At 34.4% G+C, this 144,179-nt stretch overlaps 3 protein-coding genes and 1 pseudogene across 3 annotated transcripts; 3 read left to right on the top strand and 1 right to left on the bottom strand.

The window, feature by feature from the left end:
- Nucleotides 1-29,928: 29,928 nt before the first annotated feature.
- On the top strand, nt 29,929-30,402 carry LOC149790151 (protein CFDP2-like). Its single transcript, XM_089973172.1, has one exon. It carries the CDS (start codon nt 29,929-29,931, stop codon nt 30,400-30,402), a length of 474 nt encoding a protein of 157 aa, XP_089829298.1.
- Nucleotides 30,403-34,781: 4,379 nt separating this feature from the next.
- On the bottom strand, nt 34,782-139,567 carry LOC149790148 (cilia- and flagella-associated protein 65-like). Its single transcript, XM_089972135.1, has 42 exons — nt 139,435-139,567; nt 135,077-135,357; nt 127,808-127,946; nt 127,454-127,584; nt 123,464-123,578; nt 121,639-121,723; nt 117,437-117,582; nt 114,463-114,576; nt 112,791-112,899; nt 111,696-111,811; nt 109,955-110,104; nt 108,935-109,132; nt 108,031-108,120; nt 104,633-104,713; nt 103,371-103,425; nt 102,671-102,756; nt 101,453-101,579; nt 100,201-100,369; nt 98,090-98,228; nt 95,825-95,964; nt 95,078-95,162; nt 92,666-92,824; nt 89,042-89,207; nt 87,668-87,796; nt 87,260-87,416; nt 85,578-85,646; nt 83,459-83,587; nt 80,341-80,425; nt 79,656-79,814; nt 77,785-77,895; nt 75,157-75,234; nt 74,345-74,458; nt 72,270-72,428; nt 70,528-70,671; nt 67,585-67,701; nt 65,762-65,902; nt 62,165-62,242; nt 61,221-61,423; nt 55,533-55,661; nt 53,352-53,601; nt 50,907-51,034; nt 34,782-38,082 (listed from the first exon to the last, which is right to left on the bottom strand). Exons 2-42 carry the CDS (start codon nt 135,343-135,345, stop codon nt 37,920-37,922), a joined length of 5,412 nt encoding a protein of 1,803 aa, XP_089828261.1. The 5' UTR covers nt 135,346-135,357; nt 139,435-139,567; the 3' UTR covers nt 34,782-37,919.
- On the top strand, nt 58,539-59,710 carry LOC149790150 (zinc finger BED domain-containing protein 5-like; annotated as a pseudogene).
- Nucleotides 59,815-60,217, top strand: LOC149790149 (uncharacterized). The gene has a single exon (XM_089972011.1). It carries the CDS (start codon nt 59,825-59,827, stop codon nt 60,215-60,217), a length of 393 nt encoding a protein of 130 aa, XP_089828137.1. The 5' UTR covers nt 59,815-59,824.
- Nucleotides 139,568-144,179: the final 4,612 nt, after the last annotated feature.

Here is a 144,179-nt window from a genome sequence, read left to right as displayed (position 1 = left end):
ATAAAAAGAAGAAGTGACCATCATGCCCTTTCACACAGCAGACGCAGCTACGTCGACCAGTCCTTCTTCCCCTAGTTCTTCTGTGCAAGATTTACAAAAACAACCCTTGTGGGTGTGGTGTGGAGAACGTGTGCCTAAAACGCAAATCGTCTTTTTCTGCCAAATCTTCGTGGTGTATTGTGTCATCGGGGCAGCCATTGCCAATTTGAGTTTGCAACAAGGAGACAAACAATTGTGGACCATTTTATTGAGCAGTTGCATCGGTTACCTGCTTCCCAATCCCTCCCTGAAATTCACCTCGAACGGGAACGTTGTGTCCAGTGCCAGTGCCAGTCACCACTCCAACAACAACCACAACCAGAACCCCATTTTGGGCGGAGACACGCCTCTGACGTCCACTAACCCCTCGGACAGCCACAGAACTCTGGAATTATGAGTCACGAAAACCAATTTTACTTAACCTTACCCAGTGACAATTCCATGGAGGTGTTTCCCAATAACACGTTGTGCTGTTACACGGCCAAATTACCTCAAGCCATCCCCTTAGATCACGAAGCCCATTGGGAAGTGGCTTTGGTAGAAATGATTCACCCGACCCAAGTCCTCAATGTCATTAACCAGCAAAATTGGTTTAAGGTGGAAGTTCATGACTCACATTTGCAGCAAGAGTTGGATAAGACTAGTAGCACACATACCAATAAAACCTATGATGACAAAACTAAAACGTGGACCTACAACGTGCTGATTCCCGCAGGCTATTATTTCAGCGGTCAACATTTGGTCAACACCATAGCTACCAAGTTTAATGGTGTGTTTGGGGAAGCTTTTAAGAGTTCCAATGTCAATGTCAAGAACAAAAGTGTCACCATGGAGTACCACAAAGTAGCTCGTCGCTTCTTAATAAAATTTGAGCGAAGTAAAGTCCTGTCCATTTTATTTTGTCCTGAATTGTTTGACATGTTGGGCGGAGACATGAACATGAGAACGACCATACTCAATAATGGCGAATCACACAGCGTTTACGACAACGAGTCTTTTAGCAAGTTATTTCGTACCCGGTAGAACTGAACCAAGGACTGAATTTGATGTTTGTGTATTCCGATGTGGTGGAGTACAACGTGGTGGGACACACCTCCGTGCCGTTACTGCGTGTCATTCCTTTCAAAGTGGATTCTGCCGCAAACGCTGACGAGGAAGGTGGAAACACTTACCACGTCCACCGCGAATTTGTCCATCCTCACTATTTACCCGTTAGCAAGTCGTATTTAGACACCGTCAACATTACTATAAAAGGAGATCTGGGACAAGATATTCCATTCACCAAAGGAAAAGTCACGGTGAAACTCCATTTTCGAAAACGGTTCTCTCACGACTCTTAAGTCATGTATCCAGTGTACCGAGGGGTTGCACGACAGCGAGGACACGGTTTAGGAGACATGTTAAAATCGGCCTTTCGTTCGGTGGCCCCGGTGTTGAAACCGATGGTGACACGCGGATTGCACGCCTTGAAAGATGCGGCACTGACGCAAGGCAAAGAATTTCTCCAAAATGTCATCATCGACAAACAAAACCCTAAAGAAGCCTTCATGAGGGCAGGCAAAAATGTCTTGCTGCAAACGGGTAAAGACATTTTAGGCCGACGAGAGACACCTATAAATGCCCTGCACGCTACCGAGTCAGGCATTCAGCAAGGACAAGGCAGAAAGAGACGACGACGAAGAAAACACCCTTTCACCAGACTTCAAGCGAGAAAGACCAAGAAAAGAAGAACCATTCGAGACTTAGACGTTTTCGATTATTGAGACACAGAACAAAATGATGCACCGAGAGTCTTGCGCTTGTTCCAAGACTGAACTGGATCTGTTTGCCATGCCCCCCACCATGATGACCATGCAAGAATCCCAGTGGGTGGAATTTCACCCCGTCTCCTCATTGACCGATTCCGCTCCCATCGAGTTTGAAATCAAAGGACAGCCCGAAGATTACATCGATCTGAATAGCAGTTACTTGTACTTGAAAGTCCAAGTTCTAAAAAAAGATGATAAAGGAGTAGAAGACGATGATAATATAGCTCCCGTCAACAATTTCATGCATTCCTTGTTCAGCTCAGTGGATTTGTACTTGAATAACAAACCAGTCAGCAGCAGCATGGATACTTACCCTTACCGTGCCTACCTGGAAAATCTCTTGACGTACGGAACAGATGCCAAGGATAGTCATCTCAATGCCTGTGTGCTGTGGGAACCTGACACAGCGACCAAGTTCGACGAAATAGATCCAAGCAATGAAGGCTTTGAGGCAAGAGAAAACAAAATCCTAGGTAAAAAGAGTTTAGAACTGATGGATCGTTTGCATTTGGACATGTGGTTGCAAGAGAAATATTTGCTGAACGCAGTCAATGTCCGCTTGAGACTGAATCGCAGCAGTGCCGCTTTCCATTTGCAGGCTGCTGATCCTACTAAGACTGGCATTCCTAAAAGCATAATCCAAGAAGCCAAACTCTACGTACGACGCGTAGAAGTGTTACCCAAAGTGGGTAACGACATCAGTCAAACGTTGAGCAGAACGACCGCCAAGTATCCCATCCGACGCGTGGAAGTGAAAACGTTCACCATTCCCGCTCAACATCATTCCATGATCGAAGATCATCTGTTTCAAGGACAGTTACCCAAACGTTTAATCCTTGGTATGGTCGAGAATGAAGCCTTCAACGGAACCTTCAAAAAAAATCCTTTCAACTTTCAACACTTTTTAGTGAAGAAAATCGAAGTCAGTCGCGATGGCAAGACCTTGTGTACCCGACCTTTCGAACCTGACTTTGCCAACAAAAATTACTTGAGGTCGTACTTGTCCCTGTACGAAGCCACCGGCCAGTTAGGAACCAACACCAGTCACGGCATTGAGTACGACGAATATGACGGAGGCTATGTTTTTTGGGCTTTCGATTTCACTCCAGACCAAGGCAGCGACGAGGGACATTTCCACCCTATAAAATCCGGCCAGATTCGTGTGGAACTTCAGTTTGCAAAAGAACTACCAGCAACAGTGAACGTCATCCTGTATGCCGAATTCGATAATACCATAGAAATCAACAGTTTGAGAGAAGTCATTCTAGATTATTAGAAGCCATGGAAGACTGTTATCCCTCTTTACCTAGTGGAGAAACTTTGGAGATGGAATGTGAGGAGACCGTAGAAAAAGAAGAAGAAGAAGTGATCATGATGAAATCGAGATGGCCAGAACAAGAAGCCCATTTAGTCTCCTGTTTTGCCAAACACTTGGTCGATAAAATGACGGAATTGATCAAGAAAAATTGCTATGGATGTCAAAACGATCATCCCAGTCAAATTCAACACGATAAATGCCTGATGTTAAATCAAGAAGAAAAATTGGACGAGTATCTGGACGAAGCTTGAAGTCTCATCTCGAACAAAGACGTGTTGCATCAGTGGTATAAAGACTTGCGTGAACATTCTTGTCCACCATTAACCACTCAAGAGATCCATCGTATCGAAGCTCTCCTGAATCAGAGTGAGGAAACAGAACGAATAACCGTTTATTCGTCAGACATTTTCAAGCAAAAAGTCAGGATCGAATTGACGACTTATTATTACCTGTGAAGAAGAAAAAACCACACAAATGGATAGGATACCTGGGAACTTTATTACCTTTTGAACCACAGTTCGTATACGGCTTCCTGGAATCCTGTCGTCTGTGCTAAAGATGAACTCCCTCATCGCAAACCTAAAGACCATCAAGCTTACGTGATCAACACGGACGACAGTCATCTCCCAGGAACCCACTGGGTAGCCGTCTACTTTCCTCAAGAAGGATGTGTGGAATATTTCGATTCGTACGGATTGCCCCCTTTGGAAGACGATATGCTCAAACCACCCGATTCAATAACGTGAAATTACAAAGCACAGATTCTTTGGTGTGTGGACAGTACTGTGTGTATTTTCTGCATCATCGCAGCCTGGGCTATTCCTTAGAACATTTAGTGACTCATTTCGATCCTCGTTCTTCTGCTAGAAATGATGTGAAAGTAGATCGATGGTTTTGTGACCATTATGCTTATCTTTTGTCTCAAGCTAGGAAACGTAGTGTCCATCAATGGCCTAATGATTTCCAACAGTGGAAATCACAATTTCATTCACAACGTTGTCAGCCCTGTTCAAAGTAGATTGTCTATTGAGAAAAATTTTTTTGTGATTTGAAAAAAAAATTGTTTGATGTTATAGTGTTGGATTATTGTTAAAAAATGTTAGAAATGTTGTTGTTTAGTGTTAAGTGATTTTTGAATAAAAAATGTTGTGTTTTGAAAAAATGTCTTTGTCTTTTGTTTAGCTAGAAGAATGTTGGATTGATGCTCTTTGATTTCTTACTATCCCTCTCATGACACTCACTAAACGTTGCGGCTCGAAAACCGTGTGGGGGATGTTTTCCTTCACGTGCGCGCTTTGACTTTAAGAACCGGGGTTGTTTCCAGTCTAGCCATCCATTGTCGACTCATCCTCCTAAGAAGATGTGCTCCAAACTAGCTAAGCTCAACGAAGCCTACGTGAATTTGCATAGGGTCAGACACAGTCTGATACCGAAGCCAGAAGAAATAGAGAATGTGAGAATGTTAAAAATCACTGAAGACCTGATAGAAGAGCTCTTCAGAGAAGAAATGAACAGGGAGAAAGAAGAATGGACAGAGAAGTACAGACTTCAGAGACAGCAGCAACAGCAGCAACAGCAACAGCAGCAACAACCTGAAGCTGACAGAGGCTTTGTCGATTGCCGTATCGACACTAAAGAGTTCTTCTTCTCTTTCCGAAGAAGCAGACCTATCGCCAGAAAGTCTATCCTCAGAGGACATCGCATTCTTAGAAACTAAAAAAAAGAATGCCATAGCAAAACAAAAAAAACAGCCCTTTTCAGGGCTACCCAATACTCTAGAAAAGAAATAACGATTGATTTGCCAATGTGTGTAGATAGAGTAGTGTGAAAATAAACACTAACTCTTTTTCAAAAAAATGTGAGGGTATGTGTTTGTGTATAGGATTGAGTGTTTGTGTGTTTGTAAGTGATCAAGTACGTTGGTGTGGATAGTAGATTAAAATGATGTTTTTTTTTTTTTTGGCTGTTAGAGGTGTATATTTGGAGTTAGATTGGATTGCTTTGCGTATGTGGATAGTCTATTGAAGTAATTTATAAAAAATTTTAAAATAGTGATGGGTAGCATAAAAAAGTGAGTGAGTGTTTCTTTTAGGTCCGCGCGTTGTTGTTTTTTTTTGGGTCATGATCTAGGTAAGATCAATTTTATGTTATTAGGGGGATGTTTTCCATCACGTCCGCGCTTTCACTATAAATTGAAACTCGCTGGGCAGTCTAGCTACCCTTGTTGATTGATCAACACAGCCAGAAGAATGAATAGCAGAATAGTGAAACTGTTAGAACTCCAGATGCACCTGGAATATGCCAGGCGCATAGTAAACGAACTATCAGCGGAGGCTATAGTAGAAGAAGCAAGAGTAAAGAAGGAAGAGGAGGAGAGAAGAGAGAGGGAAGAAGAAGAAAAGAAAAGAGAAGAGAGGATGTCGTTCAATATTCCCGAGACAGAGGATTGGGGTGTTGAAGCGAATCATCCTCCCTCTGCGCTCCCCAGAAGAAAGGTGAAAGAAGACTGGGGAAGAAGATGCGTGTGTGGCGCCAGGCCAGGAAGGTGCAACCATTAGATAGGTGCATCAGGAGTTCAAAAAACAGCCCTTTTCAGGGCTACCCAATACTCTAGAAAAGAAATAACGATCAATTTGCCAATGTGTGTAGGTAGTGTAAATATAAACACTAACTCTTTATTAAAAAATGTGAGGGTATGTGTTTGTGTGTTTGTGTGTTTGTGTTTGTAAGAGCTCAGGTATGTTTGTGTGAATAGTAGATTATGGGTTTCTTAGCGTATGTGAAGAGTATAGTTAGGGTTTTATTATATGAAATGAGAAAGTAGGAGGATGTTTTCCTTCACGTCCGCGCGTTGTTGGGTCATGATCTAGGTAAGATCAATTTTATGTTTTTAGGGGATGTTTTCCTTCACGTTCGCGCTTTCAGTATAAAACTAACAGTGTTGGCCATTGGAACCCATTCTACGGAATAAGCAAACAAGAAGATGCCAGCAGCTTCAGCTTTATACAACGATCTTATGGGAAGTTGGTATTGGATGGTAGATGGATTGAGTGTAGTAGAAAGGGTTGAACAGGAATGGAGGTATGCAGTGACAAAAGACTTCGTCTCAAGACAAGTAACCAGCCTCCACTTATCCGTAAATATTGTAAAAGAAATGATAGAGGATGAGGAGAAGAGAATCAGAGGTTTAATTAACCCACCGTATGTCAAAGTGGGTAAGTTAAAAGAAGCGATAGATCATGTGACGAGTGCAAGGTGCTTTCTAGAAGACATTGTTGAATGGACAGATTGGTGTTTCGCGAAGTGGGGGTTAGAAAAACTTAAGAAAGCTGAAGAACTAATGAGGAATGTGCTGACCGAAGAGGTCAAGAAGATCAAAGAAAAGTGGTCAAAGGAAAGAAAAGAAGAAGAAAATAGAAAAAAAAGGGATGAATTCGAAAAACTGAACACAAACTGGATGAAAATCCAAGAGAAGTTCCGGGCCATGGGCCACCCGGACTGGTTGCCGGAAACAGAAAAGAAAAAGAAGAAAGGAATGATGGACAAAATAAGAGGATGGTGGAAGAAGTTAAGAAGTTAAAAGAAGAAGAAGAAAAAACCCAAAGGCCCTTTTCAGGGCCCCCATATTTCTCTAAAAGAGATAGCCTTTCCATTGCCTATCCCCTTTTTTTAAAAAAAAAAAAAAAAAAAAAAAATCCCATGTTCAATTTCCCTTGACCCAAGATTTTTTCTCCATGTTAATTTCCTTTGTCGCTAATCGGACCCACGATTTTTTTTTTCTCCATGTTAAATTTCCCTTGTCGCTAGACAGACCCACGATATTTTTTTCTCCATGTTAATTTCCCTTGTCGCTAATCGGACCCACGATTTTTCTCCATGTTAAATTTCCCTTGTCGCTAATCGGACCCAGGGGTCTCTGTAATGCTAATTCCCATTGTCGCTAATCCGACCCCCTTCACTACTCACAGGACCTTGTTGTGTCCTGGAATGATAAATTCACAAAGGGCCCCAAAGTGTAACCAGTTATTAAATTACCATTTCACCATATTCAGTTAAACACTGCTAAATTCTCATTTCCGTCATACCGGCTTACAATGTTAAATTCCACTTACTCCTATGGAAGTCTTTTGAGGTAAATTCCCTATGTTTACAGCGTGTCATATTTTCAAAATTGAGGTATACTGGTACAATTCCTTTGTACCCAATGTCATTTTTTTGTGTTCAGGGCACCTCCATTAACTATCATCGTTTTCAACCTCCACGAAGGGACGGGGGAAATCTGGTATCGACACAGACTAAATATTTGTTTTCAAAAGATGTGCAATGTTGAAAACATTTACCCAGCAGTATTCAAATCAGATGCAATCATTCAGATATGAATTAGAATGCGCCCTAGCTTTGGCTGCTTAAAGTATGTCTTTGTGCAGATCTACCGTAAAATCTCTACCTAGCATCGAGGAACGTGCTATCAGATAGACAAATATGCAACAGGCGAATTTATGTATTCTCTTCCGAGATTTACGACTTACGTCCAACGTTCAATCTGAGCTGTGCGCGCGCGCCACCGCGCAGCTGCTCAAACATACCCGCGCATCGCAATCGACGAAGATCTAAAAAATGTGCTCAGGTCTCCGTAATGCTTGCACATGGCAACGCGCTTAGTGCGCACATCTACCATACGCTTAGAGGGTACGTTGCTTATGTCCCTTCATGTTTGCCAGAAAATATCAACGCATAATTCGAAAATTCCATATAATTTCATTAAGAAACATAAAGTTTTACAAAACACCCAACATTCTGCATGTTTCAAGGTGTAGTCGCATCTAAGCCAAGGTGATTTAACCTCGAATGAACTCTGACCTTGAAGCTTTGTGGGTCAAGATCAAATTTAGTCTTAATGGCCATCAAAATGTCGATTCGTTTGTAAAAACATTTCTTATTTAATAATTCTAGTAGACACTGATTACGAGATGCTATGGAAATGAATATTTAGAAGCGAATGTAGCATCAGCTACTGGCGAATAATTATTTTAACGAATCTTCTGGGATCATTTAAAAGTAAAGATTTTGTCTGGTTTGGTTGCTTCGCGCCTTACGGCACAGTAACGCAAGTAAGTTATTTAGTGCCGAGGGAATTCGAGTAACGTCCCTTGCTCAAGGACACACCGCTGTTAGATTGACATGGTTTTATATCAATTTTAATTTTGCTCTTCTTTCTCTGAATTTGAAACAATTTATTTGGATCTCTACACGACATACATACATAGTATTATCCGATTTAAAGAAAATCATATTACAATAAAAACCAAACAGGGGTGCAAACATAAGTATTTTCAGGGTGGGGTCAGGTGGGGTGGCAAACATGTAGAGGTCTGATATCATCAGCCATTAAGTTTTATCGATTTAGGCCAAAACATGTTATACAGGGGGCAAGTGCCCCCCCCCCCCCCCACCTTGCCCCAATGTGCGTGCGCCCATGAAACCAAACTATTACAAAATAGGTGTATCAATATATTCACTGGTATCTCCCTGCCAATATGCGTCTACATTTGAACCATCTTCCTTATCATACATTGTCACGCCGTACCGTACCATACCTACCTATCTACCTGCCTACCTACCCCACTTAGTATGCTGGACTTAATACAAGATGAGTGTGGGTTCGAATCCTACCACTGTCAGCGACGATTGTGATAATATATAATTAGTTTTCAAGCCTTGTAAAGACACACTAACAACTTACCGTATTTCAGTTAAATTATACAGTAACTTCAAAGATCAACATCTAATAAAGACAAGGGAAAAAAGTGGCCGAATTTTTATTAAATTGTAGTCCAGTCATTGTTGTCATAACACATCAAAATAATTAAACATTTAACTACTTTTTAACATATAACTAATTTTTTAGCAAACAACAAAAAGAATATAGTAGTTAAAGGTCGTCTACGGTAGGGTCCACTGCCTCAGCACGATATAACCAAACCTACCAACTGATAATGCCATGGTATGCGTTACATTATCTAAATAGAATACTTGCTGTATACATATTAATATAAAATCATACATCTTCTCTGGCAACAAGAAGAAATGATAAGGGTCGCACGTGGCAGGTATGTAAGGGAGATAATCTGACATTCAATGTCAAAGGTGCTTCCATTAGATAAGATGGCAACATAATTGGACACTTCTCCACAAGATGAACTGTTCATCACCAAATGTTTTGCTGGGCATTGTATGATAAACCTTCATTCTACTCTAATTATCTTTCAGAGTAGCATCCTGCTTCCATTTATCAAGACTGTGACACTAACCATTTATTACCTTTTTACACGGTTTGCAAGGATTGGATTTGGTACTACAGTCTATGGCTTCGCTGAGCTTATGCGGAGCACATTCTAGCTAGATTTTATTGCTCTTTATTCTGTACGTAAGACCTTGTTTCCCGTTTCTTGTTGTTGTTGTTGTCATATTGGCAGATTCTCCTCTACAACAGAACTGTTTGTACCAACAACAATAACAACAACAAACAACCCAAAACAACAACAACATGGAACTGCTGTTTAATCAAACAAAAATTTGCATCTCTCATTAACTATATTTCTGGAAAAATAAAGATGGATTCTAATATGTTATGTACTATGTGCGACTGTCTTCAAATTCATTTTAATAAGGCATGTATGTCCTATCATATATTCTGGTGACATTATCAAAGAAACAATTTCGCGATATATGATGGGTGCTTCAGGAGGAACTGCAAACGGAGATATGTTTGCATTTGTCACAAATAAAAGTGAAAGTAAAGATTTCATACGAAACGTTTTACGTAAGAAAGAGTTTGTTTTCCATTTTTCAAGATCGTTTATTTTTAACGGCCTTTTTTCGCCTAAATATTTGAATACATAGCTTTGCAACCCCTTATAATAACAAGAGTGCGATCTTTTCCGAGTTTCTAGAATTAATAATTTTCTCTGGCGACCTCTTAATTATTACTGACTTTAGTTAAGACTCAAACTTCAGAATAACGCAAACATCAACTTCAACTTGCTCAAACAGAATACACAGCTGTAAGCGTTTAAACGGCATCAGCTTTCATTACATTGAGATACGACAGTCTGTAAAAGTGGCGACCGCAAAACACGGTGGGATAAATGATAATTTAAACAGCTTGGCTTAAGATGTTGCAGACGATAATGATGGGTAAGACTGTTCCATTAAAATGATACGCTTCGTGGAGGAAATATCTTGCACAGGTGTAATGGTCCAGAGTGAACAAAGATATAGAACTTTGAATGTTGTTTGGTTTGTTTGTTTGGGGTTGTTTTGATTTTTCTTTTTAAAATGAAGATTGCAATGGTTGCTTATACGTAAGTGAATGCTTTACATATCTGATGTCTTTACAGCCAAATTTGGCTAATGCTTGCATGTACAACAACTAGCTTAGAAATGGCTCCAATTTTAACAAGAAATATGTACAACAACTATGTTTAGGAATAGCTCGAATTTTAACAAGAAAACATTAATAAATACATACATACAAACATACATACATACATACATACTGTAACATTGAATTCTGAAAGATGATTACTGCACCATAATTGAGGGAATTTTGTCGCGGTCAGCGTAACAAGTACTAGTTTATATTGACTTATGAGCTAGTTGTGCAATAAATCACTAGCTTTTGAAGGGGTGTGTAATGCTCTTGGATGAGGCATCATTCATAGAAAAGGGAGCGAGTCTCAGGTCAGAATGGAAATTAGCTCCATATCTGCACCACACAGTGGGTAAAGAGAACAGATAAACAAGTTAAAGCTGATGACTAGAAGAAGAAGAAGAAGAAGAGAGAGAGAGAGAGAGAGAGAGAGAGAGAGAGAGAGAGAGAGAAGTATTACGGCAACGTGGAGCTGCCACCCACATTGATTTTAAAAGGACCGGAACCAACCAGGTTATGCAGGCATGATGATCAAATGAATTCGATCATTCAATCGATTTCATGACGAACTTTGTTTCTTGAGTTTAATAGAATGGCTAATTGCATTTCGTTTGAATTATCATTGATATTTCTGTGAGAAAGTGTATCATTCAAATGTCATTTTTACTTTGTTTATGTAATTGATCAATTTGTTTTATTTTACATGCAAGGGATTGTGTTTTTCTATTCTATATCTCTGCTCAAATCTCTATCCATCCATTAATTTCACATTTTATGTTATTATCTACTCGATCCGGGTAATAACATAGTGTCGATCATCTCTCAGATAACGATAACCAAAGAAAGGCCACATCGTATGGGACACACACACGCACGCACGCACGCACGCACACACACACACACACACACACACACACACATATATATATATATATATATATATATATATATATATATATATATATATATATATATATATATATGGGTCAGAGTGTGACATAATCGAAGTTTACTCTTATGTTACACAATAATCAACAACTATCACGCTAACAAAACAAATTATTGTGCATTGTGTTTGGTGAGAGGTAGTGTTCATGTTATGACCCCTGAAGTGAACTCCCTCCGTGAGTCATTCCAGATATTTCGTAAATTGGCCAAACAATGACGAAACAAAATATTTCGAAATATTGCAACATGGAAAACCCAAATCAGATAAGTGAACTTGGAATATGTAAATTGGAAAACCCAAATCAGATACGTGAACTTCGAATATGTAAATTGGAAAACCCAAATCAGATACGTGGACTTGGAGTATGTAAATTGGAAAACCCAAATCAGATACGTGGACTTGGATAATGTAAATTGGAAAACCCAAATCAGATACGTGGACTTGGAGTATGTAAATACACCTTTTCAGATCCACGCCGCAATCGTTTTATTTGTTTGTTGTTCGAAGATCAATGTTGAAATCTACATCTTTCCTTGAAACAAACTGTCAAGGAAATGCTTGTAATAATGCAGTAAATCACAACATTAAACGAGCATTGAATCTTCATGTTTGACAATGTTAAGTCCCTTGGCACAATTTCTTTTTCAGGCAATACCACTAGCACAACTCACGTTCGTTTATGCAAAGAATGAACTGCAGCAATTACCATATCTTGTACATCAAAGAGACAGCCTGTTATCATTACAGCAATTACCATATCATCTTGTACATCAAAGAGACAGCCTTTGGACATTACAGGCCATCGTCATCGGACTGATCAAAGGGCAGCGCGTATAATGAAATAGATTTAGCCAGGAAATAAACAGGTACGCAGGGATAAGAGAGATGATTTGTTAGGAACTCAATATTCAAATAACGGATTCAATAGTATGGTGTTGCTACTTTGCATGTTCTACGAGGAATCACTGTGCAAAGATATTTTAATACAATCTTCAACTTTTTGTACGGTCAATTCCAGTATTCATATTTGCCTGTGGAATTTTGTGTCACATAGGGGTGAACGAGCAAGCTCACTATGTACTAGACGTGAATATAATGCTGTATTTCTTGAATACGTCGTGTATTTATATAAAGAAATAATTTTGCAGCTGCAACAGTTGGATAAATATTGATTTATATCACATTTCGTGTTAAAAATTAAACTTTTGAGTGATAATCTTGATGTAATTAATAAAGAATGAAGGGATCGTCGTAACTAATCAGTTCTCAATGCGCAGAGAGAGAGAGAGAGAGAGATGAACAGAATTCACTATCTGACGGAAAGCATCTTAGCATGAATATCTTTTAAAACTGTATGTTGGATTGGAGATCGTCAACCGTTGCTAAAAATATATAACTTTTTTTATATGAAACCTGAATATAATCTGACAGAAGCGTTATGGTAGCAAGATCCTTCAGATATATACTAACTAGGACTATCCATTCTGAGTCAAGTTTGGCCACCGTTGCTAAGTATAGAAAAACCTTTTTCAGACGGTTTATTTCTGGTCTAATGTTACGTGTTTAGACTAGAATAAACAGTAACACAAGAAAGAGTGAAAACAGCAAGCTTTGAAAAAAAATATAGCAAATAATTTATTTCCCTGGAAAAATACTGAAAAAATGAACAAAATATAAACTTACGGTTTTAGGAATCAAATCCAAAAGTAATCCAAGAATAATCAAAGAATAATATTTTTGAAGTCCTAATAATAAAATGTTCTAATGATTTCAAGTTCTAGTCCAGACAAAGAATCCAAGATGGAAGGCGATGACGTGTGCTGTAACCTGTACTGTGCTAAAGTCTGCGGTTTCTTGTAGAAACACAATAATTAATCATCCGGTTTTGGAAATTCAAATAAAATTTTCAAGAAACGTCTCTGTTCCAGAATTCTGTATGAGCACAATATTTTTTCCAGAGAAACGAATTAATCTTTTAGAGTCCAAACAATCTGAAGAAACTCAAAACTAGTGACAACAGAAGAAAACAACTTGACATCAAGTGTTTAAAAGTCCCCAAAACTCTGAGATCTGTCTCTCTAAACATCACTATTAATACTAAGTATTTCGCAATTTTGGAAATGCCTAATTGCGAAATAGAGGATCACGTGATCATGCTTACATATAAAAATCACGTAGCTTCTGTACGTCCTTGATAAGAACCAATCATTTTACTCCGAGAATAAAAGTTGTTTACTTGACCCTTAATCAAGGCCAGAAACTAAGTCAAAACTAGAAACAAGTGTTTCTATTATTGGGTATTTATGGAAAGATTCATGTCAAACTGAATTTTATGGAAAATATCAAATTCCTAGTAAACAAAATTATATTACATTGACATGTAAAGACAATAACAAGATTCCAAAACCCACAAGCAATCAAATCAGATCAAACACAAATTAAATCAAATATAAATTAAATCAAACATACATAACACTGGTTTTGTCGGTTTAACGCCTTTTTCAGCAGATGATACATGGCGGACATTATATTTCTTACAGGAAGAACCCTGGAAAACCTCCGGGAAGAACCACAGGCCCACGGGAAGCAGCTGACAAGCTTTCTGAAATACACTGTCCGAGCCGATACTTGAACCTATGCAGACAGGGGTGAGTTAATTAGTTGATTGGTTGTTTTGGGGTTTAACACCATTTGTCAGAGCACTTGGTGAATGGAGAACCCGATAAGAACCACCGACCCACGGGAAGCCTCTGGCAAGCTTTCTCACATGCTCCCAATGGAGACTCGACCCCACGCGGACATAAGTAATATCTCAGCGATCTGTTGACGCGAGCGCATTAGACCACTCGGGCACCCGTGGCTCCTTCCTCATTCTTTTCCTGACAGCCAGTTAGGCATACAAGTAGATACAGAAAATAACAAAACAATGCTATACAAACGCTGAAGTCGTCACTTTTCTACATTTTATATAGCAGAAACCGTAACGCTATAATGTAAAGTAACTTAGATGGATTGTTGAATAGAAATAAACAATCCGCTGCAGAGAAATGAGACTTCTTGAGAGAGAAAAAATCGACATGATCTAAACTCGTCCAGTATTAGAACATTTTTAAAAAATCAGTTTCATACCTCGTCCAGTATTAGAACAGTAAAAAAAAACAAATTTGATCTAAACTCGTCCAGTATTAGAACAGTAAAAAAAAAATTTGATCTAAACTTGTCCAGTATTAGAACAGTAAAAACAAACAAATTTGATCTAAACTCGTCCAGTATTAGAACAGTAAAAATCCAAATTTGATCTAAACTCGTCCCGTATTAGAACAGTTTAAAAAAATTTGATCTAAAATCGTCCAATATTAGAACAGTAAAGGAAACAAATTTGATCTAAACTCGTCCAGTATTAGAACACTAAAGCAATAGATAAGACTCCGTTTTCTAAGGCGTGATCAAGACATGTTAATATCTGTTGAATTATGACGGTTACAGATATAATTGTGAACATAAAGACCCCCCCCACCAAAAAAAATAAAAGCTTCCTTAGTGTATACTCCCAATACACCCTCAGGAGAGACTTGGGTCATTAAAACGCAATATAACAACCTGGCTTTGAAGCAGCAGCCGACAAAGGCGTAATTTCTATTTGTTTTTTTTTTTTGTTGTTGCTTGATTTGTGATCACGGGCACAAACTGACTTCATCTGTCCGAGCAACAAAACAATAAATAACTGATACATTCACGAATCTTATATTTATGATCTCCTAACCAGATTTTGATGCTTTCAAAATTAACAGGCAGTTTGTAGTACAATGATGAGGGGTGGGTGTGAAGAGGGCAGCATGCATACTAAAGATATGGTTTTCAGCGTGCATGATTATTGTGGAATACAATCTATAATGCAGCTTCAGGTGTTCGTTTTGTTTAGAAATTACGTTAATTCTATTGCTTGTGGAAGGTTCAAACTTACTCGTTCAAGATTTAAAAACGAAACCTGCTAAATCTCTAGACCTACCGTATTACTCGCCTATAAAACGATTCCAATGCAAACAACGCAGACCCTGATCTGCCGTAACATAATACGTCTGCAGATCAGTGCCTATTTTGTTTGTTCTGCTGATTACTCCGAACAAACTGCATAGACCCAGATCTGCCGTCGCATTATGCATTTATGAGTCTGTGCAGTTTGCAGTTAGATTTGTCCTATAAACAAGTACATACTGTAGATTTCATCGTTTTTTTTTGTGTTTTTTTTTTGGGTTGTCAGTTCTTACATTGTTAGACTACATAATCGCTAACACGTCAGATTTGAAAGGACATATCGGCAGGGCATAGGTTAGACTGCATAATCGCTAACACGTCTGATTTGAAAGGACACACCGGCAGGGCATAGGTTAGACTGCATAATCATAATGGGTAAAGGCGAGCGATTAGACCATTAGGCCACTCCACCCTACCCCCGGGCTGGTTATGTATCCTTTTGAAACTTACATTTCCTAAATATTTTGTGTACCGAAGCAAAGGTATGGGGCAACACACAGAAAACAATGGAACACATTTCCAAGTGCTGCAGCACACAAAACAATTTAACTCACGAACATTCTAAAGCAAATGTGCACAATATTCATGAAAACGTTAGACTTCTTTTATAAGTCGACATCAAAATACATTTATGTGCGATACTGTTTCAAACGCAGAAGATTGTTCACGATTTTGCCAGTATTATTAAATACAAATAAATTATTTTATTGTATAATTATTTATCTTTATTGACAGTCAATTATGATTCTAAAATATAACCAAACATTCCAAGCGCATAAATGCACAAACCAATTATTAAAAGATCGAGTTATTTGATCTCAATAGCTAGGTCTACCAAAGGTCAAGGACTTTTTAGTAAGCAATAACTAAACATCAGTCATGATTAAAAAGGCTCCACCGGCAAGTTTAAAACACTTTCCTGTGACACATTTGGTATATGATTGCTCCGCGTATATACACGTTCAATAGATATAACATTTTCAAATGGAAGGCATTGACTAAATAGGGATGCTTAAATGAGACTCGTGAACTATTTCGTCTAAGCAAAGCCTTTACAGACAAACATTTTGACAGACGCGCTGTACAAGCAGAACCTATATAAACATACGTTTCAACAGACACGCAGTTGAAACAAAGTATTTACAGACATACATTTTGACAGACATGTAGATACGAACACAGACTTGAGGTGAATAAAGTCAATCTTCAACATGAAACACAATAGTCCCGTTTACGTTGAATAAACCTCGGTCTTAGGCCAATAGTCCCGTTTACGTTGAATAAACCTCGGTCTTAGGCCAATAGTCCCGTTTACGTTGAATAAACCTCGGTCTTAGGCCAATGGTCCCGTTTACGTTGAATAAACCTCGGTCTTAGGCCAATAGTCCCGTTCAAGTTGAATAAAACCTCGGTCCCAGGCCAAAAGTCATGTTTGAATAACACAGGGCTTAGACCAATAGTTCTGTTTACGTTGAATAACTGACGGCCCAGGCCAATAGTCATGTTTACGTTGAATAAACCTCGGCCCCAGTACAATATATCTGTTTACGTTGAATAATCCTCAGCCCCGGACAATGGTCATGTTTGCGTAGGATAACACAAGGTCCAGGGCAATTGTTAGATAGAAAACAAAACCGCCTAATAAATATGACAAGGAAAGCTGATAAATTTAGTTTTTTCGCTCTCAATATTAGTGAATGAACGAAAATATTGATGGCGCAAAAAATTATGTTCGCAGAGATAACATTCAAATCGAGTGCCGAATTGTGTCGCTCAAATTAAGGTAGCTTAGCTTAAATTTGATATACAACCTTGTCCGTTTCCCTGATGGGATTTGCAAACACAATAATCGTCAATAAATTGGCTTGTGTCTGATAATCGTTTATCAACACTTCTAGAATAAAGACGAAACCATCTTAACGAAAAGTGCATTTTTTTCCCGAACATCTCTGTATATTTCATCGAATGAGAGACGTGGGAGACAAAAACTCGCAAGAAAAGGATTATGTTATCTTAATATTAACAGTTCTGCACACAAGAAAAATTCTGTCATAAAATGTTAAGGTAAGGTATCAGATTTTGAAGTTACACCCAGACTGTAGACATTTGATTGGTTAAAACAAATATGAATTTCAGCCAATCAAATCAATGGATACAAGCCTTAAGTTTAGGTGTAGACTTAATTTCTTTGGTGAAATCAAGCGGTTGGATGCCGACGACGACAACGACATGATTATGTGCTGCTTCTTTTTACAACCAAGATAAACAGTGACGTTCAAGTGCAAGATTTAGGCAATGATAAGCAGCACCCCCCCCCCCCCATGTTCAATAATAATAATAATAATAATAATAATAATAATAATATAATAACAATAATATAGGTCTAGCTTAATCGTAAGCTCTTTAATCCGAAAATTGTACAAATATTTTACTTTCACTTTCACATAGGATACATGTGATCCAATGTAAATTTGATGTAGCAGGTAAATTTTAAACCTATAGTCATGTTATGATCTTCACTTAATTAAGTTATGCTGATCGACCGCTCCGGTGGCCTAGTGGTTAGAGCGTCAGCCTTGGATGCGTGAGGTCGTGGGTTCAATTCACGGCCAAGTCATACCAAAGACTTACAAAAATGGTACTAACAGCTGCCTAGCTTGGCGCTCAGCATTAAGAGATTAGTGTTAGGACTGGTCGGCCTGGTGTCAGGATAATTAGACGGGGTGGGACATCATGCTACATGCATGCGGCATGATGCCCCAGAGCTAGACATCACCATAAACTGCCACACTGCAGACATCATAGCGATATGATTGAAAAATCTACGTTAAAAATCCAGGTCACACACACACACTGATTGAAAGCTTCGTCTGGCTAGGGCAGATAACCTATTTGCGTCTTCGTTCAATAGTTAATCCTTCCGATATTAATATTTCAAATAGATACGGTTATTCTAAAGTGTTTGATACAGCTAGATCATTTTTCTTTGGGAACTGGCGAATGATTTCATTAATTGTGTGGAAATGTTTAAACAGTCATCTCAGAATATAATTATACTGCTCCATGCACACAACTAGATTCCATATTTATAGTCGTCTGTGAATTGCAAAAGATGAGATAGATTGCATTTGTCACCATCGGTAATATGACATTAAAAAGAACACCATGATGGTTGGATGCAAAAAATGAGGTGGTGATTGGTGTCACACAAAAAATGGTGTTGACAATCGCTTTCAGACAAATTAAAGGGGTTTCGATCAGTGTCACACAAAAAAATGGTGGCTGCAATCAGTGTCACGCTTTTTTACGTATATTATTATGGTCTATGTTTCCACTTGAAACGTATATTTCATGCATTTTGTTCAAAGGGAACGAATATCTGAACCAAGATCCTCTTCTTGTCGCTCAATCCCAACGACTTTTGTCAAAATAAATAGATAAAAATATAATTATGGATGAAGCAATGTCTAGAAGTAGGGAGGTTTTAGTGTCACAATAGAACATTTAAGCCAAAATAATTGGAAGCATAAAAGACAAGCGATTAGGATCAAACCAAACTAGTATATTAGTCAAAATGAGAATACGTTATGCTTCACTTTAAAAAGTACATTCATCCCTACTTTGCACGTGACGGATGAAAACGTCCTGCCAGCGGAAATAATCACTGCTACAATTAGACAGGAATTCGCGGAACGAACTGTGTCACATGTGACATGCGCTATAATGCAACAACCCCTTGCAGCGTTCCTGACTTGCAAGATATTTGAAGCAAAATTAAGAGAATCTTAACGTTAAAGCCGCAACCGCCACTGTCGTTTTGGGAAACACAGCACCTATGTCTGGCTATGCTAACGGAATCTTCACTACTTCTCTAACGCAGAGTGGAAGTTATATCCACGCCATAAGAAATATAAATTACAATTTGATTGTGTTACGCCCCAAGCCAGATAGTGTATTTTTGTCGCCAGGTTTTATCACAGGCGTACTCGGTAAAAATTATCCCTTGTGCGGGTCTTTCCATCGATATATAACAATTAAGCATAGGCCTATCTTTTTAGACATATTACTGCGCAATTTTAGGCTACGAAGGAAGAGGCAAACTATTTCTGTTAAAAATTAGTCCACTAAATATTTCATATGATAAAACTGACAAAGTCGTTCTGGCAGAGTCTACAAAAGGATAAACGTTGTATTTTAGACTTTTAATTAAAATAATATGTGATTATTAGTGGCTCAGGATGTTTGTTCGCTACTGTTTCTGTTCTGCGTGTTTGTTATGTATATACGCATCACGTACCTTAGAATTCCATGCCGATGTTGCTTGCTTGCTAAACCGGACTCCCCCAGACGGTCGTCTATTACTCTTTTCATCAATAGCTTTAAGCAATTATACACGTCTCTAAGAACGAAAAAGTAAAGTCTTTGAAATATGGGAACACTCAGACGATAAAATAATATTACAGAGCAGTGATCCTATGCTAAGCGGCTTAAAACAATACTTGCTATTGATTTTCAGCGGAAATACCAACACAGAGGAAATAAGTCCAATCAAGCGACAACTCTGGTCGTAATTTAAACATTTCCCACCGTGTGGGTAATTTGAGCAAAACTTTAATTAAAAGTTTTTCATTGAATACGGATCTGCTTACCTTTTGAATTTCATGTCAAAATTATTACTTTACGCTTGGGAATCATTTTGTATTTAGATTCATTACTTCAAATATTCCATTTACAATACAAATTGTGTATCTGGCTCAGACCACATCATCCTCTGGTGACGTTTTAGGGTATTTAGTGACTTTTAGCTTAACATTGTATACAAAATATGAAAAACCGATTGTTTTTACTTTCGCTCCATTCCCAAAAGAAAATCCGTTAAGAGAATTATCCTTTTGTGCTTTTGTCTTACCATGAGAATAACAAATCTCAGCACAATTTTTAAACATCGTTGCCGTTGCTATCATTTCAAGATCTACTCTCTTGTTTTTATTTTTGGTCAGGAAAAAAGAAATACATATTGCAAAGAAAGGTACGTTGTTCTCATCCTATTAGCCAATATATATGCTCACAAGCAATGTTTTATTATACTGAACTACAATAGCAGGAAGTAGTATGTTGCTTATGGCACGCATGCCATCTGCCCGCTTCCTGTCAGCAAAACATATGTAAAACGCAATTACAATTTGAAGATCATATAAATTAGCAACAGTTTTGCTGTTGCTTGTAAAATATTAATCTGGTTAATCTTACAGATTTAAAATTTTACATGGCAAAGATTTACGGGGTTTTGGCCATTGGTTCACCCGAGATTTATTGTTGTCCATTGCTACATGTCTGCTCGATAACGCAAAACTATTCTATGTGCGTGAGAGATGGCTATATTATCCATATATGAACCCTCAACAAAGTGGATCTGATTACGTCTTTACACTTTCGTCCATGACTGTGTTTGCTTTTTGGTCCCTAATTGATGCAGAAATTCATTTTTTTTCATCATAGAGAGAGCAACATAGGCAATGTAGATATTTTACTGTCATATAATAAAAGTGATTTTGGCAGGTCTGACGCCTACTGTTTTATGACATCAGTCGTACCTAATCATTAAATTTTAACTTTCTTTCCAAACTTTGTCCTTTTCTAGTTTGAAATATAATTTCTCTGTATATTTTACGTCCATTTTTTATTTATGCAAAGGCCCAAGTTTGTGCTTGGTACCCGGATTCGCAATCAGAAAGGTGGTCATTCCAATACTTCATTAGATCAGCCTGAACCGGATACTGTTTGTGCCTGTAGGCAAGGGACTTTACTTCAGTTTCCTTGCCACTAATATCCTTTCATGTGTTGCTGTGCCGTAAAAACAACAAACCAAGCCAAATGTGAATAGCTCTGAAAGCTAAACGGCTTTTTGTTTTTATTGATGATCTATTTTGTATTAGCTGTTCATGTCACCAGGGACTCAGAGATGACCCGGATGAACAAGATTTAAAGGAGAATAAAAGTGCAAATAGTTCACAGTTTCTACAGGGCGTTCTTACTAATCTTAATCGATAAACTTCATTTATTGATATTTTTCAACCAGCCTCAGACGACAGTAGCGTCATCGTGAGTGTATATATAACATCACAGCGGCGTTTCTTTATGATATAATTTATGATGTAATTTATAAAAACAAATCAGAGACTTTCTCTCTACAAGTCTTCACGAACGAAAGATTTAAAGTTCTTTACGTGTTTCTTGAATTTGATTTGAATCGGAACAAATATATGGCTATATTTAACACATGGCGAACAATATTGATTTTATCTGACGAAGCCACATAACAGTGTAGAGAAATGTCTTTGAAATTCAAAAATTCAATCCGATACCTCTGTCGTTTAGGGTTGGCTTTGCATAACGTCGCGACTCCATTATTATGGTGGTATTATATTATTTAAGGTATGTGCATATATATATATATATATATATAAATTGCCACGCTGCAGACATCGTAGCGTCATGACTGAAAAATTTATAAAGCTACGTTAAAAATCCAGATCACTCACTATATATAATCACACATACACACATTTCCGACAAAATTCCAAACTTATTTGTAAAGGTTCAGTTTATATCTCACAATAAAACAGTAACCATACATTATCGAGATATCATGTTTGGTTTTGTTGCTAGTAACGTTTAGTGAAAGCAGTTATTGTCACATTTTTATGCAGCATATATTCTATCAGTTTCGGTATACAATATATTATATCTCTAGTCTATTACTGACATTTCTTTCTCTATGAAACAGTCAGTTTCCATTTAGCACGTTTCCAGCATCTGTTTTATTGATATTTTGTGGCATACAGTATAACACGAAACCTTATGAGATATTGTTTCATAATTTGGAAAGAACATCGATAATAGACTACTAATATACATACCTGATCCCTCGCAAATAAACCCATTCTCAGGTTCAAATGTACCTAGACTACGACCACATGTCAAAATTAATTAGCACTTTATCTTTTCAATAATTGGCGCATCCGTGACTCTTGTATTTGCATTGGAAAACTGGAAACTTTTCAGTGCGGTTTAGACTTTTGGAAAATAAAGCAAATTGCTGTCCGATATTGGCTTACTTGAAATGGCAAAATTGTAGTTAGTTGTCAGTCGACATATGTACCATCCTGTACGGTAACCAGGCATTTCCATGCTGAAAACTGTGCACAGCAAAATGTGGCATAAACTTGTATTGCTTTTTCTCGCGTATCACATGAGCAAATAAAAGTCACTTCCTCAAAAACAAATGGCTACTTATCGTCGCATTCGACATGTTTTGTAACCTGAAATGAGTTACGCATGGGTTTGTTGGTTTCGTTTGCAGATCGGCATGTAGATTAGAAATGTATTTCGTTAGCAGAACAAAAACTGCATGTTCAATCATTAGCCGTCCAATCAGATGCATGTTCAGTCATTAGCCGCCCAATCAGAATCTACTGTCATTGAGCATTAAAAAAGCAAACATAGAACCTTATTGATTCATAAATCCGAGATGTCTTTTAATGTAAAGAAAATAGTTCGGAGTGCAATAATTTGGGTTTAATATACCTAATCTAGTGTAATTTACTCCCTGGATGATTCAAAGTTGACTCATTAGGCATGATCTCAAAAGCGCGAAATAAATTGATGCCAAGAAGCCATGTTTGTTTGGCATCAGCCTGAGAATTTAGTACTGGTGGATCGAATGGCCAAGAGTCAAGGAAATGTTGACCCGTTTCTTGTGAATCAACAATTAATGACCCCTGATACATACACTGTTGTAGTTGTGATTTAAAAGATGGTTGATACACTGATAAATGAAAGAAAGTCAGGAATTCAGATCGATTGATGTATAAATAGATAGATCACAATTCGTCACTAGTTTTAATTTTTTTCTTCTCATTTATCCTTCGTTGATTACCTTCCAGTCCATCAATCCATATAATCAGAAAGTATATTTTATTTTCGACCCAAAACATATTGCATCATGCCCTGGCCAACCAGGCCTGGAGATTAGAAACCGTCTGTATTAAGGATAAAATAAAATAATTCAGGATCAGATTAAAAAATATTTAATCCATTATCAGAGTCAACAAAAATCTTCTGAATTTAAAAACGAAACAAAACAAACACAAAAAACCAACAAATTTGACGTATGACATATTCCTGTAAATTTCATGCTTAAGATCTTTGCATTAGAATATTTTATCATCACTATCTTATATATGAGTACAACATCATTGTCGAAAATTTTATAGCTTCTAAATCTCGAAAGTGTTATAACCTCCAAGTCTCGAAAGTGTTATAACCTCCAAGTTTCGAAAGTGTTATAACCTCCAAGTCTCGAAAGTGTTATAACCTCCAAGTCTCGAAAGTGTTATAACCTCCAAGTTTCGAAAGTGTTATAACCTCCAAGTCTCGAAAGTGTTATAACCTCCAAGTTTCGAAAGTGTTTAACCTCCAAGTTTCGAAAGTGTTATAACCTCCAAGTTTCGAAAGTGTTATAACCTCCAAGACAGATAATAAATTGAGATGAACATTAAAGTCCAATTATCGTGCATTCTCGGATATTGTAGATTTATTTATGTTCAGTTAATTACCAAACTTTAATTCCTTTTCTGTATTTAACTAGCAGTTTCAGACACTTTTATAGGATTGTAAATAATGCATACTGGGGCTCTTCTTTGTAAAAGTTCTCAATCACCATGCTCTGTTCTATGACCTTAAATATAGTGTTAACTTCATGTTGTTTTCTCGTTGAAGTCAGAAGTGCAAGGTTCATCGTGCATTTGGAATAAAATGATTGAATTACCTTGTTTATGTTATTGAATTTAACGTTGTAGATGACAGCAAGCAAGATTAGCAAATGTAAATATTATCAGCTTTTCCGACACCAGGTCAAAGCTTCTCTAAATTAGCAAATGTAAAGGTTGTCAGCGTTTCCGACACCAGGTCAAAGCTTTTCGATATTAGCAAATGTATAAATTCTCAGTTTTTTTTTCGACTCCAGGCCAGAGTTTCACGAAATTAGCAAATGTAAAGTTTGTCAACTTTTTCCGACACCAGGCCAAAGCATTTCGATATTAGCAAATGTAGTTTGTCTTCTCTTTCTGACACCAGGCCAAAGTTTCTTGAAATTAGCAAATGTGTAAATTCTCAGCTTTCTCCGACACCAGGTCAAAGCTTCTCTAAATTAGCAAATGCAAAGGTTGTCAGCTTTTTCCGACACCAGGCCAACGCTTTTTGAAATAAAACGTTACAAGCATCACACGAGGACTTGATCACGAGAGCACGTCCCAACATTGATGTCGGAAATTAACAGCATGGCGGGTTGATAGTCATGACTTACTATAGGCGAGTGAATACGGCATGTCTTATTGATCAGACATCAGGTAAACGTTCTCTTTATTAGATCAATAAACACTACAATATTCAAAAAGAAGGATAGGGGTCCGTGAAGCTTTGGGACCGAGACTTAATCCTGATTGATGTTTAAAAAGTCTTGCTGGTTCGATCACAAAGCAACTTGATACCAAAAATATAAAATCATGCTTGTGTACACGACTTTAGATTCAGATAAAAAGAAGAGGATAAATTGTTTGATTGAAGAATCCCATTTTCTCAAATTTGATTAGGAGGACGTGCGAAGCATAAGCTGTCCACTGAAGTTCAAGACACAACTCGATCTGCCATATTGTAATTCAACATGTTGCCTCTGAAAAGAGATGTGTATATTCAAGGAATGTGGAACATGGCCCATCAGATCATACCCATCGTTTGCATGATGTCATGGATTCTCATTCGGAATGCCAGCATTCTTGTTTCCATCAATTAATTAAGTCATCAACACTATAAACTGAGCAACTAGTATAGAATGACTATTGTGTGTGTGTATGTGTGTGTGTGTGTGTTAGAGGGAGAGAGAGAGATTGAACTGCTCGTTCACTGCCATATTTACGCTTTTGCTGAATCACAAACCATACACAGTATCGCGGCAAAATTATCGTTAGAATTGCAAACCATACACAGTATCGTGGCAAAAGTATCGTTAGAATCGCAAACCATACACAGTATGGTGGAAAATTATCGTTAGAATCAGCCAGACTATTTATTTCACAATACAGACCGCTCCGGTGGCCTAGTGGTTCGAGCGTCCGCCTCGGATGCGGGAGGTCGTGGGTTCGATCTTCGGCCGAGTCATACCAAACACATACAAAAATGGTACTAACACCTGCCTCGCTTGACGCTCAGCATTACGAGGTTAGTGTTAGACTGGTCGGCCTGGTGTCAGGATAATGTGACTGGGTGGGACATCATGCTACATATCTGCGGCATGATGCCCCAGTGCTTGACATCACGATAAAATGCCACACTGCAGACATCGTAGCGATATGACTGAATTTTTTATAAAGCTACGTTTAAAATCCAAGTCACACACACACACACACTCACAACGCAGACTTTACTTTCTAAGAAAGCTTTGTGAATTCACGCTCTGATTCAAATTCTTCGAACATTCGATGAAGAGCGGATTGTTCAAAAGATCAAATGTTACTATCGACTTGAACGCTTGTATGATTTCTTTCATAAGAGTAGGAACTCGAAAGTAATAAATGCTTGCTAATCATGACGATGAAAGTTTTCGAAATTTGTGGGAAGAAAAGGAATACGTCCATCACAAAGGAACGCAAATGGAACAAAAGTCCTTCCATGAAATAGTTTTTTTCTTCTATCCCAGCCAACTATATTTGTAAGACTGTGACTAGGATATTATCTTGCACTGTCGTAAACACTCAGTTATCAGTTTCTCAAGAGAATAAGAGTCGCTATGCGACAAAAACAGATACGTAAAACAATTATATGATCAGTTTTTATCGGACAACGGTATCCATATCAATTCTTTATTGAAAAGTACCATGATGTAATTTTCCTGTTCGTATAAATAATCTTAACTATGAATTACGACCTTCAAACTGTCACCTTTGGAATAATCATTACATTCTACGCCACTATACCAAATTTCAAAGGCGTGTATGTATGTATGTACGTACGTACTTATGTATATATATATATATATATATATATATATATATATATATATATATATATATATATATATATATATATATATATATATATATATATATATATTAGTGTATGATGTATACTATATTCTGCATTATTTCATTTTCTATCTGTGTAGGATTACATTCTAGACTGGATCGTTACATTTACCAATATTTCCTTCTAAGTTTGATATAAGTTGTTTTGGGAAACAATATTATTGTTACTATTACACTTGGAGAACATAAGAAAAGACAAAATCCAGACGACTGCAACCTTTCTGTCTCTTCAAAAAAGGCGAAGTCTATTTTGCAAAACTCAAATCTGAAGAAATATCAAAGCAAAATGTGAGTGAAAACCTTACAAAAGTGCGTTGTAGTTTTGTACACAATCTTTCTATACTAAAGAATGTTCTATAATGGAAGTATGGATGATTATTTTTTTAGGTATAAAGAAAAATGCAATACGGAGTAAGTCAAATCAGAAAGAGAGCTAAATAACAATTGCAGATTTATCAGAAACGTATATAAGTTCCGTACAGATTTATTCCGAGTCTCACAAGATTTACAGGAACCACAAATGCATTCTCTTGACAATTATGAGACATACCAACATATGCGTTATCAGAGAGAAAGAGAGAGAGAGAGAGAGAGGATGCTATGAAATGAAAGAATCCTAACTGGTTAATAGTATCGCCATCGTCGTATTCCGAATTGTATTTCGTTATTGTTTACTTTTTTAAACGTACATATGAATTCATAAATCTAATCCAATACTATACCGTGGAACACTGGCCATTTGTCTACCTATTTTGTGTATAGTATTGCATACTTTCCAAACTCTCTCTCTCTCTCTCTCTCACACACACACACACACACACACACACACACGCACAGAGAGAGAGACACACACTGTGTATGAAAATGAATATTCTAAGACCGAGAGTTGGACGGAGAAATTACTTCCATGCTTAAGGGGACACATCCCATTTATTAAACGTGAAATCAATCCATCTAATGTGTTCACCACAATCAGTCAAATCCACAAATCATGTTTGTTTACCTTACTGAAATGAATCGTCCTTTTGCACTTAGCTGCACGATTTTCTCAGCGAGGGCTTGGTTTTAGTGTTATTGCTTTTCAAGAAACAGTTCGAAACTGTACTACAAATCCTGGCATTTTGACATTTTGTTTTATGTATTTTACAGGGTTCATAGGTGATCATTTAATATTATGCAAGGCTAATGTATGACTTGTTTAAATGTCACACAGGGCTAAATACTGTATATTATCTTTTCATACGTAAATTCAGGGTGTATTTCATAGTGTGGTACAAAAACATGATATTTTAAAGAATGGTGAATTCAAGTTAAAAATTAATCGTCTCTTTTGTACCACAAGATGAAATGTATCCGGTGTTTACGTAGGAAAAGAAAATGTTGTCTTTACTATATACCAGACTTGCTCCAGAATCAAAGTTTAGAAGATTGAACACGCTCACCCCATCCTGTTTTAGTAAATTCGCCCTCTTTTCATATAAACATACGTGAGCTGTAGGATTACGTTGACCTAATCTTTCGCAGTAAATAACAATTTCTTTTTACATTTTGTAAACTATTTGACGAAATCGGAACACAAAAGCAAATTTGATTCATCAAGGCATCGCAATGGATTTATCGTTCTTCTTCAAATTCGAAACTCTCATGGAAAATTGTCCCATTTTTGACTAAAAGAATACATTTCAATTCGGTTTCTCCTATGCTTGTTGAAGAAGAAAATAGTTAAATCAAATTGACTTTGGAGGATATCGAAAAAGCAAAATATCTGAATGATTTTTGGGGGCATCAGTCTCTGTCGTTGATGATAGGGACATTTTCCTACCTCCAAAACTGTTTCGCACGAATAAAGTTTTTGACCCTGTACAAATTAGAGAACACGAGGTCTATGACGTCACTGGACCATGGTCGCTTGACAAGAGAGTGGAGTCAGATCTTATGGGTCACAAACTGCACAGGGAGGTCTCAAATTCCATAATCAACTCCTTTGTCCTCCTCTTTCATAGATCGTTAAATGAGAGAAGTTTTCTTCCCATCTGTTACGTTAAAGGCTATTTTAAGATGGAAGAACTTGTGCCAAACCTTTCTACTTTCCTAATATATGCAATCAGATCTGTGAAAACAATAAAGACCCCCAAAAGTGCAATAACTTGAGGTGCTAGTTTGATGTCACAAAATGCAACACCTTCTTCTAGATTTTGGCAAACATCCAAACATTTTAAGAATAAATGCTGATATTTCTTACCCTAGTGGGTGAACTTGGGTGAACTGTGCTCAAATTCGTCATACGCAATCAATAAAAGGAAGTAAATTGAGTACAAATTACACCTTAACCCAGATGTTACCTTGAAAGCCCTAACAATGGTCAAAGAAAATTAAGTACATATTACACCTTAACCCAGATGTTACCTTGAAAACCATATGTCTGGTCACCTATCGCTCATCCACATCATCACACTTATCGTTCCCTACCTATACCTACCAAAGTCCTACGGCATTGGGCGACAGGCAAAGCAATAGATGGAGATGACCACTGAGAGTTGTAGTCAGAGACATGCACGTAGGTGGCCATTGGTTAAATGGTCGCTCTGCTCTATACTCAGGTCAGCAGAAGGGTTTGACAGCATCCATGGCGACTGAGCAGACCTTTTCAGGACAGCGCTGTTCACCCTCCATAGTGAGGATCATATAAAAGGTGGTTTAAAAATAGCCTGCCCTTCAAAATCTGGCCAGATTTCCGCGGCTGGCTAGATCATCCATATCTGCGGTCGAAACTGTTACAAAGAATAAAACGTCTTATTGGAGTATGTAACATCCGTGTTCTCATGGACAAAGAGAACATAGCAAGACCTCACAGAAACACATCCCTAGTTGCGAAGGAGCTTTCAAGACAAGATCAACGGAGTCGGCCTGGCTCTCAAATATGTCTTATGAAGCAGCTTCCAGACCTGTCTGTTGGTATTAATGAGAGGTTAATGAAATTGCGACCACCTATCTGCCACAAGCGCCACGCAACAATCATCAGCGCATACACCCTTAGCATCTAGAGCTCAGCGGAAACCGTCGAACAGTTCTATGTGGACCTCAGCTCTGTACTGTGCTCAGTTCCAGCTGACGACAAGATCATACTACTGGGGGACTTCAACACCCGTGTTGGTTGCGATTATGGTCGATGAAAAGGTGTGCTTGGCAAGCACGGTGTCGGCAAGATGAACAACAACGGCAGACTCTTACTCAGCAAATGCACAGAATTCGACCTCCTAATCACAAACTCAATGTTCAGAATGGAGGACAAACACAAGAACACCTGGATGCACCCCAGATCTCGCCAAAGGCACTTAACTGACTATGTAATAGTCCGCCAGCGCGATGCCCAGGAAGTCCTCATCAACAAGGCCATGCGAGAAACGGAATGCTGGACAGACCACAAACTTGTCCGAACTACCCTAAAGCTGCACATTGCTCCAAATCACCCAAGGCGTCCTAAGCTTGTGCACACAGCCTTCAACCGTGTCAAACCCCAGCAGCCTTCCACCCAGCTCAATTTCCAGAAAAGCCTAGATGACAAGCTGTCCATCAACGGACCTATACGTGGAAATGCCTCCGAAAAATGGAACAAGCTCATGGACATAATAAGAAAAAAAGCTATGGAGACTCTGGTCCCCAAGAAGGGAACCCATTAAGACTGGTTCGACTAGAACAACGGTGCCATGAAGATCTGCTTGTCAGAAAGAACAAAGCACTCATGGACTGTCAGAATGAACCAAACTCCATCCCCAAAAAGGCCACATCAAGCTGAGGCTCATAGAGAACTCCGCAAGATGGATGACCAGTGGTGGGAAAGGAAAGCTGATGAAGTGCAACGCTATGCCGACACTAACAACTCCAAAGAGTTTTACAACACCATTAAATCAATCTTCGGCCCTATGAAGTCTGACTCTGCCCCCTTACTTGCTGAAGATGGCAGTACAATAATAAAGGACAATGCTGGCATTAAGGACTGGTGTAAAGACACTTTAGTCGGCTCCTAAACCCGCCCTCATAGGTCAGCCAATCTGTTCTTGACCAAATATCCAACGCACGACCAACTGGATGTTCTGCCAACGATAGAGGAGTCGAGGAACGCCATTAAACAAATGAACTGTGGCAGGGCACCTGGAAATGATGGTATCCCAGTTGAGGTGTACATGGCTCTCAGTGAACAGACTCTGGAGGCATTCCACGATGTGTTAATCAGCATCTGGACGGAAGAGGAGATGTTAGACGACCTTCGTCATGCATCAATTTTGAACCTCTATAAGAATAAAGGCACACGTGCGGACTGCAAGAACTACGGGGGGGGGGGGGGCATCTTCTTGCTCTCCACAGCTGTCAAAATACTTGCTCGCGTCATTCTCAACAGGCTCATTGCAGCAGTGTCAGAAGATAACCTCCCCGAGTCTCAGTGTGATTTGCACTCAGACTGCAGTCCCCGCTGACATGATCTTCGCTGTGAGACAAGTCCAAGAGAAATACCGTGAGCAGAACATGAATCTGTATGCCGTCTTGGTGGACCTGACAAAGGTTTTCGATATATTCAACAAAGACGCACTGTGGGTAGTACTCAAGAAGCTTGGTTGTCCTCAGAATTTTACCAACCTCATCCGGTTCTTTCACGATGACATAACTAGAGAGATTCTCTCAGACGGTGAACCCTCTAAGAAATTCCCCATATCTAACGGTGTCAAACAGGGCTGTGTACTCGCTCCGGTACTCTTCAACCTCTTCTTCACCCAGGTACTGCTCCATGCCATCAGTGGCCTTGACCTTGGTATCTACATTAGATATCGCCTGGATTGATCAGTGTTTGATCTTCGTCGCCTAGCTGCAAAAACCTAGACTCTAGAAAGACTCATCACTGAAGTACTCTTTGCAGATGACTGTGCCCTCATGACCCATGAAAAGACTCATCTACAGGGAATGGTGGACAGGTTCTCTGAAGCCTCTAACCTATTTGGACTCACAATTACCTAAGGAAAGACATAAGTCCTCTTCCAGCCCGCCCCAAACACTGTCCCTTCACAACCCTGCATCACCATTGGTGACACGCAGCTGAAGAATGTGGACAATTTAAAATACCTAGGCAGCACAAGATCCAGTGATGGTTCCCTGGACAAAGAGACACTGCGAAAATCCAAAAAGCCAGTCAAGCCTTTGGACCACTCCGAACCAAGGTCTTGCAGCACAAGGACATACGCCTTTCAACAAAGATGAAGGTGTACAATGCAGTTTACCTCACGTCTTTCTTGTATGGCTGTGAAACGTGGACTGTCTACCAAAGGCATATCAGTCAGTTGGAACAATTCCACCAGCGCTTCCTGAGATCCATCATGCGGATCAAGTGGCTGGACCATATCACCAACAGGAAGTCTTTGATAGAGCCAACACAACAAGCATCGAAGCCAAACTAATCCAGGCCCATCTTCGTTAGACTGGCCATGTCATCCGCATGGATCAAAACAGAATCCCAAAGCAGCTGTTCTTTAGCGAGCTAGCCCAGGGCAACCGAAACCAAGGCCGCCCTCGCAAGACGTACGATGACAATCTCAAGACGCACATCAAATGGACAGACCTTCAACCCCACCAGCTCGAGCTTGCTGCCTCAGACAGAAGTCACTTGTGAGCCCTGACCAGAAAAGCCTGTTCCACCTTTGAGGTTGACTGCCGCCAGCATCTTGCTGTAGCTCGTGAGAAATGTCACAGAGCTGTATCCTAGCCAACCCCAACCATCGGTATCCCATGCTCCACCTGCAACTGCCTGTGAGCATCATAATTTGGACTCTGGAGCCACATGCGCATCCACCGCCGATGAGATCACACAACTTGTCTTCCTCGGCTTGAGAGACTACTAAGACATATTACACCTTAACCCAGATGTTACCTTGAAAGCCCTAACCATGTTCTAAGGTGAACTCCATATTTACCAAGAATTCAAAGTGACATGGATCATACGTTTTAGTTCCTAGTATGAGTCTGAATATCAGATCTGGATTGATTGATCAGGAAACTGGAGAATTCCCAGTCCACTCATTAGCATGAACTTTAAATCTTCTCTCTCTGAAAATTTCCAGTAAAATAGAGAGTACTAATAAATATATGGTTCCAATTTCATGAAGACTGGCAGAAAGAAAAAGCAGAAGATAAAAATATTTGCAGTGGTACACTGTGTAGAATTCTAAGCTAGTATAATATGGTTTGCCATATTGAATCTTCTCACATACAAAACTCTTCAAAGTCCAGAAATGATTACATAAATGATACGCATTCTTCTGGTGACTGATCTGGTCAACTGTCCATTTGATTTTTGGTGTGTGTTATACTTGTTTGATAGGGATGTCTTATGGATGAGATCCAGTAGTCCACATTTAATAGAAATACGAATATTATTTGAAATTTGAAACACAGTAACCACTGGAGGTTTTTGTTGTTTTCGTCTGAAATTCGAGTAGTAAACACATTTTGAAAGCTATTTCTGAATACATCTGAAAACAACAACTTCTAAGTGATCTTCCAATAACATACTCCCTAGTTCTGTTATAAACAGCATTTTTCATTGGCTATTTGGCTTGTACATGAGCAGAAGGGTAAAAGTTAATTTTTTTCTTGCTTAACAGACCCATTATTTTTGTACCGAGACCACTCTTTATCCCAAATGCCCATCTTATCCTACTTTTTGCAAATGTTCATCTGTTTGCAGTTCATCCCGGTTAGCCTTAGATCTGAGACCAAAAAGTCTAAAATCTGGACACAAAATCAGGTTACGACCACGGGCGAATTTTGGGTAGAACAAAACCGGGTCCAAAAAATGAGGGTTTTCCCTCTGTAATTTGTAGTGCAACTAGAAATTCCAGATTATTTGGTATCATTGTAGAGCTACATCTGTACATGATCTTGATGCTAGAGAGCTTGGCAGTAGGCTACTACCTCCTGCCACTTAAAAACTCGTCACCAGGGGTTAATGTGTTAAAGTGGTAAATTATGCTTAGCATTACAGAGGTGCCAAGAGTGGTTGAGTGGTCTAATGTACTTGCCTTTATAGATTACTCATATCTCACCTATGTCTGCAAAGGTTAACAATTTGGTTTGACCAGAGTGGGTCCAGGGTATGATTGCCAATAGCTTCTTGTGGGTTGGAGTTTCTTCCTGGGGTCCTACACCAAAATATACTGGCCACCATGTATGCCACATCATGTGCAGAATATGGCGTTAAACCCCCACCCCCAGCTTAACAGAGTATGTATTAATTTCATTCCCAATCAATATAATAACATCAAAGTTTATCAACATACACACGTCTTCATTTTGTTTAATGTATACATCTGTTTGAAAAGAAACAAAAACAAAACAAATTTTGGGTCCAAAACTACAATTTCAATGTTCAGGCTTAGAGATTATACCTACTAAATCTAACTGAGCTTGCACTTAAGTTGAGAATCCAGCAATCTGACCGGATGAAATTTAAGTCTCACTCAAGACTGACCTATCACACTTCTAAAGTTGAGAATCCAGCAATCTGACTGGATGAAATTTAAGTCTCACTCAAGACTGACCAATCACAATTCTAAAGTCTAATCTTAAACTAACTTCAAACATTGGTGGCAACAGTGGATTCTGCCATATAATTTTCAAGTTACCAATATTTCACAATATTCTCTGTTAACTACAAAAAACGCTACTATGCCAGCCATATGCCTCAGTAAAAATGTCATGACTGACCGATGAATGTTTTGTCAACTAAACTGACAAAGCATATTTTCAGGGAGGGTGAAAGGAATTGGATGATTAATTCAGACAAACATCAGCTTAAAACAAATCATGAAGATTAATTTTGTGTGTGTTTTTGTTGGCTATATCTTGCCAAGAGAATGGATGCTAAGTGCCTATTTCCAACACAGCTGACCAGGGATGGCCTGGGCAGGTATTGAACCAATGTCCCATTGATTGTGAGTCTGATACTCTACCAAATGAGTTGTCTCCCCTAATAAGAAGCATGATTTTAGAAGAATTAAGAAATGACAGTAAATGTACATAAAGTCTGGTTTATTTTCATATCATTCACATGAAAAACAACCAATATCAACACAAAACATACAGCAATTTTATAAAGATATCAATAATTTTTCAGGAAATTATTTCATTAAAAGATAGGATCATACAAAAACACTGGACAGATTTACATTGTGATAAAAATATCTTTCAAAGTAAAATGTATTGTGCTGAACTAATATTCAAACTGTATTTGCAATATAGTCTTTACATAATTAGCAGTGATGTAATTTGAAATATACAGTACTGTTCTTGATTCAGATCACCTAATGTTACATGCATTGGGATCCTTCACCATACACACCTTATAACATGCACCATGTTATAACGATGAGTCTTATAACAGGAACCATGTTATAATGATGGGTCTTATAACAGGAACCACATTATAATGATGGGTCTTATAACAGGAACCATGTTATAATGATGGGTCTTATAACGGGAACTGTTATAATGAAGGGCCTTATAACAGGAACCATGTTATAATGCTTTATCAGGCAGCTAAAAGTAAAACACATATTGTGAAAAATATCATAGTCTTGCAAGGGAACTTAAATTCACTGAATAAATGCTAAGAAAATACTGAATTAAAACTGCAAATTTTTAGATCTGTTTGTACTGGAAACTGGCTTAAATGAACAAAAGAGATCTTTGACAATGTTATATACACACTTGTAGAGATACAAATCAATTCTGGGCACAGATGAGTTGTTATTTATATAATTTATTATTACAGATCACCACAGAAGACATGATAGAGACACGTAACAAGGGATAACAATTAAACTGTATCTTTTATTTGGTTCAATTACATGTATTTCCAAAAAAATGGTCTGTAAAATGGGAGAGAAACGTAATTCATTTTTTTAAACTAAAAGCAAGGGGAAAAGCAAAAAACTTAAATGTTTTTGGTTTTACATCAACATAAATTGTTTTCTTGTCTCTTCAAATTCAAAACAGTACCAGGGCTTTAATTAATGGATGTACGGTATATTATATACCTGACTTCTTCTCCAGGATGTGGCAGTAACATTGTTTTCATTAATAAGCCGCAATATTTTTGGGTAAGTAAAATGACAGAACCACCAGGTTTGAGATATAATACTTCCAAATTTCATCCATGTAAGTCCCAGGACTTCTAAAAATGAAACTTTAAATAAACCCATGAAGTAGCAAATTTTGCAATAAAACATATCCAAAATCTCAAATAAGGGGGGGAGGGAAGTCTTGAGAAAGCGTGGACTCTAACAGTAACTCCAATGGTGACTGCGAAACTAAGCAAATTCTTTTCATGTAAAAACAATATTCATCTTTAATAGCTAAAACATGAAACTATAGACTATCTTGAAAATGTCTATAATAAATAGTCTACATAGACAATATGGAATAGATGGAATAAGGACATCCATAAAATAAAAAAAAAATGGAAAAAATTATGTGTATATTGAAGTGTGTGAAAATAAGCTTTGGATATTTCAATATTAAACAATGCTTCTACCTTAGTTTACTAAGATTTGTTATATTATCCTCATACTGAAATTTGTAAAATTTACAAAAATTTGTCATATTATCCTCATACTGAAAATTGTCATATTTATCCTCATACTGAAATTTGTAATGACAATTACATAAAACAGTTATCTTCTCTGAATGTTACTATTGCTACTAGTATCTGATGAAAAAGCCCAATGTTGACTAATGAGTTTTGTTACAATTGCATTTCCTAAAATATCAATTCCTTGTAGAGATAATGAAAATTATTGATTCAGAAGTTTGTACACTGTAGGTTACAAATTACATACATGAAATGTTCCTCATAAATGCTTCAAAATGACATAATCCTATAATATTTTTGAAAAATATTAAAAATAAATTACAATAATTGTTCAAATCTTTAGTCCTCTTTGTATAGTTTTTCTATTGGCATAGTAATTAGTCATGGAAATTGCAATGAATCAGTCAGAATCAAATAATTCTTTTATAATTAACCTTTGTAATGGTTTCTTGTATTCTGCACAGAAAAGTCTTTTAAAACATGGAGAAATATATAGCATGTACTTTACTGTTAAAAACATTTCTTCTTATGAAATTTCTATCTAATGTAAAGAGGCAATATCATTAGTTTTGTAATTACACCAAAGAAAAATACAGAAAGGTATTGGATACAAAATATAAAATTTTATATTTTACATTTGCTTAAGAGAATTATGAAGATCAATTCTTGCAATATGTGTTTTGACTTTGTCACTGGTCAAAAACATTGTTCAAAAAAGCTGAGTGTACCAAGTCTAAATGACCATTATAAAATAAATGCATGACCATTTGCAGTGAGTTCATTATAAGTACATATGGTCTAAAATCAAGTACAACACAAGTATCATACACTGTATGAAAATAAAACCACTTTGTTAAAATTTCAGACATTGTTTTTTGTATGAAGACAGTCAGTGGTATTATGCATGATCTCAGGCCATTTGTAGTTGCAATACAAGCTGCGCACACTTGTACATCATACATGGACATTTATGCTGAATAAACTGAACTGGATTCAAATGAAAAGTCAGCATTTAACCTCAAGAGGAAGAGGAAATTGAAAATAACTTTAAAAAGTAAAGTTAAAATATGACTTTGTCCATGTTGTTAATCAAACAGTTTCTTTTCTTGCTGAGTATACTGGTAATTTCATAATGAAAAATGTAATGAAATGACAACTAGTAAATATTTTTTAAAAGTCTTTACAAGGCACTATTTTAGTATGAGGCGCTGGATCCAAATCTAAGCAAATGCAAATCAAGGTCAATCTTGTTTATTCTACTGATTATGCCTAACAAACTGCATAGACCAAGATCTGTCAGTATGTGCAGATTGTGGTTCAACATGACTTATAAGTGTGTATATACGGCACGTATATTTGGTATTTGAATAGATATTAATCAACTTTTTAACGATATACATTTTTATAAAACAATCTATTACATAATAAAAGCAAGAATTCATTGTCATTATTAAATTTGAGATACAGTGTATATATATATGAAAAGAATCAATTATCACAGAAGTTCAGATGTGTAAATGGGCATCAGATCCTAATAAATATCCTCTTTTCTTGTTTCCTTTATGATTTGGATCCACGTCTTTGAGCTGAATTATTTCTCTTTGGCAATGCAATATATCTTGGTCTGGCAGTAATATTAAATTCTGCTTCCAGGGCTTCTGACATGATGTTTAACAGGGTATTCTCTATCAAGGATTCAGCCACATTTCCAAACTCTGGTTTCCTGTAATAACAAGACATTATTGTCAAAAATATTGAATCAATTCAGTTTAATCACAGTGTAATCAATATTGTCCTAATTCTGGTTCCCAATAAAGAGCAAAGAATTATTAATAATTTAAGAATTAATGCAATATGATCACAGCATAAACACTATTTCTTTAAAAACCAAATTCTACTAATTAAGTTCTCATAATATCCCTAAAGAAAATGCATAAATAAATATCTATACAAGCAGTACAAAATATTCATTTAAATACCAGTGAAATTTAGCACAGTATCTCTCCTATGATAAAATGAGTGAAGGTGTGGCAGCCAATAAATTTTTCAAAAAAAGTGGGGATCAGGTGGGGTTTGCTCGGGTTTGGGTATGTCAACAAAGTAGGGTGTCTTATCATCAGGTACATATGGCATAATACCATATTTACCTACGTATGTCATACACATAACTGTTCAGACCATGATCTGATGTCATCTCAGGGTCTATGCTATCCATCTGAAATCATAAGCACAGTGGTACCTCATTATAGTGCTTCCATTATAGTGCTTCAGGGAAACTACAAACATATATCTTGATACAGGCAAGGTTGTCTTATACTGGGGAATGGTTTGTAGTAGTACCTCATTATAACACTGTTCAGGGAAGCCATGAAAGTGTACTGTGATATAGGTGAAGTTGTCTTATCCTGGGGTAAATTATACAGTAGTCTCATTATAACACCGTTTAGGGGGGCAACAAAAGTGTACCATGATATATGCAATGTTGCCTTATAGTGGTGTACATTATAAAGTGGTCCCTCATGAGAGCACTGTTCAGGGTAGCCATTCAAGTGTACCATGATATAGGAACAATAAAAAAGAGCAAGCATAATGAGACCTGTAACCATATACAGCCCTGCAATGCCAAGCAACAAAAGGCAGTTGCTTTTACAAATCTCTCACATAGCCCACCCATGTGGATGTGAGCTTGAGTCTTGGCTCAACTAACAGGGGCCAGCATCTTCCTGTCAGACAGTGGTTCCTCACAGGGTCTTCATTTGTGAAATATACCAGCTGCCATGTACAGCATATCATGTGCTGAAAAATGGCACCAAACCCCACAAAACGATACTATACACACACACACACACATATATATATATATATATTGTTGTTGTTGTTGTTGTTGTTGTTGTGGGGTTTAACGCCATTTTTCAGCACGATAGGCTATACATAGCGGCCAGTATTAATGGTGGAGGAAGAACCCGGAAAACCCCGGAAAGAACCACCGACCCACGAGAAGCTACTGGCAAGCTTTCTCACATGCCCACATTGGCTGAATCTTAGACTCGAACCGCCGCAGACAGAGGTGAGATGGCAGTGATCCGTAACGAAGAGCACTTTAGACCACTCGGCCACTCGGGGCCCCTATATATATATATATATATATATAATGGTTTAACCATCCTTATGTTGCTATTTGTTACATTTACGTGTTACTTACCTTTTAATCAGCATTATATAGCCAGTATTGTACTAACATTATATTACACCCAGTAAAACACACATAACTACATGCATATACACCCACACCTACCCATATTTTATCAGGGACCAAATTATGCCAGGTCACTTTATAATGAGGGCAGATACAGTATAATCATAATCTCATGTCTGTCTCATAAATACTAATATGATGCCTGCAGCAACTATCCTTCCCGCTAATCTGCATGTGTGCATGGCCATGCAGCTGCTCAGACATCCCCATGCATTGCAATTGATGAAGATCTAAAGATTTCGCTCAAGTTACCATAAAATGCTTGCACAATGCAGCATGCATATCTACCGTTTGCTTAGAGGGAATGTTGATGGCAACACGTGTGACTGAGGAAATAGTTCTAAATCATTGGCCAGTAATTACGGGTGCCTCCTTGTGATGCTTGTGTCATAATAATTTACTTTCCTAAGACAGATATGATTTAGGTATGGTGTTAAAACTACACGTACTAGTATTGTATAAAATTCAAATTATATTAATACCAGTATTCTATCTATCTTTCTATCCCTCATTCTTGCTTTTCCTCTTTTTATATAACCATTGCATGATAAGAAAGGATCACAACATTTATCTCTTCCTTACAGCGCTGTCTATTAAACTGTACTATCAGTACATTTTGAGGATCATGGTGTTAATACAGTGTCTTGCAAGTGCTAATATTCAACTTGGATTCTCGTTAGTTTGGATAATGTCATCATTCCATATACGAGGTAAACACATGAACAGCTGCCTTTTGCTCAATACAATCGGCAGAAGAGAAGAGAAGTCATGCTAAATAAGAAGCCATAGAGTCAATATTTGATGTGCTCAGAATCCATTAAAGTGCAAAGATGCTAACTAAACTGAAAATGTAATGGAATCACTCCTGTGGTTGTGCCTGCCTCATGTACAGACCAGCTTCAACCACCAGAATCAACAATAAATAGAGACTAAAACTGAGAATTAAAATCACAGTTCCACTATTGGCATGCTAAACAGGTCATGAAGACCTTGAGGGAAATGGAAGACTTCACTGGTGAAGATCAATGTACTGTATCAGTGGACTTCAAAACCACAGTAATCAATCTGATTCTGGCTGAATGTATAACTGTGTAATGTATAACTGTGCAATGTATAACTGTGTATTGTATAACTGTGCAATGTATAACTGTGTATTGTATAACTGTGCAATGTATAACTGTGTAATGTATAAATGCATAATGTATAACTGTGCAATGTATAACTGTGCAATGTATAACTGTGTAATGTATAAATGCATAATGTATAACTGTGTAATGTATAACTGTGCAATGTATAACTGTGTAATGTACAACTGTGTAATGTATAACTGTGTATTGTATAACTGCATAATGTAGAATTGTGTAATGTAGAACTGTGTAATGTATAACTGTGCATTGTATAACTGTGTAATGTATAACTGTGTATTGTATAACTGTGTAATGTATATGTATTGTATAACTGTGTAATGTATAACCATATTGTATAACTGTGTAATGTAGAACTACTGTAATGTAGAACTGTGTAATGTATAACTGTGTATTGTATAACTGTGTAATGTATAACTGTGTATTGTATAACTGTGTAATGTATAACTGTATTGTATAACTGTGTAATGTATAACTGTATTGTATAACTGTGTAATGTATAACCATATTGTATAACTGTAATGTATAACTGTGTAATGTAGAACTACTGTAATGTATAACTGTAATGTATAACTGTGTATTGTATAATTGTGTAATGTATAACTGTGTATTGTATAACTGTAATGTATAACTGTAATGTATAACTGTGTATTGTATAACTGTGTAATGTATAACTGTGTATTGTATACCTGTGTAATGTATAACCGTATTGTATAACTGTGTAATGTAGAACTACTGTAATGTATAACTGTGCATTGTATAACTGTGTAATGTATAACTGTGTATTGTATAACTGTGTAATGTATAACTGTATTGTATAACTGTGTAATGTATAACTGTATTGTATAACTGTGTAATGTATAACTGTATTGTATAACTGTGTAATGTATAACCGTATTGTATAACTGTGTAATGTAGAACTACTGTAATGTATAACTGTGTATTGTATAACTGTGTATTGTATAACTGTGTAATGTAGAACTACTGTAATGTAGAACTGTATAAGGTACAACTGTAATGTATAACTGTGTATTGTATAACTGTGTAATGTATAACTGTGTATTGTATAACTGTAATGTAGAACTACTGTAATGTAGAACTGTGTAAGGTACAACTGTAATGTATAACTGTGTAATGTATAAATGTGTAATGTAGAACTGTATATTGTATAACTGTGTAATGTATAACTGTGTAATGTAGAACTGTGGCTCATGCAATATTGTGTGAAAGATTATCTGTGACTTTGAGAAAAAGGGTAGACTTGTTTAATTCCAAAATTTCAAAATAATTTGCCTAACAAATATTTATGTGTACCAGCAGACTTGTTTAACACAATACTGATTCATTATTTTTGTACATGTAGTATTAATATAAATATTGATACCCAATCTAGAGTATCATACTAAAAGATAATTTGTAAAGAAAAATAAACACTCCTGAATTTTGCACAAGACCATCTTAAAATGCATCACAGATGAGAAACACTCATACTTTGCAAGACACTGTCTTAAAATACATCACATATTGGAAAAATAAAAGCGATAAAGGTACATTTGGGATTAAAAAGGCATGTCATTATGTATTGTTATTATGGTTTGTGTTCTGTGGTATGTATCTATATATCACCTCAACTTGGGGGGTGGGTGGGTGTCAACAAGTACTCCCAACTGGGATATAAAAAGGTTTGATGGAATAGAATAGTATTCACTTCTTACACTATGAGAAATGGTGCAACAAATATACTTTAATCATGCAAACTGCTATAAATCAGATCTGTAACAAACTTCAAGATGTATATTTCGAACAAAAACAGGTTCTCTTCTTAAATTTATTTACATTTATGATACAAAATATTGGTATAAAGTTGGCAAATTAACTTAATTTTCTTCATCTCCAACTTTTCAAAGAAATTAATGGAATATTTTGAGATGATGTCATTACCAGCACACCATTCAATTTATTTCATCCATACCCATTTTTCTAGAGTTGTACAAAGGGTAATAACAATGAAAATCTTTAAGAAGATTTTACAGGTTATGTCCCTTTATATGCGGCATATACACAAGCATTCCATCACATTTTTATCACACTCGCAAGAAATATAAATGTAAAAATTAAGGAAAACCTCTGTAATAGACAGAGTTGGAATAACATGTTGAGATATTTCCAGACTTGTTTCAACTTTCTGTTTCTTCTAAAATGAAACTAATGTATTTAAGTGATTAATATACTTGAAAAGTTTGTACATTCACAATGATAACAAGAGTCTCTTGAGGGGGCTGACACTCAACTGTTTCAAAGAATTTTCAGGAATGCAAGATAAGATGAGTGAAAACATGATTATCAAGATGGTTACTGTGGTGGCCATATTAGATGCAACATCAGCACCATTTCATTTAAGACCAACTAGATCTGGTAAAATGTCGTTTGCTGAAAACCCCAAAGCAAAAATAGCAATATTTTCAAGATGGCCACCATGACAGCCATATTGGATCTCAGATGTGCACCATTTCTGTCTACGACAAGCTAACATCATTATAAGACCCATTTTGAAATGAACATTTATTAAGGATTAATAGTAATAACAAAATGTGATGGACACTGTGGCTGTCAAGTGGCACCATTTTCATTTGGGGACAACTAGACTTTGGAACGAACATGTGTGGAAAGTTTCAAGGCAATCCTCCAAGTAGTTTAGAAGAAGTAGAATTTAATAAATTATAAGATGAAAGAAAGACAACAGGCCATCTGATAGGCTTCTCTGGTCTATGACCATTAGAGTTAAAAATACTGAATGTTGATATGTTGAATCACACACACTGATATCATTTAATAATATTTAAATTAAAGTACAGTGGTTCCCTCTCTCAAGAGATGTCATCTGACATGCATACCATCATAGTAGTATGTCTGTACAATTTGCTCCCTTTTATAAAAGGCAACCTCTTTCTGGAAGACACCTTTCCACTTCAGAAGGGGTGGCCTGAGAAGTGGAGTGGACCACAAATTACATGTACAAATTAATCTTGTTTCTGATATCCTGCAAAAAAACCCATGAGATGTAGAATTTACATTCATGTACCTATAGCCACTATGATAAATGAATCCATTTGATAGTACCCAGAAAATTTCCATGCTCAAAGCCTTATGCACAGACTATTTCCATGTTCAAATTCTTTACAATCTTATGCAAAAATATTTCCATGCTCAAAGCATTTACAATCTTATGCAAAGAAAATTTCCATGCTCAATTTTTTCCTCACTCTTATGCACAAACAATTTCCATGCTCAAAGCCTTTGCAATTTTATGCACAGAAAATTTCTACACTCAAATGTTTTGCAATCTTATGCACAGAAAATGTCAATGTTCAAAGTCTTTGCAATTTTATGCAGAGAAAAGAGTAAAAATTGAATCAGCTTAGAGTCTTAAAGGTCACAGAGATTTATATTCTTGTAAAAATGTATAAGAAGAGAACATCCAAGTTTCTTTTCATGCTGAAACTGAACCCAAAAAAAGTGCATGCTTGAAAGTGTGATATACTGGTATATCTGAAGCACAACTACAGGCAAAGTCAGAAACACAGAATGGATTCAAATACCTGATGACAAAATTTACTTCATTCACAAAGAACATTTAAAACTGTATGTATTGTTAAACAGTCATTTAAAGGACATATCTGTCTTTATAATTTATTACTTTCATAGAAGTATAAGTTATACTGTCATTTAAACTCGGGTATAACTAGGTTTGTGTGCAGTCCAAAATTGTCCAAGTCTCTAAAAATTAAAAAGTCTGGAACTTTTTGAATAGCTGCTTAAATGTAACTAAAATCTAATCAAGTCTATGCATACAAACATGCACAGTGTATGCATACAAACATGCACAGTGTATGCATACCAACATGCACAGTGTATGTAAACAAACATGCACAGTGTATGAATACAAACATGCACAGTGTATGCATACAAACATGCAGTGTATGAATAGAAACATGCACAGAGTATGAATACAAACATGCACAGTGTATGAATACAAACATGCACAGTGTATGAATACAAACATGCACAGTGTATGAATACAAACATGCACAGAGTATGAATACAAACATGCACAGTGTATGAATACAAACATGCACAGAGTATGAATACAAACATGCACAGAGTATGAATACAAACATGCACAGTGTATGAATACAAACATGCACAGTGTATGAATACAAACATTCACAGTGTATGAATACAAACATGCACAGAGTATGAATACAAACATGCACAGTGTATGAATACAAACATTCACAGAGTATGAATACAAACATGCACAGTGTATGAATACAAACATGCACAGTGTATGAATACAAACATTCACAGTGTATGAATACAAACATGCACAGAGTATGAATACAAACATGCACAGTGTATGAATACAAACATGCACAGTGTATGAATACAAACATGCACAGAGTATGAATACAAACATGCACAGTGTATGAATACAAACATGCACAGTGTATGAATACAAACATGCACAGTGTATGAATACAAACATATGCACAGTGTATGCATACAAACATGCACAGTGTATGAATACAAACATGCACAGTGTATGCATACAAACATGCACAGTGTATGAATACAAACATGCACAGTGTATGAATACAAACATGCACAGTGTATGCATACAAACATGCACATTGAATTTCAACTATCTACTTCATGCAGTTTTTGATGAACTGTACTGACAAATGTCCTGTAAAAAAACCACAACAATAAAACTCCATCCAAAACGTTTTTCTATACTAAAAAAAATATACTGCTGTAGTGGTCTAAAAATCTTATCAGGTCATCCTTGTAATGTATGCCTATACCATTTCATTACCTGCCTCAAGTGGTTCTTGATAATTGTGCTAACATAGATTTCATATAAAAAAATGCCCAGTTCAAAAAGTTAATAAATGTGTAAAAGTTGAAAAAAATGCTGTAATGGCTTGAAAATAAGGGCAACTAATCATGGCCATAAAAATGGGTACAGATTTATGTCTCCAATTCAAATAGATCTAATCTTTTATTGATAAAATGGATTCAAGATAGACAGGTATACAGGTACAATTACATATAATAGCAAAGAAATATACGCACTTGTGTTATTACAGTGGGGGTATCTTATCTCGTGTAAACAGGGATTCAAACATCCCTCTCTTTCTCCATAAATCAATAAAAATAGGTCAAAACACAAATCAATAAAAACTGGTTGAACCACAAATCAATGAAAATAGGTTGAACGACATATCAATGAAAGTAGGATAAACCACAAATCAATGAAAATAGTAGGTTGAACCACAAATCAATGAAAATAGGTTGAACCACAAATCAATGAAAGTATGATAAACCACAAATCAATGAAAATAAGTTGAACCACAAATCAATGAAAATAAGTTGAACCATAAATCAATGAAAATAAGTTGAACCACAAATCAATGAAAGTAGGATAAACCACAAATCAATGAAAATAAGTTGAACCACAAATCAATGAAAGTAGGATAAACCACAAATCAATGAAAATAGTAGGTTGAACCACAAATCAATGAAAATAGGTTGAACCACAAATCAATGAAAGTAGGATAAACCACAAATCAATGAAAATAAGTTGAACCACAAATCAATGAAAATAAGTTGAACCACAAATCAATGAAAGTAGGATAAACCACAAATCAATGAAAATAAGTTGAACCACAAATCAATAAAAATATACTGAACCTGAAGAAAAAAGAAGCACCTCTTAAGCAAAATCTATTATGTTTTGTTGTTCTTTGTTTCCAAAAAACATTTCCTGTTCTTTTATTTTCAGCAGATATTAGAAAAGCAGGTTATACTTACCCATTTATTTGACATTTCTTGGGTTACTTCATAGCTATATTTTAAATTCACCAAAAAGAATAGTGAAACTGCAGCTACTTATTTTTGCTGAAGCATGCTGATTGGAAGATAATAAGGATGGGTTTTATAAATTACCAATCACAGAAGTGCAGATGGCTTGCTCCACCTACTTCTTAGCATAGATTGTGATAAGAAATCCAGACTTTTCAATCATCTGTCCACAGGTCCAAAAGTGTATTGACAACTCTGAAGAAATTTCTGTACATGTATTGAACATAAGTTTCGACCTGTATTCTGGATTAGCTATACAGATCACTGGCTTGACTATTTGTTATTTGTTGGTTTTAACAGCACTATTAACACATCATTGACTGTATAATTCTCAGGAAGTGGGAGCTAAGTGCCTTTCATAAGGACACAATGAGGCAGTCAACCTGGCTGGTTTGGTCAGGTATTGAACCCACAACCCTTGGACTATAAGTGTGACACTTTTCCAACTTAGCAACTGTGGCTCCTCATAATTATTTGTTAAATTACAAAAAGTGTGCTAAATTATGTAAGTTAGATTATTTATTATTTATCTTTAATTTTACTATCATTGTCTCTATTAAGATCTATGTATTTTCCTATATTGTCAGAAATGTTTACAGCAAGTATCTGAACTATTAACTACAAAATCAGTCACAATCAGACAATGATAACATTGGACGGTGATCCATCAGTATCTGTGTGCATTGCTTTTTCTCAAGTGTAATTCAATTGAAAAAAATTGATCAAAATAGGGCCCATGTCCATTAAATACAGCACTCCCCTATAATAATGCATTTCATTATAACACTGTCCCAGTTATATGGAGAGTATGGTAATGAATTCCATTTAACTAGGTGATAGTAAAATTAAATATATCCAGTACTTCATTGTAAGGCAGTCTCATTATAAGTCAGAATTCTGTATAGCTCCCATGGACAATATTATAATGACGGGATACTGTATCATGTACTTCATTGTAAGGAAGTCTCATTATAAGGCAGTATACAACATGACTACCATGGACAGCATTATATCGAGGGTGTACTGTATCATATAGTTCAATGTAAGGTAGTCTCAATATAAGGCAGTATACTACATGACTACCATGGACAGCATTATAGTGAGGGTGTACTGTATCATATACTTCAATGTAAGGCATTCTCATTATAAAGCAGTATACTACATGACTCCCATGGACAGCATTATAATGAGGGTGTACTATATCATGTACTTTAATGTAAGGCATTCTCATTATAAAGCAGTATACTACATGACTCCCATGGATAGCATTATAATGAGTACTGTAGTTCGCTTCATGTTTATTAATGTTCTAAGCTGCTTTACTGTAAAATTATTATATCAAAGTTTTAATAAGTTTGTATAAATTCAACAAAAAAATGTTTGCTTCTTAAAAATGGACAAAACATAAACTACCTTGCACCATGGCCATAACAATGAAATTTTTTGTCTAACATTTAGACAGTTATTTTGAAATTTAATAATCAATTTAAACAATACACATCATTTGATATAAATTTTATGTGGGCAAGTAATCAATGTGTTGGAATCTCTCATTAACAAAAATGATACTTCAATAAAAACAAAGCAAAACTATAGTGAAACAGCACCTAAAAAGGTGAAAAACTGCGAAGGTAAAGATTTTCAAGGAACATGCCAGAAAGAATTTGACCAAACAATGGTATATCATGCAAGGATATAACAAAAATCATGCTTTGAAATGAAAATTAAAAAAATGTGAAAAGTTTTGCAAGCAAATGTTCTGTCTCTAAGTAAAATTAAATGAACTTGCAAAATACATACAAATCAAAGGGAGTTGTACTAAAGAAAACTGTACGAATCCTACAAAAGAGAAAAACAAATAAGAAATGAATATGTGTTGTATATTCCAGTCTAAAGACACAATGAAACCTGCCTGTGATGAACACTCAAGGGATTACCTAAAAATGTGTCCTCTCTGGATAAGTGTCCTTGATACACAGGTTTCTAAATTATGACAAAGTTAAGGATGATTGCCTCTGAAATGTTGGAGCATTTACCTTTACTTTCAAAGAAATTATTTTTTTTGCAAAGCTAAGCATCCTAGTAATCGAAGATCACTTTATAGGCTGGTGTGGGGTGCATCATAAGTTAACAAAAAATGAATACCTTTCTACAGGGAAATATCATCATGTAAAAAAAACTTGGGTAGAACTATATAAAAAAATAGATGTCAGAGTATTTAAAAATTCATCAAAATTTCCTATGTTGAAGATCACAGACTCCTCTTACCAAAAACACAAAAAAGTGTATTGAGATCGCATAAGTTTTCTGCAAAAGAGTGACAATAATGCTGACTTAAGCAGGTTGTAATGTGATAAAGATTTCACAATATTTTATCTACTTTTTGCTGACCTTATCATATTTTTCTTCTTCACAGGACTGTTATCATGATTATTAAAATAGTAACACAAAAATTCATTGCAATTATTCAATATGAGACAGAAGTTGCAACCACGCCTTACTAGGTTCAGTCTCTCCCACAGATGATAATGCTAAAATATGCACATGTAACAATTGACATCATATCAATGACACGATGACAAAATGATTATGCCAGTTCAAGCTGCACTGCAAGCACTGGTTCTCACAAAGGTAGACATCATTAAGAAAAGGGACTCATAAATTTTGTCATTCATGATAAGTGTTGTCATAGGGTTGGTGTTGTCAAGGGGGTGTTGTTGTCAAGGGGGGCATTGTTGTCAAAGGGGTGTTGTTCTCAAGGGGTGTCATTGTCAAAGGGGTGCTTTTGTCAAAGGGGGTTATTGTCAAAGAGGTGGTGTCATCAAAGTAATGGTTTATTGCCTAAGACATTACTGTCGTGGAAGTTCACAGCACAGAACATCTTCAAAATGTATGTCACCTGGAAATGTGTCCATATGACACAGGATTTCAAACCAATAGGATGCAACCTAAGGTCAAACTTCAAGTTGAACAGGAGTCATACTACTAAGTACATAAAACTTGCCAAAAATGGTAAGAACTGAACTTGACATGTCTTTTCAACATAAAGCTTAATTTATAAAAATCAAACTTTATCTTGGTCATTTCAATGTAAAGCTAAATAAAATAAATGTATTTTATTTTGACCTTTGTCTTTTCAATGTAAATCCTAATAAATAATCATACTTAACCTCAGTATTTTCAGTGTAAAGCTTAATAAAAAATTCAAACTTGGCCTTTGTCTATTCAATGCAAGTCTTAATAAAAAATTCAAACTTGGCCTTTGTCTATTCAATGCAAGTCTTAATAAAAAATTCAAACCTGGCCTTTGTCTATTCAATGCAAGTCTTAATAAAAAATTCAAACTTGGCCTTTGTCTATTCAATGCAAGTCTTAATAAAAAATTCAAACTTGGCCTTTGTCTATTCAATGCAAGTCTTAATAAAAAATTCAAACTTGGCCTTTGTCTATTCAATGCAAGTCTTAATAAAAAATTTAAATCTGACCTCAGACTTTCCAGCATAAAGCTTAATATTTAAAAAAAATCAAACCTGACATACTTCTTCTTCAGTGTAAAACTGGATGAATAAAATCTTTTCAGTGAAAAGCCTAATAAATAATTTGTTTCAATTCATCAAGAGCTTTCAGAAGTTATTGAGTAGAAAAACACTGGTCCAATAGATATGATCTTGATTTGACAGGACATGATCTGATGGGACTGTTATACACAGATATTATTATATACCCCTTCCAATTATATGACAGGGCATAAAAACGGCTATCATCATGCTACATATCTGTAAATAACATCTTTGTTACATGACAGGGCATAACAAGGACTATCATTATGCTATGTTTGTTACAAAATGGGGCATAACAGGAGATATGGTTATGCAATACTTGTTCCATGGCAGGGTATAAAAAGGGCTAACATTATGCTCTGCTTGTTACATGGCAGGGCATAAAAAGGGCAATCATTATGCCGTATTTCTTACATAGTGGGATATAAAAAGGGCTATCATTATGCTACCTATTTACAGGCAAAGGTTTTTCTGTGTACTCCAATTTTTTTGCATCAAGGACCTCTTCATACCAATGTTGTTTTGCAGCAGAAGCAACATAATTTGCTTCATAATAGAGAAAAATATTACTTTTTAGCCCATCACACCCATGATTTCTTAAGCCCTACCTTCAAGGTGAATTAAATAATTTTCTTTGAGAAAGACAATTAGGACATCTTACTTTTTCAGCTGTTGTTGCTGGCGAAGCTTCTGTTCCTGAAATTTAACTTTCTGTACTGCTGATTTGGTATGTCTGGGTTGTCCTTCAGATTTTTCTATACTAAAATCAAATGATGGCTGCTCCTGTGTCTGAAATAAGTACAGTATAAAAGGTTGAGATTATGCTCTAACAATGTTAATGCAAGACATATTTTATGACTTAAGCTGGTAGGGATTGGGTTAGTATGCATGATCTCCTTACATAAATTAAGATAAATATGACAGCCTGAGATGATTATAAAAGTAAAATAAATAAGAATAATCCCAGGAATCCCAGGAATTTACCAATCATGGTAATTCCATCTACAGTGAATAGATTCTAGAGGTTGAAAAGTCTCTGAAAATCCACTTGATTAGTGAGGCAAGCACTGAAAATATGTACTTGCCCAGGCAATCACTAAAAATGTCTACTTGCCCTAAATAAATACTTACTCATCTAGCTATAATTATAGAAAAGTAAATGCTGACAATTATGCATGTGACGTAACTTTGATAGTGTGAAAAATAGTTGCACATAATTTTATTTTGTGACCCTTCTAACATCATTTGTAATTACAAACTGAAACCAGTCTGCTCTTTTATCAGTACTGAAGAGTGAATGCAAAGTTCATGTTTGAGCTTGATCAAAACAAATGGAAAACAAACTCCTGGTACAAAGTATGGTCTTTTCTATTAACAAAGTTGGGGATATGCTCAACAGAACATCCTATTCATTAAAGAGAAACAAATGTTACCCCTGAATGAAACACTCACCCAACTGTACAAGTAAATGGAAAATTCACTTGACTTGGAAATTTTCACTTGCCCTTTCGAATTGGGCAAGTTAATTTTCAAACACTGGATTCCTGGTTGAATACTGTGTACAAAGTTTCATGGATTTAATTCCTGCTACAATCCATGAATTTGCTGGCCAATCAATTCATTTGTGAAGACAACAGTATATCAGTCTCCAATCCACAGATGTTAGTACCGTATATATTTGCTTGTAAGTCAGTATACCAGTCTCCAATCCACAGAAGTAAGTACCGTATATATTCGCTTGTAATCAGTATACCAGTCTCCAATCCACAGAAGTAAGTACCGTATATATTCGCTTGTAAGTCAGTATACCAGTCTCCAATCCACAGATGTAAGTACCGTATATATTCGCTTGTAAGTCAGGTCCAACTGTAAACAACATAGAAATTGATCTGCCATTGCATAATGCACCAACAGTTCAGGGTTAATGTTGTTGTTCTACTGGTTACTCCTAAAAACTGTACAGATTCAGACTAGTTGGCACATTATGTGACAGCAGATCTTTGTCTATGCAGTTTGTACTTGAGACGTACTTAATAGCAAGTATTGATGGTAGCAAAAAATATATGTACACACTTATAAGTTGGGTCCAACTGCAAGCAACATAGACACTGATCTGCCTTTGCATAATGCACACACAGATCAGGGTTTATGTTTGTTCTACTGACTGCTCCTATCAAAATGTACAGATTCAGATAAGTTGGCACATTATGTGACAGCAGATCTGGGTCTATGCAGTTTGCAGTTGGGTCCGATTTATAACTGAATATAGATGGTAACAACAAAAATGTAATTTTTTCCAAAGCCCATGAAAATTTAAACATGAAAATAAAGGACTTTATTGTAAAATTAAGAATCTACTGTATTATATATGTACACATGTATGATGGGTCCAACTACAAGCAACAATGAACCTGATCTGCCATGGCATAATGTTCTGGGAGACAAGGGTCTGTGTTGTTTGTTCTACTGGTTACTTCAAACAAACTGCATAGAACCAGATCTGCTTTTATGCAGCATCAGTCTGGGTTTGCACAGTTTGCATTTGAATTTGACGTATAAGCAAGTATAAACAGTACCATACAAGTGATTGCTTTACATCGGTGGTTCCCAACGTGGGTCATAGACCCCCAGGATGACACAGGTATCCCAGTGGAGCCTAAAAGTACAAATAATAGCATGTGGGGGTCTGCACATTCTTTTTTATTTTTAAGCTAAGAAGTGGTCCTTGTTCTCAAGAAGGTTGGGAACCACCGCCTTAAGCTAAATATTCTTAACCAATGCTTTTGTTGTTGTTGTTGTTGTTGTTGTGGGGTTTAACGCCATTTTTCAGCACACAATAGGCTATGCATGGCGGCCAGTATTAATGGTGGAGGAAGAACCTGGGAAAACCCTGGGAAGAACCACCGACCCATGAGAAGCTACTGGCGTGCTTTCTCACATATCCACATTTGCCGAATCCTGGACTCGAACCCATGCAGACAGAGGTGAGATGGCAGTGATCCGTAATGGAGAGCACTTTAGACCACGCGGCCACTCGGGGCCCCCTTAACCAATGCATGGAGATTTTAGTAACTAAGAAGCGGACACGTATACACAGCTATCTTACCTGAGACTTAGGAGAGCCAGTCGAAGAACGGTCACCTAGTGCCAGCCTCCTGAGTGAAGATGCTGATGACGCAGGAGATCTTACCGCACCTTGACCTCGAGGAGATGATTTATCTGCCCCTACCTTTGCTGATGACCTTTTGTCAGCAGCTGGGGTAGTAGGTCTGTCTCCAATTTGTAGGAAGTAAGGTATTGGATCTTTCGACACCTTCTTGATTGATTCAACAAACTGGCTGTCATCAAGGAGACCCCTGCAATGGCAGTAAAAGAAATATATTTATTATATACTTAAGTGTGAAATATAGAGATTTATTGGCAAATAATTATCTTTTTCATTCCTGTATTTCCACAAGTGAAAAATATATCTTGATATGTTCTCATGTGAAAAATATCAGATTTCCCATCATGCCATGTAATGATTAACTGTGTGGCGACAATAAAATTAGTATTTTGTGAGCTATAAATAGAAATTGCCTTACATTTCAGATATGGAAATTAATCTTTGATACAGAAATCTGTCAAGATGCCATTTTTGGTTCTCTGAACTTATTTCCCCTTACTTCCTTGACAACAATAGCAAACTCGCTGTGATACATTGCTGGATCAAACTAGAATTGTTTTCAGACAGTGTCAAATGATTTACAAAATGACAAAAATGTTATTTACTGCAACAGATTAGGTTAACCAAATCCTACTGCTTTCTTAAGTCACATCATACCTGTCAACTCTCCTGGAGGGAGAAAAAAACTCCCAATTGATTGGGTCATTAGGTGCCTACCTCCTGATTTTTTAAGAGTACTCCTGATTATTACAATTTTCTTCAGTAAATAGAATGTCAAATTGAAACATTATTCAAGTCAATTTGTTTATAACCTTACAATGATACTAAAATCAGACAATAAACCACAACAAACAATAAACCTCAACCATAACATTGTCAGCAATTAGTTACAATCACATGAATGATCACTGTGAGGCTGTGGCATCTCCATTCCCACCAAAGAAACTTACAAGAGTGAACACCTGGAATTATTGTGCTGTATAAAAAAATCATTACATGCCATCCTTAAATTAAAGAAGGAATGGAGAAACATACCACACAGCTTATGTGCCCTCAAAAAATTATTCAGAATAAATGTTATTTACTAAACAATGTAAAATGCCTTTCAAGCTGAGAATAAAAAAGGGATATAAAACATAAGAAAATAAGGTGCTACATGTATGATACATGTATCATGCAAATGCATATTTAGGCACCATCTAGTTACAACAAAAAAAAAAGACATTGTTTATTTGCCAATCAACTGCTGGTGCTTATACAACGCACACTGCAAAACATGATTTCTTCGAATTATGTCAGAGGGCCAGTCCTTTTCACAAGATAGTTGCAGTGATAAGGATTAACTGTTAATTAGTCATGCTGGCTTTCTTGCTTTTTTACTTAAGAATAACCTTTAGCTATTGTGCAGTTTGGCAACAGCTAAAAAAATATCAAAAGAGGACATGGTCCTGGGAGAAAAATAAGACGTCACAAGAAGAAACGGTGTGTCCTTTGAGAATTTCATGCATATTGGACCTGGAAGATTGGTCAATACTTAGTGAAAACAAGGCTTTACTAATACTTTGAAAACGCCCAGATTGTAGGTCCCAATCTCCATATTTTTTCATTCAATCTCTCTACTTTGCTTTTGAAAAGCTGACAGGTATGTCAGATATATTTATGTGATCAAACTATGAAATAGATGATGAGGTGGGGAGAGGGCATTTTGCTGATGAGTTTAATCTTGTAAACTTCAATTCTGGAGCAAGTATGATAGACAATAAAAAGAACATTTTCTTTTTACTAAAATGGTACCAGATATATTTCATCTTGTGGTACCAAAAACTATACATTTTAACTCATGGCTTTGCCACTCATTAACATATCAAGTTTTTGGTATCATATGATGAAATATATCAGTATTAATGTAAGAAAAGATAATAGCCTTTATATATTTAAAAAATGCATCTTTTATTAAGCTTTGAATAACAACTACCTAGGCTAAAAATTTCTCAGTTCTGTTAAACTTTAAAGAAATACAGATTTTTCTTCTTTAATTTACTCTGATTAGCCATGTATATGATGTTTCACTGCATACATCTTTATATTCATAATGACCCTAAATGACCTTGATTTATGTACCTGAGAACATTGGACATGACTCCAGAGATGACCTCCGATTCTGCCTGACTGCATTGGATGGTTTTAGACTGCAATTCCAACTGTTGTTTCTTCTTGGCAATCTTTGATGACATTTTCTCACTCAATAGCCTGGAAAATTACATAGTCAGCATTATAAATAGGTCACTTTCATGAGAAAATTGTTTTTAGAAAAAAATGAGGAATCAGAATATTTTCACTAAAACAGATAGTCATCTGTCTGCCTCTGCCCAACCACCCCTCTATATCTTTAAAAAAAAGTGAAATATTAAGTTTACGCTCAATTAATGACAAGAAATAATATAAATCCATTATAAAGGAAATTCCAAATAAAACTAGACAAATGGTGAGCAATTTTAATCACATAAATATACCCCTGCATCTCACTTCAATAACTTGTACAGAAATTATAGGTGCACTAAGATTTGAACATGTGCCTATCTTTTAATATACCAAGTTTTACAGTGATCCGTAAAAGTCTGCATCCACAAGATTCTGTCTTACATTAGAATCAGGTGTAGGGCAAAAAGGGCAATAACTCTAAAATAAATTGCAAGAGCAAAGTGATTTGTCAAAATGCGCATGTTCAAATGCTGGCCATAATATGTACCAAGTTTCATAGTAATCTATCAAAAACTACATTTAACTAATTGTATTCTTAAGGTTAAACATACACTGCATTCAGTTTGCATGAGAAAAGGTGGATAACTCTTAAAAATGTGGGAGCAAAGCGATTTGTTGAAATATGTATCTTTTGATGAGGATCATGTCAAGTTTCATAGTGATCCACTGAAAACTGAGACGAAGTCACAGTGACAAGATTTTGTCATACAATGCATTCAACTCGCAATAATTCCGGTAAAAATTGCAGGTGCAAAGTGATTTGTTGGAATGTGCATCTTCAGGTGATGACCGTAACATGTGCTAAGTTTCATGGCAATACATTAAAAAAAGGCCTTAGTTGTGTTCACATGACTGTGTGCTGTATAGGAGGACAGATCAATGGACACAAGGATATTTATATACCCCAACCTCTAAAGGTGTGAGAAAAAATAACCAAACAAAAACTAAAAATCACCTTGATGTTTTGAAAACTGCTTAACTTATTACAAAACATGTGGTCTCTGTAAAATAAAACTTTATCGCCATAAGAAAAATCGACTGTTAAATCTGATACTGGCTCATAATGGTGTTCCACTCTTGTTCTAGAACACCCAGATAACTTGTGAACTCACTTACAATATGAAGGCAACTGTGCTGACCTCTTTACAAGTAATGAAAGCATGCACACCCTGACAAGCTGTGCTGACCTCTTTACAAGTAATGAAAGCATGCACACCCTGACAAGCTATGCTGACCTCTTTACAAGTAACGAAAGCATGCACACCCTGACAAGCTGTGCTGGCCTCTTTACAAGTAATGAAAGCATGCACACCCTGACAAGCTGTGCTGGCCTCTTTACAAGTAACAAAAGCATGCACACCCACACAAGCTGTGCTGACCTATTCACAAGTTATTTAGTCAGATTCTGCCTCAACAGATAAACAAGCTGCTTCATTTCAAAATCTCCCTCCTCATAGAGGCCAAGGTAGAAATCATAGTTGAAGGTATTGCATCATTGCTATTAAATGTATATTTTGTAAAATTATGCTTAACAAACATTTTTTTTTTCTCAATGAATAACACAATATATGATACAATATCAATCAGTGAAAACGTTGGTCAAAAACTGGTGGCAAATACCAATTCATTAAATCTAGTTAAGTGAAATTAATTAATTATAATTAATGTTTAAAATGTTATCTTTTAATTTGGGTTTAAATGTGATGTGCCATGGTCTATTCAAATGTGAACATAGTTGTTATACTGCCATGGCAATGAATGTGAGAGGTTTCTACTCAGTGGCTAAGCTGGCATTATTCTGACAAATCTTCAGAACTCAATATTCAACTTTATGACACAAGAAAGGTCCTGACAATAGAGTAACACCTGGGTGTAGATCAGCCTTATTCTTGCAGAAAAATCCCAAAAATTTTGCCTCTGTCTAATGTTTTATTGTCCTGCAAACGTTGCAGTGATACGTTAAAATATAACGTAAAAGTTTGGTAAAATTTCTGACTTATCATTTTATTTTTGGCCTGCAATTATCATTTTGTTTTATCTGGATTTAGTGTTTCAGGACAGCACAAATGTCACAAGGCTACTGTTTACTGGAACAGTGAAATGGAACTGTGGTAAGTTTCCACATGCTTTTGATGAATACGTTTTGGCATTTAAAATGGCTGTCTCAATGAATCAACTAGTGCAACCATAATGATGCTTTTTGCTCAGGTACGTTATGAGTGCAATGTTCATTTGTGTTTGTTTATTACTAACACATGTGGATTAACAATGACAGGGAGGCAACTCTAACTTATCTGAGGCACAAACTTGTGAGTACTGCATGCCAACTTGATTTATATTAAAAAATTGTCATCAATTTATAAACTGTACATGACTTTTAAAGATATGAAATTCATGACAAAATCATACATGCCAAGTCTCCCGAATTGTCCGGGAGTCTTTTGATTTTCTACCCCATCTTTTGATTTACCGATTTTCCGACAAGATCTCCCAGAAATAAAAAAACTGCCAACCAAGCATAGGTATTTCCAGCTAAAACAACATTTAATACACTGTTCACGACTACCATAATCCATCAATCAAGTTATTACAATCAAAATATTCTCTGCCTTTTCCGTCAATTCGAGAAATAAAGCTCGGATGTAATTTGTTCCCATTGAGAACTATATTCTGAACTACTTTTGTTCACATGGAGCAATATGGCAGTGAAGAAGCCACATCACAATTGGAATATCATTGGCCTTTGCTGTTGTACAGTACATAGTGCGCTCCGCCGGAGGCGAATTACCAAACACATAAAAATTGATGTATATTCCTACAACTACTTCTGGGGTTATTTAAAAAATTCTGGTGCCGATGGAAAATATGCCTTCGAAAAAAAAGAAATATGTTTGCAAGTTCAACAGTGCTTGGATAGGCGAATTTAAATGTGTGAAGCGTAGTGAAAAGGGAGAAAGCTTTGCATACTGCACAGCTTGCAACACACATTTGAACATTTCTAGTGGGGGAAAAAATGATCTTACAAGGCACCTGAAAAGTATGCAGCACATTGCAAACGAGAAATCGTCACATAATGTGCCTAAAGTAACACAAATGTTTGCACCAACATCAGTAGACAGTGTTACTAAAGCTGAGTAACACAAATGTTTGCACCAACATCAGTAGACAGTGTTACTAAAGCTGAGTAACACAAATGTTTGCACCAACATCAGTAGACAGTGTTACTAAAGCTGAGTAACACAAAGGTTTGCACCAACATCAGTAGACAGTGTCACTAAAGCAGAGGTTCCATTTGCTAACTATGTGGCAGAGCATAATTTACCATTCTTGGTTGCTGATCATTTTAGTGAACTGTGTAAGGTTATGTTTCCTGACTCGAAAATTGCTCAGAAATTTCGCTGCAAAAGAACTAAGGTAACAAACATTATTAACAATGCACTGGGTCCAACGTATGACAATCAAGTAACTTTACTATGCAAGGAAAACCCTTTCTCAGTGATGATGGATGAGTCTAATGACAGTGGTGATGAAAAGTGTGTAGCAATTCTTGTAAGGGTGTTTGACAGTGACATTCACAGAGTGACAAACAAATTCCTGGCCATGCCCATTTGCAATATTGGAACTGGTGAAAACCATTTCAACTGTCTTCAAGAAGTCTTAAAAAACAGACAGATTCCATGGAAGAACCTGGTAGGGTTTAGCAGTGACAATGCAAATGTAATGGTTGGAAAGAAAAATTCTGTCCTCTCCAGAGTTCGTGAACAGCAACCAAATGTAATTGACCTTGGGTGTATCTGCCATTTGGCCAGTACCTGTACACAGTATGGTTTGAAGAAATTGGCTGTCCCAGTTGAAGAATTTCTGGTCGACACCTACTATCACTTCACTTATAGTTCCAAGCGTAGAGAGGTGTATAAAGAATTCCTAGAGTTTACCAACACAGGAGTACATGCAAACTGGTCAAGCATTGTAGCACAAGGTGGCTGTCACTCCAGAAATGCACTGCATGCTTCTTTCAACAGTGGCCAGCTCTTCAGTCATATTTCCAGAGCCATGAAGATGCTGAGAAGACAGGGAGTAGAGTGAACAGATCTGTGGAGAACCTTAAAAACCCAGAGATGAAACTGACATACCGCTTTCTTCTATACATCATGGAACCACTGAATGACTTTAACACCATGTTCCAGGCTGGTGATGCTATGGTGGGATACCTCCATGTGGAGATGGAACGAATTCTACGGAAATTCATGGGAAAGTTTGTGAAGACGAGTGTTATCACTGCATCAGCCAGCATTACGAAGGTCAACTTTATGTCACCAGAAAACCAGCATGACAATTCTTTGTTAGCAGTGGGTATGGAAGCCAGACGTTTCGTTCAAAACAACACTGACGATATTTCTCCAACCCAGCTGAGCTCTTTCTTTAGGAGTGTCAGGTCCTTCTATGGGGAAGTTACAGCAAAGATGCTAGCCAAGTTTCCATTTAATGACCAGATCCTGAAGGCCCTTGGTTACCTGAATCCTGAGAGGAGATTGGAGATTTGAGTAGAAGCTGTTCTTCAGCTGAATGACAGACTGGTTACAGCAACTGACAAACAGTGTAACTTGAAGATGAGTTCAGGGACTTCCAGCTCTCCCCAGCCTCAGACCTGCCCATTTTCACTCAGGGAGAAACACCGTTGGATGTCTTCTGGGTAGACATGAGCAGAGTTTCCACACCCTTAAAGAAACCCAGATTCCCAAATCTAGTGAAGCTCTCTATGGCAGCATTCAGCTTGCCACACAGTAATGCAGACCCTGAGCGCTGTTTCAGCATGTTGAGGAAGATTCAGACTGACCGCCATGGAAATTTATGTGGAAAAACTGTGTTGTCACTAATATCGTGTAAGATAAATGCAAAGTGTGACTGTTTTGAGCTCAGACCTTCAAATGATTTGTGTATCGCTGTAAAAGGAGCTTCTCTACAAGACTAAAAGACAACCAACACATGTTGAAAAAAAAACTACGTTTGAGTGTTTGAGGTCATTATTTTTTTAACCACAGTGATTCTTGTGAAGACTTTTAAATTATTTTTATTAAGAAAATAACATATAACAAAATTAATAAAGTTCAGTAACTATTATTCATTATAGTCATTTTACTTTGTTGTCGTATGATCTGCACTTTCGCACTTAAACTTATGAGAAAAATAGTCGTTACGCTAATCTCCCTGATTTGGACCCAATCTCCCTGATTTGGTTCCAGAAAACTTGGCATGTATGCAATATGGACAAAGATTATTATTCTCTTTTATCAATGAAAGCTGCCAGCACTCTCCACCTGCACTGTTAATGTTAACCAAAATCTGTTTCCCTTCCTATCTTTCACCCCTGCTTATGTTGTGGTTGATGTTTACTGACACTGTTGGTCAAGAGTTATTGAGGAAGATGTGCACTTCTTTTAGTTAAGTATCATTAAGCGCATAAAGAAATAGAGAGCATAACATGATAGTTAAAGACATGTTTTATTTATATACGGCTGAACAATTAATTTTCTTAAGTTTACTCACCTATCAACATAGAAATTTTTATATTCATCTTCAAAATTGATTTGGAATTCTCTGATGTCATGAGTCCTAGCTGTGAGTCCCAAATGTAACAAGAAAGGTAGAGGTGGCTCTGGTTTTTCCCATAATTCCTCCTCCTTCTTCTTTTTCTTCTTCTGGATAAGTCTCTCCTCATCTGCTGATGGTTTCTTGATTGGTGGCAAGGTCTGTTGAAATACAGTATTTAAATGTTCAGACTGGACAAAGTTACTTCACATTATATACACGTTATATCAGGCCCATGGAAACCCTTGAATATGCCAGAAATGTCCAACATCATCTGATTCAATATTCTGATCAATTACAAAATATTATAATCCTGTCTGACCCTATTAGTTAAGAACATAAAACTTTTTTTATATCTAGCTTCAAAACTGTAAAATAAAATAATTTTCAACACCTTATCTAACATAGAAAGCATGTGATTTCAAATCTTCATATGGCAGGTGTCAGGCTGTCTCAAGCATCATCCATAATTACTCCTGCTTCTTCCAACACAGCAGATTAAGGATTAAATGTGTCCACTACTGATACTCACCAAACAGGAAATGAGTGACCAGAGGCATTTGAATGAGACTGCAACAGGTGATGAAACATGGATTTACTTTTTCGAACAAGATTCAAGGGAATATAACAAAGTTGGAATCTCCTAAAAAAGCAGAAACCACAAGTTGTTTGATGTTTGGACTGTCAAGAGAGTTTTATATGGATTATATTTTGATAGAAAAGGTTCCGTCATTCCGGTACCTGTGCCTGACTCTAATAGTGTCAATGGACATTTTTATGCCATCAGAGTTTTGACAAATGTTGTGGAACACTACTAAACCATTAGTCTGTCTACAAGTACCCAACGCATCCATCAATTTCCTGCCTGACCAAAAATTATAAACCTGAATTAATTTTCCTACCTTGTATTTACTGAGGTCACCACTGGCAACTTGCCGGTTAGATTCTTCCTGAGGGGAAATCTTATTCAGTGTTCTCTCCTGTGATAATGAGAAATAAGCAGTCAATTGTAAATTAAATTGTCATTACCCAAGAAAAGACAAAGAAAGGAGGAAAAGGAAGAAAAAAGAAATGAATATTTGCTGTTATGATGAGGGCAAATGTAAGAAAAAGTTTGCATGGCCTCTGTTGGCAGTCTTAGAGGATGCATTGGCAAGTTAAACCCATGTGACTGAAGGTAAGGCAAAAAACTTTTGGTAATAGAACTTGTATTATATTTAAAACATTTGTGAACAACTAGAATGTTAGTGTAGAAAATTTAACTTACTGCATAAGCAAGACAAAAACAAGAGACTAAATTGGTTCCCAATAGTTTTCACAGGTAAAAGTGATTCTCAGGTGTAAATAATGTTGGATAAGATTAAATAAACAGAAAAACTCATTAACCCCTGGAGATTTTTGCCATTTTTGCCTGAAATATGAGTAGGAAGCACATTTTGGGGGCAGCTTCTGAACACATCCCCAAAAATCTGCATCCAAGTGATTTCCATTTGGCCTGATGCTTAGTTGTGTTAGAAACATAGTTTTTCATTGGCTTTTTTGCCCATGCATGTGCAGAAGGGTAAAAGTTGGAATTCTTTTTTTTGGGGGCATATTGGACCCGTCATTTTCATGTCCTGGCCACTTTTTACTTGAAACCCCCCAACTTATCCTACTTTTTGCAAAGGTTCAGATTTCAGTGTGCAGTTCAGACTGGTCTGACTTAGAACTGAGTCTAAAAAGTCTAAAATCTGGACACAGAATCAGATTCTGATGATGGGTGAATTTTTGTTGTAAAAAAATCAGGTCTAAAAAAATATGTGTTTCCCTCTGTATTTTGTAATAGGAGTAGAAAGTCCAGATTATTTGATATCCTTGTAGAGCTACGTCAGTCTACTTTTCTGTAATATGACCCATTTTGGTGTATAAAGTATGACCTTGATGCTACAGAGCCTGGAAGTAGGGTACTAACGTGGCAGCAGGGGTTAATGAGATAAGCATATGTATTTTTCGATAATTTACCATACATTTGAAATTCAACACAAATTCAAGATAAAAAGCCATAAAAGTATACCAAGAAAATTATCATCTATCGTTTGGATAAATTAAGTAATCTTTGTTCAATCTATCATTGGCTTCTATTCACTTTACTCTTTATATATAACATGTTTTCCACTGTTCAATATTCCTAAAAGGTGCAAATCCAATTTTCGTTACAATTACACCTTTCATATTATGGTCATTTTCAACACTGATACTTTAATCCCTAAAATTACCAATCAACACTGAGGACTTTAAATTCCTCATCCCAAAACAAAAATATGAAAACTAAACAAATTCAAATGACTACACACACAACAAATGTTCAAAAACATACATTTCCTATAGATAAATAAAAATAACTTTTTATTTGTATCCTTAAATATTCTATCCAATTTATATACTTATTTTTGGGGATGGACATACAGTATATGATCAGCAAATGAAGCAAACACTTTCAGGAATATTCTAATATAATATATACTCAAAGTGAATTCTTGATAAATGCATCCAAGTGACTTTTCAAAACAAATGATACATTTTTTTATATATACAACTTTATTAAAATAAATTAGCCATTTTAACATTTACCATTTTAGAAGACTAAAAGAAAGGAAATTTTACATTCAATAATAATAATAATAATGAGGACTTTTGTATAGCACCTAATCTTTAGAGGCTCTATGCGCTTTACAACAATATACAACACCTATAAGATAAAAAAACATATATGATATGATTACAAAAACAAACACCATGAAATTAGAAAACACAAAAAAACATGCTGAGAATATTTAAGGTAGGAAACATTATTAGGTCTTTAAATTTGTTCTTGCAGTCAAAATAAGTGAGTTTTGAGAGCACTCTTGTATGGGATCACTGTGTCTTTGTGTCTAAGCTCAGTGGGCAATTCATTCCATGTTGCTGGGCCCTGGTATGCAAAAGAACGCTGTCGATATGACTTTGTTTTCATAGTGGGAATAATGAGTATACGATTGTCAGAAGAGGAGCGTATCTTGCTTGTGTGTACACATGGGTGAGGTCAGATAGGTATGTTGGACTAAAGATCACAGCCCAACAAAACAGTTACCTGATATACTCCCTTATAAATTTAGTCCAACTGCAAACTGCATAGACCCAGATCAGCCACCACATAATCTGCAGCAGATCTGGGTCTATGCAGTTTTATTAGAAGAAATCAGCAAAACAATGCAGACCCTGATCTGCCAGCACATCATGTGACAACAAATCAGGATCTGATACTTGCAGTTAGCCTCATCTTATAAGTGAATATATATGGTAAGTAACAAGCATTATAATCACATCATACTGAACTGCATGGTAAGCGTTGATTTACAAAACTGTACGTCATGCTTAAATTCAACAAAGATTTCTGGCTACACTCTTGGCAAATATGTGAAATCTCTCCAACATAACATACTTTCGTGCATCATTTAAGTTGATTAACATCCTGTCTTCAGTCTTAAATAATCTTAAGTGGATTAAGATCCTGTCTAAATTCTGTGAGTACCTAAAGCTGACTATGATGTCTTCAGTCTTAGAGTATATAATTTTAATTATGAAGTTGGTTAACTCTCCAGTCTTAGAGTCTCTAAAGTTGATCAAAATCATGTCTCCACTATTAAAGTTCCTGAAGTTGATTCTTGTTTCTAGTCTTAGAGTATCCACAGTTGATTAAGATCCTGCCTCTAGTCTAAGTGGAGCCACAGCTGATTAAGATCCTGTCTCCAGGCTTAGAGTATCTTAAGTTGATTAAGATCCACTCTCCAGCCAAAGAGTACCTGAAGCTGATTAAGATCCTGTCTCTAATCTTAGAGCAGCCACAGTTGATTAAGATCCTATCTCCAGTCTTAGAGTATCTTAAGTTGATTAAGATCCACTCTCCAGCCAAAGAGTACCTGAAGTCGATTATGATCCTGTATCTGATCTTTGAGTAGCCACAGCTGATTAAGATCCTGTCTCTAGTCTTAGAGTATCTTAAGTTGATTTAAAATACTATTTCCAAGTCTGAGAGTATATTAAGTTGATTAAGATCCTGTCTCCAGTCTTAGAGTAGCCACAGTTAATTAAGATCTTGTCTCCAAGTCTGAGAGTTTATTAAGTTGATTAAGATCTTATCTAAAGTATGGGAGTAACTTTAGTTAAGATTCTGTCTCCATTCTTTGAGAATCTAAAGTTGATTAAAAATGATAGGAATTCCAGAAAATCAGTCTTATAGCAATGAAACAAATAACTATGGTGGTATGATGACCGAAGTCCTTTCAAATCAGGATGGTCTTGAGAAGACTGGGGTTCATAGGCTCATCAGTCTTCTAAAATATTTTGAGATAAGATGGTAGTGTGCGGATCTGTTTAGTGGTATAGATTTTCTTAACTTCATTGGTTTGAATGTGTCACACTTTTAAATCTGTTTGTGAAGACTAGCAAATATTTGATATATGACAAATATATAGACCCACCATGATTTCCACATTTTCTATTCTTTTATCTGCATCCAGATCTTTCTCTGTGATGGTGAATTCGTACTTCTGTCTCTCTCGCTCATGTTCCCATTCAGCAAGTTTCTCCTTGAACTTTCCATATTCAACCTCATCTGTTACCTGGTGGTATAAGATAATGGTATTAAAGTGGTATTAAAAATTAAAAGATACTAATTAAAACCAAATTTATTCACAATTAGGCAGTAAACATCAAACTTCCAAGGACTGATGTCTTCAAATTCATTTTGTCCTCAACAATATCAAGCCACCTGTCAAATTTGGTTTAAATTCAATAATATTTAGGGATTTACTGTGCAGAAACAGTAGATAGCTCTGAAAATCAAGGACTATAACTCCATTAAACCATGCTGAACAATGTCAATCAAACGCAGCACAGGACACATGAAATCAAGCAGAAGAACAAGTTTTCATAAAATCCATTGATAATTAAGGAAGTTACTGTGGAAATGAAAGTTGGCAGGGTTGGCAATCAGGGGTTATAACTCTGTTAAAGAGGACTGAACTCAGCCCAGGTCTCATAAATATTAAATTGCATACCAGATTTGGTTAAAATCTAATAATAAGCAAAGGAATTATTATGTGGACATTAAAGTGAATGGATCCAAAAAATCAGACAAAAAATACAAATTCTACAATTATAACTACTAAATATGATGTCAGGTCTATGAATTATTTCCTTTTGTCATGTGCATGAGTGAATACAACCATTTTCTGACTAAAATCATACAGATAAACTGTCAAAGAAGATACAAGCAAAAATAATAAATGAGTATAGTTGAAACACATTTTACTGTTACAATACGATACAATGGGATTAGGCACATATTCTAACAACTTAATTTGCCTTCTACATATAAACTACAAGTACTATAACATATTTCAGCATGAAAACAGTATTGCAAAACTAATAATGAAAAATAAGAGAGAGAGAGAGAGAGAGAGAGGGAGAGAAAATGGGTACAATAACACAATTCACAAATTTTGAGTAAGTTACTGAAATCATCTGGTATCAGTTATATATCTGCATATATCTTGTTGAATTCTATATTTTCATTTGCATCATCCTTTCCCCAAAGCAGCAAGTCTAACCTAACAGTTGGATATGGCATTGATAGTAATTTTATCATCAACTCAGTCAATTGCTGACTATGCCAGTGATAGAACATGAAGAAATGCAAAGTGGTTTCTATCCCACTTAAGGAACAAAAAGGGCAAGTTGAACATGGACAAGATCAGCTTTTAGTGAACTTACATTATGTTGTAATCTAGTATGGATAATATCTAGGGCTTATACTGGATTGGACATTGGACATAAACAAATTTACAAGCAACCCCCCCCCCCCTTTAGACTAGTATCTATTCCAATAATATGAACAACAACTGTATATTTTCTAATTGACTCCACTACTCTAATTAAAAACCCCTTCCCATTTTTTAAGAAAAGAAAATTTAAAAGATGCAGTGTAAGTACATCAAAAGAACAACTTCAGCTTTCAATTTTTGCTCTAATAAATGCCTCCCCCCTTCCCCATTTGGAAAATGTAAAGCCCCTGGATGTGTTATTTTGGGAATTAGGGAATACATTGTTACCAAAGGCAGAACCATGTGAGGTGCACTCTAATATAAACACTTTGGCCACTTAATTTTTATAACATATTTGGGCATGCATCAAGTATAAAATTGATTTTTAAATTTTCTTCAAGGAATGCTTCACTTTAATGAGAAATATTTCAGCAATAGGCAATCTATGGGTTTCCTAATTTAATCTAAAAAAATCTTACTTCACAGACAAGGTCAAGGTCATAGAAAGATGGAACTCCACATGCAACAAAAGTAACACGACACATTTTGCTTTCTCCGGGCTCCAGATATCCTCTAACTGGATTGATGGACAGGTACTGCAGTAAACAAAGAAATAAAAAAGGTGATAAATACTTCTTTCATTTCAATTCAAACAGCATAATTTGTAATTTTATATTATCCTCATGTAAAGTCCTACATGTTATTAGTACATTATTACAGTCAAAAGTCCTACATGTTATTAGTACATTATTACAGTCAAAAGTCCTACATCTTATTTGTACATTATTACAGACAAAAGTCCAACATCTCATTTCTACATTATTACTGACAAAAGTCCTACATCTTATTTATACTTTGTATATTATTACAATCAAAAGTCCTACACATCATTTGTACTTTTATACATTTTCACAATCTAAAATCCCACATATTATTGTAATATAATACATGGTTACAATCTAAAGTCCCACATATTATCGTAATTTTATACATTAATATAATCTAATGTCAGAAGCATAAGTTGTAATTGCATACATTATTACAATATAAAGTCCCAAACATTATTTCTAATTTTATACATTATCACAATCTAAAGTCCCATCCATTATTTCTAATTTTATACAGTATTACAATCTTAAGTCCCATATATTATTTCTAATTTTATACATTATTGGAATCTTAAGTCCCATCCATTATTTCAAATTTTATACTGTATTACAATCTTAAGTCCCATATATTATTTCTAATTTTAAACATTATCACAATCTAAAGTCCCATCCATTATTTCTAATTTTATACATTATTGCAATCTTAAGTCCCATATATTATTTCTAATTTTATACATTATCACAGTCTAAAGTCCCATCCATTATTTCTAATTTTATACAGTATTACAATCTTAAGTCCCATATATTATTTCTAATTTTATACATTATTGCAATCTTAAGTCCCTTCCATTATTTCTAATTTTATACAGTATTACAATCTTAAGTCCCATATATTATTTCCAATTTTATACATTATCACAATCTAAAGTCCCACATATTATTTCTAATTTTATACATTATTGCAATCTTAAGTCCCATCCATTATTTCTAATTTTATACATTATTGCAATCTTAAGTCCCATCCATTATTTCTAATTTTATACATTATTGCAATCTTAAGTCCCATATATTATTTCTAATTTTATACATTATTACAATCTTAAGTCCCATCCATTATTTCTAATTTTATACATTATTGCAATCTTAAGTCCCACATATTATTTCTAATTTTATACATTATTGGAATCTTAAGTCCCATCCATTATTTCTAATTTTATACTGTATTACAATCTTAAGTCCCATATATTATTTCTAATTTTAAACATTATCACAATCTAAAGTCCCATCCATTATTTCTAATTTTGTACATTATTGCAATCTTAAGTCCCATATATTATTTCTAATTTTATACATTATCACAGTCTAAAGTCCCATCCATTATTTCTAATTTTATACAGTATTACAATCTTAAGTCCCACATATTATTTCTAATTTTATACAGTATTGCAATCTTAAGTCCCTTCCATTATTTCTAATTTTATACATTATTACAATCTTAAGTCCCATATATTATTTCCAATTTTATACATTATCACAATCTAAAGTCCCACATATTATTTCTAATTTTATACAGTATTACAATCTTAAGTCCCATCCATTATTTCTAATTTTATACATTATTGCAATCTTAAGTCCCACATATTATTTCTAATTTTATACATTATTGCAATCTTAAGTCCCTTCCATTATTTCTAATTTTATACATTATTACAATCTTAAGTCCCATATATTATTTCCAATTTTATACATTATCACAATCTAAAGTCCCACATATTATTTCTAATTTTATACATTATTGCAATCTTAAGTCCCATCCATTATTTCTAATTTTATACATTATTGCAATCTTAAGTCCCATATATTATTTCTAATTTTATACATTATTACAATCTTAAGTCCCATCCATTATTTCTAATTTTATACATTATTGCAATCTTAAGTCCCACATATTATTTCTAATTTTATACATTATTGCAATCTTAAGTCCCATCCATTATTTCTAATTTTATACAGTATTACAATCTAATGTCCCACATATTATTTGTAATGTCTGAATATTTGCGTACCGAGCATTTATTAGAAAGGAATCATTGATATGAAAATAACTGTAATAGTACTAAGCTGGTTGCCTTGAATTACCCAATAAATATTTCTGCCCTTGACTTAACCCCACCTCCCCAGTTCAGAGTTCAGTTGATACACAGAAATGTACAATGTACATAATTACACAAACGAAATATATGAACAAGTAATAAACAAACAAGTACATGATACATCTGGTGTTAGCTGACTGACATGCCCAGACCAGATGTCTTATTACATTTATACATATTTTCATAATTTACATATATGAAGCAGTATAAAACAATACTGCAATGATCCTAAGAATGTTTAACCTAAACTGTCTGATATATTTAAGAAATTCACATTTTACAAAAGTCAATCTTGTCATAACAAAATGTAAAAGACAGAAAAGGTAAAAGACAACTTTAATAATAGCCAGTTGAGTGAGGCATGGCTTCCATATAAATAAATGTCAGCTTAAGTCTAAAGTACAGTTTGAGTTCTGAATCAAATCATTAAACAGCATTGTTTTTGCTTTTGTATACCATGTACATGGTTAGAAATTTAGATAAAAGTTGCATCCTTAGTTAAATGATCCAAATGATAACCCAAAAATTCATATTTTCAACCGTTATTTGTTTCAAACAAGTCGTGACTTCATACCATGCCTTACCTGGCAGTAGTTTTGACTTGTATTCTAGACATGCCTATATAATATCAAATTAAGAAACAATGTATTAATGAATGTACCTGAGAATCAGAAGGTGTGGTAACATGCCATGCAAAGGAAACTGCCCTTTCTTTGGATCTGTTAATGATGAATACCATTCTCCTGCCTCGAGAGAATAAAGGCATGTTATTGAAGGATATCCTCTCCTGTGACAGGTATGCCAGCTGAAACAAATTGATAAGAAATGATTTTAAACAAATTCTGATGAAGAAAAATGTTGAATTACTGCAAACTTTAAGCAGGACAAAACAATAGTATGAAATTAATTATTATTAAGGATATCAAATTTTGTGGTTTAAAGAGAACTTATATATATATATATATATACATCATCAAGAAATTGAAACATTCAGCTTTGTGTGCACACTGTGCATCCTTTATAGCACTGTACATCATCTATATCACTGTACATCATCTATACAACTGTACTACATTTATAGCACTGTACATTATCTATTGCATTGTACAACCTTTATAACACTGTACATCATATATAGCACTGTACATCATCTATGGCACTGTACATCATCTATAGCACGGGACATTTTCTGTAGCACTGTACATCATTTATAGCACTTTACAACATCTATAGCACTGTACATCATTTATAGCACTGTACATTATCTATAGCAATGTACATCATTTATAGCACTGTACATTATCTACAGCAATGTACATCATTTATAGTACTGTACATTATCTATAGCACTGTACATCATTTATAGCACTTTACATCATCTATAGCACTGTACATCATTTATAGCACTGTACATTATCTATAGCAATGTACATCACTTATAGTACTGTACATTATCTATAGCAATGTACATCATTTATAGTACTGTACATTATCTATAGCAATGTACATCATTTATAGTACTGTACATCATCTATAGCACTGTACATCATTTAGAGTTAATGTGTGCAGATGACTTAAAGCATTACAGCTGGAAACCCTTGTTATAAATTTGTGATCCAATTTTATACTGCCATCCTACAATTCAACACCTAGAAATGTAAAGTTAAATTCCATTGCAATTACAATATATACTCCCATACAAGTCAAGTCCAACTGGAAACTTCATACCACAAGATTGCCTACAGTACCAGCATGATTTGAGCATAAGCACTGTGTAAGGAAGAATCAGAAGAATGAATAATATAGATGACTCGATTTGCTGGCACATTATGTAACAGCAGATCAGGGTCTTAGTTGTTTGTGGTAGGTCTCAACTTACAAGTGAGTAGATACAGAAATCATTCTGATTCCTTATGATGAAAAATACTGCATATGTATGAGGGTATTAAAAACAACCATAATCACAAAACTACACAAAATACTGTAAATCGTAACTTAAATTGGGTTAAAAGCAAGAAAGTTGTGAATCTAGCGACAACATTTTCTGCAAGTTAATGATCTACTCAATTATCTACTTTCTTCCCAGTCTTTACCATTTGAAATATCTATTCAGTTCAATGTTATTGTTCAATTTCCAAAAATGGTATGCACTTGCCAATTTTGTGATTTATATTATTTACCTGTCAGAAACTTGGGATGCTTTTTAATGCCAGTAAAGCTACAGTCATCAGCTTTGATGGCACATGCTGTAAAAAGAGTCAACCATGCAACTGTGTAACATATTTACCTGCCCCAGAAATGGGACATCAGAACACCTGGGATGCCTGTAATGTAGGCAATGTGTCAGTTATCAGCACTGTACCAATAACCACAGTCAATTGTGAAAATATGCAAAATATTTACCTGTCCTGGAACTGGGACACTTTGAACACCTGGGACACCTGTAAGATCATGCTGATCAGTCATTAGCATGGTGTCTCCCATTAAACGTTTGTCATAACCAACACCAGTGAATGTCACAATGGCAGTGTCACCATTATGGACTCGAATTGGAACATCCACCTAATAACCAAATGAAAATGAAGTTATTTAATCTCTGAGTAACATTCAAAAATAGTAGATTGCTGTTAAACCCCTTTAATATTTATCATAAGTGATATTGTAAAGCATTACACTGAATAATTTTAGAATGCTTTGCCTAGCATTACCATCCAACATGGAGCTAAAGAATTTTTAAAAAAAATGCAGAATTGCAGATTAATTTAAAGAACGTGTTACACACTAACCAAATAGGAAACCTGGTTTGGTTTTGTGGGTTTTAACACCATTTGAATCACATGACACTGTATTTGATGTAATTTTTCATACAAGAAAAAATAATTATTAATTTCAGTGTACGAAAAATTATATGTAAAATAAATAATTATCATTCTGTGGTAATGACAGCATACAAAAAATAAAGGGATCATACCTGGACATGGTCTACGGAACACATGACACTCGACAACCTAATGTACAAAACTTATGTAGAAATCCAGTCTCATTCTCCTCTCAAAATCAAGAATCTGATTGTCGTTATGAGAGAGAGAGAGAGAGAGAGAGAGAGAGAGAGAGAGAGAGAGAGAGAGAGAGAGAAAAAAAATAATCTTTATTGTTCAGTTACCTGTCAGTTGTGTTATTTTACGTAAATACTACAAGGGCACTATTATATTCAACTGGCAATTAAAACCTGAATAAATAAATCATTTTGGTTGTAATTATGAGATCCACTGTCACTGTGCCACATGGCTATGCAGATGTCATATACATGCTAATTAAATACGTTTGACCTTTAACTTGGTCTTTTCCAGTAAATACTGGATTGAAGACCAGATTCACCTCTACAGATCAAATTAAGGAGGCTCTACATAGGGAAATGAGGCTCCCCATGGGGTGTTGAAAATGTGTATGACAAGCCAATTAGCTCAAGAACAATATTAATCTATTGATACTTGTGCTGAAGCCAGTTGAAAAAAATGGCAAATGCATTTAATAGAGAGAGACAGAACAACAAAGCGTCATGTATCAAAAAATATTTTTATATTATAAACACAACATGTTATTTTCAAGGATATAATTTGTGATCCAATATTGAGCAAATGCATACAATAAATGCAAAAACATTATGTACTGAAAAATTCATAATTTTCAAGAGTTTTACAAGTCTTCCAGCTCAAATCCCTAAAACCATTCACATTCTTCGTACCAGAAAGGCTTTCCAATGGAGCTTCATTGTCACTCATTATGCAGTGGTCCTCTTGACCATATATTGCATTTGAAATGCCAGTAACTTTGAAGCTACTGATCATCATGTCCTTTTTCTTCTTTAAGTCTTTACTGGCTTCAAAAATCCAGTCAATCATCTGATCTGTAAAAGGTGAGCACCTCAGACAACATGGCCACCCAGGATCTCTCCATGTATGTAATATAACTCTGCACAGATTGGGAAAATTTTCATGTGTTTATCACAAAAATGGAGACTCAGTTTTTGTCAAGTCTGATTTTTCTTTAGCTGGAAGATAAAACAACTTTAACAATGAACATAACTCAACAAGCTTGAACCCTGATATTAATCTAGGGTGCAGATGCATGAACTTACATACAGATGCATAGACACACATAGAGATGCCACAGTATCAGTATGTCGAGTTAAGCAAAACTGCAATGCCTGAGATGATCCTGTAAAACACACATAGAACCGAATAATTTTGTTGCTATGTAACATGATCTCACAGTAGGCCTATCATGAGACAACAGTTAGGTAAAATTATCACATTATACAATAGTATATATTTGCTGACAAGTCCAAATGCAAACTGCACAGACCCAGATCTGCCATAACATAAACTACTGGTAAATCAAGATCTCTATAGTCTGTTAGGAGTAATCAGTAGAACAATTCCTGCTGGGAAGACAATAATGGTATAGAATGCACTCACCATGTAGGTCTTGGCTTCAATAGGAGAGAAGCGCCATTCCACGGCCATTGATCTGCCAGGTGGAATCTCACCTCTTGGGTTCAAACATTCAAATATGGACTGATCAAAGTTTTCCTACAAAACAAAATAATAGCAGTATTAAATCATCACATCATATGAGATGGCATGAAGAAAACCAAATCTGGAAAGGCAATATATAAATAAGAAACTTTTACTCCAACTTCTACTCTAATTTTATGAAGAAAAAAAAATATATATATATATATATATATATATATATATATATATATATATATATATATATATATATATATATGAGAAAAGAAATACCTTTGCTAAATGAATGAAACTTATTTCTCAGAAAAACTGACTAGTCTTAATGTTAAAAAACAATAAGATCTATGGTTCCTATCAAGTACATAAGAAAAGAACTCCCTTTTTGTTGAACTGATCTTTTATTTATTCATAAAGTAAAAAATTTCAACATTACATTAATGTAGTGCGTGGATAGACAGACAAAAAAAATGGACATATGGACATGCACACAGACACTAGTGTGACCAACTTGTCAAGCTTGAAGGTGGGTTCAACAAATATCAATCTAGAAATTGCTCTGGCACAATATGTCTACGTTTAAAGATCCTGAATATTTATCTATGCATGGCAATGGTATGAGATAAATTTCATATCTCTCAGGCAAAGCTCTGATATCTTTCTTTTAATCAATGCATGATTGCTACATAGGTACCATGTAAGAAAGTTCAATCATTGACTCTATTTTGCAAATCTAATTTAACACAAAGATATCTTACTTGTTTGATGAGTTCTAACGGTGTGAGGTCAATTTCATATATCAACGGCAAAGCTCCACCATTATACATCTCATAAACCTGCAATAAATATTTAAAAATATGTCAGCTGATATGCATATTCAAAAGAGAAAAAGCAGTTTCATGATAAAAATATATCAGTCCCTCAAAGGAACTGCCACTTGACTGAGCCAAAAGAATTTATGGTAATCCATGATAAATAATTTGGAAACAAAAATATTTTCTTACACATCTGAGTTAAGATGTTCATAATACACAGGTCAGTGCAATAAAAACTTCTTTGTCATTGCCTTTGACCTTAAACTTTATATCATGGACAGAGTATTTCTGAATTCACCTCAGTGTCAAGATATACCTGCATGCTAAGTTTGATTAAATCTATATTTAAATATTTTCTTGAGGATAAGAAAACCTATTTACATAGCACAATTCAAAATATTCATCACATATATAAACAAACTGGGTTTGATTGTTTTCAGGTCAAATCCATTTACCTCATAATCAATGTTAGCACGCTGACCATCAGTTTGTTCATTCTAATGCAATCAGATACCAAATTCACTTGAATATGTACCAGTCAATGTGCTCAAAAGCTCAGTGAAATAAATAAACAAGAAAGGTTCAATAAAGTTGAACATTACTACTTTTTATGCTTGTATGGCAGAAATGGGCCCAATAAAGGACCTCGTTCAACCACATCCAACCTTGCTCATGTCAAAAGATTCTGTAAAGTTATGTTTTGCATCTAATCAAGGTTTCATTTGTGTAATCATCTTTTGTGGCTTTGTGCCCTGTAAAATTGGATTCCATGAGTGCATGGACTGACTTCATGCCAGTTCTGCACAGCTGTTTGTCAGTTTCTTTTGCATATCTAGTATTTATTGCCCTGACCAACATTATATATATATATATATATATATATATATATATATATATATATATATATATATATATATATATATATATATACGTGTGTGTGTGTATATGTGTCACCATATTATCCCAGTTGCTGTGACTATCAGTTTTGTACTATTTACATACAGAACCAAATATTTCTTACAAGAAGTGTTAAGAAATGTTCAAAGGACATTTCAATTAGGACCAACATAACATCACAAGAAGTCTTGCAGTGAAATCTTTATGTCAATACAATCATCAATCCAGTTGGAGTATTGATAAACAATGATTTTCAAAATCGCTGCCATGGTGTCCATATTTAATGTTAGATTGGCAACAATTTTATTCAGGACCAACTAGACGCCATAAGAAGTCCATTAGAGAAAAGAGTACAACAATCTAACCATCTTTCAAATACAAGCAGTGCTAACTAGATTTTCAAGATGGCTGCCATGATGGCCATATCTGATGTCAGACTAACATCATTTTTATTCAGGATTTTCAAGATGGCCACCATAGCAGCTATACTGTATGTCTAAGGGCACCATTTTCATTTAGGAACACCTAGAACTCTTTAAGAAGTCTTTTAATGAAAATCCCATGTTTAGTCAGAAGGAGGAATACTATGATTTTCAAGATGGCTATCACAAGTACCATACTAGTCATCAGATTAGCACCATTTTCATTTTATGACCAACTGAACATTTTCAGAAGACTTTTGGTGAAAAGTGTTTGTCAATATGACAATCCACTCATAAGGAGTAGCAAATAACAAGATTCTGAAGATGGCCTCCATTGTGTCCACACTACATATCCAAGAGGCACCATTTTGATTTAGACCAACAAAACATCATAAAAGGAGAAGTACTGATAGCAAGAGTTTGAAGAAGGCCATCATGGCATCCATATTGGATATTTTAGTGGTAATATTTGCATTCAGAGCCAACCAGACATCATAACCAGTCTTTTAGTGTAAACAAATGTAAGACCATCCATTCTGGACTGTTTTCATGGCAGATATACTGGAAGTCAGTTCAGTACCATTTGTATTTAGGACCAACTAGACTTCATTTTAATCTTTTAGTAAGAACACAATGTCAATATGACCATTTGTTCAGGTGTTAAGACAACAAGAATTTCAAGATGGATGTCTTGGTGTCCATTCTGGATGTCAGACTGGCACCATTTTCATTATGGGCCATTTATTCATAATAAGAAGTCAATCTGTACTGATATGACCCTTTGTTTGGAAGAAGTAGCATAAGCAAGATTTTCAAGCTAGCCACTGCAGTGGTCACAGTGCAAGTCTGAAGAGCACCATATTCATGATAGGAGACAGAGAGACAGACTAATGGACAAAGTGACAACCAAATCCCCAAGTACAGTGCTTAGGGGATTACAAATTAGAAAATTATTTAAAACTGCAAGCTAGTGTACACATTCAAAAACAAAACTAGTTTGATTTTGTTTAGTGATAAATTCATATCAATTGATCTCGTACTTAGAAATGATCTCTCATTCAATTTTTTATCCAAAGAACTCTCCATCAAAATATTTATTATTAATAACTTTGTTAAGAAAAGGCAATTTTCAAACAACTTTAAAAAAAAAAAAAAAACTTACATCATATAAGAAATAATAGAGTAACTGAATAGGTTGCTAGATATCTTAGAGATTCTCTCCCCTGTGGACAGGAGATGGGGTAATACCAACCTGCTTAGGACTGATTTTTTCCCCAACAGGGACTGGTGTGAACATGTGCTTGTTGGCAGGGAAATGGATGTAGTGACGTTCTTGCTCCACCGTTACTCCAAGAAAGTTCAACTGAAATGTTTCAAATGATAAAAGTTAGTAATACTAAAAAGAACTCTGAAATGTTCAGAAAATGTATATGTTTGGGTAAAGTCTAGAAGGAATGGATAACTAATTCAATTCCCATAGAACGTAATGTTAATATATTAAAAAGTTAAAAAAAATTCTTGATACATTGGCATACAACATACACACGCTTACATTCAATAAGCTAGAAACACACAGCAATTCTTGGAAACGGTTGCTGCCAAAGAGATGGACTCCCTGGTTTGCACGTAATAACACAGCCTCACACCAAGCGCCTGTCTGCTATTTTGTCATTAGGAAATTAAATACAGGATATCAAAATAAAAGCTAATATTTTGTGGTCAACTTGTACATGGTTTTAAGTTTATGAACATAATAATGGAAGAAAATTTAATCCGTTTTCATGTCAACTGGTTCAGCTCAGAATATTTAATACTCTATTTTTTATTATCCCCACCACAGACTGGTTCTCAGGTTGTACAAAAATTAGTGGTCCAATACCTATAAGAGCACTTAGAAATCATTGTAAAAAACCACAAAAACAAAACACCCTAAATCCTGAACTTGACGATGTGCAATGTTTTACTACTGACATCTACAAAATGACTTGCTGTGTCCCACATGCTTTTGCAAAATACACTGAGCAATCTTGCAAGGCATGAATTTTAACTAAATATATTAAGCTAACAATACAAGTTAAAAATCTAAGTGTAGACCAAAACATTTTCCTAGTATTATTTGTTGTTTAAAGTTTTCTGGACTGAGAGAAGGCTTGACACCAGGAATGAGCATGACGATCAAGTGAAACTGTGTACAGTGGTCAATCAATATAAGACACCTCATTATAACATGGTCCATGATATAACACAGTCACTGATATAACACGTTCCCTGATATAATACAGGTAGACATGGTTCCCATTATATTGCTTGAAGTAAACATTTTAATATAATGTATCCCAGTATAAGCCAATCTCACCCATATCAAAGTACACTTTCATGGCTTCCCTGAACAGTGTTATAGTGAGACCATTGTATAATGTACCTCGTTGTAAGACAACCCCACTTATATCACAGCACACTTTCATGGCTTCCCTGAACAGTATTATAATAAGACCACTGCATGATGTACCCCAGTAAACCCAGTACAAGACAACCCCACCTATATCACAGTACACTTTCATGGCTTCCCTGAACAGTATTATAAGACCACTGCATGATATACCCCAGTAAACCCAGTATAAGACAACCCCACCTATATCACAGTACTCTTTCATAGCTTCCCTGAACAGTGTTATAATGAGACCATTGTATAATGTACCCAAGTATAAGACAACCTCACCTATATCATTACATTTTCATGGCTTCCCTAAACAGCAGTATAATGAGGGGCCATTGATGTTTGAGTTATCAGAGTTATACTATGTGTACTTATAAGTGCTGGAGTAACATTTTCTCATTTATGGCAAAATGCTGACTTTACATTTCTCCGGAAGTATTAAAAATATCAGAGTGCTTGCAATTTATTTGAATGTTATGCTTTTTTTTAATTCAGCAGTCTCTCAATGCCAATGTTCCAATAACATCTATGAAAATCTCATATGAATTCTGGAAATCTTCCATGACAAATGACTTTCACTGCATTAATAATCCCAGTAATTTGCATACAGATCAGGAAAGCATACAGGTGATATGACCTTCAGTGCATTATTTTTGCTGTATTAGAACTGTTGCGTCATGTCTTACCAAGATTTCACGTCCTCGTGAGAGCTTGAGCAAAACAGGAAGTCTGTCGGTACCTGCCATTGTGTGTCTGTAGCTGAAGGTCACAGTCTGACACTCTCCTGGGTCCATGCAACCCTTCCTAGGCTCAATTGTAAACAGTTTATTGTCCATCACCTTCATCTGAAAAAATAAAAGTATTGCTCTTATATCAGGGTATTCAGAAATTGAATACTGGTATCCATATATTCATTTATCTACCTATCTATGTGCTTTATCTACCGTCTCTCTCAATCCCCCTTTCGTGCACTCTCTATCTACCAACCTCTCTGTCCTTATAAAATTACATCTTCATTTATTGTCTTTTTTCAAGTATGTATTTGGAACTTTTACTTCCTGTTTCTGTTTCATATAATACTGGTACACTTGAAATGTATTCTTATAATACAGATATCCTACCATAGTGCCCAAAAACTCACCTAAAAGCATAAAATGACCAAAGAAAGTGTGACTGTTGCATGATTAAACAAGGGTAACATTGTATTCACCACCAATATTTTGGTTTGCTTAGAACTCATTTATAATGACGAATGCCCCTAGAAGAAATTATATTGGACTTAAAGCAGAATCAATAGATTTTTTTAACGTATTAGTTTTAAAGAGATGGTGTACAATATTTTCCAAATCATATGACATTCAGTAATTTTACCTCGTGAAGTTCATCTTCAGTAAACTCTCCAGTTTCTGCCCAGTACTCCAGTTCTAACTGAAGGTCAGATGGAAACAGAAAAGCCCTGTCAATTAAAAATGAATATTAGGTTGCAATTATAACTGAAGGAAAACATAATCAGGAAAGCAGTCATTTTCATTCTGCACCAATCTTCTGGCACCAAAAAATACAGAAATGGGGGGGGGGCACTTTTTTTTCTTTTCTTTTTTGCATTTTCCAATGAGAAGAAAAGTCCAACTCTGAAGTGTTCTGAAAAGTCATTTGAGATAGTCAGATGGTAAACAAAGAAAATGCAAAACAAAATTAAAAAGAAAGTAGATTTGTTTGCGTGGCTTCACATTTTCTGAATGACTGGATTTGTGACCCATTAATCTTTAATTAAGACATTTTAGATCAATATAAAATAGATCAATACAAAATAGATCAATATAAAATAGATCAATATAATATAGATCAATATAAAATAGATCAATATAATATAGATCAATACAAAATAGATCAATATAAAATAGATCAATATAATATAGATCAATATAAAATAGATCAATATAATATAGATCAATATAATATAGATCAATATAAAATAGATCAATATAAAATAAATCAATATAATATAGATCAATATAAAATAGATCAATATAAAATATATCAATATAAAATAGATCAATATAAAATAGATCAATATAATATAGATCAATATAAAATAGATCAATATAAAATAGATCAATATAAAATAGATCAATATAAAATATATCAATACAAAATAGATCAATAAAAAACATTACAAGAAAATGCAGAACAGAAGAGGCAGATTTTTTCTTTGCATTTACATTTCCTAAATGACAGAAAATGTCACTCACTAAGTTTCTCACAGAATATTTCAGATACAGTAAGGACATTACAGCCTTTCTTTCCAGTGTTTGCCTGTAACCCTTTTAAAGCTATTCATGGAATACATTATGAAAAAGATGGGTGTTTTTTATTTTCTTAATTAGTGTAATACATCTCTTTGGAGATCTTTATTTAGCTGGGTATATATCGGCATCAGACTCTTGATATAAAGTACTTCAGTATAACACATTTCTTCTTATAACACTAATTCAGTCATGAATCCATTTTTCAGATGAAGGTATTTATTATACCGAGTCCACCTCAGTATAAGGTAACCTCACTTATAACACCATATACTTTTATGGTTCCCCTTAACACAGTAAAAATGAGAGACTACAATGTACATTGATAACAGTCAGCATATCCTAAACCTATAAGTGTCAAGCATAACATTTGATTGGTTGGTTGATAGTAATGGTACTTTTACTTATATCATGCCAAGGATATGGGGACTAAGTGTCTTTCTAAGAACATACCATGGTAGCCAAACTAGTCTGGCCTAGTTGGGTACTGAACTAGTGACTTGGATTAAGAGTCCAGCACTCAACCAACTGAGCTGCTGTCTCTCCCCTGACATGAAAGACAACAGAATTTAATTTCTTTACAAAGATGTTAGAGACCAAATTAATATAAAAAAAAATCAATGAAATGCAATATATATATGTTATACAATAAGCTCAGTCTGTTTGAAAAATCAGCCTATAGCCTGATTTGTGTTTTGTACAAGACATGTGTTTCCTATGCAGACCAAGAAATTCAAGTCCAAAAATGTACAAAAAGTTTGACAAATTTCCAAAATAGTGATAATGGCATGAAAATCTAATCATGTCATATATATATATATATATATATATATATATATATATATATATATATATATATATATAATTTTCCTACCTTATTTTTTCTTAATAGTGTTAATAATAAGTCTGTACCCAAAATGTTCAAAAGTGTAGAGATTGCTATAAAGTTCAGAACATCTAATTAGGCCATCTACACACAAATATAAATAAGCTTAGTAAATTAATTTACCTACCTCAAGTGGATTTTGCTTAACCATACTAACAAATCTTTGTAAATAAAATAAAAGCTAAAAGTCCAAAACTGATCTCAAAATTTAAACAGGTCATTTGCATATGAATACACATATGTTTACTAAATTTCATTTGTCTACCTTTAATTGTTATTTTTAGATCATGGTAACAACAGGTTATTTGCATATGAATACAAATATGTTTACTAAATTTCATTTGTCTACCTTTAATTGTTATTTTTAGATCATGGTAACAGCAGGTTATTTGCATATAAATAGAAATATGTTTACCAAATTTCATTTGTCTACCTTTTAGTGTTTTGTTTAGATCATGGTTACAATGTTTTGGGCAAAATGGTTCATGTTCCGAAAACTGAAATTGGTTTTACACAATTCTAAATTGCTATAATGCTCTCAAAATCTACTCATGAATATATGCATACAAACATGCACAGTTCTAATCAAGTCATCTACATTTGAATACAAATATGCCTAGTTCTAATTGGGTCATATACATATGAATACAGATCTGCCTAGTTCTAATCAGGTCAGCTACATATGAATACAAATATGCCTAGTTCTAATCAGGTCAGCTTCATATGAAATAAATATGCCCAGTTCTAATCAGGTCAGCTACATATAAATACAAATATGCCTAGTTCTAATCAGGTCAGCTTCATATGAATTAAATATGCCCAGTCCTAATCAGGTCAGCTACATATTAATACAAATATGCCTAGAACTAATCAGGTCAGCTTCATATGAATTAAAATATGTTTAGTTCTAATCAGGTTATCTACATATAAATACAAATATATCTAGTTCTGATCAGGTCAGTTTCTCATGAATACAAAATATGTATATATTAAATTGAATTTGTCAATTTCACATGGATTTTCTCGAGGTTTTCTTAAAGTGATTTCTCTTTGATAATGCTAATTAAGTTTGTACAAATAAATCAAAGTCCAAAAAGTAAAAAAGAAGTGAAGAATGAAATAATTTCTGTAATCACCTGAAAATCTCATCAGGTCATCTATGCCTGTGTATAAATATGTCACTGAAATTTAAAATACTTAATTGGTTTTGGTACAGTCTTGCTATCAAGGTTCTTTGGATGGATGGATGTACATACAGATGGACAGACATGACAAAAACTAGTGATTGTATCTTTACCATTCCACAGCCACTGTTCCAGTATTTTCAAACATTAGATTTACAATACAGGGTTCGCTTCCGAGGGGAGCAGCACTGAAGTTGAAATCCATGATGGCCCTAGTATATACAGGTGGACGTCTCTGATGACTGAACATAAAAGAGAAGTGTATACTTGTATGAGTCTTGGAATAAAAGGTAATTATTCAATATATTTGAAAACTTTTCAATCCAATCTTACCTATTTATATACATGTATTACACAACTATCTCTCTCAAATACAATGCAATATATAAATTTAAATGATGATACATTTCTTCTTTAAATTGTTTTACTTTCAGGTGAGAAAATTTTGTGAGATTCAACAGACATTTTGCAGTATGCTAAACACAAGCTTATACTGGCATTTTGTTTCTAATTGTCTTGAAATCCATTATTCTATTTTGGAAGTGAATGGATCACATTTTCAATTTTACTACTTTGAATTCTAATAAATTGACTTCTATAGGAAATCAATTAGAATAATTCCATTCTGTGAAAAAATGGGAATGTACAAAGAGTTTCCATGGAATCTAGAATAAAAATGGTGACCACTTCAGACAGTAACATCTGACCACAGGGGTTATCAAAGAGGGTGGCAAGACAAGAAAGAGCACATCCATGTTCACACTGCAACTGGAACACCCTTTTGCTTACCAATTTTTCCAACATGTATGCAATCCATTATCATGATTTTTCTTGCAGACTACAGGAAATGTAGTGTAATTCTACCAAGGCTATTACTATGCAGGTGGACTGCACAGCTTATTTTACTCAGATTTGTTATGCTAATTACTAATAAAAAAGCTAAAGAACATTATTATTATGGAAAAATGCTGGTACTGGAGTTTTTTACCATCAACTATAATCTCTTTTCTAGCAGCCATCCAGCAATGATATATTCTGAAGAAATCTGAGCTGGGAGAAGTGTAATTGGGAGTAAAAGTACAAAATTTCTGTTATAACTCTGGTTACACTGATATAACCCTAGTCATACTGACATAACACTAATCATATTTACATAACCATAATCATACTGACATAACCCTGATCATAATTACATAACCCTGATCATACTTACATAACCCCGAGCATACTTACATAACCCTGATCATACTTATATAACCATAATGATACTTACATAACCCTGATCAAAATTACATAACCCTGATCATACTGACATAACCCTGATCATATGATATAACCCTGATCATACTGAAATAACCATAATCATACTTACATAACATTGATCATAATGACATAACCCTGATCATACTGATATAACCCTGGTCATATTGATACAAACTGGGTCATCCAGATATAACTCTAGAAATGCTCATATAACACTGGTCATACTGACATAACCCTGGTCATACTGATGTAACCCTGGTCATATTGATAACTAACACAGGCTGAAATCCAATGCTAGAAAATAGCGTGTCAGTAATTGTAATTACCCCAAAGCAGAGAAATTGGTCTACACTGATTAAGTAATCATTCCACTAATGGATAATTGCACATTTATTATAGTGAGTTATCTAAACTGGACTGATCATTGTACTTTATGTCAAGAATCATCATAAGAGTGATCTTTACAGTAATACTGATCACTGTACTTTTTGTTAAGAAGCAGCATGAGTGACCTTTGCAGTAACACCTATCACTGTACTTTGTGCTAAGAATCAGCATGAGGGACCTTTGCAGTAATACCTATCACTGTACTTTGTGTTAAGAAGCAGCATGAGTGACCTTTGCAGTAACACCTATCACTGTTCTTTGTGCTAAGAATCATCACAAGAGTGATCTTTGCAGTAACACCTATCACTGTACTTTGTGTTAAGAAGCAGCATGAGTGACCTTTGCAGTAACACCTATCACTGTTCTTTGTGCTAAGAATCATCACAAGAGTGATCTTTGCAGTAACACCTATCACTGTACTTTTTGTTAAGAAGCAGCATGAGTGACCTTTGCAGTAACACCTATCACTGTTCTTTGTGCTAAGATTCATCATAATAATCCTAGTAGCTTTAAGACTATTGTACAAACACACACACACACACACACACACACACACACACACACACAGTGATATGTCTTTACCTGTGTCTTGTAGCTACACTGTACATAAGCTCTCTGGCTGATGGGTCTGAGTCCAGACAAACATTCAAACTGGGAATAAAGGTATAAAAGTCAATATAATTTTTTGTCTCATTGTTAGAAATCAATCAGTATATAGTACACATATTACTCCCATGGCCAACATCATAAAGTTTGTTTTTAATAAATATATAGTACATGTATTTGTTATATGGTAGATCCAGAGGGTCAGCACAATAACATTTTCTTTTAATAAACATATAGTATGTTTTTGTCCTATAGTACAATGGCACATCAGCACAAACATGGCTATCCAGTACCAAGCAAGTTTAGATATTACCAAAAAAAAACCCACAAAACCAAGATAAAACCAAATTAGAGCAAAAATTCTTAAAATGTAAAGAAAAGATTTTTTTATATATCAACATTCTTAACAAGTGCATGACCTTAACAGGTGGAACATCATAACACAATATCCATGACCAAAATGACTGCCTTCCTTTGCATCATCATAAAGGATATAGGCATATACATCAGGGTCACACATAGATCTGCCGCATACATAAGCATATACAGTAAATATTTTCTGAAAACAGATTCTAAAATTGTCACAGGAAACTAATTGTTTTATGAGCTATGGCACCAGTCTATGTGTGGCATTATAGTATAAATGTACTTAAAAGAAGATTGCTGATTGGCTCTAAGTAATTACTGGAACAAAATTAGCATAATTTTTTAGAAGATGCCTTAGCGTAAGAGTCAGTTGTATACCACAGTAGGTTTGAAACTGAAATAAATAGTTGCCGCACAGGTACTACTAGACGTAAACAGGGAAGTCTCACTGGGCTAGATTTTTATAGTACCACCTACAGGGGAAATTTTCTATAAAACAAGCTGAGTCACATAATTTTCATCATTTTAAAAATTTCCTCCTGGATAAATCATCTATAAAATGTAACCATATTTTGCTGGTCATACCACAAAAGTAAGGTACTTTGGCCAATGATTATATATGGGTACTGAATTAGTTGTTTCTTCTCAATAATGTATTCTTAATATTGACATGGGTATTGAACTAGATGTCAATATCCAATAATGTGTTCTTAATGTGGGTACAGGCATTGAATTAGATGTCAATGCCCAATAATGTGTTCTTAATGTGGACATGGCAATAGAATTAGATGTCAATGCCCAATAATGTGTTCTTAATGTGGGTACAGGCATTGAACTAGATGTCAACGCCCAATAATGTGTTCTTAATGTGGGTACAGGCATTGAACTAGATGTCAATGCCCAAAAATGTGTTCTTAATGTGGACATGGCAATAGAATTAGATGTCAATGCCCAATAATGTGTTCTTAATGTGGGTACAGGCATTGAACTAGATGTCAATGCCCAATAATGTGTTCTTAATGTGGACATGGCAATAGAATTAGATGTCAATGCCCAATAATGTGTTCTTAATATTGGCATGGGCATAGAATTAGATGTCAATGCCCAATAATGTGTTCTTAATATCGGCATGGGGATAGAATTAGATGTCAGTGCCCAATAATGTGTTCTTAATATAGACATGGGCATAGAATTATATGTCAGTGCCCAATAATGTAATCTTAATGCGGGCACGGGCATTGAGTTAGCTGTCTGTGCCCAATAATGTATGTAAATAGCTATTGTAAACTTACTTGTCCAGTGAGAAGAGTGACCAGAGCTGCTTCTTACTGATACCTATTGCACTGCCATAACATCTAGCATCAGTAACCGATATCGTCGGGAACACACCAGCAACCAAGAGGTGACACAAGTGTTGTGGTTCATGCACAGATCCTGAACTTTCATTCCCTGAAATGGCAAAGTTTAATGGAAGAAATATACAAATTGCCAAAGCCAATATATAACCATGTCAGAGCAAAGCATTATCAATAAAAGTTGTTTTTTAAGAAAATTATTATTACTTGAAAATATTAACTAATTAGAGAGAAATGTCAAGTTCATAATAAATATTTTATGAAAATTCAATCATTGATTTAGTTGTATGTGTGTCTGTCTGACTGCATTTCTGTCTGATTGTCTGCTTCTCACCAAGTACTCACCCTCAGGAATAACCAACTGGTATGATACAGCAAACTGATATGTAACTCTTCGTATTGGTCTGACTGTTACTGTAATTGTGTGACGAGACCTGGCTGGAATTATTCCCTCTATCTGTTCCAATTCCAGGGCTACAAAGAAATATACCATATTTTCAATGGTTTCTTATAATTCCAAAACAGTTTATATTATCATTATGTAATCTAAATATGTTTTATCTAGTTATAATTTTTTAAAATATATTATTATTTTATTGCTCTAATTTAACTATCCTGGAATGATACACCTTTCATTAGGACTGGGTATCAGCAGCTCACTTACAATATGACACTTATCATGGTATACAACTTTTGGTACATGATGTGTATTGGTAACATATTTATTGCTGTGTCTACCTGACATGTGCTCTCTGAAAAGGGTGATGAGCATTGTTCTACTGTATTGTCTGTACCCACTTTTTTAAGAATTTCAGTTTCACAAAGTATGCAGGACTGTACTTTTTTAAAGCATTCTCTTTTGTTAGTGTTGAATTGCAACTAGTAAGAAAATGTAACTAACCCAACTGTGCATGAAAGTCAATTGCTTTTGATGATCTTTCTTGTAAAATTTCTCAGAGATGGACATTAACTGTTGCACTTTGTCTAAACAATGGGGTCCATATGTTATTTTGGACCAAAACTTAGGCCTCACATAACGAGGTTATTGACTTAACAATGATCAAAATAATCAGGGAAAAATAAGCATAACAAAATAGGTTTTGGGACTGGACCAAACTGCTTAACATACATAGGTTATCAAGGTAACCGAGGTTGAAAAAAGTGGGTTTGACTTACTAATTGTGCCATCAATATTTGTGTGTATGTGGATTAAATGCTCTAAAGAAAACATATTTTATTTTATTTTATTCAAATTTAACTTTCCAGTCATTTTCTATAGGCTTATATTAGTAGACCTCTAAACACACTTGTTAATTCTGATTTATCATGTGTACTGGACCTCTGGTGTCATTGACCACTCTGCACCAGAGTCGCTAAATAAGCAACTCTGCTATATGACTATTTACCATCTACTTTTGGCTATTGTCCCTATCCCAACAAACTCTTATGCTAATGTCTGTATGTTAAAAGCAATAAATTAGTTCCAAATACTGTGCCTGATTACTTCGTCAATTTTCATCAGTTTCTGATTTAAGTCCTAATTATGACTCTGGCCAACTATTCACAATTTTCATCAAGTTCACACCAACAACAATGACTATGCCATTCAAAAAGCGATATCTATGTCTCACCTATGTTTTGCAGGTGAGACTATAAAATGGGTTTATGCAATGGCATACTGATTTCACCATTTGATAGTAACATATAGAGTTAGTTTACCTAAATTGTCTGTGCGTGTAATTTCATCTGCATAAGGCCCATCGATAGTTTGATCTACAGAAAGCTTATAGTGCAGACTGCAGGTGCTGTTGTTCATAAAGGTGATATGCTTAGATGAAGAACTTCCAACAACCACATCTCCAAAATCCAGGTAACTCTGATCAGCCTGGAAAAGAAAGCATACCATCAGTTAATGGTAAAATTGTATGCTATTGACTGAAGACTATACTTTGTTTAACTGGTCAATCAGATAACATTGATGAATCGTAAAACACTCTAATCAATGTACGAAACATAACATTTAAAGAAAAGGAACTCTGTGTCAGATTTGTGGAAGGGCTTCATAAAATTGTACACTGTAACTTAGAATGAGGGCCTCTTCTAACCCAGGGATAAAAATAATCACTCTATAGAAACTAATTTCCATGTTTAGCATTAAACTAGAGTTTGTAAAAGACCAATATGGTCCTCTTCATCCAACGTACAGGACATACAAAAACAGAACAAAAAACTTGTTGACAAATTCACTTGAAATATCATGCACGAATATTCTTGCTCAAAATTGGATCCAGCTTATAAGTAAAGTAAAATCTTCTGATTGAGACGAGGACAGTCACTGTAGATAAGCAGTATATCTCAATATTTTACACAAACAAAGATAGTAAAGAAATTATTTTAATGCTTTCAAATTACACAAGACAATGTAATTTTAAGCATGCAGTCCAAGGCTGTTGTCATATTGCTATTTCATAAGCATAGTCCATGGTTTATCATGGTTCATTTGATTCATATAAACCATACTATCGGGACAAGTTTGAGATGATATATGGATGCCTGAGATGACAGAACGTGAATTATGAGAACACTCACTCAAATGGACCCATATAATTGATTGTACCCTGAAATAGTCTTGGTCACTAAGTAGCTTATTCTAAAAGATTATTAACATCTTGATGATTAAGACACAGTCTGTCTTGTATGCTTGCATTTTTGCAGTGTTTACATGGCCACTTAATGTGAGAAATGCACTGAATTTCAAAAACCATGGTGTAAATAACCCAATTCATAAAATTTTTAACAAAAGCTCTGTCAGACAAGTGACCACATGATAATTTGAATGGGGAGGTAGTCAAATTTCACATGATATATTAAAAAATACAGTACAGTGGGTTCTTCAAGTGGTGGAAAATATTTTGTGATATAATGACCTCACATGAAATTGTGCAACTAGATTTCATCTAAATTATTTATCTGCTAAAACTGATGTGGTAAAAGTTTGTATCATTTCACGACACTTTAAAATAGAACACAAAGCAATAGTTCTCTGTTATATTTAATAATGAAAATGCTTCTTCAGTACCACTTGCATTGTTATAACACAAATTCTGAATACAGCACAGTCATGGCATGGCTGATAATTATATGACAATAAGGGACTGACAATCTGATGTAGGGAGGGCTTTGCTGTCCATTGTTCTAGTTTTAAAAAACACAAGATCTGGAGTTTAAAAAAATTATCTTGGCTCAAATGAAAATCCTAAGCTGCCTGGCACACAAAATATTAAATAATGGTTCAATAATTTCACCAACTGTTTGCAGTACTACAAAGATTTAATGAATTTGTTTTAATAATTTAGCATGATATGTCATATTCTTCCAGAATTTTTTTTTTTACTGTCTGCTTATTTTGGAAATATGTTATCTCCTTAAAATGTTGATATTTGTTTATCTTATTATTAGTCACTATCAGCAATAAAGACATTAAGCCTTCTTTGTCTTTGTATTTGTCCTATCGACAGCTTATCTACAATCATTGCTCATTCTAGGGTAAACAGCAGCCATCAACTGTTTGTTCAGTCATCTGACAAAACAGTGCATCGTCAAAAACAGTTCTCAGCTGAATTTTCAAAATCAATTAATTTACCTTTCAAGCTTCCAACTTCCTGTCTTTGCCATGTAGTATTGCAAAGTCATAGTTATAAACAGAACTTTCAGTGAAGATAGGTTTTCCAGTGCCTTTTCAAGAATGAAGTATGTGTTTTAAGGAGATCACTTTTACATATGAAACCAAATAGTCTACTTTCAAATTTCATCCAGGATTTTATCATTTATACATACATGCTAAATTATTCATCTAAAGTACTTTTTGAGATCAGTACCCTTGACCTCCTATATGAATTTCAGCCAAAATACTAGTTTTTTGTTAGTGTTGTCGAAATTGTGTGTGGTTTGTTTATGAGTGAAAATGTACATGGGTTTTATTGATGTATAGAGCTTGACCCATGGGTGGTTTATTTTCAGCTTTAGCTCTTTCAAAATAGCGAATTTACTTCACCCACTTTTGCATGCACAAAGTGCATGAAGTGAGACCAATTATCTCAAGTTTCCTGGCTGAGGATCTGATCATAACCAAGGTATGTAACTCTCACTGTATTATCACAATCTTTAGCTGTAGATCTTATCATGGGGAGTCACAGAACTCAGCTGCATTTGGAGCAACCCAGATGCTATGGTCAAAGATGCTGTTAGCTCAGAGGATGGTATTGGCTTACCCACAGTGACAACCAAAGGATCAAGACCAATGAGTCTGTGGGCAAAAAGGTTTCTCAAGGGATCCTACAGCAGCTTGGGAGGAGCAGGCCCTGCATGGTTGCTCCTTGACCATTCAACGAGATCTGTGGAACTGGAAATATCTGATAATTGTTGTCTGGGTGCCATGAGATACATAACATGATATGTTCCCTTTTAGAATCAGTATATACACAAAAATGCATAGGTGTTTTGTTGAGTTCTTTGAAAGAATGAGTTTGACATGGCTATATGGATGAAAGTCTAATTCAATATCACTTCATGGGAGAAAATCAACTGTACATGCAGCACACTTGTTGATGAGTCATACATCACTCATATTTGCTTATAAGTTCTATACACTGATCATGCCTGGTGAGAGATCCATATATCAATCATATTTGTTTGTAAATTTATACCTTGATCATACTTGGTGATAGGCCTATATATCCATCAAAATGTTTACAAGTTCAAAATATCAATTCCTTATTTGAATCTTTGTTGAAGTTGCATGCTGTGATTAAATCCATGTAGGAATAAAATCAATTTCTTATATGTGTTGTTGAACTCTGAGCACATCATAATGTTAAATTCATTTTTGTGTTGTTGAACTGAGCTCATTTTAATATTAAATCCATTTTTGTGTTGTTGAACTCTGAGCACATAATGTTAAATCCATTTTTGTGTTGTTGACCTCTGAGCACATCATAATGTTAAATCCATTTTTGTGCATGAGTATGGTGTCACATTCATTCATTTTTTACCTACATTATAAATAAACTTCTGTTTCATGAAATTGCATTCAGTAACTTAGTATTGCATAGTAATACTATGTACATATTGTACCTCAGCTTATGGTGATCTCACATATAACGTTACACTTGTTTGGCTCCCATAACTAGTGTTATAGTGAGGAAGTATTTGATGAGGTAGGGACCTCATCGAGAGGTTGTGTGCAGGATATATTTTAATGTACAGCATTTTACCTCTTTGGTTACATCCAAGTAAAAGAAGATCTTTAACAAAATGACTGAAGTTTACAACTGAAATCATTACCTTAATCTCTCCAATGGTTCCTTCACCAATAGCCCTGACATCAAACTGGCGTTTCTTGCCTCCGGATGAGTTACTGCTAAAGCCCTTACCCCAGGTTATCAAGCTGGGTTTCATTACATATTTTTGCTCTGCCTTAGGTGTGAAGTACCATGTCTGACTCTGTGAGAATAAGAAATGGATAGGTCAGACAAATATTAAGGACATGACTTGATGTAAAACCTGTATAATAGGTCAGGTGACTGTTTGAGAATCCAGTCTAATATTTAGGTCATGACTTGATGTAAAACCTGTATAATAGGTCAGGTGACTGTTTGAGAATCCAGTCTAATATTTAGGTCATAACTTGATGTAAAACCTGTATAATAGGTCAGGTGACTGTTTGAGAATCCAGTCTAATATTTAGGTCATGACTTGATGTAAAACCTGTATAATAGGTCAGGTGACTGTTTGAGAATCCAGTCTAATATTTAGGTCATAACTTGATGTAAAACCTGTATAATAGGTCAGGTGACTGTTTGAGAATCCAGTCTAATATTTAGGTCATAACTTGATGTAAAACCTGTATGATGGCAAAGGTATTTATGATGGACAAAAACTAGCATATATTTTACAGAAGCTGAATTCTACAGATAATGTAATGCTAAAACATCACATACACATCTGTGCATTTAAGTCAATTTGTAATACATAACTGATATACAATGTACATACTGGTCTTATCCATTCATATTATGCAGATGTTTTGCAAAATAAAGAAGTCATAACCAGTTGCACCATCTCTATGATAGTCCATTCCAAACAATGTCAGCACATTTATCAAAACAACAACAAAACAGAAATTGAGAAAACAAATGATGAAATTAAACAGTAGCAATTTAGCAATTTCTAAAATACTAGTAATAGACTATATAAGCTTTTATAAAATTACATTAATCATACTTGTAATGGACCATAAAGCTTTAGTAGAAATGCATTTCTATCAGGCTAGTAATGGACTAAAAATCTTTGTTAGAATGTCAGAATTAATTTCTTGTAATAGACTAAAACTTTATTAGACTCACATTTCTATCATTCTTGTAATGGGCTGTAAAACGTTATTAGAATTACATTTCTATCATACTTGTAATTGACTGTAAAGCTTTTTTAGAATTACATTTCTATCGTACTAGTAATTGACTGTAAAGCTTTATTATTAGCATAGCATTTCTATGATACTTGCAATGGACCATAAAGCTTTATTAGAATTACATTTCTAACATGATACTAATAAATAACTATAAAGCCTTATTAGAATAAAAGCTCTATCATACTAGTAATGGGCTAAAGAGATTTATTTGAATTACATTCCTATCATACTAGTAATGACTGTAAAGTATTTTTAGTTAAATTTTTATTATACTAGAAAAATGACAAAACGTTTTATTCAATTACAATTCTTTAATACTAGTAATAGACTATAGAGCTTTATTAGAGTTACGTTTCTATCATACTTGTAGTGATATAATTACAATTCTATAATACTAGTAATAGACTATAGAGCTTTATTAGACTTACATTTCTATCATACTTGTACTGAGAGTTAGAATTACAATTCTATAATACTAGTAATAGACTATAAAGCTTTATTAGAGTTACATTTCTATCATACTTCTAGTGATAGTTAGAATTACAATTCTATAATACCAGTAATAGACTATAAAGCTTTATTAGAGTTACATTTCTATCATACTTCTAATGATAGTTAGAATTACAATTCTATAATACCAGTAATAGACTATAAAGCTTTATTAGAGTTACATTTCTATCATACTTCTAGTGATAGTTAGAATTACAATTCTATAATACCAGTAATAGACTATAAAGCTTTATTATAATAAAATGTCTGTCATGCTAGTAATGGATTGTAAAATTTTATTAGAATTACATTTCTATCATACAAGTATTGGACTGTAAAGTTTTATTCAAATTATATATCTATCATACTAGTAATGGAAAGTAAAACTTTATTAGAGTTACATTTATAAAATTTCCAACTAATTATCCTGCATACATATTTCTCTACCATTAATAAATTATAAAAGAACACTTGACTTAGTGAAATTTGTGCAGAATTAACGTACTATGAAGTTTATATGTGAAAATTCATTCTACAACATAGTCCTGCTGTTTCTTTTGCAATACCATTGACAGTTCCTATTTTTGCAATGCCATTGACAGTTCCTATTTTTGCAATACCATTGACAGTTCCTATTTTTGCAATGCCATTGACAATTCCTATTTTTGCAATGCTATTGAGAGTTCCTGTTTTGTAATACAATTGACAGTTCCTGTTCTTTGAAATGCAATAGTCAGGTCCTGTTTTTGCAATGCCATTAACAGTTCATAATTGACAGTTTTGTCTGCAAAACTTACCAGACTTTCATTCGGCTGGATAATGCCAGAATTAGGCTCGACCCTCAGCAGCTTGTTGTCTGCATACTTTAGCTTCCACTCAAACCTGAAGAAATGTGTAACCAACAGCATAATAATGCATACCCTTGAAAAACTGATGTAGACTGAATTTTATAGGATGAACACTGAGTTGATGCGCAAAAAGTTTCTTTAAAAATTTACATGGTATATTAAGAATCATTAACTTAATTTTGAATCAATGCGATGCCTCAAGCACTGACTCATGCCATTATAAAAAAAGATCCAACAATAAATGCATAATCTTAAATGTTTTATCCACTATTCACAAAATGTATTATTTCCACCTTCAGCATATTAATGGAACAATTGTTGTTTCATTTTGTAAAGTTAAGGTGTCATAATTCTCATTAAATCAAATCTCATTATATCACATAAAGAAACAAAATCTGAGAGCATTTAAATAGATTCTTCCTTTCTCTTATGAACATATCTGAAAATAGCATTTATCACAAGGCTTTGTGAAGTTCACTAGAGTTAAAATCCAACCCCTCCTAGTTTTATTTACCAGTCCTGCAGCTGCAAGAAAAAAGTATTCAAAAAAATTCTTATAAAAAATATGATTTTTTCAGATACAGAACTGTCTTGTTCATTTTTACAACTTTCTGCTTCTTTGAAGAGAGACTTTAAATCTGACATAATAAATTCATATAACTTTTTGATATCGACATGTAACAAAACTATGCCTACATTAATGGTATCCTTGAGATGTTTTTAATGGTGTATGTTCTCTGTGAGGAGGTTCCAACACAGGTCTGTTTGAAGTACATCTCTCCCTCAGTCTCTAGGAGAATATTAGGGGCTTCAGCTGATCCCCACATCTCCAGCTCCTACAATGAAATGAATTATTTGTAAAGGCTCATGACGTATTAGGCCCATATTATGTTTCTGGTTCAACATTGTTTTTCTTACATTTATTATACAGTGATCCCTCGTTATAATGCCATAAAAAAGGGAGAAATAAAAATGTAATGTTATATGTGAAGCACCTTACACTGGGTAGATTATTGTGATACTTCATTAAAACATCACTGAAGGGATAAATAAAAATGTAATGTTACTTGTGAGGCACCTTATAATAGGGTACATTATACAGTGATCCCTCATTATAATGCCATAAAAAGGGAGAAATAAAAATTACTGTTATATATAGTCACCTTATACTGGGGTACATTATAGTGATCCCTCATTATAACACCATTCATGGGAGAAAAAAATTACTGTTATATGTGATGACAACTTATACTGGAATACATTATATAACGATCACTCATTGTAACAATGTTCAAGAAAAGCCACAAAACTGTACAGTTATATGTAATGGCACTTTATAATGGGATACATTATATAGTAATTCCCTGCTCAAGGGGGCCACACCAGTGTACTATGTTATGTGAGGTCACCCTATAATGGTGTACATTATATACATCATTAATATTATATATTTAATGGGACTCATTACTATCCCTGCCTTATAAAAGAACCATGGTTATATTGAGGTGCTTTATATTAAGGGATCATTGTATTCAAATTACAGTCAAACTTCAATAACTTCAATAACAATCACTCAAATGACCAGCATCATTGAACACTGAAAACACATACAGTTTCCCATCTTCTTTAAGCACAGAACATGAACAAACATTTTGGTACAGCATCATTTTAGTTTTACATAAATCACTGTATCTTATACAGTAGATTCCAGTTAATTTGGCCATCTTTTAATCAGGGCAGTCATTTATTTGGGACAAATCTTAAAGGACAAACTACATGTATACCTTTTTATCCCCTCCGCATAATTGGGGCAGCCGCTTATATGAGCCAAAGAGTTCAAGTCCCATTGTGTCCCAATTAACCGGAATCCACTGTATTTTAAATTTTTTTTATATCATGATAATAATGTAAAATATGATATTTATGTATGGGTAGATTGCTTTTGAAATGTTATATAAAACCAGTGTTTTTAAAATTTATATGTAATCAGGTAGGAGTCTAAACATTCTAATATCATGAAAAATGAATAGATTGATCCTGCATCCAAAGTGAACACCCTAACCACTAGGCTACCGGAACAGTCAATAAAACCCCAAAAAAACACATCTATTTATATTAAACATATTTAGGTTGATGAGACAAATTACAGACCTAAATGCCTCAGAAGATGCTGAATAAGTCTTGTGCTATACCAGTTACAAGCAACATCTCATGTGAAGATATTAAATTAACTCTGCAACGCAATAACCATAACTCTGCCTAAAATGAAGTTCATGAAACTTGAGCCATAATCCCATTAGAGTTTGTCAGAAAATAGAGACAACTGAACTGACCAATAAAAAATTGAAAGTTTCACACCAAAATATTGCTTTTATCCATTAGGTGTTTCAAAAGCAGGAGCCAAAGTCAAATTTGTGACAGAAGGGATGCAATGGGCAGTGACAGGAGGACCAATATGAATAACACGGCATGCTCCCTTCATTGAATTTGTCAAGAATATGAAGACAACATTTCCTGGATCCAAGCATATACTGAGGTGACTTTGTCTTAAGAAGACATTATAGGTTGGATATGGGTTAAAAACCCATCCAGGCAAATACTGGTTGGTGGCCAGGGTCTGTCCATGGTAAAAGCATTTTGCATCCATTTCCTCTGCATGATATAGCTAGTAAGGTGCAGAAAGTGGCGTTCAAACCTACAAAACCAAACTCTGCAGGGTCATATTATACATACTGCAAAGAAAGAGAAAAAGGCTATTTACCTGGTTAAAAAATAAACATCTGCATACCTCATCCACAGGATTTGTGCTAGAAATAAGCAATACCTGCATATAACCATCAGCAGTTTGAAACTAATGTGGAAAATATAGTTAACAGTTTTGTCGACAGTCTACATGCATTCTAAAAATTAATGCAGATGTGTGGTATGTTTTTCCTTTGATCATCCTGTCTGTTTTCTTACCTGGTTGTATTTTACATTATCATTCAGTTTAATGGTCATTTTCTGTTTATATGTCTTGACCTCTGCCGGAGTTGCTTTCACTACAAAAATTTGGTGGGAGTCCTTCAGTAAAGCTTTGGCAGGCTTGACAAAATAGGTGCTACAGAGAGAAATATTATGGCAAATGTACTGCATATAAATACTGCAAAATGTTATAAGGTAGTTTATAAAATATACCTAGAAATGTGCCTATTAAATTCCACCTGCCCTTGGTTAAGCAGTTTTTGGCACGATCATGCTTATAATTGTAATAAGAAGTCCACATTGCAAAAGTATTAAATAAGACCAAACACATCTTATAAATAATCTATAAAAAAAATAGAATTTAAAAAAAAAATCTTCTAATTGTGTGTGGATCAGTTTTCATGGTTTGAGGAAAATTGACACTTTTGTTGGTACTTATATTCATGGTACGAGGATTATGTATTTTTTTGTTTTGTTTTCTTAGTAGGATCATTGCTTTTATAGTAGGATAATTGTTTTTAAAGAAGGTTCATTGCTTTTATAGTAGGATAATTGTTTTCAAAGTACAATCATTGCATTTAATGCAGAATAATTGTTCTATAAGTAGGATCATTGCTTTCATAGTAGAATAATTGTTTTTATAATAGAATTCATTGCTTTTATAGCAGGATAATTGTTTTTGAAGTACAATCATTGTGTTTATTGCAGAATAATTGTTTTATAAGTAGGATCATTGCTTTCATAGTAGGATAATTGTTTTCATAATAGAATTCATTGCTTTTATAGTAGGATAATTGTTTTTAAAGTAGGTTCATTGCTTTTATAGTAGGATAATTGTTTTTATAATAGAATTCATTGCTTGTATAGCATGATAATTGTTTTTAAAGTACAATCATTGCTTTTATAGCAAAATAGTTGTTTGTATAGTAGGATCATTGCTTTTACAGTAGGATAATTGTTTTTATAGTAGGATCAAAGTATAATTGTTTTTATAGAAGGATCCTTGCTTTTAAAGTGATATAATTGTGTTTTTAGTAGGACCATTGATTTTAAAGTAGTATAATTGTTTTTAAAGTGGGATTATTAGTTTTGTAGTAGCATAATTGTGTTGATAGTTGGATCATTTCTTTTATTGCAGAATAATTGTTTTTATAGTAGGAAAATTTGTTTTATATTAGTATAATTGTTTTTATAATAGGATCATTTGTTTTATAGTAGGATAATTATTTTTACAGTAAGATCATTGCTTTTATAGCAGGATAACTGTTCACTGGGTTGATAAATTCATGGTATTTAGCAATCATGGAATCTATGAAAACTGGTACCCCATTAAAATTTTTACCATGAAAATTGGTACTCCATAAAAAATAGCAAATTCACTTAAGCATGAAAATCTAATCAAGTCATCTGTATATAGACAGACTAATGAACATCAAATTCTGGCTGTCGATATCAAGTGTTTTTTTTGTGACTGCGAATAATCTTCCATGACTGACTACCAGACTTGAGACCAAAGGGGCGCAGGTTTGAATCCTACTACTGGACCAGCCTGGGTCAGCTACAGTGGTGTTTCCATGAGCGAGACAATTTACTCCACTAAATAGCCAATTTGTGCTGATATGCCACAAAACTGCAAACCAACAGGCAATGTCATATGACTAAATGTAAATAAGGAACTCCATAAACTAGAGCAGTACTTTAATATTTATGAAACTTCACACAGTGATTAATAAGTGTTTTTAGATTTATTTAATATATCAATACACTGCTTTAGAATCAGACAGTGGGTTATTCAGCTACAAACAACCAAATGTATTAGCAAAGCTTGTAGGTTTTTCATTTTTTTTATACAAAACTTCAATTTTTGAACTGAACTAAATATATCTGAGATAAATCACAAAATAAAGGATCAAATGTAGCAAACTGGTATATAAGCATCAATATAAGAACACAATTATATATATATATATATATATATATATATATATATATATATATATATATATATATATATATATATATATATATATATATATACTTTATTTTCTTGATAAAATCTCCTAAATTCTTTGTCTTGAAAAGGATTTTCTTAGAAATGTTCCACTTACTTAGCAGGATCCCTCTGTATGTCAAACTGTATTGGTGTTGTCCCTGTATTACGCATTAACAGTGTTCTGTAGGCAGATTCTTTTGTGTTGACAGCAGTAAATACCAGGGGTGTAGAATCTAATGTGAATCTGGGCAGGAAAGTCTCATTGTTGGGCATGAAGGTATGACCTGGATTCAAAGAGAAATTACTATAATAATTATTATCATTATATACCCAACTTGTGGCTCCTATGCATTGCATGGAATGAGCCAGTAAATGTTTAACTTACATGGTGCTGTCAAGTACATGCAGAATGATATTTGTTTCTTGCTATGTTCAGAGAAGATAAGCCAAGAGTTTTTTGTGCCATATTGAGCAACAGACAGCAGTAACCCATTTATTTACAATGCTGTAAACTTTACACTGCAGAAATGTTGTTGTTGTTGTGCTAGGGTTTAACACCATTTTTCAGCACAAGATAGGCTATACATGGCGGCCAGTATAACTGGTGGAGGAAGAACCCTGGAAAACCCAGGGAAGAACCACCAACCCACGAGAAACTATAAGCAGGCTTTCCCACATACCCATGCTAGCCGAGCATCGGACTTGAACCCATGCAGACAGGTGAGATGGCAGTGATCCGGAACAGTGAGCGCTTTATATCACTCGGCCACTTGGGGGCCTCTGCAGAAATGAAAAAAACGCACAAACTCCCTTCTTTCCAACTCCTGTCCATAACAAGAGATTTCATCCATGTGCATAGAATCATGAAGATCCATCATTCAGTATTCTATTGTTCTAAATATATTTTCACATTAGGATAGGAGTTAATATCAATAAAACTCCTGCAAGAACTGTTACGAGTTCATTAATTGCTGAGGTCTCATTAATAAATTTTGACCCCTATTATGTAACAGTATACAACTGCTAAAGATGACGTAACATGTATTCATGAGAATGGATGTAGCAGTGTACAATGGCTAATGACGTCATAACTGGTATACAAAAATATGTTTAATATACCATTACAAACCAGCCAACCAATAGTTTCATTCATGATTTGCATGTGTATGTTACATGAAATCATAATGTAAAATGCATGTTTTTATACCGTGATGATTCGTGTCCTTATCAATGATGCAGACTGCTTGGTGAAAGCATAAACGGGAAAAGCCTGTATAAAGTCTTTGGGGCAAAATACATAATAATAAGACATTGAATTCAACATTTTAATTCAGAAAGAATTGTAATTCAATGACAATATCGCTTACCCAGACAGGTAAGTGTCAAGCACCAGGGTGGGCAGTGAGTTGTATCTTCAACCAGCTTGTAATCCCTCAGACTCTTATAGTAGACGAAACACTCCAACTCCGCTCCATAAAACTGGTTTGGTGCATTCTGGAAAAGAAATGTAGACATGCATGTACACACAAAAAATGCATAATAGAAATTAATGAGATCATGAATTACTTGATTTAGGAAACTTCAGAAAAAATCTTCGAAATAAAACATGATTTATAATATTCAAGGTAATGATAGGCAAAAAACTATATACTAAAGTGTTTTAATTGAAAGAAGTTAAAGGCAATTTAAGACCCTCAAACAACATTTTCACTGGATACATTGGGAAAACCCATAAATGTTTTTTATGTATATTTTAATGTCATGCACTCAAAGAGTTGTTTTCATGCATGACTGCTAAGGCCAAACAGCATACATCACTAAAGATCTCTTCCATCATAAAATGCAGATTTTCTCTAATTGTTAAAATCCATCTGTATGTACATGCTTGCAAAATCTAGTCCAGCTGCCAACAACATTGACCCTGAAATGCTATCACATAATGTGGTGACAGATCAGGTACATTTCTGTTTTACTTCTAACCAACTACATAGACTCAGATCTGCTGCCAATTGCAAAACTATGCAATGGCAGATATAAGTCTGTGCAGTCTGCAGTTGGCTTCAAATTATAATTGAATATATATGGTACATGAATAGCTGCCTACATAATGTACTTGACATTAATTCAATAGAATATCCCTGCATGACAGTGTCTGTATACCCTTATTTAAATTTGCCCCTGGGATCAAGAAGTATCAGTTCTAATGGAGTTTTCCTACTTAAGATTGTATGTACCCATGAATCATGGCAAATTCTGAGTGGATGAATTTTTAAGTTTCATATAGATATTTTTAAACAAAAACATCTCATGGTGATTTCAATTAAAAAATTAATGGTCACTGCAGGGATTATTCTAGGATTATTGTGGATGGGGCCTGAGACCATTTGGGAAATGTCTGACTACCTTATCTGAACTTCGGAATATATGACTGTATGATTGTAAAGTATTTAACTTTATTCTTGGACCAGTCTGAGCCCATTTCAGGCTGATTTTGTCCCCATGCCTAAAAAACCCTGTACCTGGATCCAAGACTTTATCATCTAAAACACTAAAAAATGGAGACAATGATACTTTTTTCAACTTACAGGTCTAAATGTCACATGGAATGTACAAGACTTGAGTGGAGGGATATCAGCTGTTTCTGGCATTACATAGAAGGGCCTGTCCTGGTCTGAAAAAAAATGGTAACACTATCTGTTCATACTGATATGGTAACTATATCTGTGCATACTGATCTCTTAAGGCAGATATAATAACAAAATCTGTGCATATTGGTTTCTTAAGACATATCATAACTAAATCTGTGCATAATCTTAAGACAGATATCATAACTAAATCTGTGCATACATGTCTCTTAAGGCAGATATACTAACTAAATCTGTACATACTCGTCTCTTAAGGTAGATATACTAACTAAATCTGTACATACTTGTCTCTTAAGGTAGATATACTAACTAAATCTGTGCATACTAGTTTCTTAAGACAGATATAATAACTAAATCTGTGCATGCCAGTCTCTTAAGGTAGATATAATAACTAAATCTGTGCATACTAGTTTCTTAAGACAGATATAATAACTAAATCTGTGCATGCTGGTCTCTTAAGGTAGATATAATAACTAAATCTGTGCATACTAGTTTCTTAAGACAGATATAATAACTAAATCTGTGCATGCTGGTCTCTTAAGGCAAAACGTACTATTAAAACTACTGGTGTGTTTGCAGTTATTTCTTGCAGTCAAGTTAAAAGTTTGATTATAAAACATCAAGAGTTTAAAAACAATACCTCCAATCCACTGCACTGTAACTTTTCCTTTTGTGTGATTGGTCAAGTTGAAAATCTGAAAAGTAACATTGCAAGAACTGCTTAACTTAACTGCTATAAAATAATGTAAAACCTAATTTAGTGATCGTCACTTTAAATGCTTCTCTGCTTCATTCTATAAATAAATAAATGGACACATAACAGCCCAGATCAGGCTAAAATATAAAAGCAGCATAAAACTTTCACAATAAAAATGACTTCCAATGTTTAATCTTTAAAGGTCTAAGAAATCATTCAATGGCACATCAAGTGAGCAAATTTATTCCTTCACTAATACAAACTATTAATTCTTAGGTCTCGGTGAATAACAAGAGTACCATAAGCAGCAGATTAACACTCAGAAAATGGTATTATACTTCTTTTATGTAAAAGTCTCTTTCACTGGTTGGGTACTTGCCCCTTCAAATCCAAAATCAACAGGCATCTTCCCTGTCTGAAATGCAAGCCACCCACAATATCTGGACAGGGTTAGGGCAACTTCTCTCAGTCTTGGTGACTTTAACGTTTGTGTTAGTGACCACAAAATTGACAAGTGTCTTTCTTGTCAGAAATGCAAGTTATCTGCACAGTTTTGTAATGGCATCTGGTAAAGGACCCGAGTAGTTTTCTCAATTGTTTTTGTCCTCCTTTCATGTCCTGTGACACTGACCTTAGATCTTTTGATCTCAAAATGAACTGGTGTCTTCCCTGTCTCAAATGCAAGCCAACTAAAAAGTTTGGTCAAAGCAAATGAAGCAGAAACCATTTATTTTAATTAGAATCATTGTGTTCTTGACTTTGGACAGTTTCACCCCTAAATCAATGTCTTTCTCATCTCAAAAGCCTAACAATTACAAACTTTGGTCAAGGTATCTACTATAAATGTCAAATTATTGTATGGAAAACATTTTCCTTCTTTCAGTCTTTGTGACCATGACCTTTGATTTATAAGCCTGAAATTAAAATGTTTCTTTCTTTTCCCATATGCAAGCAACTTACAATGTTTGGTAACAAGATATGGCATAGAACTAAAGTTATTGTGCAGAAACCATACAGAGAACAATAAAATGAAATTGTAAGTTATGTTACTGAAGTAAAAATTCATCAAGGTAATAAATGTTATTTTTTTTGTTTATATTTTTATGAGCATTATGAAAACTATTAATATGGAACATCAGATTTGTTTAATGAAAGCCAAAAAGGAAGAAAGAGAAGTAGATGAGAAAAAAGAAGAGGTTATGTACCTTGTTTTCAATAACTCTGAGATTCTGGCAGTTTCCAAAGTCGATCACACTGATGTCAAGGCTAACATGTGGAACGAAATTCTAAAAAACAAAAGAATAAAAGGAAAAGTGATGAGGAAATACACCATACTAAGAACCTAATAATTAAGTCACTCATTTTGAATCTAACTATATTAATCTGACATGGTCATAATGGTTTAAGTCAAATACTGTTACTATAGCCTTTATCATTGGACTATTGTACAAAATATGAGGTTAGATGAATGACTTTTTAACTGATAAAAAATTACATCTATAGCTAGAATTGTTCGGTCTATAAAATGGTTTTAATGGGAACAGCTACGGTAAGATAAGAAATACAATTATTTTTAGTACAGTACGTTTCTTCAGTTATATTTAGCTAATCATAATACCACAGGACTATGGCCACTACATCATGAAAAAATGCTAAATGTTGTTTGCCTTCGTACATAGGAGATAGACCAGAGTGATCTCCCATGTGCCATATCCATCCATACTCCAGTTACTACTGGATTGACATGAACACTGCCAATAAGATCTGAACTGCAGGGAGGTATTATGATCAGGTATAAGTATAATCACAGAAACATATCCCCCTGCCAAATGATTTCTTCTTTAAATACATTACCCAATCATAATACCTTCAGAGAACAGGTAAGTGGTGGAGGGAGTTACATCCTGTTATCCTGGATTCTGGTCCCCCATGGTATGTTAGGCAGCTTCAGATCTTGAGAGAAATGCACAGGCTGGAGTAGTTACTCAATATGACCTCAAGCAGTTGACTGGGAAAATGTGTATCCAGTGAAGCTTATAGGCCAGATCATTCAGAAGCTGCATAGGCAGATAGCCAGTTGCACTGCAGCTATTGTTGTTGTTGTAGGGTTTAACGCTATTTTTCAGCACAAGATAGGATATACATGGCGGCCAGTATAAACAGTGGAGGAAGAACCCTGGAAAACCCTGGGAAGAACCACCGACCCATGAGAAGCTACTGGCAGGCTTTGTCACGTACCAACATTAGCCGAGCCTGAGACTTGAACTCACGCAGACAGAGGTGAGATGGCAGTGATCTGTAACGGTGAGCACTTTAGACCACTCGGCCACTCGGGGCCCCCACTGCAGCTGTAGGTTCCATCAATTCAAACTGGGCACTTTTAGATGAAATATCTCAAAGATAAAGGTTAGATAAGGTCATCTAGACCCTGCCATAGCCTCAAGAGTTCATATGCACACTGACTTCATTGGATCTTGAATGAGTTCTCTATATGCTGAGAGAATAATCCATCTTATTCAACATGAAAGAACCTGATCTGAGATATCAACCATTTCATCTTTCAAGGGGATAAATAAGCAGATCTCACTTTCACAGAAGCTCATTTTGTTTCCTTTACCATGTCAAGGCCTTCAGTGGGTCCTCTAGATCGTCCTGAAATCAATGTTCTAACAATAGGAAAGGTTTTGCCAGAAATGACTGATTACCGATGAAAGTAAGGGCCATCAAGACTTGGACGATCATGATGGAACTGTAGTAGAACTAGGGACCGATATTGAGATCAATAAGGAGTGCTGCATTCCTAAAAGCAAACTTCAAGAATTTCCTGGAGGACATGTGTATTGGAAAATGGTGGAAAACATCTTGCAGATCTGGACTGACTGCAAAGACTCTGTTCTGAAGAGCATTTAGAACTCTGAGTGCTTAGATCCTGCATTCTGGTGCCCATATAATAAGGATGAGAGAGCTGAACTTGACCTTAAGTGGTAGTTGGCAATAGGAAAAGTCTTGAAGACAAACCTGGGTCTATAATAGGAAATGATCACACATTGACATTGGTCAGCATGGCGCTATAATGGTGGGCTCTTCCTAAAACAGTGCCAACATGTGTCATGTATGACAAATTTGATGTTCAAATAAAGTTAGAAAACTACAAAGGGAGATCACTCTTATCTGATGCCTTCATTATTGTGAGCAGACAACTCTTGGCCTTTTTTAAAGCTAAAACTTGGTCTTGGAGGATTTGGGCTGGATTTGTAAAGTAGCTGTAATCCTACTAAGGTATTATGATGATTAGGTTACATATCTGAAAAATTAATTGTTGTTCATGAAGCTACACACATGTTCACTCCTCCCTGTCATAAAAAATAAATAAAGAGTAGGCTATTTATACAAGAAACCACAAAAATTCTGCCTGGATGCAATCAAATTTTACTTAAAGAGGGATATATATATATATATATATATATATATATATATATATATATATATATATATATCGCTTTTCTTCATGGTTTTATTCTGGAACTATTGGATTCTTTTATACAAAATCTTATATAATATACATCTTGGGAGTATAGAGCAACATTTTCTTGACTGTGTTTTACTGTGAATAGTTCTAATTCATCAACATGGGATCTGCATAAAGGGGCAACTACTGCTTTTCTAATATTTTTGAAAATGTCTGATTCTTTTAAAATGCAAATATTTGATTTTGTTATATTGCTGGTGTAATTGGAGGTACAACATAGAACCACTGAAGACCAGAACATCCTCAGATTTACAGAAAATTCAGCTTTGTGCTCCTGCTGATCAGGTCATAAAAGTCACATGGGTAAAACATTCCAAAATCTAACCAATACAAATTAGCAAACATTCCAAAATCTATCCAATACAAATTATCAAGGTAACAAGGGTTAAACATTCCAAAATCTATCCAATACAAATTATCAAGGTCACAAGGGTAAAACATTCCAAAATCTGTCCAGTACAAATTATCAAGGTCACAATGGTAAAACATTCCAAAATCTATCCAACACAAATTATCAAGGTCACAAGGGTTAAACATTCCAAAATCTATCCAATACAAATTATCAAGGTCACAAGGGTAAAACATTCCAAAATCTATCCAATACAAATTATCAAGGTCACAAGGGTAAAACATTCCAAAACCTATCCAATAAACATTATCAAGGTCACAAGGGTTAAACTTTCCAAAATCTATCCAATACAAATTATCGAGGTCACAAGGGTAAAACATTCCAAAATCTATGCAATACAAATTATCAAGGTCACAAGGGTAAAACATTCCAAAATCTATCCAATACAAATTATCAAGGTCACAAGGGTAAAACATTCCAAAATTTATAAAGGTCACATGGGTAAAACATTCTAAAATCTATCAAACACAAATTATCACGGTCACATGGGTAAAACATTCCAAAATATATCCAATACACATTACCAAGGTCACAAGGGTAAAACATTCCAAAATCTATTCAATACAAATTATCAAGGTCACATGGGTAAAACATTCCAAAATCTATCCAACACAAATTATCAAGATTTGCTATGGATGAACATGGTGTGATCCATGTAAACTTACAATAACTTCAGAGTGAAAACCATCATTAAAATATTCATCCATAGGTGGGAGTTCATGCAATGATTCTGGCTCTTTTGCTTCAGGGTCCAGCTGGAAAAAATGAATATTTGATAGGTTATTAGAAAGTTCCATATTCTTATACTGTCTGAACAATTTATTAATCTAAACTATATATGTACATCATAGTTAATTTTTATCTAATCATCTTTAAGAGTCATCAATCCATGACATGTCCCCACACCACCAGTGACCATATGCTTATATAAATACTTGTCATATCCAGCAAATACAGCCACTTTTGGATGTCTGTAGTTATGTAATTATATGTGGAATTATGTAATTATGTCTGTAATTATGTCTGTAATTATGCAAGTACTTTTTGCTCTAGCACTCTCATTTATATACTACTTAAGTTACATTTTGTTTCCATGGTAACAAAGCAATAATAAATGCAACAAATTCCAAGTATAAAAACCTTATTTGACAAGTGTAATAAGTTTGGTTGAAATACCTTAAATGGTTTGCAAGTTATGCTCTGGAAAGGGAAATGTTTATGGAGAGATGAACAGACTGATAGATACAGTGATGAAAAAACATAAAATTACAAGTTTTCAAGCTAGTAATGTTTTTCATATCAATAAAGCCCAAAAGATGTAACCTTCCGAGTTACTTTTTTTTATGATCAAAGTCTCACTGTAACAGACATCGATGTCTTGCATAACTTACATAATGAATTTGAAATGCGGCGGTAGATATTAGGGAATGACAGCTAGTGACAACTTACAAGCGTTATCTAGCTCCTTTATTTTCACAGCAATAATGGTGTGATTTTTGTGCAGCTGTTCATGTGTGAAGGTTGCAAAATTGGTGAATTATAGTAAAAAAAATTATGTTTGTGACTTACAACTGGTGCCATAAGAGCCCCTGAATCATCAACTTCCAATCTTCCTTGTTTCCTAAGTTCATTCAGTTGCTCTGGTGGGAAAACTGAAAAACCTCGCTCCACATGGACATGGAAACGTTCAAGATGTTTGCTTAGTAGTACAGCTGGCTTGATCAGTTCAGAATGACAGGTTCCGACAAGATCCAAAAACAGAGGACCCTAAAATACATAGTTCATATGTCTTTTTCACAAAACATAAACTTTTAATGAATTATTTACAACAATCCATAATCTTTCATGCATCTTAAACTTGCAAATGGTGTGATATTTTTTGGCACACATGAATGCTTCAAGAATCTTACTCTAGAAAAGATCAAGCAAAGAACTTAATAAAATATAAATCTTGTAATTTATAAATTCTGCAATTAGTTAGTTACTGCACAGTAAAATTTGTACCAACTACAACCAATAGAGCTCAAGCAACTGTTAGTTGTATAAATACTTGCTGAATAGATTTGATGGGCACAAAGGTCTTGACAAATTTGTAAACAAATATTCATCAAACAAATAATATACATAAATTTTGAACTTAAAAATTTGATTTTGTTTATGAAAGTTTTAAAGTCAAAATGGCTTTATTTCATCACGTCAGCAGAGCTCTTTAAAAAAAATATCTGCAACATTTTATTTTATTAACTCCATTAATGTATTTTTAATTCAGCAAGCATTAAGGCTCTAACTGTACAATGTGCCTATAAGTTGAGTCCAGCTGTAAACTGCACAGATCCAGTTCTTACATCAGATAATTCACTGAAAGATCTGGGTCTATGCAGTTTTTTGGAGTAATCAGTAGAACAAACAAGACAGACCCTGATCTACCAATGCATTATGCAGCAGCAGATCAGGGTCTATGTTGTTTGGAGTAGCAGCAACTTCTAGGATAATTTATCGTAAAATACCACAATACAATTTTGTGTGTTTGTTCCATCAATCTGATATTGTAACAAAAGAATATTATTGTATCATTCTTTGAACAGTTACCTGATTGTGGATCATACAGGTGACCTTTCGATGATAGTTGATGGGATGCTGGGGGACAAACTTTAGTATGACAGTCTGTTTGGAGTTGGGTTTCAGCAGGCCCGATGTCCTCTCAAATTTGAACACACTTTGCTCACAGTCTATCATGAACTGAAAGTAAAATTTATTGGTATATTCAAGAACACTGTGTATTCATTATTTTCCAATGATATTTTTCTTAATTGGCAGAAAATTACATTTTGATTGGTAATTAAAGTCAAGGACATGGCAAATGGGAGGTGGGGGTGGGAGGCAGTTGATCACATTTCCTTTATTAAGTTAATTATTTTTCATTGGGTCTTTCAATTTATGGTTTGTAGCAACACTGAAATCCACGGATAATGGTATCCCATCAATATAGGTCAATTTATTGTATGCCCTTACTGGAAAGAACAGGAAATATTAAAAATAAGAAAAGTCATACATTAGTTACAAAAGTGACAGAATTACTCAAATTTCATTTTGAAACTGTTTTAATATATTTTTTAATTTTTGGGGGGATGAGTCAAGATTATAGATCTTTAGCCAGGACAAAAAAAATAATTCCTTACATAATCAGTTATTATCTGATTTTTATGTAGACAACAACCAGAAGAAAATTCATATCTTCATACAAAATGTTGCTAGTGGATACAAAATTGATATGAAAATACTCTGGGTATTTGAACCATTTTGGCTAAGATTCTTTGTTGGGATCAACTGACAATTAGACAGTCATGTGGATTGTTTTGACACCTGCATGAATTTAATAGAAGGATTGTAAATGTATGTGCTGGGGCAGGAGAAAATTAATGTTTACAATGCAAAATAAAAAACACATGACCCAGCTAGGGATCAAACCCACGACCTCCTGCATCCGAGGCGGATGCTCTAAAATATCCAAATCACACACACAGACACATCTTGACAAAATAACTGTGAAGCTCATCATCACATTTATGTGGTGCACTTTATAAGAAAAGGTCATGTGACTAGATTGGCCAGCCTGATTGTCAAGCACAAGCTGACCCTAAGAAAGTGAAAATGGAAGTCTGTCTATTGGTAGCAAATGCTGATGAAAATAATGGGATTATACAACAAGCAAACCTTGTAAAAGTACATGATGTAAAGTAATTACATCAATATTGTTTGAATACTGACTTATGTTATGGTAAAAGTAACCATACTACATTACAATATTTACCTTGACATGTACGCTTTGGAAACAATATACAGCATGATTTCACATCTCAATATATGCAACAGATATTAACTCATGTACAACAATATGGAAAAAGGCATTATATTACAATAAGTATAATACTGAGTAATATATAATACACAGAGGGACAGAAACATATATATATATATATATATATATATATATATATATATATATATATATATATATATATATATATATATATAATAAAGATTTTTCTGTTTTATTGTCTTGTCAATATTTTGTATTTGCCTTTGAAAAAGACTCTTTAAGAGTCAAAAGTGCTCAGGCTAGTTAGATACTAGTTTTGCACTGTTCGTTGTCAGTTACTGCATTTATATATATATATATATATATATATATATATATATATATATATATATATATATACACACTCTGTAAACAAAAGATTGATGAAATGATGGGCAAATTGATGGATTATTGATGGGTTACATTTCTATATTGCATGTAAGCTTACTTATGGGGTAATTAAGCAATTACCTGATAAACAGCATCAGCATCTGAATTGTTGACAAGATCCACTGGCCTTGTTGCTACCTCACCCACATCAATCTGCATGAAATTGATGACTTTGGCACTCAGCTGTACCGTGGGACCTGTACAATGTAAAACTGGGAAATTCAAAAATACAAAAATCACTTCATGCACAGAAAGACGTTTTTCAAACTGAAGCAAATACTCACCTGGACACAGAATTAGACAGACACAGCATTTGTATTATCAAGCCGATTCAATTTTATATCGATGATCTGTCATTCAATATAGATGTTGTATCCATAATTTTGTTTCACACATTCAGATTGGAACATTATAGTTGTCTCCACTGATGTCTAAGCATCAATATTCTTACATTCACCAATTCAAATTCTAATAAATCACAAAGTCTTTGAGATTCCATTCATACAGTATATCTATATATATTTTGAAAACATACCAGAGGGCATGTAATAAAGACAAAGCAAAACTGATGCTTTGTTATGAGTTGGGGTAAAGAACTCATTCGATACATATTATCTATATCTCTCCAACTAAAGACCTCAACTTATTCCTATGCAACATCAGACTCATATTACCAACACCAAAGTTTTATGTATATCCATAACGATTTCACATCCAGTTGAAGGCAGCACAAATCTAATGCTGTTCACTTGTAAAATGTTGAAGCATTGAATTGCTTTTAAACATATATAGGTGAGGGGGTAGGCAATCCAAAATCACTAAATCATGCATAGGTTGATATTTGGCTTGGTCTGGTACTTTGCAGCACATTGACACAAGTAATTGTTTTGTGTCAAGGCAACTGGAATAAAGTGCCCACCAACACAAGTGTTCTCCCCACCTCACCCCATATCAAAGATGTAAAATTGGTCTTAAATGCACACACACTCCCACCAGTCTTAAGTGCACACCCACTCCCACTATATTAGAGATGTAAAATTGGTCTTAAGTGCACATCCACTCCCACCATAACACAGATGTAAAATGGACCTTAAGTGTCCTCCTTTCCATCCATATAACAGAGAAAGAACTATGTAATATAAACAATGCAAAAATATATATAAGTCAATGTCTTACCTTTTGAACTTCCTATACACTTGACAACACTCTTGCTCACTGTGCCAATGGGAATTATACTGAAATAGTCAATGCTTGTTGTATCTACCGTGTTGGGTGTGTATGTCAGCTGAAAGAAAGAGATTACCTTTTCAATCATGGAATGAAAAATCAATACCATACATACTCACTTGTAAGCTGAGTCCAACTTCAAAACAACGCAGACCCTGAGCTGCTGTTCATAATGTGCTGGCACATTGTTTGTTCTACTGATTACTGATTACTTTTAACAAACTACAGAGACCCTGATCTGTATGTGTATTATGCAATGGCAGATATGGGTCTCTGCAGTTTGTATTTGAGCTTGATTTATAAACAAGTAGATATGGTAAATCAAGGCTCTAACATCAGTATTTATTTTGGATGGAATTTATGAAATGAGTTGAATAACTTCCGTCTTTTGTAAACTTGGGGTTATGGATCATATTTTTGAAGAAATAAAGTGAAATTTGAACTTGAGCTAGATTTGTTTTCACCATTAAGCCTAATACAGTCACAAATCTGGTTACAACCTATCTTGTCCTTTAAAGCTCCAATGCCGACATTTTTCATAAACTTCACCATTCTTCCAATCTAACTAAAGTTTGGAAGGAAAAAAATGATTTGTTTAAAAAATTACCTTACATGGTTCATAATGTGATAAAATGTCAACACTACCTAGTCTTAATGGCACCCAGTGATATGATGAGTATATTTCACAATTTATATTTAAATATATGACTTTCTGCATGTAATGGCAGCATTGGGGCTTTAAGGACACACGGTACTAATTATATGGAAGAACTGTGAACCAGTCTAGAAATGGGTGAAGAAATGATAGAGCATTTACAGGTTTGGTGGTCCATAATTGGTTAATAATGAAAATTAAAATTTTAGGAAAAATATCTTTTGAGAGCTTGTCCTATATGTAATGTAAAAAAATATTGACAAATTTCTACTGATACAATTTTAGCATTTTTACAGGCTTGACTCAGGAGTACTCAATACTGAAAGTAGCACCTGATTCATTTGGTGCAGAATCAATAACACATGTTTCATGCACATGTATGTAAACAAATTGCAGCGGGTCATATGGTGTTCTCCACACATAAGCTTGCACCAAGGTTAGATGTGCACGAAAAATTATAGGTGTCATTATCAGCACCCATAAATTTTAAGTTATTGAATTTTGAATATGACAGTGTTTCCATATGTTTACCATTGGAGTGGAATCAGTACCGTGAGTCCTTAAAGATTAATACCTGTAGTAGAAAGAAAGAAAATTTGTGACAGGTGAGTCTAGAGTGAGATCAATATCAAAATCCATGACAGGTGAATGGAAAACAGAGCAACAACAAAATTTGTGACAGGTGAAAGGGAGACAGATCAATGACAAAATATATGACACGTGAATAGCAGACAGATCAATGACAAAATATGTGACAGGTGACTAAGAGACAGATCAATGATAAAATCTGTGACAGGTGAATAGAAAACAGATCAATGACAAAATCTGTGACAGGTAAATGGGAGACAGATTAACAACAATACTATGCACACTCTCCAAAAATATTAAGGCTGGAGGGATACAAATTGTAAGACAATTCTAAAGCCGTTTATGAAATGACGATGTAAATGAAAATAAAACACTTACTGGTAATTTGAGAGAGCTCATAGGCTGTATAACTCCTTGCACTTTTGAACAGCTGAATACTGTGTCAATCCTGCTAACACCAGTAGGATGTTCAACTCTGAAGGGGACTCGTACCTAAAAGAGATAAGTTTTCATTATTTCATTTACCATTACTGTTAACCAGTAATATTTTAGTGTAAAAACATTTTCTATGACTCTAACAATCTGACAAAATTTAAGAATTAATGGCTGACTCAATATGTTCAGCACTCCCTCACAGTAAGGGCCTTCATTATAATACTGCTTCTATTATAAGGTGGATATGCTAATGAATCCCATTTCATTAGGTATTAGTTGCTGTTGTTGTTTTGGATTTAACACTATTTCTCAATGCAAATAAGCTATACATGGTGGCCAGTACCATTGACTCACAGGAAACTACTAGCAAAATTTTTCTCATACCGACATCGGGCAAGCACACGACTTGTATCCATGTGTACAATGATGATATGGCAGTGATCAGTGAAGGTGAGCGCTTTAGATCACTTGGCCACTTGAAGCACCATTATGTATTAGTAGAATTATGTATATTATGATACACTTCATTATAAGGATAAATATTCTATGGTTCCCAAGGAAAGTGTTAGGAGTATTCTATGGTTCCCATAGAAAGTGTTATAATGAGTGAGTATCTATCGTTCCCATTGAAAGTGTTATCATGAGGGAGTATATATTGCTCACATGAGAAGTGTTATGATGAGGAGTATATATGATTCAATGTAAAGTGTTATGTGGGAGTATATATGGATCCAACTGAAAGTGTTATAATGAGGAAGCATATATGGCTTCCATGTATAGTGTTATAATGAGGGAGTATGTATGCCTCTCATGAGCAGTGTTATAATGAGGGAGTATAAGCCTCCCACTGAAAGTGTTATAAAGAGTACATAAGGCATCCATGGAAAGTGTTACAACAAGGGGCTATCTACAGCTCCCATGGAAAGTGTTAAAATGAGTGAGTACTATGCTATCTTGCATCATGGTGTACATACAATGACTACAACTGAGGGCATAGGTAAAGTCATTCAATGTTTCTGTACACTAATTTAAGGCACATTTATAAAGAAATGTTTCTTTAAGATTACAGTTAAGTTAACAGCAAGATATCTTGCTGACATCACAAATTTTATTTCGTTTAATGTAATGTGAAATTATTTTCATAATTTAAGTCCCCTGTTGAATCTGTCAAATTTTTTTGCAGGTGAATATTTGGTAATTTACAGCATGCCTGGCACTGCATACAAATCCCAGATTTTTCACCATCATGAATAAATGTATATACAGCATACATACAAAATACATGCAGGCCTCTTAATCAGACGTATACGTAGAAAATGTCTGGGACTGATATTTTGACAGACTATAAAATTCCCAATTTGGATAATGGTAGTTTCAGTACATATTCACAGACTTAACAAATAAGTCTTTTAATTGAAGGCCCATCAATTTTTTTTTCAACCACACATTCAAGACAAGTGGTTTCAGAAAATTCACTTGTACCACATATATTTTCCCCTGTACCAAAATTTCAATTTCTTCCCTATATTCAACGAGAAGTATGCATTTCAATCCATATTAATAAAGAAGTATCATGTGATTATTTTTTCAAAGGGCTTATTATCAAAGGGCATGTATCCTTGTCAAGGTATATTATACTATTTTTTGGGGGGCCCCGAGTGGCAGAGTGGTTTAAAGCGCTCTCCGTTATGAATCATTGCCATCTCACCTCTGTCTGCGTGGGTTCAAGTCTAGGATTCGGCTAACATGGTATGTGAGAAAGCTTGTCAGTAGCTTCTCGTGGGTCAGTGGTTCTTCCCAAGGTTTTCCCGGGTTCTTCCTCCACCATTAATACTGGCTGCCATGCATAGCCTATCGTGTGCTGAAATATGGCGTTAAACCCCACAACAACAACAACAACTTATACTATTTTTCTCTCTGATATGATGGCATCAATACACTATTTCTAATACTCATATGGTGGTGTCAGTACTTCCATGAGCAAGAATGGAAAGGAATGTACTGGAATTCAGACCTTTTCCAACTTCTTCTCTTAAGACTTGATCAATTGACAGAACAAAGTATTCTGTCCTGAGAATGTACCTATATTCAGCACCCAATTAGTCTGGTTATTCTCTTTTTTTCAGAGTCAGTGAATTCAATTGGTGGATAATTAACAACCCAATGTGACTAAAAGAAAATTTGGTCTATTAGTTGTGTCATATTTGATAATTTTTGCTGCCATAGTTGTCTGGCTTATGCCTGCTTGGAGAAACAAGACACTAATGTGTCTTTCACTAATTTCACTGCATCATTACATTGTATTGCAATCAAATATCTTCTATAGGGTATCTGAGACTGACTGCAACTGCATCTGAAAGAACAAATGGGATTTCCATTGCTCATGAGCAGCTCAGAAGTTTTTCCACACCTTTCAACAGTTGTGTATTGCCTTAATTTGAAACGAGCATGCAATATCATGTTCACAACATACATGAACATTGAAGGATTTTACATCATACAAGCCCAGTCATATATATTTCAATTAACTTAATATTTTATGTGAAAAGAATCTTCAATTTGATTTACACTATACTGTAGAATGAATCTTATCATGGACTATCATTGAACTTTTGTTTTATGTAATTGGCAGAGAAAATTTGGTAAAATTTTACTGATTTGGCTTCAATAAATAAAACAGTAAAAAATGTAAAGACTGATTTATTTTCATGATTTTATTTGTAATGCTGAGAAAGTACAACATTATGTGTTATAATTTTCTTTCTTTTACTATTGTAATTTTATATTATCAAATTATGCATTTTGTTCTCCTTCCAATTTAGTACCATATAGCCATACAGACTATCTTGTGTTTATATAGGAGTACAACATTAATTCAACTAATCAATATATACAAACTATCCAAGGTCTCACTTACCACTGAGAGGTTGTGTAATTCCACCATCTTCTGTACTGAGGCCCCCACCTGTGTCTGTCCAAATGTGATGACAGCCTCCAAGTTATCTTTGGTCAGGGCGGTGGATGGTTGACCAGGTGTAGATACAAGGATATGAGGGTATTTACCTGAAATCAAACAACAATATTTCAGTTATAGATTGGCCTCAGAAATAAACTAGGCTTATTTTAAAAACAGCAATATCATTTGACTCTTGTGCAATAAGAAACATCCTTATGTAACCCTTAAAACACATGGACATCACAGCATACCTGGGCATTTTTTTGTCACTGATTTGTATCCTGCTATATCATGCAATATTAAGACAAATCTGAAGTAACATTATGTGTCATGAGAAAAACACGATTTTTGACTCCGAGTCCTGCCAATATGGTCATTTCTTGAAAAATATGATTTTCAATAATCTTCAGAAAAATAAAACAATTTTTACCATGAATATAAATTTAAAACTTAAAACACATGTAGTTTGAAAATACAGTAAACTAGTGTATGTGTGTGATTAAGATTTTTAATGTAGCTTCAAAAACAAATTCAGTCATATCGCTATCGCTATGATGTCTGTAGTATGGCAGTTTAGAGTGATATCCAGCACTGAGGCATCATGCCATAGACATGTAGCATGATGTCCCACCTAATCACATTATTCTGACACCAGGCTGACCAGTCCCTAACACTAACCTGTTAATGCTGAGCACCTAGCGAGGCAGCTGTGAAGTAAACTCCTGCTTAGAACCCATGTAAAACTATCTTTAGGGTAGGTAACATGACTGATTATCATGGAGTCATTTAAAAGAAAAGGCAGTCAAAAATAAGCAATCACCATTTAACTGGCAGTGAATCAGTAGGAATAATTCATGTGTCAGGTCCTTTGAAAGCTATTGAGGCAAAGCCCATTAGGCTAATTTGCATAGGCAAAGTACACAAAGTGGAACGACCCAATTCATCTGAGTTAGGTACAATCATAGAGATGTATGTTGAAGAATGGAAGTTACCACCCCTCAGGGCCTTCAATGAGAATGTTTAAGCCATCATTGTCAAAGACTGTTGGCAAGTTTGTGATTAGCAACAATATTTTTTTTTAAAGTCAGATTTAAGTCCATATATAAAATGCAAAACACGATTATCTCAATAGTTGGATTAGTGTACAAATGAGAGTGATGTTTTCAGACAAAATGTCGAAATACAGGCATGATTTCCGAAAAGATAAGATATCCATAAAACAAGCAAAGGACAACAAAACTAAATTTCAGAACTCCTGGAAGGATTCTGACCTTTTTAACATGTTGAGGCACAACAGGAAGGGGAAGCATTTTATTTTGTACATACTACAAACACTGTATCTATATTGGTCATTCAGGAGTGTACAACTCCGATCAACACAGCAACACCATCCAGCTTGATTGTTACTTTTTCACAGAAATAATCCCAAAAGATCTTTGGGAAAGTCTGAACATTGGTTCCATGCAGTCTCAAATGAGTGACAAGAGGAATACAAATTACATTTGTTATTGTCTTTGGCCCCGTGTCCCAAACTATTTACAGCAGCAATTACTGCATATAATTAAGAAAATATTCCATATCAATGAATTTTAAAGACAGAAACTAAGAATAGTCTGTTTAATTTAATGTCTGTGCAGTTATGTTTCTGTGAGTGTGGGCATGTGTGTGATGATATTATTGGACAAAACCAAGTCTACCAACTATTTTTCAGTTTGTACATATATCAAATACTTCAGACAAAACTGATGTTATTTTCTTTTTAATCAAATTTAAATTTCCAGTAATTTTCTATAGGCTTATTTGAAAAGAAAATTTAATGTCAATTCAACAAAATCATCTTTTTCAGTCAGTCTGAACGCCCCTTGGGACCTCAAAAGAAAAACACTTTTGAGCCTCCAAACCCACCAGACAACACTTTCTGGGAATATAACAAGTATTCATCAAGGTGCTGTAATTGTAGTTACTAATAGTGCAGATAGTGTTGTTGTTGTTTTGGGATTACTAATATTTTATATAGTATTCTTTGTTTTGGGTTAAAAATGTTGTGTAAAAAGTTTTATTGTTGTTTTGTGGGGTTACTAATATTGTTTATCATGTTTTTGTTTTGTTGTTTTGTGTTGCTAATATTATATAATGTGTAAAATTATGATTGAGATAAGAAAGCTTAAGCTGTCCAGTGCTGCAAATAATCTAACTGCTAGTCAGGTATACCTTAAACTTGTTCAAATAAGTGTAATGTAGACATATACACTTAGTATAAGAATTTTTACAAATTACTGTAAATTTACCGAACAGTTCTAAAACTGGTAAAACTAAAACTATTATAATTTTTTACACGCAGCATAGCAAATGATATCCGTATCTGTTTCTTGTTGTTCACATCAGCATCTTGAAACATGGCTAAAGTTACCAAATTTATTTGTGAATGAATGATTTCAACATAATTCATATTGACTTATAGCACAACACCATTCATTCAATATGTGATGAATAAAGCTGGTCTTTGTACATGTAATCTGCCATGTTTGTCCTGAGTTCTGGAAGAGGCAATTTTTGATTCTGCAAAGAAATCTAATGGAGGAAACTACATTATGGCTGTATACAGCTGAATAGGAAAGCTGACCACTCCGTAATAAACAAATCAACTCTTCCACAGGTTATGGTGGCATTGAAAACTTTGACATAAACAGACCACCCTGTTTTAACATGTAATGAGTTGCAAGTGTTATGCTGTTTGTCAATACAAATGGTGTTGAAATAGTTTGTACTGTGCCTAGTGAATTAGGCTATTTTATGAACATTTAATGATAAAATTTACCAAGCTACAGACATGGGTATCATTCCTGATGCTATGTGGATTGAACTATAGCATATGACTATCAGTGAAGATGAACATACAGTAAAATCAAGACTTGAAACTTAGATATCTTTCATGAGTCACACATGGTTTGCCATATATTAATGTTTGCCATAGCATGAGGGAATATTTTCAACCTGAGGGTATAGCCAAAGTGTTTAAAATCATTTGTGGGTCTCCAGTAAATGTTTGCACATAGCCAACCATGTATGATTATTATTTGAACATGGTCATTAACTCATTGCCCATGGGAAAATCTTGTCCTTTTTGCCTGCAATAGAAGTACAAAAAACATTTCTGTGCTTACTTCTAAAAGGATCCAAACACAGCTATTTCTGATCTTCATTTAACTAGATTATTAGGTGTATAAAAGATGTTTTTTATTGGCTTTTTGGGCTGCATATATGAACAAGGATCAAAATTGGTCTTTGAGGGGAGGGTCAAAATGGAACCATGACTTTTGTGTCTTAGACCCATCTTACTGCAAATCTGAAACCTATCCAACATTGTGCAATGGTTATCTGTCTGTTTGCAGTTCAGACTGGTCTGGTTTAGCTCTATGGCCAAAAAAGTCTACAATCCAAGCACAAACTGAATATCCAAAAAAAAATCAGGTCTAAGAAATTGGGGGGGGGGGGGGTGGCTGTAATTTTTCATGTAAGAATAAAGTCTATATTATTTTATATAATGATATAACTACATCTTTCCCCTTTTAAGCAATACCACCACCCACTTTGGTGTATCATAAATGATGCTGATGTTATAGAACTTAGGAGTGTACTTTTCAACAACAACAACAACCCAACAACCCCTCAACACTCCCAAAACACCCCCAAACCCGACCCACCCATGCACCCAAAAATAAGTCTCTCCGCACCATTGATATAACCATTAGGTTACTTAAGTCTTAAATTTTTGTTTTAATGGTAAGTCACTAGACAGCCTGATTAGACATTGTGACTTGCCCTGTATTCTGCCTTATTTGAGTTAAAACATCCTACTGCCCCTCTAACATGAAAATCACATACTGGACAAATTTCTGCCAAAACACCACATGCCATGTCCATCTTGCCATACCGTTACCTGAAACTCATATGAGACTGCCCTGGAGCAGGCATAAGCAAAATAAAATCTGTAATCATGCAGCATGCAAACTTTCCATATTTTAATCCAGCTTGTGTCACAAATACACACATGCTGAACCAGTTAAAACGCACCTAATCATATAAGAATGTATTGCAATCTATGAAATGTCAATGGTTATATTTTGCATAATGCAATTTATTATTTATTTCAGATTATTTACCAACTCCATAAAGTACGGTAGTCTCTGACAATGAGCCATCTGTTCCATATTTACATAACGCATCTGCTTCATACACTGTGGCAGCCTGAAAATTAGATTTAGTGTTTTAATAGTATGGTTCAAGATCTAGTTCTGAAAGAAAAACATGTGTTCGATAGCCTCCAAGGAGTGATTATGGCAGGAAAATAATTGATCACATGGCCTCATGAACATGATGCTCCCTTAACCTAACTCAGATTTTTCATTTGTTAAAGTGTAAAATACAACGACTGCATCATATCATGGTGTCCCAAAAGTCTGCAATGTTTAGCAGAGTGCAATTCAATCCCTGATTAAACAAAAGCAATTTTCAGAACATTCAGTGAGAAAGCAACAAAAAATGTGATAAATAGAATTTTATATTAAAATTCTGAACTCATTTGGACTGAAATGTTTTAAACTAGTCAATTTCTTGCTGTTACTTGCCAAAGCACACATATGCCCTCGCTCACTGACTATAGTATGATACAAGTGAACAATTTTGGTAAACTGCAATGAAATTCCTACATTTGCTAACATGAAGACTGTAATTGCATTTGATTAATGGTGACACAAAACATATACAATGTGCCAAGGTTAAAATATATAAATAGTTGAACCAATTTCATAAATTTATGTCATCTGCAATGAGCAATCATGTGAGATCTATATCACATAATAATCTACATCAATATTATAAATGAAATGAGCACTCATGTGAGATCTATATCTCACATTAGTCTACATCAATATTATAAATGAAACAAACACTCATGTGAGATCTATATCTCACAATAATCTACATCAATATTATAAAAGAAATAAGCACTCATGTGAGACCTATATCTCACATTAATCTACATCAATATTAATTTCATTCTTAATGCGATCTGAAGCGAACAAATTAACATGCAGCCAGTTATCGTAATAAGGTTATCATTACTGTATATGCTCACTTACACGTTCGGTCCAACCACACACAGCACAGACCCAGATCTGCTGATCATGAGCAGGCAGATCTTGATCTCTACACAATTTGTCAGGAGTAGTAAATAGAGCAAGCAAAATAGGCTCTGATCTGCTAATGTAGTATGCTGTCTGTGTTGTTTCAAGTCATACTCAATTTATAAGCAGGTGTATACAATATATGTAACTCCACACCAAACAGTCCAAAAATCACAAAGTTCAACTAATAAGAATTATTGCTGTTTATATATATCCTTGGGACAGATCTTATAATATGAATACAGGCATTTACAAAAATTACATAATTTGATGTATAATTATCTTAAATAATTACTCAGAAGATGATATGCAGAAAATAGGATTCTATATATGCATCATATCATGCTGTATTCATGGTGTTATACTTGCATTTTACTTAGTTTAAACCATATTTATTTGAAAAACTTTGTAAAATGCAACTATAAACATATGATTTTGGGGATTCAGTAGATATCATAAGCTTATTTGCACTGTCTCCCCAACAGTAACCAAAAATATAACTGTTACATCAGTGATCTCGATGCCGATATAAATAGTTATAGAGAAAATATGCATAAATGTACATACAAAGAATAACAATGAATAAAAAGTAACTAATTGCATTTCAAATGGTTTGACTTCTGACCATAATCAGCCATTAAAAATATTAACCAGCTGTGCTTCCCAAATTTCTTTTTTTACATTGTATTCCTTTGTATGCATCATTTTACATCAAAATTAGAAATTTATCTTTTCAAAATTTATACAGATTGTCTTATTTCGTTGTCATATATCTGCTGGAAAAAATTGCAAAAAAACCTACTGTCGGCTTGAAGATGGCCTTGAAGGTGTATGATTCACTTTCTTTCAAACTGACAGATACTGGTTCTACAGAGAATGGCTGAAGAACTTCCCAGTGAATATCTGTCACCAAATCTCTGAAAGGAAAATAACATTCATGCCAGACATGCATTTTGTGGTGTCACTGGATAAGACAAAAAACAAAAACAAAAACGTTCTCAACATGAGAGAAATGTTCTTGACACAAGAACAAAAAAAGATCTTGACACAAGAACAATGTTGTGACATGAGGATTATGTTCTTGACAGGAGACCAATATTCTTGTGGTTTTTCTCACCCTAACTTCAAGAACATTGTTTGAAAACTGACAAGAACTTCATTTTCAGGTTTAAAATTTACATCACCACTGAAGTGGGAGTAGACATGAACAAAAAGGTGGTACAAGCAGAGAAGTGACCTGCCAACATTTTTTTCCCAAGATGAACTCAAATTGTTAGGGCATGCAAGCTTAGGAACAAATATGAACATATGAGAATGTATTCTTGCTGTTTAAGTGAAATCTCAAAACAGGCTGCCCAAGGAAAACATTTGTGTCAAATAGAATCTGACATATACTCAATGTATCTACCTTTCAGGCAAGACAAAAAAATAAATCCAATGATTCAGTGGGGCTCTGTAAGTAACAATTACAATATTCATCACAAGATTATTACTAAATTCCCTTGATTCATTGAGATTCAGTACAAAACAGATAAAATATACATCAAAAGATTGGATTCGTGTCTTTAGATTCAATGAGAGTCAGTATATAACAGATGAAATATACATCAAAAGATTGGTATTTTAGTCTCAAGATTCAGTGAGACTCTGTATAAAGCAGTTAAAATATAAATAAAAGACTGGGTTTTGACTCTCTAGATTCAGTGAGACTCAGCATAAAGCAGTTAAAATATACATCAAAAGATTGGTATTTGAGTCTCAAGATTCAGTGAGACTTAGTACAAACCAGTTAAAATATACATCAAAGATTGGGCTTTGAGTCTCTAGATTCAGTGAGACTCAGTATAAAGCAGTTAAAATATGCATCAAAAGATTGGTATTTGAGTCTCAAGATTCAGTGAGATTCAATACATAACAGTTAAACTATACATCAAAATATTGGGATGTGAGTCTCAAGATTCAGTGAGACTCAATATAAAGCAGTTAAAATATACATCAAAATATTGGGATATGAGTCTCAAGATTCAGTGAGATTCAATACATAACAGTTAAAATATACATCAAAATTTTGGGATGTGAGTCTCAAGATTCAGTGAGATTCAGTACATTCAGTACATAACAATTTAAAGTTAAAATGTACATCAAAATATTGGGATCTGAGCCTCTGGATTCAGTGAGACTTAGTATATAACAGTTAAAATATACATCAAAATATTGGAATTTGAGTCCCAAGGTTCAGTGAGACCCAGTATAAAGCAGTTAAAATATACATCACAAGATTTGGACTTGAATCTCTAGGTTCAGTGAGACTCAGTATAAAGCAATTAAAATATACGTACAAGATTGGTATTTGAGTCACAAGATTCAGTGAGACTCAGCATAAAGTAGTTAAAATATACATGAAAGATTGTTATTAGAGTCTTGTTGAATGGCATCTCAGATTTTGTAAGTTATTGTTGTGTTAATGAAATGACAATAAATCAAGTTTTTATGCTAATACTGAGAAAAAAGTTAAAAAAATTGCAGTGGTAAAAAAGATCAATAAATTTTAACTAATTAATTGATATAATTTCAGTTCTTACTGATACTCATTCTAAATGTTTGAAAAGTTTAATTTCAGTGACAAAAACAATATTCTGGCGTATTGAAATAATTATTCAAATATTGTTCAGTTTGTAAAAACATTTAAATATTTGATAACATATTGGCTTTTTTTTAAATTGTCAAGCTTATTTTTCTTTGACTGCAAAAGAAGATAATTATGCCAAATCCATCTATGATATATAAAAAAACTGTATGGACCAATTATACAATTTTAAATTTTTTTATAAATTTGCTACATTTGTTTCAATTAGTACATTAAATGACAATATTATTTTATAGGGTTTTTCTGAATGAAAACACTCCTTTCCATTTAGATTATGTTGCAATAATTTTAAATTGCAAAATAATCAAATATATGTAACATGCTGGAATACTCAAAAACTTATAATGTGATCTAAGTGACAAAAGTCTTTTCAAGATCTCATGTGTCCAAAATTTCTAAGTAGAGGTTTACAGACAAATGTATAAAAATGTTATGTCTTCTTTACTGGTTGACAAAACAGCTATTTTGCAAAGAAGACTCAGCTGATGGTACCCAGAACTGCATACATCCAATGAATAGATACGGCTTGCATACAGTCTACTCTCATTAACCACTAGGATTTCATTAAAAGTACAACTGATGAATCATATATTTAACACCCACAAACAGTATTTATCATGTGTTGTTTATGTGATAACTACAGGAAAAAGACATATACTTAATGTTTGGCAACTACTTACATAGATAAAAAAAAGTAAAAAGTATTCTCAAATCATTCTAAAAAGTTGGATCATCAAGGATTATTTTGATGCATGTCAGCTATTTCAAGGTGATATGTGGAAACACAAACATATGAATGGATACAACACTCCCCAGATAAAAGCAATGACTGATTTCAATGATATTGGAATGTCTCAGTAAGGAACACAGATTTACCTTGTTTTCTTACTGTACAGATACCTAAATCTACACAAGAACTTTAAGTGAAAAAACTGTTATGATATATCAAATCATGATTAAATTAAGTCAACAGAGTTATGTTCTTAACTTTTTGTAATTTTTTCAGTTCAAGGTCGTTTACCTAAACAACTGTTTCTCTTTCTCTCTTAACATTTAAAATCTGCTTCTCTCTCTCTCTCTCTTGTTTAAAATTTAACCAAGTCATAAATCCTTATCTTCCTATCCATTTACATTGTCTATATATATATATATATATATATATATATATATATATATATATATATATATATATATATATATGTATGTATATGTATATGTCAGGCATTGCTCCCATATTATTCTGTATTCAAACTTTTCCTTTATTTCTCATATAAATATCTATCTACGTGTACTTTTTCAAATATCTCTTTTGATAACTTTAATTATCAGCAAATGATGTAGCTCAAATTCGAAATGTCCAAACAAATAATCCATTAAATGGAAATAAAACATGCAGTTTAAAATGGAAATAACCAAATAAATAAATAATTCAATAAAAGGACACAAAAGATGTAGTTTAAAATGGAAATTCCCCAAAATAAATAAATAAATGGCCATAAATGTGAAGTTTAAAATGAAAATGCCCAAATAAATAACCCACAAAATGGCCATAAATGTAAGGTTTAAAATGAAAATGCCCAAATAAATAACCCCATAAATGACCATAAATGTAAGGATTAAAATGAAAATGCCAAAATAAATAACCCACTAAATGGCCATAAATGTGAGGATTAAAATGGAAATGCCCAAATAAATAACCCACTAAATGGCCATAAATATTAGGTTTAAAATGGAAGTACCCAAATAAATACCCATTAAATGGCCATAAATGTGAAGTTTAAAATGGAAATGCCAAAATAAATATCATACTAAATGGATGTAAAACATGATAACTAATCATCTGTCTGCACTGCATTTTCAAAGGAAAAATGTCATGGGACTAAATAATCAGTGAAATAAAAATGCAGAAAGGAAGGCAGATCAAGAAAAGTGAGTACTCATAGTTCTAACACAGACATGTTAGCTGGATACCCTACTGATGAAAACACGCATCAGACTCAATAGTTTGCAAGTATTTGATCCAAGTTCTTGCGTTATTTTGTGAGTGCATGTATGATTTAATATAGAGGAGAAAAACTGGTAAATGTTTTATGGATGTGAAACATAAATTCCAGAAAAAATCTTAGCTTTATCAGTTGGAATTACCCTGTGTTAGTGACGGTGAAGGTAGCTTCACTGTAATCATGGGCTGCACACATGTTAAAATCTATCCTCTCTGGGACTTGAATATGGTATTCTGGCAATGTGGCCTTGATTGGAATAACAAATGATCCCTCCTGAAATAATAAAAAAATGGCGCTGTCTTTTGACAAAGTAAATGGTACTTGCGAATCTGGTGATTCTGAAATAGTATTCAACATTTAATCATGATATAATACTCACTATTACAGCATCATTATTATACGTTCAAAAAGAACAATATTAATTCATAAAAACTTACAAATAACTAGTTAAAAATTTTTATGCCAAGTTTTTAAATATAAATACACTTATCTTTACCTTGGTATGGAATTCTATTTGATCCTCATATCTAACTTTCTCCAAGGGGCGGAATGTGATTGGCAGAGAGAAACTTGTGCCAGCACTGAGGACAACCGGCTTGGGATAAAGAGTTGTGAAAAATCGTGTACTGGGAACCCTGCAATGGAACAGTCAGAAAAATTCACAGCGTGGACACAATATATAAACAATGTTATAAATGATAGTATAAAAAATGCAACGCTTCCATTCCAAATATTGTCCAGGTAAGTAAATGAACTATCCAAGAAAAGATGTACAGCATTTTGGACAAACTATTTGTATGGTTCAGACTTGTATTTCAATCCATAAGTAATGCATTACTTGAGCTGAATAATATTTTCAGTTATGATAATACACAGTGAACAGGAATGTAGTCATTTCCATGAACATGTAGTTTTCCAGGTTGGAAAACCAAAACCATGCAATGAAGTTATACAGACAGCTGATATGGTCAATAAAGTATTCCATGCAAAAGAATATAATACACTCATATCAGTACTACAGTGTTCCATGCGAAAGAATAGAATACACTCATATCAGTACTACAGCATTCCATGCAAAAGAATAGAATACACTCATATCAGTACTACTGTATTTCATGCAAAAGAATAGAATACATTCATATCAGTACTACAGTATTCCATGCAAAAGAATAGAATATACTCATATCAATACTATTGTATTTCATGCAAAAGAATAGAATACATTCATATCAGTACTACAGTATTTCATGCAAAAGAATAGAATACACTCATATCAATACTATTGTATTTCATGCAAAAGAATATAATACACTCATATCAGTACTACAGTATTTCATGCAAAAGAACAGAATACACTCATATCAGTACTACAGTATTCCATGCAAAAGAATAATATACACTCATATCAGTACTACAGCATTCCATGCAAAAGAATATAATACACTCATATCAGTACTACAGTATTCCATGCAAAAGAATAGAATACACTCATATCAGTACTACAGTATTTCATGCAAAAGAATAGAATACACGCATATCAGTACTACAGCATTCCATGCAAAATAAAAGAATACACTCATATCAGTACTACAGCATTCCATGCAAAAGAATATAATACACTAATATCAGTACTACAGCATTCCATGCAAAAGAATAAAATACACTCATATCAGTACTACAGTATTCCATGCAAAAGAATATAATAAACTCATATCAGTACTACAGCATTCCATGCAAAAGAATAGAATACACTCATATCAGCACTACAGTATTTCATGCAAAAGAATATAATACTCATATCAGTACTATAGCATTCCATGCAAAACAATAGGATACTCATATCAGTACTACAGTATTCCATGCAAAAGAATATAATACATTCATATCAGTACTACAGCATTCCATGCAAAAGAATAGGATACTCATATCAGTACCACAGTATTCCATGCAAAAGAATATGATACTCATATCAGTACTACAGTATTTCATGCAAAAGAATATAATACATTCATATCAGTACTACAGCATTCCATGCAAAAGAATATAATACACTCATATCAGTACTACAGTATTTCATGCAAAAGAATAGAATACTCATATCAGTACTACAGCATTCCATGCAAAAGAATAGGATACTCATATCAGTACTACAGCATTCCATGTAAAAGAATAGGATACTCATATCAGTACTACAGTATTCCATGCAAAAGAATAGGATACTCATATCAGTACTACAGTATTCCATGCAAAAGAATAGGATACTCATATCAGTACTACAGCATTCCATGCAAAAGAATAGAATACACTCATATCAGTACTACAGCATTCCATGCAAAAGAATATAATACACTCATATCAGTACTACAGTATTCCATGCAAAAGAATAGAATACTCATATCAGTACTACAGTATTCCATGCAAAAGAATAGGATACTCATATCAGTAATACTGTATTTCATGCAAAAGAATAGGATACTCATATCAGTACTACAGTATTCTATGCAAAAGAATAGGATACTCATATCAGTACTACATCATTCCATGCAAAATAATAGAATACACTCATATCAGTACTACAGTATTCCATGCAAAAGAATAGAATACACTCATATCAGTACTACAGCATTCCATGCAAACTAACAGAATTCACTCTTATCAGTACTACAGTATTCCATGCAAAATAATAGAATACGCTCATATCAGTACTACAGCATTCCATACAAAAGAATAGGATACTCATATCAGTACTACATTATTCCATGAAAAAAATAGAATACACTCATATCAGTACTACATCATTACATGCAAAAGAATAGAATACTCATATCAGTACTACTGTATTTCATGCAAAAGAATAGAATACTCATCAGTACTACAGTATTCCATTCAAAAGAATAGAATACATTCATATCAGTACTACATCATTCCATGCAAAAGAATAGAATACACTCATATCAGCACTACAGTATTTCATGCAAAAGAATATAATACACTCATATCAGTACTACAGCATTCCATGCAAAAGAATATAATACACTCATATCAGTACTACAGTATTCCATGCAAAAGAATAGAATACCCTCATATCAGTACTACAGTATTTCATGCAAAAGAATAGAATACACACATATCAGTACTACAGCATTCCATGCAAAAGAAAAGAATACACTCATATGAGTACTACAGTATTCCATGCAAAAGAATATAATACACTCATATCAGTACTACAGCATTCCATGCAAAAGAATATAATACACTAATATCAGTACTACAGCATTCCATGCAAAAGAATAAAATACACTCATATCAGCACTACAGTATTCCATGCAAAAGAATATAATAAACTCATATCAGTACTACAGCATTCCATGCAAAAGAATAGAATACACTCATATCAGCACTACAGTATTTCATGCAAAAGAATATAATACTCATATCAGTACTATAGCATTCCATGCAAAACAATAGGATACTCATATCAGTACTACAGTATTCCATGCAAAAGAATATAATACATTCATATCAGTACTACAGCATTCCATGCAAAAGAATATATTACACTCATATCAGTACTACAGTATTCCATGCAAAAGAATAGGATACTCATATCAGTACCACAGTATTCCATGCAAAAGAATATGATACTCATATCAGTACTACAGTATTTCATGCAAAAGAATATAATACATTCATATCAGTACTACAGCATTCCATGCAAAAGAATATAATACACTCATATCAGTACTACAGGATTCCATGCAAAAAGAATAGGATACTCATATCAGTACTACAGTATTTCATGCAAAAGAATATAATACATTCATATCAGTACTACAGCATTCCATGCAAAAGAATATAATACACTTATATCAGTACTACAGGATTCCATGCAAAAAGAATAGGATACTCATATCAGTACTACAGTATTCCATGCAAAAGAATAGGATACTCATATCAGTACTACAGTATTCCATGCAAAAGAATAGGATACTCATATCAGTACTACAGTATTCCATGCAAAAAGAATAGAATACTCATATCAGTACTACAGTATTCCATGCAAAAGAATAGGATACTCATATCAGTACTACAGCATTCCATGCAAAAGAATAGGATACTCATATCAGTACTACAGTATTCCATGCAAAAGAATAGGATACTCATATCAGTACTACAGTATTCCATGCAAAAGAATAGGATACTCATATCAGTACTACAGCATTCCATGCAAAAGAATAGAATACACTCATATCAGTACTACAGCATTCCATGCAAAAGAATATAATACACTCATATCAGTACTACAGTATTCCATGCAAAAGAATAGAATACTCATATCAGTACTACAGTATTCCATGCAAAAGAATAGGATACTCATATCAGTAATACTGTATTTCATGCAAAAGAATAGGATACTCATATCAGTACTACAGTATTCTATGCAAAAGAATAGGATACTCATATCAGTACTACATCATTCCATGCAAAATAATAGAATACACTCATATCAGTACTACAGTATTCCATGCAAAAGAATAGAATACACTCATATCAGTACTACAGCATTCCATGCAAACTAATAGAATTCACTCTTATCAGTACTACAGTATTCCATGCAAAATAATAGAATACGCTCATATCAGTACTACAGTATTCCATGCAAAAGAATAGAATACACTCTTATCAGTACTACAGCATTCCATGCAAAAGAATAGAATACACTCATATCAGTACTACAGTATTTCATGCAAAAGAATAGAATACTCATATCAGTACTACAGCATTCCATACAAAAGAATAGGATACTCATATCAGTACTACAGTATTCCATGAAAAAAATAGAATACACTCATATCAGTACTACATCATTACATGCAAAAGAATAGAATACTCATATAAGTACTACTGTATTTCATGCAAAAGAATAGAATACTCATCAGTACTACAGTATTCCATTCAAAAGAATAGAATACATTCATATCAGTACTACATCATTCCATGCAAAAGAATAGAATACACTCATATCAGCACTACAGTATTTCATGCAAAAGAATATAATACTCATATCAGTACTATAGCATTCCATGCAAAACAATAGGATACTCATATCAGCACTACAGTATTCCATGCAAAAGAATAGAATACACTCATATCAGCACTACAGCATTCCATGCAAAAGAATAGAATACTCATATCAGTACTACAGTATTCCATGCAAATGAATAGGATACTCATATCAGTACTACTGTATTTCATGCAAAAGAATAGAATACTCATATGAGTATTACAGCATTCCACGCAAAAGAATAGGATACTCATATCAGTACTACAGTATTCCATGCAAAAGAATAGAATACACTCATATCAGCACTACAGCATTCCATGCAAAAGAATAGAATACTCATATCAGTACTACAGTATTCCATGCAAAAGAATAGGATACTCATATCAGCACTACAGCATTCCATGCAAAAGAATAGAATACTCATATCAGTACTACAGTATTCCATGCAAAAGAATAGGATACTCATATCAGTACTACAGTATTCCATGCAAAAGAATAGAATACACTCATAGAGGCCAGTAACAGACTCCATGCAACAGATTATGATGAATTAACAAGGACAATACAGTATTCTGTAATGAACTTTTAGTTGTATGTCCTTATATTTCCTAACAAAGTCATGCAAATACATTCTTTCTTCATGAGGTATTATGATGGAGAAAATAAGGCTGTCAGGCAATGAAAGCTGCTATTCTTGAATTACGTTTTGAAACACACTGAACATGTCATGTCTTTATATTATGATATATAGTTACCTTGATGTATATTTAATTAAGTACCATTGTCTCACTTTCATGATTGTATGATTAACCTATTTAATTCTTGTAAATTCAGATGTATTCCAGCATGTGATGACATTTCAATACTACACTCTCCAGAGTGGAGCATTTGAATTATGTCATGAGGTGAGATGTATCAAACATTTTGATTGGCTGACTGTGTTTCCCTTAGCTACCATATTTGTATATAAAATCAGCAGCATTGACATATTATAGCTGCCTTTTAGACAGTGAACATTGACATAGCAGTTGTAATAAAAATAAAGATACTAAACCATGGCAATAATACAGGTATTACTGAAGTTGGAGTAAACAACCCATAGCAATGTAACAATTTAACTATAATTTATCTGGTTTTGGAACACATTCCAATTACCATATGCCCCCATCTATAGAGACATAGTGACATCCAAATAATATATGTCCCCATCTATGGAGGCATACTAACTTCCAATTACCATATGTCCCCATCTGTGGATGCATACCAACTTCCAATTACCATGTCTCCATCTATGGAGGCATACTAACTTCCAATTACCATATGTCCCCATCTATGGAGGCATAATAACTTCCAATTACCATATGTCCCCATCTATGGAGACATACTAACTTCCAATTACCATATGTCCCCATCTGTGGTGGCATGCAAACATCAAAGCATCTTCTTTTCAATCCTGGATAACAGCCCAAAGCAAATATAGTACATTTATGTGTAGGAAAGTAAAATAGGGAAATCACTAATGTTACCATACATCTAGTGTATGAGATGTTTTGTGATGTATAAATTGTGATGTAAAGTAGCCTTTGTAAACCCCAAATACACTTCTCCAGTATCAAGTACATGTCAGTACCCAGAGATAGGTAAACAGTATACATCTTAAGTATGACTGTATGTATTGTGTATGTGTGGTTCAAATGTTTGTATAAATAAATCTATTATAATATATTTATCCTGACTTAGTTTTCTTTTGGTCAAGTACTAGGCTGGGACAACCCTTTTTATAAAAACACTGACCTGAAGTAGATCAAGAACACGTTATAATTCAATACAAAGAATATAATACACTTGCATAGTTAATACAGTAATCCATGCAATAGACTATGGTACATTGACATAGGCAATACAGCAATTCATGCAATTGAATGTGGTACATTCACATGGGAAATACAGTATTCCGTGCAACAGAATATGGTGCATTCACATGGGCTACACAGTATTTCATGCAACAGAATATGGTACATTCACATGGGAAATACAGTATTCCATGCAACAAAATATGGTACATTCACACGGGCTACACATTATTCCATGTAACAGAATATGGTACATTCACATGGGCAATAAAGTATTTGAAGCAACAGAGTATGGTACATTCACATGAGAAACACAGTATTCCATGCAAAAGAATATAACACACTCATACAGGCAATACAGTAATCCATGCAGCATAATATGGCATATGTACATTGGAAATACAGTATTCTGTGCAACATGATGTACATACACATTAAAAGTACAATATTCCATGCAAAAGAATATGGTACATTTACATGGTCAATACAGCATATCATGCAACAGAATATGGAACATTCACATGGGAATACATCAATCCATGAAATAGAATATGGTACATTTACATGGGAAATACAGTATTCAATGCAAAATAATATGATACATTCACTTGGGCAATACAATATTCCATGCAACAGAATATGGTACATTCACATAAGTAATACAGTAATTCTTACAACAGACTATGGTACATTCACATAGACAATACTGTAATCTATGCAATAGAATGTGATACATTCACATGGGAAACACAGTATTACTAGCAAAAGATTGTGATACATTCACAACTTACAATGCTTTAGCTGAATAGGCATCACTTAGTACATTAGTTTGCATTTTTATACTTACATATATTTGATCTTCTGGGTTTTGACCTTCACATTTTTTAGGATGATATTTTTGGTGTACTCTCTCCCTGGCTCCCATCCCTGCCACACAATTCCACCGATGACTTCAATTCCAAATTGATTTACTTTTGGAATCCTTGTATGACTTCTGTCAACTTTTTCAGGAGAGATATTGCTCATTGGAAAGCTTCTTTCAGTGGAAAACGTCATTTGTTTCATTGACATTTGCATGCCAAAACTTTGTGTTAGTGGTTGGCTTACTTGCAACATGGTTGTGGGAATCTGAAAAAGAAAAGTAACTATGTGGATTATGCTTATTTCATGAACCATTTTTGAACCCATATTTTGGGGATTTTTAGTGATGTGATGTGATTTGGATTTTTAATGTAACTTTGAAAGATTTTCAGTCATATCATTATGATGTCTGCAATGTGGCAGTTTATAGTGATGTCTAGCACTGGGGCATCATGCAGCAGACATGTAGCATGATGTCCCACCCAGTCACATGGTCCTGACACCAGGCCAACCAGTCCTAACACTAGCCTCTTAATGCTGAGCACCAAGCAAGGCAGCTGTTAGTACCAATTTTGTAAGTCTTTGGTATGACTCGGCCGGGGATCAAACCCACGGCCTCCCACATCCAAGGTGGACGCTCTAACCACTAGGCCATCAGAGCGGTTGCCATCTGTTAGACTCGTTCACTTGCTAAACAAGCAACAGGTAAGGGCTAATAGAGTGACAGATTACAATGATGAAGTGACAGATTACAATGATGTTTATCTCAGCCAATCAGATCTGTCAAATCATATATAGATTTGACGGATTCTTCTTTTCTTCCCACCAATGAATTTACAATTTTATACATTTGTGATGATACAATGACTATTTAAACAGAACAAAAAGTACTTTTCATCTTGATACTGTTCAATATGACTGTCACAATATGTACATTTTTAACCTTGACATTGTTCAAACCACTCAGTTATGACTGCCAGAACATGTACATTTTAAACCTGCTGTTGTTTAGACTACTCAGTTATGGCTGTCAGAACATGTACATTTTAAACTTGGTGTTGTTTAGACTACTCAGTTATGGCTGTCAGAACATGTACATTTTAAACCTGATGTTGTTTAGACTACTCAGTTATGGCTGTCAGAACATGTACATTTTAAACCTGGTGTTGTTTAGACTACTCAGTTATGGCTGTCAGAACATGTACATTTTAAACCTGGTGTTGTTTTAGACTACTCAGTTATGGCTGTCAGAACATGTACATTTTAAACCTGGTGTTGTTTAGACAACTCGGTTATGGCTGTCAGAACATGTACATTTTAAACCTGGTGTTGTTTAGACTACTCAGTTATGGCTGTCAGAACATGTACATTTTAAACCTGGTGTTGTTTAGACTACTCAGTTATGGCTGTCAGAACATGTACATTAGGTGCAATTTATTTTCTTTGCTTTGAACTGAATCCTTTATGTAACTTCTTGCCAAGTCCTGTGGACAGAATGTAGATCACTTTTATCATTCCCATACTAGTTGTTTGTGTAGCAACCGAGTGAGTAATGCAGTGGTCAGGTACCAGTCTTGGATTGTGGCTAGTTTGTAATCAAATCGTCCCTTGTTCCATTTTGTAAGATTAAGAAATGGAATGGATTTTTGCATATTTAGTGCTTTTCATTACAATTGTTGTTGTTGTTGTGGGGTTTAATGCCATTTTTCAGCACAAGATTGGCTATTCATGGCGGCCAGTATTAATGGTGGAGGAAGAACCCGGGAAAACCCCAGAAAGAACCACCGACCCATAAGAAGCTACTGGCAAGCTTTCTAACATACCCGCATTGGCTGAATCCGAGACTCGAACCCATGCAGACAGAGGTGAGATGGCAGAGATCCGTAACAGAGAGCGCTTTAGACCACTTGGCCACTCGGGGCCCCGCTTTTCATTACAAGGTGAACAAATGGCAAACAGAGTGCAAATAAGCATGTAATCCCCACTATAATCTGTACCAATCAAGTTTTCACAAGGAAAGATAGAAAGTTTTGTTTTTCTGCAAATATTGTTAGACACTTATGATATTTCTAAGATATCACATGGCTACTAAAAATGCTGGTGATCTAATCTTGTAGAATTTTGCTTGAAGCCAATCCTTATTTGCTAGTGAAATATTAAACAAGGAGAAATAAAACTTATAAGTGGATACAACCCCGTCCCTCCAGCTGTAACAACACACTGTAAAAATAACAAAATTCACAATAAATTTCCAGCTCATATCACAGGATACAACCAACTATTTTTCTGGTAGTCAAGTGAATTTTTTCACATTTGTATTCATGTTTAGCATTAAAAAAAAGTGAATAGAATGCAGTCAACAAAGTGATCATGTACCTTATCTTTATACCTAAAGAATTGACTCATTATGATGTCAATTTCAGCTATTTATTTTGCTGCTGATAACCGATTTCACAGTAAAAGTATATTTTTCTCAGAGTATTTAAATATGCTGATGCAAAGAATCTGCTCTAACATGACTTCTAAATTTCTGAAATGCATGGAGAGTAACAGACAACATTTTTAATAACCATATCAATGAACACCTTAAGTTTTGACCATGTAAGATACATATGACTTCAGAAAGTTGAAGTACATGAGCAATGAATTAAAGGTACAATGCCTTGGTAAGCCATCTTGTGTGTTAAATAACTGAATGAGATGTGAAAGAATGTATTAAGTGAAGAAAAAAATTACTACGATTAGGGATCATGATACAATTCAATTTTTAGCTTTATGCTCATACAGACTTTGACTGAGTATTGACTTAAGTCGCTATATACAACATTCTGACATCAAACAACTTGCGCTTTGCTTAAACAAAATAATAAAATGTATATCTTTTTAAAAATGTGGTACTCTAAAACTTCTTGCACAATGATATGAAGCTGCTGGATCCAGTTAATTTACTATGGAATATATCACAAATTTCTGGGCACAATTTTTCTTAAGGACTTCTAAAATCTTTCAGGAACTAGTAATTTTAAGTTTAAACAAATTTATTCAAGAAAACATCATCATATATTCAAAACTATGCAATCATTAATTAAAATCTCTCTTCCCCGTTAATATTTGAGTCATAACACTATTCCCCTTAGCTAGTGAACATATCTGGCAGCCACTGATCCCTGAATTCCAAATGATAACTTAACCTTTGTTATCTAATTATCTTTACAGAACATGATAGCAAACATTTATTAAAAAGAAATGCCAGGTTTGGTCACAGATTACTCTTGAAGTGACTAAATCAAGCTGCATTTATTTACTAAATAAATTGGTTGTAGTAGTTGCATCACCAGTGGAAAATTGTTTGATACCAATTATAGTAAAAGTCATATGTAGGTCATGTATGTGCATTTACTCATCTTAAATTAAATATAAATTGTTGTTTATAAATATAGTACTAATTTTGTTTAACTAAAGTCTGTTCAGTATTTTTTATTGAATGCTCTGCATCTCAACTATCATCAAGAAACTTCCAGATGAAAATTATTGATCGTTAAGGACTTTTACAATGATCGCCAGGTACTAAAAGAGCATTGTGAATCTAATCATCAACTGGCATAGCTTTCATTGTGACAAAACAGCATGTGTCATATGGATTGTACTGGATCATACCTTTACGTTGATTTTGTCCAAATATGCTGATGTACTTTAACATTGATTTTTCTATATGTACTTCTCGGGGCGTGTATATAATGATTTTCTAAAGAAATATGGATGTATGAGGATCAAAATAAAGTGAATAATTGCCATTTACATGTCTATAAAGTCAAATTCCAAATAAATCACACACATTACTGAAATAATCGGTGCTGAATGCCTACATGACCTGTATGACTTTTCCTATAAACATAAACGTTAAACGAAAACTAGAAATTACTCAAATAAACGTTGTCAAAGAGCGAAAGACTGGTTGCAAACAATGATCAATACATTAACGTAAAAACTCTGCACAAATGAACACCTGAAAAATTGATTCGGTGGCATCTTCAGGCTGTCTGCACTCCCACAGAACGCAGTTTTAAAATCAGACTCAGCTGATCGACAACATTTTAAAATTAAAGTTATAAATAAAATATAACATAACGATAAATTAATTCTTTTGTGAAAATAACATAAAATGAAACCATCTAGATAACTATCTAGTGCATGCGAAGACAGCATAAAGCTTTTAGTCAAGCCATTCGTAAGTTATTCTGACTATAATACGTAACTACTGTTGTATGGCTCAAATTTCGTACACAGCACAAAATACAGCTAAATTATTAGTTACTGTGCAAGGAAAGCCTCTTTTATGATTACCTTATACTTCCTTATCAGAGTTTAAAGCTTGATTGATACATGACTTGAATAAAATGGTCTAAATATTCACTCAAAACGGCAAAAAGTTCATTGGGTATCAATCCAAAGCTTTAACCATTCCGCCATATTGAAAAGCTAATCAACAATGGCGGCGTTGCTATGAGACCCTATTTAATTATTTCTAACTCTCTGTGGAGGTTGTATATCGATAAATACCTTCTCAAACTACAACTGAAAGCAATTCTTTTGCAGTAAATATTTTAATGTATCCTTTGTGCGTTTATTAACAATCGCAGTGTTGCAAAATTGGGCTAACTTCATGTAAGGGAGGTAACTCACCTAGCAACAAATAGAATAGCCTGAATGATGGCCGGTTTGGACAATATCTGCTCGGATCAAATAACGGATTGATCCGGATATAGTGAAATATGATATAATAAAGAAAAACAATGACAAGCTATTTCCTGTTTTATTTTATTAATTATTCCTGTTTTTGCAAACATAGTGTGTGAATATAAAATGCTATTATGGCTCTTCATGAAACATCAACTTGTTCTTACGTGAAGATCTACTGACCTTTCCACCATGCCAATTCGAACTACTTTCGTAAATTTATACCTGAAATCAGAACAAACAGATATGAGGTATTACATTTTTTTTTTAACCAAATGAAATTTGCTGCTTTTAGAAGAAAACTGGGGTTTTGTTTCCTTAAATGCGGTTTTGAACAGCTGAACGTACATGAAAATAATGAGGAATGCTTATAAGACGAAACTTAGACATATTTGACATCGTCCAACCCTTATCATGCATACCATGTAGAGAAAATGGGAGCTAGTTACTTTTCTGAAGGACACAACGAGACGGGCTTGCCAGGGCCGTTATTGAACCTGCGACCCTTGGATTACAAATCCGACGCTCGTATCTACCCCACCCCACCCTCGAAAAAAACACATAAAACAGTAGTTCTTACAGTAAGGAGACTCGGATATGCAGTTCGCAAGCCTGATGAAACCGATTGTTTCATGAAGAAAGTTCTGGAGGCAGGAGAAGCAAGGGCTACGTGGATAGCAACTCGCCAGACAAAAATGAAGCGGGTTCTAATTCTATCATCGGATCGGCCCTTCTCAGCTACAGTGGCGCTTCCTTAGGCAAGGCATGTTTCTCCATTTGCTCTGGTACTAAATAACCTATTAGTGTTGCTGTTCCGTACAATTCCAAATCAAACTTGCAACTAAACTTCTTGCGCATCTTAATATTTATTTTGTATTAATATCCGAAATCCACTGATTTAAATATCCTGGATTAATGTGGATGGCTCTGTGCGGTATCAAGTATTCTACTTAGAAGCAATAAAATAAAATAAAATAAAATAAAAATTAAAAAAAAATTAAAAAAATTGCTGTACTACTTTAATTTCATTTAGCAAACGTTAACCATATAAAAATATTAATTATTTATTGCTATTTTCATATAACATCCGTCTATTAAATGTGATATTAGAGTAAAACTATCAAATTGTTTTTATATTGTATTTCCTCGTGCATAATAACTGGTATACTTAGGGCGACAGGTCACTCAATTGCCCTCACTAATATATTTGTTGATACTACTACTACTAATAAACTAACAGCCAATGATATTAACATTTTTGTCATTGAACTTAACGACGATGAAGAAAAATATTATTATCATTATTATTATTATTATTATTATTATTATTATTGTTGTTGTTGTTATTATTATTATTATTATTATTATTATTATTATTATTATTATCATTATTGTTATTATTATTATTATTATTGATATTGAAAAAGCTTAGTCTTCTCCAAATGTGTATAACGAATTAAGATTAATTAGTTTGCAGTATATAAGATATAAACGTGCTCACCTCGAGTTGTAGTTATTATATAGTACATGTATGACAGGTCAATTTTAAGCAACGATACGAGCCCCTGTGGGGTGGATGGGATACGTTCGTTAAGGGAAGAAGTAATTCACGCATGGTAGATATTTTCAGTGACAGATAAAAATGACACTATCAAATATGCCAAAGTCTCGTAGGTCAAACATCATCTAACATCTCAACGTTTAACATCAGATAATCTTCACACATAAATTGGACATTATTTATGCATGCAAAACTCCAATCACAATACCAATTAAATCACAACATAGTGAACTGCATCGTGATTTTCTGACTTTATTCCTCCATGTTTCTACATTGTCATTATTAGTATTATTATTGGAAAAGGAATGAAGTTCTTAATTGTGCCTAGTATTTTGGTTTGTTGAGTTAGGTATTACAATATAGAATGTCGCCTGATAATAGACGAAATCCCTGTAGAAATAGTGGCTTTTTATACTAGCTATTTATATGTGAGGAAATTATTTATCGAAGTATATAAACAACATAAAATCTGAATGATAAAAATAGAGGATTTATTTTAGTCTTAAAATGTCAATAAACAAATCAATATAATAAAATGTACATATTCTCTTCCTAGTCAATAAATAACTTAATATAACAGAATGTACATACAATTATAACCTACAGTCTCAACAATTTGTATTAAATAATAATATTGATCATATATAATTTACTATAGTGATTTAAGAATATTAATCGGGGTAACATTAAAATACCAATAACAAATGGATTCAAATAAATAGAATTAACATGCAAAACGGGTGACCATTTCTGTTACGAGAAAAATAATAATAATAATAATAATGATAATAATGATAATAATAATAATAATAATAATAATAATAATAATAATAATAATAAAACATAATAATAATAATAACAATAATAACTAGAAAAAGAGGTACATGTAGTTACCCTTTATTGACAGCTTTTCTACAGTACCCATATCTATTCTCTTAGTCAATGACATTTTTACATATATTGCTAAAACATTGACCTGCAAAAAATTAAACACTGGTCAATGAGGATTAACACCAAGACTTAATGAAACTACTGATAGCAAACAGCAGACATTTACAGATTATACATATTGCAGTGCCATTATTAGGTAAGGATCAGCGACCGGATTGAATATTTCACACTTCCTTTACCTGTTTTCTGTCTCAGATTTATTTCATATGTTAGGAAACTTTGATAATCACAATTGAGACGCGAATATAAGTCTCTACAATCACAAATCTTGCTCAAGCCTCTGTCTCAACAGAGCTTGATGTGTCATGCGATTTTAACAGTTTCTGTAACGATTACTGAGACACTCTCGACTGAACTACCCAAGGCGATTATCGGCAAACTTCATGTATATGGTACGTGTGCCTCTTTCTTCTCTTCACTCATAACGTTTTATCCATCATCATTTATACTTTTGTTCCATTGCATACATCTTTTAGTGAACTTTCTTTATTTTCCGTTTTCTGATAGTTTCAATATCTTCTACATGAATAATTTATGTATCTTTCAAATTAGTGTTCATATTGAAATCTAAAGATGAAGATTTGAAAATACTGACCTTGGATTGCGCACTTATACAACGAAAACATTGCCATTTTGTATTTTGTTAAATAATATGGAATGGTTTTTCAACCATTACTCGTGTCTAAAATGAGGTTTTGTTTTTTTGTTTTTTTTTTTGTTTTTTTTTTATTTGCACAGAGAAATTGTGTGCTGTTCGATGAAAGCGCAATATTCATAGATCTCACTTTATAGTTTATGGACCAATAATGGAAAGAAGCTCGATTGCTTTCATGTAATTTTCTTAAAGATGTTCAATTGCGCCATACATTTCTTTAACAGTTGTCGATACAATATCACATTAAACGTAAATCACAAACTTTGGCCCTATAGATAGATAGATAGATAGATAGATATTAAATCAAAATGTTTGAACTTTGCGTCAACATACAGTTCCATAATTGAACCTTTCTTTAAGCATGTGTTTACGATTTTGTATGTGATTGTTTTCTTTTTTTAATGTCCAATAAAATCGTCTGTTCTTATGAGACATTCTGATAGCCACATATTTGATCATGAGTTGTGACACTGTGTTTCAACATTCTTTTCTACCAGCATTTTTACCTCATGTGATCTACATTAGGAAAACAAAGGCATGGAAATTATGAATAAATGTATGCTGTTATTCTAGGAATGCATCCGAAATTGTACTGTTAACTTTGACAGACATTGTGTGCAGTTTTGTTGTTGTGTTATGTTTCTTGTTGAAAATTTATTGTTTATGTATGCATGTTCTCGTAGTATGCATGTTTTTAAAGTTCGGTGTTTATCTGCTGCTGTTATTCTAGAATTGCATCCTATATGGTACTATTAACTTTGACAGTGATTGTGTACAATTGTGTTGTGTTTCAAGGTTTCTTGTTGGAAAGCGAATACCCATATATACGTGTTTTTATAGGTCGGTGCTTATTTGCGGCTGTTATTCTAGAATTGCATACTATATTGTACTGTTAAATTTATTTGACAGCCATGATATGCATTACTGATATAGTGTAAGGTATATGTGTAGACTATGATATTAGAATTTAATATTCATGTATTATCACTAATTGTTGCTATTTTTTAATAGGTTTATAAATCAGAAATTGCGTTAACGTTATTTTGTTTTTTGTTGCTAAAAATAGATATTCTACCTTTTATTCTTGTCTGTCTATAATATTTAAAAAGTAACCCTTAATTTTTTCTAGTTTTGGCTTGACCTTCATTGCAACCACAGCGCAATAACGGTGCCTACAAGACAACA

Source organism: Sinohyriopsis cumingii, chromosome 10 (genome assembly GCF_028554795.1).
Source record: "Sinohyriopsis cumingii isolate HCF-2022 chromosome 10, ASM2855479v2, whole genome shotgun sequence".
Lineage (NCBI taxonomy): Eukaryota > Metazoa > Mollusca > Bivalvia > Unionida > Unionidae > Sinohyriopsis > Sinohyriopsis cumingii.
The sequence above is the reverse complement of the archived record's forward strand: the minus strand, read 5'-3'. Positions and strand labels throughout refer to the sequence as shown.

Coding starts and splice junctions, on each gene's coding strand:
- LOC149790149 (XM_089972011.1), top strand. CDS start 59,825: ATGGAACCACTGAATGACTTTAACACCATGTTCCAGGCTGGTGATGCT.
- LOC149790148 (XM_089972135.1), bottom strand. CDS start 135,345: ATGTTGCAAGTAAGCCAACCACTAACACAAAGTTTTGGCATGCAAATG. Junction 95,163..95,824: donor ATCTCAAGGATACCATTAAT/GTAGGCATAGTT, acceptor ACATTTCTTCAG/GTTTGAGTGGAAGCTAAAGT. Junction 74,459..75,156: donor CGTTAGAACTCATCAAACAA/GTAAGATATCTT, acceptor TTTGTTTTGTAG/GAAAACTTTGATCAGTCCAT.
- LOC149790151 (XM_089973172.1), top strand. CDS start 29,929: ATGAACAACAACGGCAGACTCTTACTCAGCAAATGCACAGAATTCGAC.